At 44.0% G+C, this 130599-nt stretch overlaps 2 protein-coding genes, 1 long non-coding RNA gene and 1 pseudogene across 5 annotated transcripts; 2 read left to right on the forward strand and 2 right to left on the reverse strand.

Moving 5' to 3' along the window:
* Window positions 1-16419: 16419 nt before the first annotated feature.
* LOC129150053 (uncharacterized) lies at window positions 16420-17699 on the forward strand. Its single transcript, XR_008556824.1, has 3 exons — window positions 16420-16457; window positions 16730-16781; window positions 17690-17699. It is a non-coding gene; the product is annotated as an uncharacterized LOC129150053 (long non-coding RNA).
* A 4583-nt stretch (window positions 17700-22282) lies between these two features.
* On the forward strand, window positions 22283-22981 carry LOC103288303 (transmembrane protein 199-like; annotated as a pseudogene).
* A 20723-nt stretch (window positions 22982-43704) lies between these two features.
* On the reverse strand, window positions 43705-79276 carry ANKRD10 (ankyrin repeat domain 10). 3 transcript variants are annotated; one of them, XM_008143934.3, is made up of 6 exons: window positions 78918-79276; window positions 73422-73574; window positions 68106-68197; window positions 57351-57586; window positions 48439-48534; window positions 43705-45314 (listed from the first exon to the last, which is right to left on the reverse strand). In XM_008143934.3, the coding sequence occupies exons 1-6, from the start codon at window positions 79125-79127 to the stop codon at window positions 44839-44841; spliced, it is 1263 nt and encodes a 420-aa protein (XP_008142156.2). In that variant the 5' UTR covers window positions 79128-79276; the 3' UTR covers window positions 43705-44838. The 3 variants fall into 3 exon arrangements, with proteins under 3 accessions (XP_008142156.2, XP_054575943.1, XP_054575944.1); XM_054719968.1 differs by lacking the exon at window positions 78918-79276 and adding an exon at window positions 78558-78718; XM_054719969.1 differs by lacking the exon at window positions 78918-79276 and adding an exon at window positions 74840-74864.
* Window positions 79277-98418: 19142 nt separating this feature from the next.
* On the reverse strand, window positions 98419-112744 carry LOC114232394 (sperm acrosome-associated protein 7-like). The gene is made up of 6 exons (XM_028148961.2): window positions 112617-112744; window positions 111515-111574; window positions 108485-108586; window positions 107279-107368; window positions 101515-101595; window positions 98419-98792 (listed from the first exon to the last, which is right to left on the reverse strand). Exons 1-6 carry the CDS (start codon window positions 112702-112704, stop codon window positions 98707-98709), a joined length of 507 nt encoding a protein of 168 aa, XP_028004762.2. The 5' UTR covers window positions 112705-112744; the 3' UTR covers window positions 98419-98706.
* Between the last annotated feature and the right edge of the window lie 17855 nt (window positions 112745-130599).

Here is a 130599-nt window from a genome sequence, read left to right on the forward strand (position 1 = left end):
AGAGAGGAGGAAACCCAGGCCTGGCGAGGCCACTTGGCTGAAAACAGCAGGAGTGGGAGCCGCTGAGCCAGCACTCGCCCAGTTCCGGGCCTCTGCCCCGGCGCTCTGCCCACGGGGGCCTGCGCATCTCCCAATCCTGGCGCTGCAGAGCCCAGCGGCGTCTCCTACGGGCCTGCGGGGCCACGGAAGAAAGGCTCCTTTTGGGTGTCGTGAAGTTCCTCTCTGGGAATCTCGGGTCCGTTGTCGCCCATGTATGCCTACGTAGCATTAAAACCAGTGGTCGGCAAACTCATTAGCCAACAGAGCCAAATATCAACAGTACAACGATTGAAATGTCTTTTGAGAGCCACATTTTTTAAACTTCTAACGCCACTTCTTCCAAATAGACTCGCCCAGGCCGTGGTATTTTGTGGAAGAGCCACACTCAAGGGGCCAAAGAGCCGCATGTGGCTCGCGAGCCGCAGTTTGCCGACCACGGATTTAACCGATTAGATTGCTTCCCACGTGGTCAAACGAAGGAAATTTTGTGCCAGAGAAAGCGGGCCGTGAGCCATGCCTGCTCGCTGTGCACGGTCATGTGGGCAGGGTGGGGAGTGGGGCAGGGACGCCGAGCGCTGCATTGTGGCTTGTTGCGCTTGTGGGGCTCAGTGGGGTTTGAGGTTCAAATGTCATCTCCTGAGCATGACCACACTTGGCATTTGCACCAAGTGGCCGAGGAAAAGAGGTGATTCTGAACCCCCACCTCACAGATAAATAAATTGAGGCAAGAAGGAGAAATTATGTGACCTTCTCAATGTCACACAACTGGTAAGTGATCTCTCCAAAACCCACTCTGAATCTACCCTTTCTTTTGATCTCTGTTACTAACACTGCAATTCCGGGGTGCTTCCCGGGGGGTTCTGCCCTCCAGGGGCTGTTTTGGGTATCTGTGGGGACACCTTTTGTTGTCTCAGGGATGGCTGGCACTGCTGGTACTTAGTGGGCAGGGGCCAGGGATGGTAAAGGCTCCATGAAGCCGGGTGTCCCCACACAATACCTGTCTATGGCTGCCCAGCTTGGCAGTGGCCCGCTGGACATTTGCGAAGACGGGTTTTGCCGTGTGTTTGTCATGACCGGAGCCTCGGACGCAGCGCCGCATTAAAGGGGCAGACGAGCACAGAAGGTGCCAGTCCTGCTCCGTGGCTCATCGTCGGCAACCAGACCTCCCTGGGAAATGGTGCCGGGGCCCAAACTGCCGGGGAAGCGGGTGGAGAGTTCTGTGTACATTTCCCCTTTACCCACGCTCTGTGGCCCCTTTGGACTGCCTTTGCTTTGAAAGTTTTTGCTCTTTACCTCCCCGTCTACATGCAAAAGCACGTTTTAAAAAGCCACGATATTGCCGTAGCCGGTTTGGCTCAATGGATAGAGCGTCGGCCTGCAGACTGAAGGGTTCCAGGTTTCGATTCCGGTCAAGGGCACATGCCCGGGTTGTGGGCTCGATCCCCAGTGCGGGGGGGGGGGGGGGGGGGGGGCATGCAGGAGGCAGCCAATCAATGATTCTCTCTCATCATTGATGTTTCTCTCTCTCTTTCCCTCTCCCTTCCTCTCTGAAATCAATAAAAATATATTAAAAAAAAAAAAAAGCTACGATGCTGTCTTGGGAAGTCTTGTCATTGGATGTCCCTCAGCTCTAATCCTGGTTCTCACACTTCCTTGGGCAAGTTTCCAAACCCCCCGGGCCCCGGTTTCTTCATTTGTAGTGTGGAGTAGAATCCCTGCCTCCTGGGTCGTCCAGGAAGCCGGATGAGATGGTGCCTGTGTCTGAAGCACATGGACCCCTCTGTGCCTTCCTCCTTCCCTCGCCCCCCTTCTTTCAGCGAAGAGGGGTGCCAGTTCCCTTCCTGTGGCTTCACCTTCATGTAAACAGGAGCAGTGCGTTTAGCATCGAGAATACCTTTCTTTCTGTAGCTGTGCTTGTTTAAAACAATCAAAAATAAATACACGCACGCCTACCTTTTTGAGCATTTTGGGGGTGTGGATGGCTTTGAGATTCTAATGCAAGTGTCCACCCAGGTGCACAGACAAACCTGCCCATGCACTTTCACGCCCCAGCCGAGCTCCACCCAGGAAGGGAGCTGGCTGGGGGCCCCGAAGACGCGTGAAGCCCCAGTCAGCCCGGGGAGGGCTGCCCCCTGTGGCACGTGAGGACCTGGCGTGGAATCTGGGAACCTGGACCCAGGGCACAGGCAGGACGGGGACTGGGCTGACTGGCTGTGAGCATGGGGCACAGGCGGGCGGCTGCTCTCACACAGGCAGCCCAAAGCTTCCAACTCACTCGCAAGCACACGTACGCCCAGGGCTGATGCCCATCGCCTTCCCTCCTGTGGCTGAAGTCTCCCCTGAGGATGCTGCTGTGGTCAGGGAGTGTGAGTAGCTGTCACCTCCGCTGGCAGTTTCACCACGAAAAGCCCACATTAACGCAAGCATTTCAGGGTGACCAAATAGAGGTATTAACTTGGGGGATTTCCAGTGAGGTCTGCCTTAGACCGTGACCAAAGAAATTCATGTCAACGACAAGCTACACGCTTGAGTTGTCCCACTTCAAAAGTTACCTTTAGGCAGACGTCATGGTTCTCCTTCCAAGCATCGGCTGTGTTGTCCGAACAGCAGGAATCTTCCGCATGCACATTGGATGCAGTGGGTCGGGACGGCTCAGATAGAGAAACAGAAGAAGATGTGCCATAAAAATAAAGCATTGGCAGAGCCCAGAAAAAGTACCTGATTTTCCAACTGGAAGTAACCCAAAAGTATGATTTAGAATCTATATTGATTTTTTTTTTTAAGGTCTTTCCAGGAAAAGACATTGAGGGTTCAGGTAAGCTCTTTTCAAAATGAGGCCTGTAGCTCTTTTGTCTCAAGCCTTGCTGTGATCACTGCAGGTCTTTCCTGGTGGGTTTGCAGCACAGGCTGCCTGGCCCCTCTGGATGCGGAGCTGAAGGGCTCTGTGGGCAGGACCCACGCACGGACGGCTGCTACCGTGCCCTGGTCACACGCAAGCACAGTCAGTCTGAGAAAAAGGCCGGGAAAGAGAGGGATGTGCTCTGGTCACGTGCTCCCTTGGGAGGGTGGGTGAGGTCCTCTGGTGAGGAGATGTCTACCTGCAAGGCCAAGATGGAAAACCCTGACTTTTAGTCATGGTGTTTGCATTGTTTGTAAAAGCAAAATGATGGAAATAGTTTAACGCCTGTCAGTGGGCTGGTTAAATAAAAGTGGGTACAACCATACAATAAAATATATGAAACCATTCCAAAGAACGAGGATGCTCTATATATGTACTGAAATGAAACAGTTTCCGATCCTATATAATAAAAGGGTAATATGCAAATTGACCGAACGGCGGAACAACCGGTCGCTATGATGCGCACTGACCACCAGGGGGCAGACGCTTAACACAGGAGCTGTCCCCAACCTGCAGGCCCCAATTGGGCGGGGCCTGCCAGCCAACCTCTAGGTCCCTCCCCCCGGCTGGCAGGCTTTGATCGCCTGATGGTGAAGGGGGAACTGGGGGTTGGTGGCAGCAGGGGTGGGGGGAGTGGGGGGGGGGGGGGGGCTGGCTGCTGGCAAGGGAAGATGGCTCTGATCACAGGCCAGGCCTAGCAACCATACCCGTGCATGAATTTCATGCGCTGGGCATCTAGTATATAAATTAAAACAATAAAAACAGCATGAGACCTAGCCGGCATAGCTCAGTGGTTGAGCTTTGACCTATGAATCAAGAGGTCTCGGTTCGATTCTCAGTCAGGGCACATGCCCAGGTTGTGGGCTCAATCCCCAGTGGGGGGCGTGCAGGAGGCAGCCGATCAATGATTCTCTCTCATCATTGGTGTTTCTCTCTCTCTCTCCCTCTCCCTTCCTCTCAGAAACCAATCAATCAATAAAAATTAAATAAATAAAAACAACAGGAGGAAATATGTGTAGTGTGCTCTCGTTTGTATAAAATATATTGTATATGTGTATGTATATTAGAGCTATCTATAACTACATTTTACATAGCTAAGCATCACGCAGACACTTGCATTGCCAAAAAGCCTGGTAACAGTGCTTATCTCTGGAGAGAAAAAGCAAGAGCTGAGGAACAGAGGTGGTGCCGGTGCACAAAGTACATGTTCAAAGAATGACAACGACAAAGAGTAAAAGAAAATAATTTAAAATGTGTATTTATTCTTTCAACCATGTTTTCTAAGCGCCCCTATTGCTTACTCTGTATTACATGATAGGTTAGACAGAGAGCAAGTCAGACCAGGTTTACAGCAAAAATACCAGGAGAGCAAAAATTGAGTCCTGGGTGGAGAAGTTTTACTGCGTGCCAAGCCTCAAGCCCAGTCCAGCGCAGCACCATAGTTCTGGGGGGTGTGCAGGGGAGGGGAGACCCCGCGGGCTCTGCTCCACGTTGGGGGGAAGCTGTCTGGGGGTCTCTGCGGCCCTGGGAGTCGCACCCGAATGTGTCAGGTCTGGCTGGTCTCGGTGTTGGTTTGACACCACGCGGATGGCTGGCGGAGTGTGTCATGAGAATGAATAGAATATTCTAGTGAAGAGAAAGGCTTTCATTGCCTGCATCGCTTGCCAATTTGCAAAGAAGGTAACAAAGCGCCTTCACCACATAAAATTTCATCTTGCTTTGATGATTCAGAAGACACCTCGGGGCCTCGGGGTCACTGTTAGAAATCAATGATGGTTTTACGAGTAACCAAAAGCTTGGTTATTAAACATTTGCCTGGAAATGGGGTGCCTGCCTCAGCATCCCTGATTACTCATTTCAGGGAGCGGCCCCGTGCCTGGGCCTCTCTCGGCTAACCATGGCATGGGCAGATCTCCTGGAATCAAAGTGGGAACACTGCCAAGTGGCACCCCGCCCCCCTCCCCCCCCAGGGGAAGCCAGCAGCAGTTCATTCATTTTAAAAGCTTTGAATCTCGAATCCCCAAGGCGGGCTTGTGTGGGTGGGTCGCGGTTTCCAAGCCCTGCTCTGAAGTGAAAGGAAGCGGGGCTCCATCCCGGCCCTGAGCTGCTGGTTGCTCGCGTAGCTGGAGGGCAGCCACCTGGCAATATTGCGTGGTTAACAGTCGGCTTCCCCAGGAGCTCGTAACTCCTTTGACTCTCTCTTTGAATCTACACTCTGGAATATTATTCATCACAGCTGCCTCACAGATATTAGTTAATTAAGTGCTTTAATTACAAAGTGCCCTGAGCACCGAGGGTAACATAAGTACTCCTCAGCATCAGACAGGCCTTCCTCTCTGCTTGGCCCGGTCGTGACTCACTTTAGGAGTGTCAAGTGCATTTACCTGGTGTTTCGCAAATACTTGTAATCCCCACAACAATCCTTAGAAGTGGGTGTTATAATTTCCTTCCTGGTGCAGGTGCAAGAAATAACTCAGGAAGGAAGGGTGCACCTCGGTCTGAGGCCACACAGCTGAGAAGCCGCGGAGCTCATATTCCACCCAGGCGGTTGGAGGCCAGAGCCCTCGAGAGCTCCACTCCCGGCCTCCCTGAGCCGCCTACAGAGAAGCGGGGCCACTGCACACTCTAGTCTAGGTGTTTAAGGAAACACACTTTCACACTTTTCACAGGACAGACTGTCACCACCTTCCCCTCTGCAGCCCATGACATTGGTGTAAACTTGACACTGTAAAGGGTGGGGCCTCCAGCAAAACACAGCAAAGCCCAGCTCTTTTATATCCCTGGTTCTTGGATAAATATGAGGGTCTCCACTGAGCAGAGACCCCTGCATCCTGGGCCTCCTGCCACGCAGGGGCTGCAGAGGTCATTGCTGCCTCAGCCGAGAGCCAGCTCAGAGTCTCCCATGCCCCACATGGGGACGAGGGGCAGCAGGCCACCAGCGTCTGGTTGGCATCCTCCGCGGAAGGGCCTGAGCCTGAGGGTTGAAGCCCAGCTGGCTTGTTGAAATCTTCACTCTCATTTAGCCAGAGGTCCCCCTCCGTGCTTGCATCTGTCCATTTCTCCCCTATTCCATTCCCATGCCTTCCAGCCATGCCATTCCACACCATTGCTACGCTATTCTCATTCTGTTTTGGTAAAGACCATTGGATGGCCTGCGGCTGTGATTCTCTCCCTCTGCTCGGAGGGAGCTCGCCCACTCTCACTTGGTGTTCTGCTCTCTCAGCTCCTCCTCCTGGAGTTTGCTGGGTCTTTAGTGGAGGCAGCTGGCTTGCTGCAGACAGAGCTCCTCTCAGCAGCACGCATTTGCTGTCTGTCCATCCTGCAGGAGCGAAGGGAGTTTAAGGGCATTTACAAAGGGAGGGGATCACGGATCACGGGGAACCTCCAGATACAGAGGCAAAATGGGGCAGGGCAGAGGGGAGGTGCCGTCACAGGTGGCGATTGGGAGGGCGGTGGGTGGAGGATGGGTGGGCCAACCTGGGGGAGGACACGCAGACAGGCCGGGGAGCTGGAGGGGCAGCGAGGCACCAGCTCAGAGACAGGGGGCTGGGAAATAGGGAGTCCCAGAGAGAAAGAGGTGCTCACCTTACAAAGTGCCCCTCAGGGGCAGGCTGACCCTACAGCTCTCCTGTGCTGCTTCTTGAAGATTGATTTCAAATGGTCTCACCTCTAGAATAAAAGAGTCACAGAACCTAAAAGGACCTTAATGATCAACTGCCTTACAGATGAGGAAACTGAGGCTCAGAGACATCAAGTGAACTTACCCAAGGTCACACAGCTTGGCAAATCAGCGACTCGAAAGCGGGTCTCCCAGACCCTGAGACCCCCGAGCTTGTTCGCAATGCCCTGTGGTCCCCCCTGCACAGAGCAAGAGCAAGGGAACTCTGGGAATTTTAACCAGGAGCTTCTTCAAACTAACCAATTAACTTTCCAAGATTTCCACGTGCTTCTGATGGGGCCCACCTCCTAGGCTAGGCTAGACGGACGGGCAAGCACCTCCCCAACGTCTGCTGTGCGCATGTTCATTTCTCCCCTGTCCCCCCACAATCCAGTACCTGGTGGGGGAAGGGAGGGGTTAATCCCCTGGAGGAGCCATGCTGTGTGAAGCTGTCGCTGCCTCTCGAAGCTTCCCAGGTGACCTTCCCAGGTGACCCTGCTTACCATGTCTGACTTCCCTCCGCTTTCTTTGTTCATATTAGCTAGCCAGCGACGACATACACAACCTGGTCCTTCTTTCAGAAGGTGTCAGTTACATTTAGTCCTTCATCTGCTCCACGTAAGTTTGAGAATCAGCTTTTCAAGAAAAACAAAACCTCATTGTGTTTAAACGAAATTCTATTGAATCTACCAGTGTTTTTGCTGTTATTTTCTTAACGTAACATTTTTACTCCAAAACAATATTCAAGCTTCATGTAGAAAACTGAGAAGCAGTAAAGCAGAAAGAGATAAAAATAATCACTAAACCAACTCAAATTCCACCACCAGAGATAAGCACTGCTAACATTTTAATTCGCCATTTTATCATCTTTTCATATGCATTCTATTATACATAAAATACCCATTGAGTAGATATATACATATGTAGAGTGTGTATATATACATACTATTCCTTTATATGTGCTACATATCATATGGTATCGATTCTGAGAGGTTCATTTTTTCACATTTTACCGTCTGTGGATGCAGGACACTTCGTGTAGTCACTCTGGGCCAGGCACAAGCCGTGATTCCCTGCGTGTCCTCAGACCCTTGCGGGCCGAGCCTCCGTGGAGCGGGGAGAGGAGCGCCCTTCATCTACGCGCTCACTGGGCAGTGCTCCTGGCGCAGGTGTGGCGGGAGGAGCCGCGCAGGCGCGTCCCTGGGGAGGGAGTGATTCAGAAACAGACTCTGAACCTGAGGAAGCACAAAGGAATTTCACCAATTGTTTCTCCTTGTTTTCCTATTTATATATCCAAAGAAACGATATTTGATAAAAACCTATTTCTAAACAAAAGTCAAAAATAGCTCTTTTGACAAATATGAAAGAAAAATTCTCAATATTGAGAAAACAATATTGTTTCTTTTTTGGTTTTTTAAAAAATGTATTTTTTATTGATTTCAGAGAGGAAGGAAGAGGAAGAGAGAGATAGAAACATCAATGATGAGAGAGAATCATTGATTGGCTGCCTCCTGAACGCCCCCTACTGGGGATCGAGCCCACAACCCAGGCATGTGCCCTTGACTGGGGACCCTTCAGTCCGCAGGCCGACGCTCTATCCACCTGAGCCAAACCAGCTAGGCAAACAATATTGTTTTTTAGTTTAATTGTGAATAGTTTCTTTCCCTCTTAACTGGGTATAGAACAACTGGATGGCTCTGATTTTCTGAAGTACCATATAGATTGTCTGTGGGTGGGTTGGTAGACCATTAACACAGTTTAGCACTAACACTGGGGCCAGCCCTTACTGGGCCTGGGGGTTTGGGGGAGGGGAAGGAGATGATCCCTTCTGCTGAACTGCCTGGTTCACAGCAGGTAGAGGGGCCTGGAAACCCCTGACTCTACCCAAGTAATTGAGAACTGACTGTGGTTTTGTTTTATGGAATTATTAGTGACTTTCCCTAATAATCATGCCTGGATTAATTGAGGTTTGAAATTGTGTCTTAAGTACCATATGTATTATTTTCTCAAAAATATACCCTACACTCCCTTTGCCTTCAATTCACTTCTTTTGATACAGGAGTTCAGTGGGGGTTAACAGATGGCCAGGAAGGTGATATGGGTAGTACTGCTGCCCCCTACTGGTGGAGGTAGTCATTGTAAAACATCAGAGCAAAGGCAATCTGTGGGTACCTTTCTCCCACAGGCCACAGAGCTAATGAGAAGCAGAATCTGGGAATTTCCTACATCTAACATTTGAAGTGAATGCTGCCTGGATACACGACTCCAAAGCAATGGTGGCATTGCTTCTAGGTTCAGGCTAGTTTTAAGCAGAACGCTCCCTTTTCCCTACCGTTCACCAGATACTAAATTTAGTGAAAATTTTGCTTTTCCTGGATACCTGACAGTGTAATTATTTCAAATGATATTTTGTTCTATAGCGTGTATTCACTTTTATTAGAGAATGTTCTTGTTTACATGTACTGTGGATACCTTTTCTAAGAATCATTCCAGTTTATTTTATTTTGCTTTATATTTTGTGCCAATTTTTAGTAATACATTTGCTTTGTGAGGTGAATTTTACATTAAGTTATTTTATATTGTGGCTTGCTTTTTATTTACTGGTTAGTTCCTGAAATACAATTTCCGTATTGGCTCTTATGTGGTATGTGAAATATTTGTAAACTTACTAGCAAATATGCCGTGTTCAGGTGTATTCTATATAACAGTATTTACAAATACAATATATTTCTTTTTAGCTATGTGGCTTTCTATTTTCTTTTTCAGGGGTAGTCGAAAATTACCACACATCTAAAATGTTTCATCTCAATTGGAGTCTAGTGTACAGTATAACTTTATTTATGTATGTTTACAGCTATGATAGCACTTGAAAACAGCTTTCAACACATAAATGATAAAAAATGCTTCAGGTTGTATTTTTTTTAAAAAAAAACATCCATGTAGGGTTAGGAGCCTGTCTGAAACACCAAAAATTACTTTAGATAATGGTAGGCTGGCTGGGAAGCCCAGCTGCTGGCCCCGCTTTAGTTATTATGGGGAGGTGACTTCTGACTGAATGATGGGGTTGTAAATGAACGTGCTGACTCAGTGACTTTTAAGGACTGGCTCCCCCTGTAGACGTTAGCTCTATATTTAAAAGTTTACACTGAGTTGCCCCCACCTCTCCATCCCCCCATCCACCTAACAGATCTTGGGAAATAAGGGATTATTGTTGCTGAGTGTTTAACTGTTTAGTATGAGAAACATACAGAATGAACAACGTGCACCCTGCTTTTCCAAGGGAAGGCTGCCTAGGAATGCAGGCCCGTCTTTTCTGTGGGGAGGGTTTCTTTGCTCAGAGTTTCCTTTGTTGCAGGAAAGCTCTGTCCCTGGCAGCCCTTGGCGCTCTGGAGGGCCGCTTCCCACACCTAGGGGAGTGGACCCGTGTAGACGCTGCTGGGAATTTGGGAATTTGGGATAGGGCTTCACCTTTTGCCCGTTGATCTCTACATGTGGTTGGAACTGGTCCATGTAAATCAGAGATGACTGCAAGCCAATGGGGAGAGAGGGGGGGGGGAAAGGGGAGAGAGAGGGAGAGAGAGAGAGAGAGAGAGAGAGAGAGAGAATCAAGCAATTGGACAGAGAAAGGCAGAGATGAGCACAGAGAAACAGAACTCGGTGGTTTCTGCAGCTTCTGGTTTGCGGTGTTTCCTGAGGCTTTGGGGCATTCCAGCTTTTGTGTTCATGAAACAGCCCTTGTACTAACTGTCATTGTTTCCTTTTCTTGCCTCAGCCAGCCTGTGCTTGTTCGCATTTCTTACAACCCAAGATTATGAATGAATACAGTGGACGGTGCATATCTGTTTGCTATTATAAGAAACTAGAGGCCCAATGCACGAAATTTGTGCAAGGGGCTCGGCCCTTGCAGCCCGGGCTTTGTCCGGAATGTCATCCAGAAGGACATCCAAGAAGGTTGTTTGGCTGTTCGGTCTAATTAGCATATTAGGTCTTTATTATATGGGATGTGCCTTGTGTGGACGAATATCACCTGGTCTCACTTATATGTGGAATCTAATGAGCAAAATAAACTGACAAACAAAATAGGTCCAGCCAAAACTGGTTTGGCTCAGTGGATAGAGCGTCGGCCTGCGGACTGAAGGGTCCCGGGTTCGATTCCGGTCAAGGGCATGTACCTTGGTTGCGGGCACATCCCCAGTAGAGGGTGTGCAGGAGGCAGCTGGTCGATGTTTCTCTCTCATCGATGTTTCTAGCTCTCTATCCCTCTCCCTTCCTCTCTGTAAAAAAATCAATAAAATATATTTTTTAAAAAATCCAAAATAGGTCCAGAGATATGGATAAATGAAACAGAATGACAGATCGGGATGTGATGGGTGGAGCAGAGGGGGGAGGAAGAGACTAACCAAAGAACATATATGCTTATATACATAACCCATGGATACAGATGAATTCAATGGAACGTGACTCTGAAGTCCTGAGGTTCATTGAGCACGTAGAGGGGGTGGGAACTAAACAAAGGTGGCCAGGCTGATATGCCTTCCCCTCACTTGCATCTTAAACTGCCCTCTCTCCCAAGGAAGTTCCCATTAACGTCTCTCCTATGTCCAGGGGCCCCAAACCTGGCATTCACCCCCTGCAGTTACGTGGAGTTAACATGCCTCTTAGATAATGCAAGCGTCCCCTGGGAATAACCCAGTGGCTCAGGGCCGAAGTGCAGGCACTCATCACTGTCCTCCAGGCAGCCGGGCCTGGGGGCGGCGGCCCTCACCTCGTCCAGGACCTGCTTAAGGGACGCAGGTCCAGCTCTCTCCTCCAGATTTCTGTTTCTCTCCCTGTAGAACAGTTCCCAGCTGGTAGAAGATTTCCCCACAGCTATCAAAGCCAGCCTCAACCGCCACAGCCCTGCCTCCAGGTGGCCTCCAGGAAGGGGACTTCAGCTAATGGTCCTCCTCTCTGCTTGAGGACTTCCCGATCATTCCTCTCCTCGGCACAAAGGGAAGCCCAGCCTCAGGGAAGAGACATTGTCGCTCCTGCTGTAAAAACTTTGGGGCGCTGGTTAGAAGATACTCCCAAGCATGTCAAAGTCGCAGTTGGCGGGCCACATGCCTCGTTTCATGTGGCCCGCTGGCCGCGGGTTTGACATGCTTGGCATGGGGCATTTTGCAAGGTCCTCCTGGCCTGTGAGCTCCATAGAGGCCTTCCATCTCCTGCATTCCGGTGCCCCAATGCTCGGGCAGTGGAGACGCAAGGTGCTGGATAAATATCTGAAGCTCCAGCCCTAACTGGTTTGGCTCAGTGGATAGAGCATTGGACTGCAGACCAGAGGGTCCCGGGTTCAGTTCTGGTCAAGGGCATGTACCTAGGTTGCAGGCTCCTCCCCAGCCTGGGCCCTGGTCAGGGCGTGTGCAGGAGGCAATCAATCGATGTGACATCGATATTTCTCTCTGTCTTTCCTTCTCCCACTCTCTCTAAAACTCAATGGAAAAACAGCCTCAGGTGAGGAAAAAAAAATTTTTTTTGAAGATCGGTGCCAAGTCTGGGGAAACATGGAGGTATGGGTACGCCCCGGGCTCCCTTCTCATCTGCATAGCCTTGAAGGTTCATGCCAAGCTCACCCTCTGGTCAGCATCGCGAAGGCTCCATAGGAGGGTGCCCCAGAGAACGTCAGAGTCGCCCAACCTTTGGATTTTGTTTTCTGGTAGTTTCCTGAAAGAACATTTTCAGGTTGAGAGGGAGAAGGATCAGGTTTGATAGCTTCTGACTAATTGCATAAATATATTTACACTTCAAGCCAATTCACCGATCAAACATAAGTCTCACTCAACACCTCATTAAAACATGAAGCGCGGTAGAAAATGCCCCGGCTGAGGATGAAAGCTTCAGACAGTGACAGCTCCTCACCGTGTCACTTCTTGCCGCTGTCATCACCCACAACGCCATCGCTGCGGGGAGCGCGTGAGCCCACGAGGCGCAGCTCTGGCTCTTCCCCTGCCCTTTCCTCCCTGTGCGTCCTGAGGCGGGTCTGCTGCTTATGTACAAAGGAACCTGCTCCCTGGGCACCCGAGAGGATGGGCGTTGTGTCCAGTGCCCAGTGATGGTGGACGGGCACAGTGCCTACCACGGGCATCGTGTCCAGTGTCCAGTGTGCAGTGTGCAGGCCTCCTGATGGACAGGAGCTGTAGCGTGTGATGGGGGGGAGGGGGAGACATCTGTCCAAGGTCAGAGCTGCGGAACCCCAGCTGTGATGGAATGAGTTTCATATTCGTCCAATCCTCTCATTCTTCTTTCCAGGCTGTGCCCATCCTCCAAGCGGAGGGATTTCTTCCCACCATACTGCTCCTGTTCTGGGGCGTCTGCCTTTTGACCTCCCTGATAAATCGTAGGCTCCCTAGGTGCTGGGCTCATTGAACGCTCTAGAGTCCCAATCTCTGGGATTCCCGCACTGTGCCTTAAACAGGGTCGGTCCTCAGCAGTTTTAATGGTTGCATGAGTGAATGAATGAATGATGCAACTTTGCTTCATATATTTATTATGGGTGAGAGGGAGAATTACCTTCCCCAAATCCAAATTTCTTACCACGTAGTCCTGCAAGTTCTTATAAGAAACAAACACAACTGGCAAGAGAGACAGAGCTGAAAGACAGGGAAGGGAATGGACACCCTCTTATCCTCCAGGCCCTGAGCTGGGACCTCCACCCTTGTCATCTTTTTTTTTAATAAAGTATTTTTTAAATTTGTATTGATTTCAGAGAGGAAGGGAGAGGGAGAGAGAGATAGAAACATCAATGATGAAACAGAGTCATTGATCAGCTGTCTCCTGCACGCCCCCCACTGGGGATCGAGCTGCAACCTGGGCAAGTGCCTTGACTGGGAATCAAATCATTACCTCCAGTTCATAGGTTGACGCTCAACCACTGAGCCACACCGGCCGGGCGCGTCATCTTCTTTAAGTCTCCCCGCACGCCTGGGACGGGCTCACCAGATGTTCAGTGAGCACACCAGCAGGGCCTTCTGGGGGCTGCCGTCAGCAACACCCCTGGACCCTGAGCCTCTGGGACTTGCTGCAGGCTGTGCTGCCCAGAATCCTCCTATTTCTGCCCTGCTCCTCGGGCTGTGGTGGGGCTGGGTTAGTGAGGATGGAGGCCCTTAGCTTACAGACATCCCCTCTTCGGTGTGACCGCAGAGCAGGGCACCACGGCAGCTCTGTCATTTATCAAACCCTGCCATGCCAGACAGTTTTATTTCTTTCAAAGAAAGGTTAAGCAAATCAAGTTTTCACGGCCCACAGCTGAACTACTGACAGGCACAAATTGCTTAAGGAGAATTCATCTCACTGCGGGTAAAATCAATCAGTCCGGGGTTAGTTCCGCAGCATCTCCCGCCAGGAGCGCGGCCCTGGGAAAGCAGAGAGGACGCAGCTCGCTTAGAAACCCTCCCCCCACTCCCTCTCCCCCCCCCCCAACCCCCGCCCCGGCTCTCCACCTGCAGAGCCCAGGCCCTGCTGCAGGAACTTCCCGAGGACGGAAGTGTTTCTTGTTGGTGTTGGGACCCCAGCCCCTCTCTCCATGGACCCAGCATGAGTCTCAAATGCAGTGAAGCCTCCAGTAGCTATCGGCTGAGCTGGATTAAGGTTTAGGCAACTCGTGAACTGTCTATGGCACACACGTGGGACTACTGTCCCTGCTTTCCTCCCTTCTGGGGGGGCCCCTGCCGTGCTCCTCACCTGGCACCACCCCTGCTATAGCCCCTGGGTCCTCCTCACCCTACAGCCCAGCCCTTCACACATCCTGGCTTTGCCCACACCCCACACCCTGCTGCTCACTCCCACCTCTATTGGAGGCCACAGCTCCTCCGCCTGGGCAGCGGGTGCTTCCTAGCGTCTCCCCTTCCCCAGGACCTCGTGTGCTACCAGCCGCTACGAGGTGCCTCCCTCAACTTGGTTCTCCTCCGCTGGTGACTGGACCTGAACCTGATCGCTCCCAAGCCGGCTCCAGCTTCTCCCAAGGCTCACAGGATACAGAGAAGAGCCTTTTGGCCAGGAGGGGACCAGCTGGGCACTTTGAGCCCAGAAAGAGGAAGCAGGGGGCGAGATGACAGAGCTGAGCCATTGTTTGGACAGAGCAAGAGGCGGGGCGGTCATCCCTCAGCTGAGGAGTGATGGATGTCGGCCTCCCCAGGGGGCTACCCACATGGAGCATGTCTCCGTTCTTCCCACTAAATAAACTGGAGTTGGGCTCTGTGGCTTGAGTGACAGGGATGAAAACGAGTGCCCGAGTAGGCACAGCACCTGCTCCTCATGATCCCCTGCCCACGCCCAGCATGTGGATTCTCCTTTCCGCCACCTCAGGGCCAAGGGAAGATGGGATACCCAGGGCAAGGCCGGGCCGGGAGAGTTGAAAGAGAAGCGATTTACATTAACACGGCAGGAGAGTGTCGGGGCAAGAAGACGAGGCGGTTCTGGATGAGAAAAAAGGAGGCAGGCGTGGCAAAGGTGCTCGGTTTGGGGAAGAAGAGAGAAGCTTTCTGTCCAAGGATGTGTCTGCACGCAGGGCAGGTTGGTTGTGAAGAGAAACAACTCCCCTCTGACATTCTCTGCAGAGACCCTCATGAAGGCACCCGTCACCTTGGGGCGCTGGACTGCCGTTGCCAGGAGCACAGCCCCGTGTGGAACTGCAGCAGACGTCAGCGGGGTTTCATGCGTCTCACTCACAACCTGGAAAAGCCTGGAGTCGGTACTTGTTATGGGCTGCCTCGTGTCCTCAACCCCTGCACACGTGGATGTGACTTATTTTGGGGATAGGGTCTTGGCAGATGTCATCAAGTTAAGATGCCATCAACAGGATGGGTTCTTATTCCAATACTGGAGGCCAGGTGCATGAAAACTGTGCACTGATTGGGGGTGGGGGAGTCCCTCAGCATGGCCTGCGCCCTCTCGCAGTCCAGGAGCCCTCGGGGGGCATCAGTTGGACATCCTTAGTGCTGCCGCAGAGGCAGGAGAGACTCCTGCCATGGCCACTGCGTTCGCCAGCCGTGAGCCCCGCTTCTGGCTGAGCAGTGCTCCCCCTGTGGGAGTACACTGACCATCAGGGGGCAGCTCCTGCATTGAACGTCTGCCCCCTGGTGGTCAGTGCACATCATAGCGACCAGTCGTTCAGCTGTTCGGTCGATTTGCATATTAGCCTTTTATTATATAGGATGACTAATGTCCTTATAGGGAGAGAAACATGCCCATGTGAAGACAGAGACATTGAGAGAATGCCTGAGGCAGATGGAGGAAGATATTGCAGTGATGCATCTACAAGCCAGGGAACCCTGAAGGTTGCCAGCCACCAGCAGAAGCTGGATGGATTCTGCCTAAATTTATGTGGAGGATCTCAGAAGTAAGTATCAATTGATGTAGCTCTCTTCCTAACTCTTTGCCTTTTCTCTCCACAACTAAACCACAACAAAAGAAACCTCCAGTGCCATCAGGCATTTTGTCACGCCTAAATCAGAGAAGAAAGTGTCAGAATCCTGGCTTTTGAGCTCCATTGGAATAATCTAGAACTTCTTGCCTGGCCCCAGGCCTTACCCCAACCCACAACTAGGTTGTGGCCCAGCCCCACAGATCACACCAGAGGGCATTTGATTGGCACAGATCTCCAAATCGTTCAGTAATTTTCCGCATGGTAATGTTACAGGCACACAAAATAATTTTACATGGTGTCTGGGGAGGCAGTCTAGCATGAAGTGGTTCATTTGGCTAAGATGAGATATAATAGACACAAAGATACTGCTATTTATCAAACTACACTTTTGTCTACTTTTAGGTAAGGTTCTTGAATTGTTTGATGAAGGATTCAAGAACTGAAATGATGGGGAAAAGGTAAGAACATTTACTTGAAAACTAATTTTCATCTCAGTTCCAAGTGCAAAACTATAGCTCCAGCAACATTATGTTTCAGGCCCAAGCACCACACAGTAAGTGAGCCACAGATTCCTTTTCTATTTCATAGCGCGTTTGAAGCATTTTGCCAGAAACATCTATTACCTAAGTTGGAACGATGACAGCTCAATTATGTTGTTAGCCTCACAATGAAGAACGGAAATAATGATTCGTAGAAAAAGACAGATAAATTTACTTGTTCCAAATTACAGATTCTCCATGGTGGATCAAGAGCTCATTAGGACATTTTCTTTGGAAGACAAGGTAATTCAAGATAATGGTGGTGCCATTTCAACTAATTATTGTCATGATTGCGTGCTCTCAGAAGCCTGCCAGCTCTCAGGAGCGCCAAACAGAAACAACTGCTTCTTTAGTGTGTGTGTCTTGTGTGTGTGTCTGTTTGTGTCTCTGTGTGTTGTGTGCATATACTTGGGTGCTGTGTTTGCCTTATGTGTTGCATGTGTATTGTGTGTCTGTGAGTGTGGTGTGTCTTGTGTGGTGTGTGCCTGTGTTGTGTGTCTGTGTGTTGGGTGTGTAGTGTGTCAGAGTGTGTGCTGTGTGTTGTGTGTGTCTGGTATTGCACTGTGTGTGTACATGTGTGCACATGGTATCTTTCAAGTTGGGTTGCCCGGGCACAAAGGCTGCCTGGGTGGAGGGTGCCTGTAGACAGCTCCATCAAGACTCATTTCCACAACCATGTCAAGTGTCCAGTGACCACCCGCCCTTCTGCCTTATGGAGATGCTGTTTAATTTGTCCATTGTTGGGCAAAAGGCAGAAACGTAAGATTTTTAATCATCATAAAAGCAGCGTTTGTTGTGGCAAATGAAGCAGTGAATGTATCCTCACAGCAGTGTGGATGGGAGCAGCATGTCAACAGAAGCGCACACTCGCTCCTTGTTGGAGCTGCGCTCTGGAGTTTAAAGGCTTGCTTATTTTTGGCAGAAGAAACGGGGTGAGCAAACCCAAAACTAATGAAATCACTTACATGTAGAGTTGGGTGAGAATGGGGTAAACTGGATAGGGGAATAGATCTTATATAGTTTTAAAGTTTAGATTACGGTTATATATTTTGGATTATGACTTATATGCTCAAGAAAAGAAAATTAATCAAGGATGGGGTAAAACACTAAACTGAATATAAGCAGAAGCAGTAAGCCTTACTGTATTTCAGACGAATACACCATGAAGAAAGAAATAGAACCAACCGAAGGAGCTTCCAAGTCTTAGTTTGAAGGGGGAACAAAAGGAGCTGCAAGCAAACCTGGAAGTCTTCATGGTACCATGGGTGTGGCGACTCCGAAACTGTTTTGGGTATGTCGTAGGATTGAACAAATGAGCAAACATGTTGATTTTATTAGAAGCCAGTGTTCTCAGTGTTAGAGAGGGAGATAAAATGTAGGGGTGGGAGAAGGCAAGGAAGAACCCTGTGTCATAGTTCATGGGAATCATTATGAACTTTTAGAATAAGAACCAGTAGTGGCGTTTTCCAAGGAAAGGGCCTAGAAACAATGACAGCCCAGAAGCAACAAATATACTTCGTATGAAGACCTTGACTTCTAGATACTGTTCCATACTGAAAGGAAGCATGGCTTCTTGGAGAAATGGCAGATTCTAGGGAAGGGACAGGAAAAGTACAAGATAAGCCTGAAACATCTTGGGCCAGAGAGTAAAGAGAGTGCTCCAAAGAAAAGAAGGAGATGTGTCAAAAGGACATAAAAGTCAGCCTAAAGAGACTTTTTACTGGCAAAAGCTGGGAGAGTTAACTACATAAAAATGAATAGTAACAGTAATGGATGATAACCCATTGGATAAATAAGAATCTGTGAGTCCACCTTAAAAAGAAAGAAAGAAAAGAGAGAGAAAGAAAAGTCAAGAAAGAGAAAGAAAAAAAGAAAGGAAATGAAAAAAGGAAGGAAGGAAAATTACTTATAGTAAAATGCCAACTAATGAATTTATAAGAACTGATGAAGTTAGAAAATCACTATTTTGCAAACAACATGTAGATATCTAACCCAGGCAAGAATTGTCAATAGATGCTAAAACTATTCAGTGAAGTGTAATGATGAACAATATAGTCACACTAGAGGCCTGGTGCATGAATTTGTGCATGGGTGGGGTCTGGCTGGCCCACCCCAATCGGGCCAGGCCGGGTGGGGGGAGGGGCATGGGTGGTTGGCCAGCTGGCCCCGCCCCCTGGTCAAACTCCTGGTTGAGGGGACAATTTGCATATTAGCCTTTTATTATATAGGATGGTTTCAAAGTAATCCCTTCCACACACACAAATTGTTCACTAATCATAAAGGTAAAAACTCTACAGTGTAAATAATTGACAAACATCTTAACCAAGTGGTCAAAATTAAGTTGATCAGTAATGAGCAAATCAACATCACTGACATTTTTTAATAACAATGTACTGAGAAGAACACAATATCATTTCTGGGATATTTCAGCCCAAAATACATAACCTGAATCTAATCATGAGGAAACAGACAAACTCAAATTGAGGAACATTCTACAAAATAACTTGTCTGTATGCATAAAAAATATCATTGTCTTAGGGACAAAGAAAGGCTGAAGGACATAACAGATTAACAATGACTAAAACAAACAAACAGCAAAACAACAACAAATAAAACAAAACCCAACAATTAACAATGTGTAATCCTGGATTAGGCCCTTTTCAAAATTGCTGTATCCCTTTGACATATCCCTTTCATTTTTTTTTTTAGCCCAATTGTCCCCATAATGTTCTTTTGATTTTATTTTTTATTTTTATTGATTTTCAGAGAGGAAGAGAGAGGGAGAGAGAGAAAAATCAATGATGAGAATCATTGATCGGCTGCCTCCTGTACACCACCTACTGGGGATCGAGCCTGCAACCAGGGCATGTGCCCTTGATCAGAATCAAACCCGGGACCCTTCAATCCACAGGCCAACACTCTATCCATTGAGCCAAACCAGCTAGAGCCCCATAATGTTCCTTATAGCAATATGGACTACATATTAGGTAATAATTTTATGTTAATGTTAAACTTCCTGACTTTGATAATTATGCTGGGGTTACTAAAAGGAAGTCTGACTTGTGTTTACTGGACCTTGATGTCCAGCGAGGCTTCCATGTCTACGTCTTGATATTCAGCTCAGGCTTCCATTGCACCTTTATACGCTACTCGTCCAGGCACAGTGGGGGCAGGTAGGAGGCTGGGCCCGGTCTGATGAACAAGGAGAAGATGGGTTCTCTAGTTCTACTTCTGTCTGCACTCAAGCTAAGTCTGAGGACCTGCTGGCTCCTCCACTAAGGGACTAAGTAAATGCATTTCACAAACACTGTTTGTACCTTTACTGAAGAAAGAGTATTTCTTCTATGAGCAGCATTCTATCCTCACTCGGAGGAAACAATGGGACCCTATTATCACACCAAGAAGGACTGAGCTTTTTTTGCTGCTCTGTCTGGGGACCTGCGCCAGCTTTGTTCTGCTTTTACATTTTCATTGAGTTATAATCCATATACAGGAGAGTGCATGAAGCACTCTTATGCAGCTTGAAGAACAATCGCAAAGTGAACATACTTGTGAAACCATCATCCTGCTTGAGAAATAGAACATTGCCGGCGTTCTTTTCCCAGCGTTACAAAGGGTTCAGCATTCTGGAGAAAGGGGCTGATGTGTAGATTCAAGAAGGAGTCCAAAGACGAAAGATAATTTTGAAAGGCATTGGGGGGTCAGAGGATCTTCAGCTAAAGGAACTGAAGACTCCTCTTGTCTAAGGACCCCGTGCTATTTATTTAACACAATTTGTCCTAAGGCAAGGTGGAGATATACACTTCAAAGGGTAAGGCTACAGAAGCATTGTCAGTTTGGGGAATAGCCTACAGCTGTTCAGGTATTTGACCTACAGGAGGCAATAAAATGCCCTGAGCTGTCTGGCAGTTAACAATCCTATTCAGGTTTGGGGGAAGTGTCGTTTAGCCGTTCCAACAGGCAAACTACATATGTGGCTCACGCTTGATGAGCCGCTCAAGTCCCATCAACCTTTTGATGGAACTCTTGTAATTATTACATGCTGGAATTGGTTTTCGGCAGAACATGACCCCTGTGCCCCCTCCCAATCACTCAGATTAGATTTTAAAAATGAAACTGAATTATCTTATTTTTATGAGACAGCCCAGAAAAATTTAAAAGACATAACAAAAAGAACAGGCAAATGCAAAGTAATAGAAAAGCAGCCAAAGTGACAAGTAAGGCCCAAAGGAGAGAGAGCAGGAAATAGGTGCCACCTTTGGATAGTTGGAAGCGAGCTTGGGAAGAAGACTGTTCCCAAAGGTGGGGCAGTGTCTTGAGCACCCACAGGTAGCATTCGGTGGCTGGCAGCTGCAGGACTGTCCTTCAAGTTTCAAAAGGTGGGGAAGGGAGCATTACCAGGCTCCAGGGGGAGAGAGTCAGTGGAAAAGGTCATCATGAGTAGAGCCAACCTGAGGCAAAGCTGGAGGAAAGGAGCTGGGAATACTAAGGTGGGGCCTCCTCCCTCCAATCTGCTAGGCCCTCCACTCTCTGAGACGGTCCCCAAGCCAGGGTTCATGAGCCTGAGGAGGCCATCCATGGTGGGTCAGACTTCCAGGGCAGTGAGCAGGGGACAGGGGTCTGGAGGGACCCATGTCCATCCAGGCCTCAGCTGGGCAAAGGGATGTGTTGCAGTGTTAACATGAATAGTCCCCTTAAAAAGGTGAACAGTCACTGCGGCTGGTGTGACTCGGTTGAGCGTCGAAAAGTTGTTGGTTCCATTCCAAGTCAGGGCACATGCCCAGGTTTTGGGTGCAATCCCAGGTTGGGGTGCGTACAGAAGGCAACCAATAGATGTTTCTCTCACACATCAATGCTTCTCTCTCTCTCTAAAAAAATCAATATAAAATATTTTTTAAAAAGATGAACAGTCAAAAGATGAACCATATATATAAGGCAAAAACAAAACAAATACAAGGAAAATTTGTTAAAATCCCAGTCCCAAAGAAAAGCTATAAAAACCCCTTTCTCAGAAACTGACCAGTTAAGAAGGAAAGTAATAAGCAGACATTCAGGACTCAAATAATAATTAACATGTGCGCATGCACAAGTGTGTGTGTATGTTATACAATTTTTCCTTACGACAATAAAAATTTCCCCGAATTTCATCATGTTCTTGATACTAAATACGTTTTTCATAAATTGCAAAAACCAGAGTTCTTAGAGAACATACTAATCTGGAAACTGATAATAATATCTACTTGGAAATTTGAAAAATGCTTTTAAAAATGATTCCCAGCCCTGGCCGGCTTGGCTCAGTGGATAGAGCGTCAGCCTGCAGACTGAAGGGTCCCAGGTTCGATTCCGGCCAAGGGCACATGCTGGGGTTGTGGGCTCGATCCCCAGTAGGGGGCGTGCAGGAGGCAGCCGATCCATGATTCTCTCTCATCACTGATGTTTCTCTCTCTCTCTCTCTGCTTCTCCCTTCCTCTCTGAAATCAATAAAGAAATATATTTAAAAAAATGATTCCCAGATCAAAAGGCAAATAACTTACAGGTAGCTAGTTACATAGAAATGAACAAAATGAGTATATTTTATCTTAAAGCCTTTATAATGAAGTTAAAGACACAGTAAGAAAAAATGTTCTAGCTTTACCCATAACTACTTTTACTGTTGATCAAGAAAGTTGGAAATAAGTTAAACGTTCAATGTAAGAAACCATAAAAAGAACCAGCAAAAGAGAATGATAGAGAGTGGGCTAGCGATGGCGTCTCACTTGATTGCCGGCGAGCGGCTGGTGCGTGCTTTGGCCCCTGGCCGGGAGCTGGAGCAAGAGCAGCTTCCACGGAAGCTGCGGGCAGAGCTCAAGGCCGGATGGAGAAGCGGCCCAAGGGTGGTGCCCGCCCCAGGGGTCCCCACGCCTGGTTTCCTTCGGCCTGATCCGGGATCTGCACTGAGCCTGAGAGAAAGGCATTCCACACTGTACCGTCATGAGCTCCTAGAAGGCAGTGAAATCTACCTCCCAGAGGCGGTGAAGCCTAGGAACCCAGAGGTAGTTGCCTGTCTGGAGAAAATTAAGATGCGGCTGGCCAGTGACGAATATAAGCGGATCACCCGCAACGTCACCTGCCAGGATTCAAGGCATGGTGGGATTCTAAGTGACCTGGGCAAGGAAGTGAGGTCAGTGAGGGCTCTGGTCATCACCATCTTCAACTTCATTGTCACGGTGGCAGCTGCCTTTGTCTGCACCTTCCTTGGGAGCCAGTGTATCTTCACAGAAATGGCCTCGCGGATCCTGGCTGCAGTGACCGTCGCCTCTGTGGTGGGTCTGGCTGCGCTGTATGTCATGGTGCGGGTGATGGAAGGCGAGTTGGGAGAGCTGGGAGAGAGAGAACTGGTGCTTCATCATCAAAGTCCGGAGACGGTTTGGAGGGGCTCCAGGCTCCCAGCTGCCAATCACTGACTCTCAGTCAATCCGTCAGATTCTTTGCGCTCAGGTCTGGTTAGTCAGGGCCACGCCAAGGCTACCTGCTACTTCTGTTGGCAGCCTCATCCTCTGGCAATTGCCGGAGGGGGCAGTAGAGGAGACTCCGACAACCGAACAGAACTGGTCTGTGGGTACCTTCTCCTGATCCTGATGCCTGTCTGCCTTCTCCAGTCCAGTCCGGGCACTGCAGGGGCTGGGGTTTTCCACCGGGAGTGAATGGAATCCAGGCCTTCCGAAGCGTGCACATCAGTCGTCACCCTTGTTGCACACATCCTGGATGCTGGCCTGTCAATTCGTTCTGAAGCCTCCAAAAAAGCAGAAGGGATTCCCTTTCGCCAGGTTGCGGGGGAAGAACTGATCGGAGGACATAAAACCAGAAGAGGAAGATGGGTCTGTACAGAATGGCCAACTGGAAGGAAGGCAGCTATCTCTTTGGACTCTGAGTTTCTATCTTCATTTTCTTCCTTCTGCTTGCCTTTTTTAGGGTTTCTACATGCTTCTGCCTGTCTCTACCACCCACCTTCTTAAACTTCCTATCTTCTCATCCCCTTTTGCTCTGTCTCCAAAAATGAAAACAGTTCAGGTCGCAAAACAGTGTTTCTGCTTTTAATTGCAAAATCCCTTGTACTTGTTTAATTGCAAAATCCCTTGTACTTGTGGGGAGAGCATGCCTACTGCAAGATTGCCTCAACTAGTAAAGGGAGGGACAGGGACGATGTTCAGATTTAACTACATATATGAATGTGAATAAACATACACATGAATATGTACACAGAATAGATACATTATGACTATGTATACACATTTTTATATGTGAGCCTAATACAGGATGTTTTCTGTGGGGCTCTTAAACACGTTTGGGGGAGTGTGAAATATAGTATGTAAATGCTCACATCTGACTACTTGTTTTACAATAGTTGCTTTTGGTCTTTACAACAGTCCTGGAGGTTGGAAAAGGAAATGGTCTTAGACCCCTTTTGCAGACGACAAAACTGAGGCCGAGAGAGATCAAATGATCGACTGTGTTCCTTCCTCTGGTAAATGGAGCCAAAGACTCCTAGATGGTCCCGAAGTCTCTGTGTAATGTTAAACTTCCAGAACTTAGATTAGTGGTGTGATGATAGAATCTGTATAAAGCACAATAAATACTTATTGTATTCAGTGTGCTTTTATTTCAAATCTGTGAAAACACAAAAGCCCGGGGTGGGGGCGGTGAGGACATGTGATGAGGGGTAGGGGAGGCAGGGGGGAGGTCAATGGGGGAAAAAGGAGACATATGTACTACTATTTGTAATACTTTAAACAATAAAAAAATATTTAAATAAATAAATAAATAAAAAACACACAGAGAATGATAAAATTAAAAGTGATATGATTAATAAACTTGATGTAATAAGCAATACCAAAAGCTGATTATTTTAAAGATAAATTTAGGAAAGACAAGCTACTGGCAAGCCTGACTTTAGGAGAAGTGACAGGAAATATAGACAAATTTTGGAATTAGAAAGGAGATGCAACAACAGGAATGAAGGAGATGAAAATAATTGTAAGAACTATCTACACAACATCTATATATATAAAACCCTAATATGCAAATAGACCGAACTGTGTAACAACCGAACAACCAGTCGCTATGACGTGCGCTGACCACCAGGGGGCACATGCAGAACATGGTGGGCATTGGCAGCAGGTGGCAGAGTGCAGAACATGGCGGGCATCGGCCACAGTGGGATGGCGGAGCAGGTGAGCGTGGGCACCAGACCAAGGTGGGGTGCCAGTTGCTCCTGCGTGCTGCGGTCCCACTGGGTGCTCACACCTGTTGCCAGTGCCAGCCCCGCTCTCACCCACTGTTGGCACCGGAACCACCATTCTCACCCGTTGCCAGCTCTGATCACTCGGCGCCGTCAGCAGGTATAAGCAGTGACTGCAGGCCCTGATTGCCCCTCAGGGATTCTCCACCTCCCGTTGCTCCTGAGGGGCGATCAGGGCAGCAGCCATCGCTCACACCCGCTGCTGGCGCCGGCCCCAGTCGCTCCGTGCCGTCAGCAGGTGTGAGCGGGGCTGGCGCTGTCAGTGTGTGGGAGTGGCAGCGGCGGGAGCAGGGCTGCCGGCAGGGGACCGGGGGCTGTAGCGGGAGGGGCTGGGCGCACGGAGGATGGGCTGAGACCCGCCCCTGTGCCCACCGCAGCCTCATGGCGCACAAATCAACCGAACGGTGGAACAACCTGTCACTATGACATGCACTGACCACCAGGGGGCAGACGCTCAACACAGGAGCTGTCCCCTGGAGGTCAGTGCACTCCCACAGGGGGAGCACCGCTCAGCCAGAAGCTGGGCTCATGGCTGGTGAGCACAGTGGCGGTGGCGGGAGCCTCTCCCGCTCCATGGCAGCGCTAAGCCATCAATCGGACATCCCTGGAGGGCTCCTGGACTGCAAGAGGGCACAGGCCGGGCTGAGGGAGCCCCCCCGCCCAAGTTCACGAATTTCATGCATTGGGCCTCTAGTTTTGTTAATAAATTAGAAAATTTAAATGAAATTAGTGACTTTGTAGGTAAATTCACCCACAAAGTGAGGGGTAAGTCTGAATAGACCCGTAACCACAGAATCCTGTGAATTACAGACTTACCACTAAAAAAAAGTAAAAAGCTGCCAAAGCCAGATGATTTTTCAACTGATTTTACCAAATACCCAGGGAACACGTAATTCCCATTTACACAAACTGTCCTATAGAACAGAGAGAAATGTAAACAATCAATCATTTCATAAAACTGTCATAGAAAACCGAATAAAGATACCCCTCACCACATGCCCACAGTTACAGAACATTCTTTCCTTATGAGTACAGACACAAACATACCAAGTAAAATATTAGCACACTGTACCCAGCTATAAATTAAAAACATACACTATGGTGAAGTAGGTTTATTCTAAGAACATGGGGAGGCTTAATCATTAAGAGATCCATCAACACAGTTCATTCCATCCAACATAACAAAAACTCACGTGCTTTTATCACTATAGGACCAAAATGCACCTGATGAAGGTCAACAGATTTCTTCATCACAACTTGATGTAAATAGAAATAGAACTTACATAATAGAATGAAAAGCATTTTCCAGGCGCCAACAACAAATACGATCCTAAATGATGACATACTGAAGGCGTTTAAGGCAGAAATCATTTAGAACTTCCCCATATGTTACATTGCTTCAGCCACTGCAAAGCAATTAAGCAAAAGAGTTGTGTCAAAGAAAATATTGCCAAAGAAAAGCCAAATGAGCATTAGTTTTCTTTTTTTTTAATGGCTAAAATTTAACTTTATTTTTTACAGCTTCATTAAGGTAATTTTTTTTGCTTTTATTAGCTATATTGAGGTATAATTGGTATAAAAAAACTTAATGTATAAAAACATAATTAATGTATACAATTTGGTGAGTTTGGACATGTATATATACACCTGTGTTACCATGACCACAATCAAGGGAATAAACATATCTGTCATCTTGAAAAGTTTCCTTGTGTTTCTTTGTTGTTGTTTTTTGTGATAATAACTTTTTAAAAATATTTTTTTTATTGATTTCAGAGAGGAAGGGAGAGGGAGAGATAGAATCACTGATCGGCTGCCTCCTGCACGCCCCCTACTGGCACGTGTCCTTGACCTGAATGGAACCCAGGAACCTCCAGTCGGCAGGCCATTCTCTATCCACGGAGCCAAACCTGCCAGGGCTGTGGTAATAACTCTTAATGTGAGAGCTACTTTCTCCACACGTTTTAAGTGCACAATACCTCATTGTTAACTGCAGGCACTGTGTGTGAAGCAGATCCCTGGGAATTGCTTCTCTTGTGTAACTGTAATTGTATATCCATTGAACAACCACTCCCTATGATCCTGCTCCTCCCATCCCCTGGGAATTCTATTGTCTATTTCCATATGTTTGACTCTTAGATGCCTCATAAAGAGAAACAACATGCAGTATTTACCCTTCTGTGACTGGCTTATTTCACTTAGCATAACCTCCTTCAGGTCCATCTTTATTGTCTCAACAGTAGGATTTCCTTCTTTTGTAAGGCTGAATAATATTTCTTTGTATCTATCTAGTACATTTTTTTTTATCCATTCCTTTATCGATGAACACTTGGCTTTTGTGAATAATGATGAAATGAATATGGAGTGCAGATATCTTTTTGAAATCAATTTTATTTTCTTTGAATAACGCAGAAGTAGAATTGCTGAATCATAGGTAGTTTTAATTTTTTGTAGGACCTCCATACTGTTTTTTTATAGAGCCTGCATCAATTTATATTCCTATCAACAGTGTATAGGAATCCAATTTATCCGCATCCTTGTCAATACTTATCCTTTTAAAAAAAATAATAGTCGTTCTAATGGTGGGAGGTGATATCTCATTGGAGTTTTGATTTACATTTCCCTGATGATTAGTGAAAAAAGTTGAGCATCTTTTCATGTACCTGTTGTCCATTTGTATGTCTTCTTTGGAGAAATGTCTACTCAGGTCATTTGCCCATTAAAATTTTTTTTTTCTATTGAGTTGTAGGAATTCCTTACATATTTTGAAAATTAACCCCTTATCAGATACACGGTTTGAAAATATTTTCTTTCATTTTGTAGATTGCCTTTCACATACTCCAATCCCACATTATCTGATCTTTTCATGTTGATAAAATCTAGCAGGCACTAGTAACAGTTCTTGCTTTTGAAAAATTTTGCATATCTTTATTCATTATGCAGATTGATCAATTGAGTTGCCTTACCGCTTTAAGGATGCACTCCTGAATTTGGCAGAAGCACATTCTGTCACAGTCCACAAACAATGTAAGTTTCAGAGAAAAATTTTCCATTCTTTACAAGGTACAGAAATAAAAAGCAGGGTAGGAGGCCCGGCCACTGTGGCACAGTGGTTGAGCATTGACCTATGAATCAGGAAGTCACGGTTGGATTCCTGGTCAGGGTGCATGCCTCCTGTTGCAGGCTCAATCCCCAGTGGGGGGCGTGCAACGATTCTCATCATTGATGTTTCTATTTCTCTCTCCCTCTCCCTTTCCCTTCCCATATGAGGTAAATAAAAACATTAAAGAAAATAGGTAAAAGAAAAGCAGGGGCGCCCTAACCGGTTTGGCTCAATGGATAGAGCGTCAGCCTGCGGACTCAAGGGTCCCAGGTTCGATTCCAGTCAAGGGCATGTACCTTGGTTGCGGGCACATCCCCAGTAGGGGGTGTGCAGGAGGCAGAGGATTGATGTTTCTCTCTCATCAATGTTTCTAACTCTCTATCCCTCTCCTTTCCTCTCTGTAAAAAATTCAATAAAATATATTTTAAAAAAGAAAAGAAAGAAAAGCAGGGGCAGGAGGAACATAGCTGATGACTTCCTATATGACAATATATGCAACTACAGCAAATCTGATGGTTCAATTTTAACTGAATTTTAAATTCTCTTTTGGTGTGTTTTAACTTCTTTTCCATAGGCTGTCTTTTTCAAGGTGAAATGAATTACCCCCTTCCCAGTTTCAAAAATAGCCACTAATACTTTAAATATCATCATTTCAAATTTCAAGATCCACACACAGTCAAGGAGCCAACTTGATCAAAGTGGGTTTCCAAGATTCATAGCTAAAGTAATTTGAATAAAATGATGATATTAAAGGCAAACTGGATCGTGGTGGGCATTTGGGATAAATCTGACAATGCAGTTTCCTCACGGCTTCCTGGGTAGCATCGTTAATCATGACAGCGACACCCCAGCTGGTGGGTCTTGTCCTTGACTCTGTGCTCCTGGAGGCAAAATTACTTCTAGCTCCATCTGGTCTCTGACTCCCTATGCAATGCTAATTTCCTGTTCCCCCTCTCTCTATGCCAGTTTTCAGCATCTTTTTAAAAAGGATATCTTTTATGACTTGGCTATATATTTTTTTCCAATCAGACAGATGAGCCCTTATGTGTTTGGGGAGGAATGAGGAAATCTTAGCCTCTTTTTAAGATTGGCCTGTGTGGCTCAGTGGTTGAGTGTCGACCTATGTACCAGGAGGTCACGGTTTGATTCCTGGTCAAAGCACATGCCTGGATCGTGGGCTCGATCCCCAGTGTGAGGTGTGGAGGAGGCAGCCGATCAATGATTCTCTCTCATCACTGATGTTTCTATCGCTCCCTCTCCCTTCTCCTCTCTGAAATCAATAAAAACATAACTTTAAAAAAGGACAAATATTTGTGATATACACATTACCTATGTCACTCAGTTTTAATAGCAAAACCAAACAGGTGCGTGGTTGGATACTCTGTCTCCAGGTCTAAGAAAGGAAGAAGTAGATTTCCCTCTCTTTGAGAACCTACAAGCACAAAATTAGCCTTTTCTTATCTCAACTTTCTATTATTTTCATCAAAATCACCTCCCCACCTCTGTGCCTAACCACCCCCACACAAACATTTTTTTTTAAAATGAGCGCGCCAGAATTTAAATGCGACCTTTCTTTTGGAGATGAGAAGAACCAGAGTTTGCCACCCCAATATATGCTTTGGGGGGCAGAGGGGTGGCGATAGATTATTGTAAGCTGGTTACTGAGCACTGAGAGCACATTTAAAAAAATATATATATTTTTTATTGATTTCAGAGAGGAAGGGAGAGGGAGAGATAGAAACATCAATGATGAGAGAGAATCATTGCTCAGCTGCCTCCTGCACACCTCCTACTGGGGATCAAGCCTGCAACCGGGGCACGCGCCCTCACCAGGTATCGAAAAGGACCTCCTAGTAAATAGTTCAGAGGTCGACGCTCAACCACTGAGCCACACAGGCCAGCCGGGCTAAGCTGGTACATTTTTAAGAAACAAAAGGCTCAGAAACGTTGACCTTCCCCCTAATTGCCTAGAAGAATTCAGAGAAGACCTGCTCCAGGAAGGGAGCGATCGTCATAGATAAGCACAGTTCAACATGCACCCGTGTGGTAGGGAGGGCCCTGGCCAGGCCCATTGGATCAAAGTCCTGGCTGTGGCCCGTTGTTTCAAGACGGCCCAGCAAACATTTAGTTACCAAACGGTGCTTTTCCATCTCCGTTTGGATTGTCTTCTTGCCCTTTGAAGTCTCCTACCCCCCATACTTTCTCCTACGCTCCAGGCGGCATACAAGCCTCCACAGCCTGACCTGTCCTTGGGTCTCATATTCTTATGGTCCCCACCGCCCCCCCTCCCCCACCCCATATATACCTAATAAATTTGGTTACTTTTCTCCTGCTACTCTGTCTCATGTTAATTTGATTATTAGTCCAGCTAGAGGAATTTAGAAGGAAGAAGGAAAATTATTTTCTTCCTCCCCAACAAGAGATAATACCAAATATGGAATAAAAGCCACACACTCGAGGATATAAATAGCTTCCTTATGTATGCAGTAAATCGGATTATCCACCCTCCTTTCCTTTCTGAGGGAGCGCACATGCCCATCCCTCTACGAGGGATCCAGGTCGTACCAAAGAAGTATAATAAAATGGGGCTTTTGAGAAAAAAAAAAAGAGAAGCCACAGAGACTTGCTGGCGCAACACAGTGGAGGTGATTTCATGGTTTTGCAGACACTTCATTATAATGGGAAGCATGTCTCTCTTCTTCCCCTCTCAGCAAGGCCCTGAAGCACTTGAAGCTTTCTTCTCAAGGAGGAAAGAAAGTGTGGGCTGAGTCTCAGTCAGGGGCCCTGGGGAAGGGGGACAGGAGAAGGCCCTCTCCTCCTGCCTTGAATCTCAGCAGCAGGATGGCGCTGGGCCTGGCCAGAGCTGGTCTCCTGGTGTGGGAGGGCTTGGGGTACCACCTACACCCAACAAGTCAGGGAGGGACTCTTTTAACTTGGTAGGATTTGGACTGTTTGTGCAACAATGGGATTATCATTAGAGTCATGTAGGACAGAAAATAGGGGTTGAGAATGCCAGAGTGAGGGTTTGTGCCGGGCTTCCTCAAGTGATATGTTTGAACCAGTCTTTCTTTCCTTCTCCCACTTGCATCCTAACAGGGGACCCACCATTTCCATGTATCCCACAGTGTGAGTGTGTGTGTGTGTGTGTGTGTGTGTGTGTGTTAGTGTGTGTGAGTGTGTGTGTATGTGTGAGTGTGTGTGTGTGAGTGTGTGTGTGAGTGTGAGCACATTGACATCTAGACTTGTTTTTGTATCTATCTATGTTGAAAAATCTGAGTTGACACGGATGCCTCCAAGCCCAGTTCAGCACCCTGGGGTTGTGTTGAGTTTTCTATTCAGATCCGAACTCTCTACTTTTTAAATGGGGCCCTTGTGTTATGGCTCCCTCACTCAGTGCCCCAGCAGAAAGATAAAATACTTACGTCAAAATGAATGCTGTTCAGTTCACCTTCAATAGAAATGGTTTGGATCAAATAAAGTTTGAACGGCTTTTGTTAAAACTGACTTCCTGCTTTCTTCGCCAGGAAAGTGGGAGTTTCCGGCTGCTGGGTTTGGCCCTATTAATGGCTGATGGGACCCCACCATGCAGGCCTGGTGCTGCTTCACTGCAGACCTCTGTCTTGTTGGGCGAACGGCTCTCATCTCAGAGGCTACTTCTAACGGGTGTAAGGTAGGTGGAAGTTTGGCAATGTTCCAAGTTATAACACTGAGTAATTCAGGTTCTCTTTTCACACATTAAAACAAACAAATAATATTGGGAACCCAAATCATCCAGCCTGGGCAGCCCGGTCGGCTGAGTGACCTGGGCCATCCCAGCACCGTCCCCCGGAGTGACCCTGTCCCAGTGGCTTATTGATTCTGTCACTGGGCCGCCCTCACCGTCCCCCTGTCCCCTTCTCACTCCACATCCCGTTTTCTTCACAGGGTGGAGAGTGATTGGGAATTACAAGGATGAGCTCATTCTTCCTCACTGCAATCCTATGAGTGCGAGGTAGGCACTGTTATAGACCCCACTTCACAGATGTGGAAATGGAGGCACAGAGAGGGCTAAATATTTTGCCCGGGTTGCACAGCACTAAGTAGGAGCAGCGTTTGAACCCAGGCAAGTCTAGTCCCCAAGTAAAGTCCTTCACCCACTCTCCCCCGTACCCCTCCCCCCAGAGCTAACCCCTCCTAGCTGTGTGTCTGCACATCACACATACATTCATCCACAGATATGGAGCTTGGGAGTTGGTCTTTTTTTCCTTCTAAAACGAACATGGGATTAGAGCTGCCCTGGAGGGGTCTGCCTGTCAGGACTTGGAGAGTGTCCTGTGTTCCTTTCCTCTCATAGCCTGAGGCATCGAAACAGGTTTAATCATTTCCCACTGATGACGTTTAAGTTGCTTCCAAAGTTTTGTAACAACGTACAGTATTGCCACAGCCACCGCCATTTTGTATTTTGTGAATATTTCTGCAGAACATTGTTCCTGGAGGCCGACTATGGACGGAGGTTCTGAACATTTTCATTGGCGACGTGCTGCTCTTGAAGCAATAAAACTTTGCAGCCCCCTCAACTGCCAGCGTGTCCACTTTCCACACCTGTCAAAGCCATACTGTATGTTAGCAAACTTCTACACATGCATCTAACCATTTTCTTTAATCCTCACCCGAGGCGTGGGAATATATTTTTCCATCGATTTTCAGAGACAGTAGAAGGGAGCGGGGAGGTGTGAGAGAGACACATTGAGTGGTCTCCACTGGGGGCGGGGATCAAACCTGCAACCCAGGTAAGTGCCCCTGACCGGGAATCCAACCTGTGACCCTCTGGTGCACAGGCCGACGCTCTAACCACTGAGCCACGCCGGAGAGAAGTCATATAGCTAACATTTTTTTACACTTGATCTTAGCCAAAAGGCTGAGAAGCAATTTAGCTAACATTTAAAAAATATATGTTTTTTTATTGATTCTTAGAGAAGAGGGAAGAAGGGGGAAGATGGAATCATTGACAATGAGAGAGAAACGTGGAGCGGCTGCCTCCTGCACACGGCCCCTGGGGATTGAGCCTGCAATCTAGGCATGTGCTCTGACCGAGAATCAAACCAGCAACCCCTTGGTGCATGGGTCGATGCTCAACCACTGAGCCACACTAGCAGGGCTGCAAATGAAAGGGGGCAGAAACGGAATGTTGGAGAACCAGCTGGTATCGTGAGAAATATTAATCATGCTCTGTTGTAACCGCGACTGTTTTATTCTGATGAAAGAAGGCGCTTCTCCCCTGGCTGGAGCTGACCTGGAGAGGCAGCCCTCCCTCCCCATTTGGAGCTGCCTAGTCACCTGGAAAGATGAACAAAGATTTGGTACAGAAACCAGAGTCGCCAGCCCTTTGAAGGTCCCCGGCCCTTTTACACACCGGCAGGCCTTTGCAGACCAGACCTCCAGCCTGCTTGCCTGCTAACTGCTCACCTGGCACTCCCTTCGGCTCTTTCCCCTGTAACCCCAGTCCCTGCACATCGCTAAGACCTTTGAAGACCCCTAGTCCTTTTTCGCATCTGTAAACTGCCCCTTTGCCTACTTTTCCTTTGTAGTTCTACCTGTACAAGCAGCTGGCTTATGGGGGGCTGCAGAGTGGATTTTTGTGGCTAACCTGCTGCTCTCCCATCCTGCTGACAATATTGGAATAAACGCTAATATATGATCCAACCCTGTCTCTGCTGAATTGGCTCGAGTAGTGACGGGCAGTCCCCACCCATTGTTTGTCTGGTTACACTAACAATTTTTTTTTGGGGGGGACACAATTTTAAATTTAATTTTACTTGACTTTCACAAAAGTAAAAGAGACGTTGATGGAATTGCTGAATTCTTATAAATATTTCCTCTAGACAAGAGATACTTTCCCTAAAATATCCCTTCAAGATTAAAAAACAACAACAACTGTGAGAACATTAGAGGTTGAAGTCATTATGATTTTCCCAAGGACATATTTCCCTTTTTGTTTGTATAGACTGAGTTCTTGCTGTGAAAGATGAGTTCGTTGGCCCAGCCACACTGGCATGAACACGCAGTTCTGAAAATGTTGAGCCCTTCTGTACCAGTTAGTAAATATCAGCCACCGACTCTCCCCAGGGCTCTCCCCTCTCCTGGCTGCCCCACCCCACTGCCAGGACCAATCCCAACCCCCATCTCCCCGGACCCCCGAGCTACAAGGGAAAGGGGACTCTACACATGAATCTAACAATTTTTTTTAAATCCTTGATTTTCAGAGACGGTAGAAGGCATCTCCCAGGCGCCTTCAATACCTACCACTTGGCCCCAAGCAGTTTAGTTTCCATCTGTTTTACATAATGGCTGTCAGGTAAGGCTTTGTTTGCTGAAAGTATTCAGTGGGAAAACCCCTGCTCAAGGTCAGCCCTCAGGCCCTTGAAGTTTGCACTGTCCAGGGATTTCTGAGACTGGAGGGAGGCCTTTCTCCCAAACACACTAGCTCCTTATGAAGTCAAGTGCACGTCTGCATCCTGGTGTAATTACCTTGCATCCAAATGGGCAACAGACACAGGCCTGGAGACTGCCCCTGAGCCGGCTCCAAATTGGATGAGGCACAAAGTGCTGGAGCCCAGGCTCAAGGGGAGGCCGCAGGAAGGGAGTGGGCTTTGCTCCGTGCCCAGCCCTGTGCCAGGTGCTCATGGTCCAGATCCCCTCCAATCCTATGAGAGGTGTTTCTTTGCTCCCTTTCCTCCCTCCCTCCTTCCCTTCCTTCCGGATTTACTGAGCACCTGTCTGTGCCAGGGGCTGGGGTTCAAAGGCAAAGCTAGCATCACCACCCCGTGAGAGCATCATCCAGAAAACGGCTGTGACTGGGGTGGGTGCAGGATGCAGGGGGAGCCCCAAGCGACTCAGGGAAGGTTCTCCAGTGGAGTTAAAGCCGAGCTGGGATTTGAAGGATGAGGAAGGGCATTCCAGGTGGAGGGAACTGCATGTGCGAAGGCAGGGAGGCAGGAAATAGCCCTCCTGTGGGAGGGTGAAGGAGCCCAGGTCCAGGAAATCTGCTGGGTGAGGTTGGGGTCCCAGAACCCACACCTGGACCCTCTGCCTCCTTGACCCCCTTTGCTACCAGCTGCCTGGGGAGAAAGAGACACCCCCCCCCACCCCCGCCTACCTGCACAAAAGGAGGCTTTGAAGCTGGAGGGAGAGGAAGGAGGGGGCAGCGGGTGTGTATTTTTGGATTGCTTCTCAGAAATCTCCTCCCACACCAGGCAACCAGGTGGCAGCTGGGGGAGCTGCCCATGAGCAGGGCTGAGTTGAGGGGGAGGTGGGCCGGGCGTAGGGACCTCTGCTCCCTCTCTCTCAGCCTCAGTTTTGGCATCTAGAATATGTGCACGACAACCTAGTTGCTGGCTCCTGTCAACCCAGATGCTCCAGGAAGTGGAGGCCCAGGCTGGGCTCATTAGGGGGAAGGCCTGGGAGGCAAGGGCGGGGCCGGGGAGGACCCTGCATCATCCTGCAGCTGGGGGCTCTGCGAGTTCCCACCTCTCCCTAGTCAGCACCCCTCCTCACCACCCTCCCCTCCCCCAGCCTTCCAGGGACCGCACAGACCCCTCTGGACCTCTTGCATGGACTCTGGAGGAGCCACTGCTCTCCCGTCTCCTTCTCAGTCCCCGCTGTCACAGTCCCAGCAGGAAAGAGATGGCACACTCAAACGATTTTCTGGAAGGACTTTGGCAAAGGGACTGTTGACAGGTGTGAGAGCAGGGGCAGACAGCCAACCAGGGAGGTGGCACCCCTGAAACAGAGACCATCACAGGTCTCAAGGGTGTGGGCCACGTGACCCACTGGAAGTGGGCACATGAATAAGGGGGCAGGGCCACGTGATCGCGTGAGAGTGGGCACGTGAACAAAAGGGTGGGGCCACGTGATCACACGAGTGGGCAGGTGAACAAGTGGGGGGGGCACATGATCACATGAGAGTGGGCAGGTGAACAAGGGGTGGGGCCACGTGAAGACTGAAGGGGTGCGGCCAGGAGCCTCCAGAAGCTGAAGAGGCAGGAAGGACCCTCCTCTGGGGCCCTCGGAGGCAGCACAGCCCCAGACACCCTGGTTTCAGATTCTGGCCCCAGACCGGGGAGAGCACATGTTCCTGTTTGTTTAGGCCGGTCTGTGGTCATCGGAGCAGCAGCCCCAGGAAAGAGACCCTTCCTTTTGGGGCTTTGACCAGTTCTGGGGACAGCAGAGCCCTGTGCTCTGGCAGGGGAGACCCCCTAGACCGCTCGCTGCAGGGCTCACAGGGAGATTCATCCCTGTGTCTGTGCCCCGGCCCCGTCTCCCGCTCCCCTAGGGGCTCCTCACATGTGTGCACGCACCGAGTGACCAGGTGAAGTGCACAGACCCACCCACCCTTAGTTCCACTTTCCAGATGTCTTACCATCTTCCCTACTTTTTACTTCCCCCTGCGTAACAGGGTGCACAACGTGGAGTCTCACCCCTCAAATTCCCCCCGGGCGTCAGTTCCGTGTTCATCCGGGGCATGCAAATGTTGGCAATTTTTACAGAACCCACTTAACATAATTTTTAAAACAGTTTTACATTTACAGAAACATTGCCAAGATGGCACGAAGTTCCCATATCCACGGCTATTGTTAACATCTTACATTAATATGGTGCGTCTGCTACCACGAAGGAACCAATGCTGATACGTGTTGTAATGGAGGTCCACACTTTAATCAGATCTCCTTAGTTTTTAGCTAATGTCTGTTTTCTGTTCTCCGTAGCACATGCATCAGACGCCTCCCCAGGCTCTGGGCTGCGCGTTTCTGACTGACTGACAACCTCAGCGACCCCATTCCCATTAGTGCATCTGCCGGTGCTTGGGGACCTGGCACTCCCTCCTGCTGGCCCAATGATGTCATCACTCTGTGTCCCTAAACCACAAAATCTGAACACTGAAAGGTCCCCTAGCAAGCGTGGCAGCCGCCAGACTTACGGAGGTGACTCGGGGGACGACGTTTACCGCGGACGAGGACAAAATAAACTCCCACGACATTCCCCTGCCTCTCCTGGGAGTGCAGACCCAGCCTTCAGCGCTGGTGCCCATCCCAGTCCCTCCGGATCAAGACAACGAAGTTGTGTGCTGCTCAGGCGGTTGTTCTGTCTCCTCCCCGCTTTCTTCTTCCTGTTGCTGCTCTTGGCTGGAGCTTCAGGAGGTGATGGCCACACACCTACCTCCCTGTCCCAGGCCCGCCCCCTCCTCCCCGCAGAGTCAGGGATCACAAAGGCTGTGCTGCATCAGGGAGGCCTCCAGAGAGGCTTTTACATGAACCCTAGACTTGGCAGCTGTCTCCTCAAACAAATCTGTCTTGGTTCAAATTGAAATTCCATCTGAAACTCAGAGCAGCTTGTTCTAGCCTGACGGGCTGGAAGGCTCTGAGGGGATTTCAGGTTTCTGGAAGGTCAGTGTCCGCTGCAGGTGAGAACGCCCTCACCCCGTGTGTGAGTCGGGGCTCCCCAGGAGACAGACACCACGCCAATGACCTTAACAGCAAAAATTAACGCGAAGAATGTTCACCAGGTGGGAGCTGTCAACCAGATGACCAGGCAGCACACGTGATGAGGTTCTGGCCCGATTTCCCGCGGGTGGTCATCAACCTGGCCTTGTTTTCCTTTCTTTACATTGTTGCTGCGGGAACCTGCTGCTGTGCGTGTGGCTAACGATTATTTGCCTCATAATCTAAGATGAGAGTCTCATTTGAACGGGTCCACGCAGTGTCCATTCTATTCACCTGACCCCGGGTCTGTCGGTGCCTCTGTTAAGGGGATTTTCCCTCCCCGAGGAAAATGCTACACGAATTCCCTTTGTTGTAGAATCTTGCCATTGTCACACCCAGATGCTCACAGGAGGTAGAGATTGCTAATGGGTGTCATTACCGGCATATACATGAACACGTTTGTTCTTGTTATGTAACCTAGCGGGCACACTTCAATAGCTGTAATTTTAATCCTGGGTCCCCCGGCCTGTGGGCGGAGGATCCATTCTGCCTGGAATGAAAGAGGCCTTGTTCTGTTGGAGGCCTGTCACATTCCCCCCACCCCACTTTCTCTTCTGGGGAGAATTTCAGAACTACTGAAATAAGGAAATAATGTCATTGCTATGTACCAGTACTGCAGATTTAATGTGCTATTTGATGCAGTGGTCCATGTTGTTTTGCTTGCAAAATTGGCTTAGATTATCTTGAATTATATGAACTGTCAGAAAAGCAGTACTAACAAATGACAGTAATAACATTTTTTAGCAGAAAGGGAATGGGTCCGACTCGCTGATGCACCGGCGCTGCTATTTCTAAAAACATTTAAATAAAATTCACTGGTGATAGCACCGTGGCAGTCATAAAGGGTAAAACAGGAAAACCAGAGCTGTTTTCCAACCGTATCGGCATTTTTTTTTTTTAAAACATTTTTATTGATTCTAGAGAGGAAGGGAGAGGGAGAGGGAGAGGGAGATAGAAACATCAATGATGAGAGAGAATCATTGATCAGGCTGCCTCCTGCACACCCCACCCTGGGGATCGAGCCCGCAAAATGGGCATGTGCCCTGACCAGGAATCGAACCGTGACCTCCTGGTTCATAGGTTAATGCACGGCCACTGAGCCACATTGGCCAGGCTCCATCAGAATCTTGAAGTTCAGGGAGATGCTGGGGAGTGCAATTGTGAAAACTGGGAGGGACTTAGATGAACCAGGCAGAACTGTTCTAATCCAATCTTTCCTATTTAGTTAAAATGTTTTTATTTAAGTGTATTTGTTTCAGATATTCCTAAAAAAAACCCGAACACACAAAATACCCAGCAATAAAATGAAAAAACAAAAACACAAAAGCTGATGTCTGTGCCTTTCCTCCCCCCACTGCCTCCCCTCCCTCTCTCCCTCTCTGAGGCTACCTCCCCTGCAGGTGGGAGTCGGTAGGGGGAGGGAACTTTTTCCTTCTAGACTCTTTGGCCTAATAATTAAATTGACCTAAGGCAGATAACAGAAGAAAAAATAAATTTAATTTTGTACACATAAAATTCATAGAAATATGAGATTCCAAGAAGTGACCAAAGAAACACAAAGAAACAATTATTTGCGAAGCACTGACAAAGGCACGTCCCGAGTGGACGCTGTGCCCGGTGTCCACTCATGGCTAAGGTGACCAGATTTTAACATTGGTAAAGCAGGACACCATTGACCGGGGGGTGGGGTGGGGGTTCTTGATTAAAAATTTGGTCTATATGGAGCAACAAAAATTTTCATAGAATGCAAAAATAGTATTGTAATATATTTTTTAAAATTTCAACATAAGTACAATTTACAAATATAATAAATTAAAAAAATTATGTATAGTATTTTTTATTCTTTGGCATATTTCTCATTTGAGTGAATTTTTTTTTAGTAGATTGCTGTCGTTGTTTAAAAGGTCATGAATTTGCCGTAACGTAAATCGTAAGTGTCACTGTCAAGGCCAGTGCTAGACTTTTGCCGCCACTATAAAATATAAATAATACGAGTACTGTCTGCTAAATTCAAGAAAATTTATGTATTTATGAAATAAATAAATAAATTACTTACCTAAATTATCTGAATAGCTGATTTGTAATGACATCACTTGTTTAACTAGCTTACTAGCACGCAGTACGATGTGTATCGTCTGAGAGACTGTTACAAAATGTTTTCGTCGTTGCCAATCCCAAAAAATGCCATTGTCCATTAAGTCCAAACAATGGTGGTCGAATTCTAACAACTGATCAACAATGCGAACTTTGATAAGCAGTTCTCGATAATCAGTTCTCAACAATTATTTGTCATTATTAAAGTTTAACATTATAAAATTAACAAAAATAATCTAAAACTCATATCCTGGCTAAATAGCCACATGGCCGCCGAAAGCCGTATATTCCCTTCCCGTTCTCCCGCCGTTCCCTAGCTTGTCGTGCATTCTTTCCAAAAATCGGGACTTTTTTAAAACGCCGCGGGACACGGGACAAATTGTTAAAAATCGGGACTGTCCCGCCAAAAGCGGGACGTCTGGTCACCTTACTCATGGCCCTTACGTCCAAACTCCCCCTTCGGCACTCTCCATGGTAACGGGCGGGACTCCAAGCATTCCTCCCTCACCATGGGCATGATGCTGAGCTTTGTCAGTGCAGGGCACTGAGGGGGCACAGCAGGACGGGGTCTCTTCCTGGTTGGGATGTGCTGTTCTGCACTTTCTTGCCCCCGCTGCACACTCATTGGTGGTGTGTGTGTGTGTGTGCTTGCCAGTGTGGTGGTGGTGGTGGGATACCTGGGGGTGCTCTGACTCGGTCATTCCGTCAGTGACACTGAAGCCAGGGCCTGGTGACCACCTCACTGCGAACCTCCCCCGCGGACTCCAGGCCTCTAGCTGGCAGCAGCGACCTCTGGGTGCCCCCGCCAGCCTCAGCTTGCCTCCATCACAGAAACGTACTCCCTGCTTGCGGGGTCTGTGGACTGTCCTGGCCCAGGCACTCAGGGCCCTCGCCATCCCATGGGCTGGGACCACAGCTCAGCATGCAGCCTGGGCACGGGACCCTTTCTCAAGCTTGCTTTTCCCAAGTCCTCAGCCTCAGCCCTGGCACACATTCAGAATGTTCTTCTCAGCCATCTAATTACTCCCATTATAGTTTAGCTGTTTTTTATATTAAATTTCTCTCTAAATCACTGTGTGGTTTCTGTCTGCTGATGGGTCCCAGGGGGACACAGACATCCCAAGGATGCCTTCGCCTTCCCTTGTCTGAGCCTTCAAGCCTCTTGACTCCACTCAGCCTTTCCAGCTTCTTTCTTAATTTCATTCCCACTTCTAAAATCACCATCCAAATTTTGAATTCCTAACTGCAGGATTATCCACCAAAGCAGCTAGTCTAACTTTTTAAGACCGAATCTAATCATAGTTCCCCACCCTACGAAACCAGAGAAGTCTGCACAGAGATGTTCATTCCTGCATTATTTGTAACAGAGGGGGAAAAAAAAAGACACCATAAACATCCCATGTGCCTGAGTCATATTCATTTATGTGAATTTGAGGGGAAGCAGTTGTCTGGTGGTTGTGTTACACCGTAACTAGTTTTCTTTTCTGAAAACATCATTTTTAAAAAATATATTTTATTGATTTTTTACAGAGAGGAAGAGAGAGGGATAGAGAGTTAGAAACATCGATGAGAGAGAAACATCGATCAGCTGCCTCTTGCACACCCCCTACTGGGGATGTGCCCGCAACCAAGGTACATGCCCTTGACCGGAATCGAACCTGGGACCCTTGAGTCCGCAGGCTGACACTCTCTCCACTGAGCCAAACCGGTTTCGGCGAAAACATCATTTTTATTTGAAAAAATGACAAGCTATGCTTATCAAGACTTGAATGTTTGGCCAACATGATTTAAAAAAATTAACCAAGTGATCCTGCCACTTCAAAGCAAGCAACTGACAGTATTTGTGGCCACTGATAAAAACTGAGCTTTCAAGCAAAAATTAGAATGTTGCAAAACATGTATTCACTACCATGTGCTTGACAGCTTCGATTTTCATGACTTTTAATATTGAATAAATGGGATGTTTCAACATTTGGAAGATCTGCAGATGACTTTTAATATTGAATAAATGGGATGTTTCAACATTTGGAAGATCTGCAGAACTCAGTTAAAGAATATTTTCCAAATAGCTAATGCATGATGTTATAAAATCAAGAATGGGTTAGTGGTCCATTCAAAGTGCAAAAAAACAGATTTGATGTAACTGAGTATAATACATTCATTGATTTTGGTTTCCGATTCAACATTGCAATTAACCTTTAAGAAACTACCACTGTGGTTTAGATGTTACATCAAATAAATACCCATGATTAACTAACTCCAAAGGCTATTAAAATCTCTTTCTCAATTATCTGTATGAGGCCAGATTTTCTCAACTGAGCATTTATTTAGGCATCTTTCTCTCATCAATGCTTTAGTTCTCAGTGTAGTGGTTTTGAATACCTTTTAAGTTACATTCCTAGGTATTTCAGTTTGGGTTTTACCATAAATGGACTTACTTCATTTTCTAATTGTTTGCCACTAGTATTTAAGAATACAAGCACCTGTCCTGGCTGGATGGTTCAGCTGGTTGGAGCACCGTTCTGTATACCCAAAGGTTGCAAATTCAGTTCCCAGTTAGGGCAAATACCTTGGTTGCAGGTTTGATCCCTGGTCGGGTTGCTGTACGGCAGACAAGCAATTGATGTTTCCCTCTCTCTAAAATCATTAAAAGATATTCTTGGGTGAGGATTAGAAAAGAAAAAAAAAAACACAAAAAACCACGTAAATATCTAAAAGGGTCTTGAGACCACAAAGTTTGGAATCAGTGAACAGTTGTAATATTTCAGCATGAATTTTGGTGATTTAAACAGCAAAATATAAGCTTATTTTTAATCAGTGTTAAAATGATGTCCACAAATTTTTAAAGTATAGAATATTCTTTTTCTTCTTAAAATCCTAAAATCCGATCCCCCCCAATATTACAAAGCCTAATAATGAACTTTCAGGTACCTGGTATCAACATTAGCTCATACCCAATCTTGTTTGAGATTGGTTCTACTCACTTTCCTATATTGTTCTGAAGCAAGTTCTAGGCATAACATAATTCCATCATAACTTCCTTATGTATCTCTAAACAAGAACTGAATGTACTAGTGTCAAAGGCTCAACAGTAATATGGCCAAATATTATTGGCATCAATACCCACCGAAGTGGGGATATTGCCCCACTGTAGATTCCAGGCACTATTTCTACCCCCATTGTCCCTCTTCCAAGACAAACCAAATGTTCTGACCTTCAGTCTATTTTTAAGAGATCCACTTAGTATTTTCCAGCAAATATTAACTAGGAAGTCTCTGAAATACAAGATTGCCAAGCAGGGAATAAATGGCACTGGGGTTCCTCTCTCGTTTGGGGGGCTTCTCGGGTCAGTCTGTTAAAAGGTTTCCAAGGCCCTCTAGGATCGGAGCTTGATTGCTGAGCCGGCGCGGGCGTGCGAGAAGGTGGCGGTGACACAAGCAGGTTCTTGTTCTCAGGAGTCATTTTTGTGACACTTCCAAACCCTAATGCTCCCTCAGTTTGGTCTCTTAAGTTTTACAATAGTATGCATAAATTAACGAGTGTTTTATTTATTTTTTATTGAATATGTTTTTATTGATTTTAGAGAGGGAGAGGGAGAGATAGAAACATCAATGATGAAGAGAATCACTGATTGGTTGCCTCCTGCATGCCCCTCCACTGCATTCGCCCTTGACCAGAATTGAACCTGGGACCCTTCAGTCTGCAGGCTGACTCTCTATCCACTGAGCCAAACCAGCTAGGGCTTAAATAACATACATAGGCATGCCAGAATGGCCATTTACTAATTATAAGTTAAAATTTTGAAAGGCTTATATTCATTAATATCTGCTGACCCAAAAAAGTTGCATCAAGTATGGTAGTTGTCATTTACGAAAATAACACAAGGACAATACTGTTAGCTGATAGCACTTTATTACCTGCCCTCCCGCCACCCCACATCCAGTGAGACAAAGTGTCCATCAAACTAGAGTATAAATCAAAGGAGATAAAAAAATACATGGCAGGAATCAGAAGAATAAAGTAAAATCTCATAATCAAAATGAAAGGCAATACTAAACTCCTACCTTTCTTCCTATTTCTTCCACTTCCATGGAACACCACTCTCCCCCCCCCCCCCCCAACCTTATACACACACATACTCCTCATGAGGAAAGAAACCACACCCTAGGAACAAACTGAGTGTGAGAGGATTTTTTTAATTCAATTTGCAAAGAACAGTTTAAAAAAACAAAATGTTAGTAACACGCTAGAACGTTGGCTTGTTCATTTGACATTTTCTCTATCTTCACCAATTTTTATTACAAAAATCAGAAAAGTAAAAACCCATTACAATATTTGCAGTATAACCACAGTGTCACCTAAACAAAAGCTAATTTCTATAAAACCATAAACTTAAGTTTTATTAAAAGAGATTCAAAATTCTCTCTGTTTACTGGATATACATAGTGGTATATATTTTAAAGCAGAAAACCTCCAGAAAAACAAAAACAAAGAAAAAAGAAAATATAAGTCAGAGTGGTCAGTTAAGGATTTTGACCTGACAGTTCCTACAAATAATAACTTGCACTACATATAAAGGAAACCGTTATCTGCGGTAAAAATCCTAGAGACAAAGTAGGAAATGTGTAATAAAAACAATCAGAAGTCAGTCCCTGGCTGCATGTGTTTTCAATGAAACCCAGGCAGTGAGTTACATCAGGAAAGAAGGGACATGACTTATGTGTCCAAACCACTGTGTGTGTCTACAAGCGAGACCTTTACATGTCAAGTTGCAAAGTTTCAATGAAAGAACTTTGAAAAGCACAAATGTTTTTTTCTTCATACAAATCATTGCAAGTCATCTTTGTAAGGCTGGACCTTGCATAGGGAAATAGCTGTCTTCTGTCAAAAATTCTGCAGGAATGAGGAAAAAGCAAGCTTTTCAAAATGATGCCCATGTACAAAGAGTTAATTTACCAAGCACCTCTTTAACTGCCTCCAATTTATCTTTATGAGATATTTGACAAAAGGAAAAATTGCCAATTTATGGTGACAGATTGGCAGCAGAAAAATTAAATTCCAAAAGTGCATCATTTAAGAGTCCCGCTACCTATGGAAGAAACTCTGATGCACTAAATACGCCTCCCTCGTGCTTTCGCTAGGACTCACGAGGAACTTGTCGTATAAATACAAGTTTCCTTTTTCAGAAAGTTAACGTATAAAAAAATAGGACAAGTTGTGGCATTCCTTTAAAAGTTGATGCTACATTAGTATTCTGAGTTGGTTACTAGGAAGGATTAATGCTTCCAGACAGAGCCCAGCCACTTGCCTTTAAGAGCCGTGGTAGAGGTTCATGGTACCCAGGACGGCAATGTCATATCTTTCTTCCACCTTCACAGAATTGGAATGCTCTATTACACTATTAAGCTCAGGGATACTTTCAGCAGTGTCCCCAAACCCGTGGTAATGTCCATAGTGCAAATTTTCCCCAATATCTTCCACCCAGGAAGGTCTATTAGCTACGCAGCTACTTGGACTCCCATTCAGGTGCAGAGAACCGCACATCTCAGGGTTAACGCTCATGGTCTTTTCTGGCTCCTCAGTCCCATTAACACAGAGAGAACCCTGGCTACTCGGAAATGGTCGTCCTGGAACTAATCCATTGCTAATTCCATTAGATCCTGTTAAGCACTGGTTATTCCTGCTTTCCATCCCATTGATCTGAGTCGTGGAAGAGAAGTCCAAATGTCCATTGATGACACATCCATTTGTCAATGTATTCGATACGGAGCTACTGTTTTTCATATCTGCATTAAGAAATACACCTGTCACCAAAATTCAGAACCAGAGGGGAGGAGAAACTATAAAATGCTTCATTGCTGCTACAATTTTAAAGGACTTATTCAGTTTCTTTTCTTTTAAACAAACCAGTTCCTTTTCCAAAGTGAAAACCATACACAGATTTTAAAATAAAACACAACAGTAGCATTTGCCTGGTAAGAAAGGAAACATTTATCAATTTCAGTAGTGTTGGGGAGCCAAATATTAAAAAACTTAAGTTGACAAATATATTGCATGAAAAATACCAATGGTACTGAAAAACTGTCAAAAAAACTTCCCATTTTAAGACTACTCTCAGAGAGTGGTTTTTAAAATCATCCCTGAGAAAGTCCATCAGAACTGAATGTAAGGATTCCCACAAAAGGCTGAAATAAAACACAAACTTCTCCAGCTCTTAACAAGAGGAAAGCGGTTATAAAGCAGGTGAATTAAGGCAGCTCCTCGGACTAGGTGAGACAGTGTCACACCTCACAAGTCAGGAAAGCATACAGAGGAATATGAAAAGGAACCGCTTTTCCTTTTAACACTCAAATCTACGCGGTACTTCTGCCCAATGCCACCTAGCAGCTCCGCAGAGTGCCGAGCACAGCGACCACAGGCAGGAACTAATGGTTCTCATGCACACAGTCTTGGGCCAATGGCAGTTCTGAAGCTTCTTCTGAGTTCAGCAATTAAGGTGATCATGACATCCAAGGTTCCACTTTCAAAAACAACTTATATAGGAAACTGTTGATAGGTTAATCTGCATCCATTAAAAGAAGGATGTCTTACAAAAAAAATGTCAGTCACAAAACATTTGGGCACATGGGAAGAGGCAATTACAAGGTATTTTTCTGTATAAAGACACTAGAGAGTTAATATTCATGTTCACAGGAGTTCACAGCACAGTATAGAGAATGATCTAAAATTATGTCTTGCTTACTAATATTAAATTTTAATGCTCTGCGCTATTAAAGCATGGTATGCTATTAAACACAGAAGAGCTAAGCTATAATAGACGAGGACCCATTCTGCATATCTGACCACCCTAACGTCTCACACAGCGCGCCGTCCCCTGGAAGGGCTCACTTTCGGGTTCACCATCTAGAGACCTCTGACTGCACTCAAACAGGTTTCTGTGTGTCCTGCAAATCTCCCTGCCAACAGAAAATCATAGCTTGTTCAATGACCAAAGACGTCTCCTAAACATTCCATTAATCATCCATTTTCTGGCAATTTAAATGACAAACATAGTTTAATAATTATTATAAATTCTTCAGTGGATTATGAAAATTTTTTAAAAAGTAAATGATAGCTTTTCTATTGAGTTAAAACTCAAGACTATAGAGAGCAAATGTTTCAAGAACTAAACATGAAGTGAAATAAAAAGGAAAAACCAAGCTGTTCCAGGGAAATATTTATATTAATTTTTTAAAAAGTTGTTTATACTGTTCCTGGGTGATAAAACTCATGGGTATGATGGCAAGTTTGACAGTTATTAATGACTGGTATACTACTACAAAGGTGAAAACCCTATTTTCAGGTGACTGGGTCTGCAAGGGTAAATGAGCATGGCCTCAGAAATCTGAGATAACGAGACTCACTTTTTTTCTTTAATGTTCACTGTGTGTGTACTGCTTTCCTTTAGTGCATTATGCAATCTAAAAATCAAGGTTAGTAGATAAACTCATATCATTATAAGAAATCTAATAAAACTGAGCAAGAAAATAGCAGACATGCTAAGACAGAGCCCCACTGACCAGCTTCAATACTGTCCTTTATTCTGTTCCAAGCTGCCTTTCAGGACTCATCCATTTACTTATCTGCTACAAGTAATCTCTAGCTATTTTAATTTTTGCTTATTCAGTCAGATAATGTTATAAATGAAATGATGGAAAATATGAGGATGCTTACTTGGCACATGTATATGGGATGAGCTGGGATTGGAAAAATTATGGCTTTTAATGTTATGTTCAAGCTTGGTATTAAATTTAACCTGAAAACCCAGGGAATTAATGTTTGAAGATTAAAGAGTGATTACTTCCGCCTTTTTAAAAGCATGTAGCAATGCCATTAAAAAAAAACAAACTGGCTTTGAGTTTTGTTTCATTTAATTATTTGGCAAAAAGGTGACTCCTCCCATAACAATTTTGTAGCTTCTAGAAAGATGTATACATTTCTTTTCATTTTTTAAAACAGAAATGATTTTTTTCATGTAAGCCTGGGAAACAAAATATATAATCTTTTATCCCCAGTAGAGAATTTGGCATAAAGACATAATAAAACTTTTAAAAAGCCAGTATCTATTTCTAAATATATTAATACAGTAAAATAATGGCTAAAATATTTTCATGGTACCTAAATAAAAGATTGTAGAAAAAAAGCATTAACTAAATGGATAAATCTTAAAAAGCTAAAAGAAACTGAGTCTTTGCCTTTTAAAAATGGATGACTATCAATACTAAAATTTTAATATACTAAAAATGTTGGCGTAGAGAATGTGTTTTGTGAGACAAGGAGGTCAGCATTTTACTAGACCTGGAGTGCGTGGCAGGGAAACCAGAGCTACCATTGAGCGTCGAATGACAGATTCCATGCTGGCGCGACTGGTTACAAGTTAAAACCACAATGTTTACTATTTCTCAAGGTTTATGGCGAGTCAGACTTTGGCTGTTAATCGCTTTGAAATTACTGCCAATAGGCGTTCATTCAGTATATTCACCCGAAGTCCTCCGTCAGAAAATAAAAAATGCAAAACCTTATTAAACAAGGCACATTAAGCAAAAGTTTAAAATCAAAATATAGAGATTGCACTTATATTTTTCATATCCATAGAATGCACCAAAAACACTTATCCTTGTATCTACAAACTTGCCCAAGATATGCAAATTATAACATTCTTTGAAACACTAGACAACAAAGTGCAAAACTCGTTTGAAAGAAGTTGTTAGAAATAATATGCATACTGATTCTTGCAACGACAAGGGGTCTGCATTGCTGAAACAGTATATATTTCTATTTCTTTTGGTCCAACAGAACCACCCTCCTGCTGTGTGGTGTCTTCGACCATTGGACTGTTGTTGCAGCTAACAGGAAACTGTCCACTCCCACCTGTTACAACAGCAAACTCTCTATCGACGTGCATTTTTTCAGCATCATCTTCTGCCTCGCTGTTCACTAGTGGCATGCAGTAATCCAAGCTTTGCGCTGCACAGGAAACAAAGGCAATTTTAGATCCCCTGCACACACAAGACAAATATTTCTCATTTCTTTTTGTCAGAGCACTGGACTTCTGACAAAAGAGATTTTTTTCAAATAATTTCATAATCTACACGACAAATGATCTTGTATACTACCGAGAAACTTTCCCATAGTATTACAAATATTTTTAAATTCAGTATATTCTATATTATGCCTCAAAATGTCCTTCATTTTTCATAAATACTAGTACAGTTCTTGGGTAGCACATAAAAATCATGAAAATGATCCTCAAATAAAAAAAAAATCGTGACTTTCAGTAACAGAAAATAAGGTAAAAGCCAAGACTCAAGACAGGCCTGCCAATACTGTCCCCATGTGGTACTAGCCTCTGTGCTTCTAGATACAATAACATTAAAGTTTTAGTTCCAAGATATTTGGAGCTGAAGCTACATGTACATTTCTTATAAAATTATCATTCTCTGTATCTTGGAGAAAAGCTAATATGCACATTTAATCTCTTTCCCTCCAAGTACTACATACTCTGTGCAGAAACACCGCTCCCCCCCCTACCCCCCACTCCCCCTAGTATCCCAACTTCTCAGGAGCAGCTACTCTCATTTGATATAGACAAATCTAGTCTTAAGCACGTAATTTTTTTCAAAACTAGAACCTAAAAATAATTTTTATGCTTTGCTTTTATTCATTTACCATGGCATACAGGTATCCCTATCAACTAAGTTCAAAAGAATCAAGTTGAAAGCCCATTCACTGTATGGCCGTATTATAATTCGCCCACCACCAAATTCCCTGCTACTGTTTGGGATGCTTCAGTTTTCTTTCCTATTGTGAATACCATAATTAAATCAATATCCTTATAAAGGCATCTTGGTGCACATTTCTAGGTCTTTACTCAGATAAATAACTAGCATTATTTTTGGGCCAAAAAATAAGCAACAACTTTTAGTGCTAAGTATTTCTTTCAAATAATTTAAAAGCAGAGACTTGAATTTTGCAGCTTTAATTACTTCTAGTTTTAGAGGCACACAAGTCATTTTCAATATAGGAATGAACATATTCCAGATTATTCCCTTAACTGTTGAAACTAAAGATGATAGTGTAGTCTTAGTGAGAGAGAAACAAATTGAGTTAGTATGTGAGAGAAACAGGAGTGTAATTTTGTGTAGTTGAGAGAAAATAGAAATCTATACAGGTATGAGGCCAAAAACAGTCTACAAAGAGAGGTGCTTTGAAAAACCAGAGGCATTAAACCACGGATTTCAGTCTTTTCCACTCAATGCTTTTTGTAATCCTCTACAGGCCCAATATAAGTGGTAGGCAAGGTTCTATCTTCACTATGAAACAATACTTTCAAGAGTTCAGCAATAAGTAAGCATCTCACAAAGGGGGAAGACTGGAAAGGGGTGTTCCAAATACCAGTTGTCACAGTCCATACAACCTTCAGGGAGTTTAGTCTCGAGATAAACCTGCATCCAGCATGGGGTGTGGTTTCCCCTTTTCTGCACTCTAATGCCCGATAAGCCAAATCAGGTATATACTGAGAACAGGAGCAGGCTATCATGGCAAAACCACAAATGTCCTTGTAAAAAAGACATCCCTTGGGATACAGGGTAGCTTTCAGTAGCCATACTCAACGTCTGGTTTTATTGTGGAGCTCAGGTTTCAGTGTTCCTCGGGCAAAGTGGCAACTACAGTATATCTACAATTTCAGATCTGTGAAAATCATGGTTTTTTTTTTGTTAAAAGATAAGCCCAGCCCTGGCTGGTTTGGCTCTGTGGATAGAGCATTGGCCTGCAGACTGAAGGGTCCCAGGTTCAATTCCGGTCAGGGGCACACGCCCGGGTTGTGGGCTCAATCCCTAGTGGGGATGTGCAGGAGGCAGGCAATCAACGATTCTCTCTCATCATTGATGTTTCTCTCTCCCTTCCCCTCTGAGGGAAAAAAAAAAAGGTACGCCCAGCCGGTGTGGCTCAGTGGTTGAGCATTAACCTATGAACCAGGATGTCACAGTTCAGTTCCTGGTCAGGGCACATGCCTGGGTTGCAGGCTCCATCCCAAATGGGGGGGGGGGGGGCTGAGGGAGGCAGCCAATCCATGATTCTCTCGTCACTGATGTTTCTCTCTCCCTCTCCTTTCCTCTCTGAAATAAAAATATATTTAAAAATAAATCTTTAAAAAAATGAAGACCATCCTTACCACATAATCTTCATCAAAGTTGTATTTGCCAACTCATCTTTTGAGCCCAGTGCCTACGATAGTACCCATACCAACAAATGAAACCTACGCTCTAGCCAGAAAGGGCACAAACACAGAAAGCAAGCAAGAAATATGAACTACAGCAACCAGTAACATGGAAACCACCCGTCATTTCAGAGAAGTGGAAGCGGGACATGAAGGCGGACCTGCCACTAGGGGGCCAGAGAGTCGGTGGCAAAGGAAGTTCAAAACAAAAACGGGTATACAGAGGACCTGGGGCACAATGCCATTTTAAAGCAAACATTAATCCCTTAACTAGAGGCCTATCCAGTGCACTAGTAATTATGCTCTAAAATTGTTCCACTTAGCAGTATGTCTATTGTTAATGCAGATAAGTTTCTCATTAATAAAAGATAAAAATGAAACAAGAACAAAGGCTTTCATATTTGGGTAGTCAAACTCTTTAATGTAGGAAGCATATGCTAATGCAGACAGCCTAGAATTTAATTATTTACCTAAGGATACACCATCTTTGTAGTGAGTTTTTCCCATGAAATATCTGCAAGGATATTTCACTACTTGGCTGATAATCCAGCTGCCCCAGAACCCTGGGTAATTTCATACTAATGTCTCAGCACCTGCATATAGTGAGCACTCAATTATACAGAGGCATTAAGGTTGCATTTGTTTTTAAAAATTGTACTTAATGGCCCTAACCGGTTTGGCTCAGTGGATAGAGCATCGGCCTGCAGACTGAAGGGTCCCAGGTTGGATTCCGGTCAAGGGCATGCACCTTGGTTTTGGGCACATCCCCAGTAGGTGATGTGCAGGAGGTGGCTGATCGATGTTTCTCTCATCAATGTTTCTACCTCTCTATCCCTCTCCCTTCCTCTCTGTAAAAAATCAATAAAATATATTTTTAAAAATTGTACTTTATGTCATGAAATTAAAATCAGTCTCTCAGAATATTCAGAACATTGGGATCTGGATTTGACTCCTTTTTCTGACAATCATCAATGTCACCTGTGGCATTTTATCCCACACCTATCGCCAAAGTAACTTTAAATATTCCATGTTCCATCTGAGAAAGGTGGTCTGTAAACACTTCAGAATTCTTCCAAAACTGTAAATTTTGATTGTTTTGGAAAAACATTTTCCCTTCCTGTTTTATTTACCCCACAGCTAAAAGAAAAAATTACTGAATATGTTGTAACGTGTCCTTACCTTTTGACTCCCAAAGCAGTTATTTGTTGAGGACTCTAGCACACATTGAACAATGCACCCTTATGACGGAAAACCATCTAGGACTGGCTCAGAACAAACACAAGCAGAGTCACTGCACAGGAAGTCTTCTCGTCCTTGATCTCCGGAGCCAAGGTGCTCCATTCAGGAAGGTGCCGGGATAACAGAGGCCTGCATTTCTATTTTCATCTAAAACTCAAGGGTTGAATAAAACCCCTAAAGCCAATTCTAAGGGAGTTTCTAAAACTACACAAACCATGAAAGAACAGTTTAAAATGTAGGAAAGGCTTATAAAAAATCCCTAGACTTACTCCATACCGGAGATACCAACTGACGTGTAAAACTCATACAGTGGATTTAAGAAAAGCTCGGTGTTGTAAGATAATGATCTAACTTTGTGCATCTTTACAGTGCCAGTCAGAGGTCCCTCCCAGGTGCTGACCCACCACCACAGTGGCAGGGGCAGGATACCACACCCATGTGGTCTTTCCACTGAACTGGGAACTCTGACCTCAGTTCCCCATTAAAAAAACCAGGAGGGAAAGGTTCCTTGGTTTCCCACCAGCCATTACTAGTTAGAACTATTTTCTGTTCTACTACAGAGCACATTTAACCCAAATAACTAATTTTTAAAATAAAGATCCTGTTAAAAATAGTATTTAAGGCCACTGCAAAAGGGGTTCTGTAAGGTAACCCTTTTGGGGAACTTCAACACAGCCCCAACTGCAGTAGACCCGGGGGTGGGGAAATTCAAGAGGGTAGGGCAGTGGGGATGCATAAATGACAGTCCTGCAAAACTATGGAGGGGATTGGGGTTGTTAAAACACAGAATGAGAAGTGGATGTGAAATGCACCATCCTGAAGGTATGCCAATGGTGGATTCCCACTGCAGCTGCACACGAAACCGACTAGCACATGAGGCTTGAATTCAAGATTACAAGAATAAAAGTGGAAATCACAGAAAATGCTTGGTTCTTATTGTATAATTCATTCAAATTATATTTCTAAAACGCTATGTGTTTAAGGATTAAGACAAAACAACCATTTGTTATTCTAACACAGTCAAGTGTTCTCTCTGGTCAAATAAAACACATCACACAAATAGAGCCATTTACTGCAAGTTTGAGAACACTAAGGAAACAAAATGAAAGTATTTTATATATATGACACTCCATAGAAATAATTAAAGAATCTGACTTCTTGACTCTCATGTTTAAATAACTAGTTAACAAATATAACAAATGTGTTAAGACACATCTACCTTCTTCCCTCCGTAGTCATTAAGGCTGGTCGACATGAACAACTAAGAACAGAAAGTGAAAATCCTGTTAAATTCATCCCGGGAAAAGTGTGCTGAGAAACTTCCTACTGCTAATTTTAAACTGAGTCATTCATGTTGAAGATAATTTCTTAAAAGATGTTTTAATATTACATACACATATGTATGAGATGCTAAGATCAATAATATACCTATTTGATTAAAACAAAACCATGAGGTCAACTTAACATGTGAGATCTGGTATTACCACAGCCTACTTCTGGCAATGTTTCAAAAATAAAACTGTTAAGTTACTAGGTAAGTTTCTAACTCACAGTACCCTTCCCCACTCACAATTCTAGAGCTGCACCCCCAAAAAATTACTGGCTAAAAACAAGGTAAAGGTTTCTCTAACGGGTGAAACTGCCATTCTTTTCTAGCCAGGATCATTAATCTGGACAGCTCTCAAGCAATACATGAATAATTGCAGAGTGTTACTCCTGAAGACTAAGAATGCTAACAAAATTAAGCACATCTTTGTAAAGCAGTGCCAGCTTAGTCCTGAAGTCCATCTGTCATTCCATCTTGAGCAAATGGTTTATAAATGGGGGGGGAGAAATCCAAACCTAATCACATAGCTACTTCCTTGCACCATCATAAAATCCCATATTGGGAAATATTATCCCAAAATACTTTTCACCAAAACCAATCACTCAAGTAACTTTGGACTTTATTTCACCCTCCAGAGTTCTATGGTCCTATCTATTACGTCTGTTCTGACCAAAGCACATTTTGATACTGGTGTGAATGGCTGTATACAAGACATTTGCTTCCGAAGGACAGTTCATATTCGAGCAGCACAAAAAGGCCAAGGAATTATTACTCCTCTTGGTTCTTCACATCAATATAGTTTCCAAGGGAAAATCACTCCAATTAGCTTAAAATATTTGAAAATGGCTTACTGTAAGCAGAGAGATACTACTTTCGGTAGGGAAGAGTAGATAACTTTCAGACTCATGATTCTAAAGTAAAAATATTAAAGGAGTGAATTTTACAGGGCACATCTTTAAGAATTGATTCAAGCTATGCATTTATTTAACCAAGATATTTCAGTCACCCATAAGAAAAAGCCAAACTTGTACTTCAAAAAAGAAAAAATGATTTTAAACTCTTCCAAATACTTTCATATGTGATTTTAAAAAGTATTTTATGTGCATGTTACATTAGGAAAAAAGTACTTTCACTTTGGCACAAGAACCAAAAACTTATCCACAAAATGAATTCAGGGCCGGCTGGAGTGGCTCAGTTGGTTGAGTGTCGTCCTGTGTATAGAAGGGTTGCCGGTTCAATTCCTGGTCAGGGCATGTACCTGGGTTGTAGAGGTTCAATCCTCAGTCAGGGAGCATAAGGAGAGCAACCAATCAATGTTTCTCTTTCTCTCCCCGCCCCCTCCTCTCTCTTAAGTATGTCCTCATATGAGATTTAAAAAAAAAAAAGAAAAAGAATTCAGAATGAGCAGAGACTTAAGCTCACATAAATAGCAAATTTAAAAAATGCCCAATATTAAATGAACTAAGGCAACTGATCTTGAATTGCACACTAAAAAACTGGTCAAAGAATGGAAATAACTATAGAGCTATGGTAGCAAAGAACAACTTCATTTAGAACATTCAGGTAGTTGGGGGCGGGGGGATCTTGTTTTAGTAATCAAGAATTACTGCCCTACCATACCATTCACAGCAAGTACATAATGGTAAAATGAAAAAAATCAATTCTTCCTTTCCCATAGAGAAAGGGGAGTGGCAGCAGGCATGGGGATGGGAAGAAGACAACTATCTATGCTCACAAATATGAATTTATACACACACACTCTTAAGTCACATGTGGGGCAATCTCAGGACTGGAGTACTAGAAATTTTAATGAGCAAATAATTAAAATAATGCTCAGTAGACAAATGATTAACACTGGAAGAGGAGCTATGAAAGTTTATCTGGTGTCAAGCAACGATTTCTCCTGTGATCGTGACAAGTATTATTTCATGTATATATGGAGCAGTGCTCAACCTTAGGTTTGCATAATTATTACCTGCAAACTTAAATGCCAGGCATCAAGCACATTTTCTTCTTAATTGACATCCTCAGGTTATTAGGTATGGCAATTTGTGAAAGCTGCATGGTGAGTTTAGTGTGTAAGATGTGAATCTCTAACTCTGGTTTACCTAAATGAATCCTTGTCTGGAGAAGGAAAATAAAATCCCTAAAAACCTGCATAATGCTTCAAACTAAATTTGTGTGGTAATAGGATTTAGGAAACTTAGGACAAAATCAGTGAGATATTGGCCAAATCAGCTCACCATAAAACCTTCAGAAACTAGTTTTAAAAACTCTCTAGGAAAAAAAAAAAAAACTCTCTAGGTACATTTCTACATCTTAGTAGAATGTTAAATGTCAAACCTTTTAAAAACAAACAGAATTTAAGATTTATCCTACCAAACTACATTCATAGATATAGTCAGCATGAGGGCACAATGAAGCTAACAATATCATTCCACAATATTAAATCAGGCATTAAATTTTAAAAAGTATTTTTAAAAAGTATATGTTCTTAAAGAGCTTTAAAAATACATTAGAAAATATATAGCGAAACATGTTGCAAAAAAATGACAATGTTGAGCAACACTTTATTAAAAAACACCACATTTGAAATATAGGTATACACACCTCCATGTGTTTTATCATAGCACCTTCTAGATTTATTAGGCTCATAATGCTATGAATTTGATAAACTATTACATTTAAGTTCATTCATTCATTTAAAAGTCACATAACCCTAAGTTTTCATAGCGACCAAGATTTCAGAAGTTATGAAGTAGATATTACAATTTTTGTCATAAAACACACAAAAACCTTTTGTCTGAATATACCCATTAGAGACAAAGCAGTGAAGAGAGGATGTTGACCCATAAAATTTAAACACCTCTAACCAGCAGTTTTCTCATACCATACTTGTATAGTTGATTTAAAAAATTTTTTTTTTTTTACTCCTTATCTGAGGATATTTGTTCCCATTGATTTTTAGAGTGGGAGGGAGGGACGGAGAGGGGGAGAGAAAGAGAGAGAAACATCAATGTAAGATATACTGATTGGTGCTTACTGAATGCACACTGACCAGATTGGGGAGAACCTACAACTGAGTTACGTGCCATTGACTGGGAATTGAACCCTCGATCCTCTGGTCCACAGGCCGACACTCTAACCACTGAGCAAAACCAGTGAGGGCTAATTTTTTAAGTCAAAGGGCACAACTTTGTATTTTCAGCAAATCTTACCTGAGTGCATAATTTCACTGTCATCTCTAAATTTCCTCTGTATAGGTTTGCTAAATATTCCTGCCAAGCTATAAATTTGTCCTCTAAGATATTTTATATACAGATATATGTATATGTAATTTTTTCCTAAATAAAGTTTTTTTTAACAACTTCAAGAATGACTGCTTCTGATTATTTGCAAACTCCAAAACTAAAGATAAAAAAGTGGAGGAATACCTAAAACGTGACTTACCTGACAGAGTATTAAGTCCTCAAAGTGACATACCAGATCTTGTGACAAATACACACTACCCTGTGGTTCATGGAGACCAGCGGAGGCCAAATCACAGTGCAAGTGGAACAGTATAGCAAACATCTACCTTCCCAGATGTGAAACTATGTTTTACTACCAGACCAACAATTGTTATAAGCTCGGGGACATTTATGGGAAACAAAGAAATCAGGCACAGGGGCAGATTTTTTTTTTTAATAGTTGTATTTCCAACAGGTACAACAAACAAGAAAAATCTTTCTAATTCATGGAAGGTAAACCTGGGCATGCAGAAATGTTATCGATACACATTTATATTTGAGCTGTCAACACTGCCCTTACATTCTCCCCTTTTGTTAAATGGCCAAATCTTCAAAGTAGCAATACAGGAAAAACTCCACCTTCACTGTACCAGAATCCTCCGGGCACAGTACCACCTTAAGTGAAGGTCTCTCTTGAGGTGCTTTCAGCCATAAAAAAAGAAAACATGTTAAAGAAAGTAAACACTCGCCTACAAAGTGGTCTCACCTTCGGTTCTAGCTTTCTTCACTTCAAAGGGTTCCGAATCTTCCAAGCATCTCTTTCGATTTGTTCCCATACTAACATGATTAGGAAATATATTCTGATGGCCCCCATTTAAGGTGCCATTATTATAGAAACGGTTCAGATGACAATTCTGGAGGTTCAAGAGAAACTGGGTACATTCTTGGAAACCCTGGGTTTGAGCAATGTCTGCTGCTGTCAGGCCACTGGCATTTCTCAGGCTGTACAACACAAAAACACTGAATTACATCCCATTAGCATTTTCATCTGGTCTCTGCTCCTGCCGAACTGACTAACTATCTGAAGGTGATATGAAAGAGTATATAGATTTACAGCAAGTCTTCATTAAAGAAGGCGTTACTTATTCTAGCTCTATAACTAACTTCTCTCTTATGCACATTTGATTACTAAGCAAGATTTGGGCGATAGTAATTTAAAAATCAATATAGTAAACTTTAAAAAAAGGCATCTTCCTATTTAACGTCTCAAAATCATTTTTTGTTAGTCTGAAGAACCTAAATTTATGCTAACTTCAGACTTAACCTGAATTCTATATTATCAGCACTTAATTTTAATAATCCATTCCTTTAGCTTGAGTAAAATCATTAACAAACAAACATGTACTGAAATTGTCCATGGCATTCATAACAATCGGCTTCCTAAAAACAAAGGTATGCAATTGCTTACCAACAAGCCAGATTTTATGTGACACTATAAGTGGAAGTTTAGAAGGATGTCCTGACATTAAAATAATTTGTCATTAGGCTGGAGATGTGAAAAGCTGAGCGTTTGTTTTTTTTTTGGCCTTGCTTAGGAAAACTTGTAGGAGTTGGCATTCTAGAGCATTATGAGTGGATAGTTCCTGTGAAAGCCAAATACTATTCTAGGAACTCATGCCCTAAGGCTAAGAGTCCCACTACTGAAAAGAATCAACATCTTACGTGGTTAATATCACAAGTAAAGTCTGATATCTTCTATAGTAGCTAAGATTCAAATTAAAGGAGGAAGTGGTGGTGTAAGTGAAAGATCTGAATAAGATGAATATAAAAGAACCAGTTGAACTTAGAGATCTAATTAGGAAACAATAAACATTTAAAGAACAAAAGCAACTCCACATTGAAGTTCCCCTGGAGAACAAGAAAATACACTGCTCTGTGAAATAAATCTGTAAAAAAAAAAAGCAAAATAGGTTGTTAGCTACAGGTTGATAAACTGAAATTGCAGAAATACCAAACAGCAAAGATATCTTCATACCTACTCAGTAAGCTATGCTATGAACAGAGCAAAGGTATGATCAAATAAGGCTTTATTTTGTGTAAGTGAAATAATCAATGCAGAACCTTTGATTTCTGTTTCCTAGGTTAATATTAATGCCAAAAAAGAAACCTTTTTCCAGTGAGAAAACTGCCAAATCAGGGTCTTTCATTTTCTTTTCTTTTTTTAAAATATATTTTTTATTGATTTCAGAGAGAGGAAGGGAGAGAGAGAGAGAGAGATTGAAACATCAATGATGAGAGAGAATCATTGATTGGCTGCCTCAAGCCCACTACCTGGGCATGTGCCCTTGACCGGAATCGAACCCGGGACCCTTTCAGTCCACAGGCCGAAGCTCTATACATTGAGCCAAACCGGCCAGGGCAAGGGTCTTTCATTTTCAAAGATAAAAATAAGCCTTGAGTTCATATTTCCAGCCATCATACTCATAACACTCCACCTCTGAAACGAATAATCTATATATTCTTGGATAATCATTAAACATCTCTTCACTTCTTAGAAGATGACATAAAAAAATGTATTATACATCTTGAAGAAAGGCAAAAGCCCAGACTCAATTTTATCAGATATAAAAGAGACAAGTCTTATGAATTCCAGAAACCAACAATATTTTCTTAAACATAGAAGGCAGTTGTGTGCGGCTACTGGGGACTAAAATTGACATTTTAATTTTACCTCACGGTGTGAATTCTGATGAATATTATTCTAGAATTCTTAATGTTTTTATTTTGATACATAAATTAAATGGAAACTAAATACTGAAATTTGGGCAGAGCAAATTACATGCATACAAAATAATCATATTCTTGATTTTTAATATCAACTTGTTATTCAAATGTAACATTAGAGTGTATAGCTGGACTATTTTTAAATGATGCATTTCATCTTCAGAAGATATCACATGTAAAGATGGTCCAGAAAGGTCTACTTCTTCAAGAATGTAAACACAAAAACAAAAGTTGCCACCTGAAAAATTTTTTTAAATCTTAGCTTTTCCAAATTTGAAAAGATGAAGACCCAGAACATAAGCAAACTTTATATAATGATCATTTCTATAGGTAAGCATGGACTTGCTCTCTAAAATCAAAGAATACAGAAATGGGAGGTTGATGCTTAAAATTAGAACAATAAAGTTGACAGTAAAGATTACTCCTTAGTGGATCACAGAATAAAAAGGAACAGTACATAGATTTTAAAAAATGGAATCTACAACCATAAATGCCAGTTCACCAAGGAAAACTTGTGTAAGGAGCATGTCAACATTTTGAAGTTGCTGAAAAGAATAACATTCAAAATACACCCAATTCCTTTACTCTTCATTCAGAAACTTAACAGTAGACTGAATTTGGGCTAGAATAGCAGTTTACTGTTCTTCCAAGGAAATATAACCTTAAAGAAAAATAAGCAACAAATTAGTGCCAATTTCCAGAGACTGTAGAGATTGTAAATGTTTAAGTGGGATTATCTGCCTTAATAAAAGACCTAGACATCACCACCCTACCTCCTCCCTTACCAAAAGTCATCAAACACTTGCACATCACTTGATTGAGAAAGAGCCAACCAAATTTCCAAGTTGTGTCAGGCATTATCTTCAAAACTCCAAAGAAGTAGAGCCAACTCAGGCTATATACTCCCTATGCATGGACCAACCAAGTAAGAGAGAACAGTAACAAGTCAGACTGGTTCCTCACATAACTCTGGGGTACCAGAAGTTAAGTGATCCAAAAGGAAGGTCTAAATATTCTATAAAATGTATGGACAGATCATAATCTGGGACATTTGATGACTGTGGAAGAATTAATGGGGAGATTATAATTTTGGCGATATCCCTATAGTATTATAGGAAATAGACATACAGTATCCTTTCTCTACTTCTAGGGAGCTACAGAAGATTTCAAATATATTATTTCTCAGGTTACTAAAGACTGAATACTGGTATACATAATATATAGTTTACTTTAATAGACTTTATATTACTCTGAAGCAAAAGATCTGTTAACACCTGATACTGATACACAACCAAAACCACTAGTCCCCTCTTCTGCCTCTAAATGTTTTCCTTCCCCCATCTCCTCTCCTACTTACTTACTAATACATTCATTCCTCCATTCCACCCCCGTGGAATGTTTAACTCCCTAATTCTGCTCTGCTCACATTTAAAAACTTACAAGTGGCTGCTCAATCATAGAATGCACATTACAAAAATTGACTGGAAAGGAACATTAGGGATCATCTAATTCAGGGGGAGGAACTTTTCTTTTTCTGTAAAGGGCTAGAAAATAAATATTTTAGGTCTTAGAAGCCACCGACTCAATCACAACTACTCTGTCATTTTAGCCTGAAAGCAAGCCTCAGACAATATATAAACAACTGAGCTTGTATATTAACAAACCTTTATTTGTGAGCACTGAAATTAGAATTTCATATAATTTTATGAATCATAATATTTTTTTGTTTCTTGGTCAACCATTTAAATATGTAAAAATCATTCTTAGTTTATGGGCCATTAAAAAACAAGCAGGAGGCTGGATCTGTTAACAAACTAATCCTCTCTATTCTTAATAACTGTCTATGGGTTCCTGAAAAAAATCTTTCTAGTAAAGACTTTTTCTATTTTATGCATTATTCAATTCAAACAAACAAACAAACAAACAAACAAACCAAAACTCCCTGTCTTTATAGGTCTTAATTCCTCAAACCACTTTTTAATGTTAAATAAGTAGAGAGGACTTTCATATGAACTATAGAGGCTGAAAATCACATGGGTTTCCAAATAAAAACTGTAATAATCATTACATGGTACCATGTTTAACAAAAGCAGCTCAGGTCTTTAAATTCTTTTTTCATATAAGCTGTCCTATTTGCTAATAAGCATGTCTCAAATGTTTTAAAATTTTGTTTTAAGAGCAGAAACACTAATCCTGGTTACATATCATCAATTCATTAACCCTTCAAACTGTATTTATAGTGCTCCAAGTTTAAACCTAAGCTATCCCGTTATTCTCCTAAAACTCCATGGGAGCTGGGCACATGAATGCGGCTTAAGATTGACAGGTTCTATAATAACTTCACATTAAATGTGGTACTTTGTTCTTTTAGAGTACTTTTTAAACAGTCAAGCTTTCACCTTTCAATCAATCCATAGGTATTCACTGTGGTGTGATAGACCACACTGCACTAACTGCTGGCCAATGCTATGAACCTCAAATGAGGTACTGATAAAGACAAAAGTTAATCTGATCTGCAGTCTTTACACACACTAGCCCAAAGAAAAATTTACAGTATCTGAAAGAAAATGTTCAAAATTACTCTCTAAAACTTTATTTTGCATGAAAATATTTAGTATAGACATTAAACTAAATCTTTTTTAATTTGGCACCTTTAGTTTGATGCACTTGGGCACACAGACTACGCCTAGTCTAAAATTTTTCTTTGTCCATTTCTGAAAACAAGAGGACCCACATGGGATCAAGTTGTTCTATAGCTCTAGTTGACCCTCTCTGGTCCTAATATCCACTTTAAAAATCTTAGAAAATGAGAGATTTAAAGAAATCAGGTATTCATCAACTTGATGTTCAAATCGGGTCTAGTTTGTTGAAGTACATGAAAATTGACATTATCAGATTTTTAGGCTGGTAAGACCAATTTGCTACTACTTATTATGGAAGTGATCTGTAGATTCTAGTTCCTGTAACAGTCAACATGAAACACAATCTTTAGGCAGACCACCCATTTTCTCCAATGGTTCTTAGTATTCTTTCAAAATTGGAATATGAAAACATGGAAAGACATAGACTAACCTGTGCTATGAATTATTTGCTCTGCTAAATAACTGGAAAAATCAAACTGATATTTTTTAAAATTTTACTAAAGTTAAAAACATAAATGTTTATATAGTATATTTTCTGTAATAAAATTCTGAATAGAATATTAAATTTATTATACCTAAGAACGTCTCTTCAAAGAACTTTAAAACAAATTCCACTATACTGCTAGCCAATCCCCCATCTATTTTCCACTTATAGTGTCACATAATTAGAATACACAAGAAGCCATTCTAGTAACAGTTTTTATTTTTAATTTGAAAAACCACGGATCAGGAAATACCTGAAATATAGATTTTAGAATCTGAGTTGTCACATCACCTTCAGGATGTTTTCTTTTTGTTAATGCCATGTGACAATAAAAGATAACCACAATTTTTATATAAATAATATTTCTGTTAAAATTCTGATCTCAACTTAACTATTGTTAGTTTACAAATAAAAAGGTAGATATCATAAATTAGGGTAAGCAAAGCATGCAAATCTAAAGAATCTATATCTGAATTCCTAGATTAGCATTAAAACCAATCACCGCAACAAATACCTCAACAGTATGCCTCGTGTGGAGAAAGGAAGCCATACTGAACATTCAATGCCACAACTGTAAGGTTTTCGGAGAAGCACCTGTGGCAGTTTCAGCAGTTTCTATATGGAATGCTCCCCCTTTCTAGGATTACTTGAAAAAATCAAGTCAATTCGAATTACGTAGCTGTAAAACATTGACATGTGTAGTTTTTACAGATTCAGAATCTTCTGTGTGATTTAAAAAGGGCAATGGTTCATAAAACAGGAAACTTAAATAATAAGGGATCACATATTTGCAGGCAACATTTGGATTAAAAATACATAAACATACATGAAGTGCAGAAGCACACTTATTGAGCATAAGCCATTGTCATGTGACCTCCTTGACCAAAAGCTATTGCTCTAAAACACTGCCTCCTCAATCACTTCTAATAATTTTTAGCATGAAGCCAATTTAATTATGTCAATATTTCAACAAAATTTAACAGTATGGACTAAAAACCATTAACTCACGATTCTGGTTACTTTAAAATTTGGTATGCTGTATCTCAAATACATTAGTAACTATTCCTAGATGGAAATAAGCAAATACATGGAATCATTAAAAAAAAAAGATTAAAAACATTACTAAATGTCCATTTGTACAAACAAAACATTAGCAAACATCATATGATTTCTTCAGTAAAAGAAAAATGTATATTTTTAACCCTTTGGTATCCAAATTCTTAAATAATTATGAAAACTTTCTTAAATATATTCTTTAGGTAACAATAGGGAGACACTATTTTTTAAAGTTTCTATCTTTAAAAATTTGGTGCCAAGTTTTCATTTTAAGTTCAACACTGATGAAGATAGTTTTACATTGCAACTGAACCCCAATTATGTTTGCATACATTAAAATATGAGTATAATTCAAATATTCTGATGAAATATTTAACATGCTCCCACTATATTCTAGCAAAGGTAAAATATATTTGGATTTAGAAATCATTAGTTTTATTCGAAAACATTCTTTGTAAAAGCAGGAGTTAAACAAATATTAAAACCTATATATTACTCAAGCATGAAAAATAAAATTTGTCAACAACTCTATAATACTGTCCAGTCCAACATCTGCTCCTGCCCAGGAAGCAGAACTTTGATAGCTATCTCAGCAAGTTAATTCCTCCACCTTGCTCATAACACTTTAATAAAAGAAAAAAAAGACCCAGGAAATAGTAAGACCAGACAAGTTTGCCATAATGACAATTAAGTAAAGGGCACAACACTAGGTAAGGATGATTGGAATGCAGAGGATCCAAAATCAGAAACTACTAATTCAGAGCTGTAATACTAATAAATTGCATAGTTGGGCTATTATTCTGAAGAACAAATGAAACCACCAAAAGTTCAAAAAATAAAAAATGTAATTAAAAAAAGAAATCACAAATTTCAAAGTAAACCTGGGTTATTTTGCCAAGGGCAAAAGTTGCAAACAAACTTCTTGCACTATTATTAAAAATACTAGAAGCCTGGTGCATGAAAATTCACTTTTTTTGGCAATCAATATAAAAAAAGTCTGTTAAGATCACTTTTGTTATTATAGCCAACTGTGCCTGTTTTCTAAATTAGGCAAGATTTTTTTAGAGTGAGTCACTGAGCTTGTTTATATAAGGCTATAGAAGCTTCTCCAACTAAGTTCTCCTAGGGATCACACTAAGTTAAAATATATGTAAGCCTATTTGAAGATCTGGTTGCAACAGAATCAATGGATTCTAAAGAAAGCTATGAGACTTTGTCATACCTAAACACTGCCCCCTATATAATGTGGTATTAAAATGGACTAGCAAATTTGCCTGATATGCAAGTAATTCTGGTTTTACTCTGACTCCTGCTAACTCCTCCCACCCCTTTTTTTCACTCCAAGGCATTAAAAAAAAGCTACTTTAATATCTGGTTGACATGGAAACATTCTCAACTTCAATCTCTCAAGAAAATAAGTACAAAGTAACCAAAATTAATTGGTGCACAAATACTAAAAGTAAAAATAATACAAGACTCAAAATCTGCACTTTACATTGTTAGTAAAAAGGTCTGCTTCATTATCAGTAGATAGTAAGTTTTCAAGCATCTTTTTCTGAAATCACATTAAGACAACCTTATATTGTTACTAATTTGATCACAAAAGAAAAACAAGGCAACAACTTTTACATGTCAGTACATGCCCTTCTTCCACTCAAAAATCCTAAGTGTGGAGTAGGCAGCATTCAAATATTAGCTGCAATGAAAAACCGAACTGCCATACAGGATGATCAACTTAATGAAACCCCCATACTTGTCATACTTGAGAAAAAAAATGAGAATGAGAAGCATTGTAGAGGTGTAGATCATTTAAAGTACACAAACATTTAGTCTGGTCATAGAGCTAATGTATAACCTTGTGTATTTTTATTTTTAGATCTGAACAATGAATGGCAAATAATGACCATCATATATGATAAGTAGAAACAAAACCTCACGTGAAAAAGAAAACTTGGCACCAAAACTCAAGATGTAAAATAAGAGAAGAAAAAGAAACTCCATCAATATACTCACGTGTGGTGCTAGAAAATGTAATACGATGCACAGCAGTTGACATGCGTTATCTTACAGATGCAGCCTACATTGACAAGTTAGTTACATAACAAAGCATTCTAGCCACAGATGTGTGGTATAGCTGCCCTCACCACTATCTACCCAAAGACCAAAAAGCAGCAACTTAAAACTTTGGCCACTTAATGCAGCTGATATATAAAAAGCAAAGTAGAAATTAAAAACAAAATTATTAAATCCCACCAAGTGTGATAAAATAATGATATGAGGCAATTTTTAATCTATTCAGGGGAAAAATGAAAAATTATATTATCTCCTAAGCATTATGGCATGTGATATGAAAATCTAATAATCTGGCCTGTCCTAAACGGGAAAAAAAAAAAAAAAGTAACTTTAAATAAATTAATTATGTGCCCTTTGATCTTAAAATAGAAAAAGGCATTTTATTTGCTAGAACTACACTTACCACATGAGCAGCATTATACAAAACAAGTAAAATAGGTCTAAGTATCATAATTTGGGGGAATCAAACTATTACTTGTTGGCAGACTAAAACTTAAAACTATAAAAATGTGCAGAAAAAATATCAAAAAAGTAATTTACAATTTAGCTTATTGGCAAAACTGACATTTTATCTAGATGTTACAATTAAATAACCCCACATATAATTACAATAAATAATGATTACTGTGCTTTATCTCCAGGCCAAAGACTTATACTTTTAAGAATCACTTTTGGCTAGGTGGCTCAGGCTAAATATTTCTTCTAAAAAATATCTGAAAGTTCAGTCAAGGGAAATCACCATAATGCAGGGTCTCGAGGGAGTGGCTCTTATACTGAAAAACAGACTGGCACTTGAGGTCATGCTCAGTCACACTTGGTGGAAAAGAGACACTCGAGGGTCCTGTAACCAAGGACAGAATTGTAAATAAAATGATCTCATTTTAAAGACACCTATTAAAAGGACATAGCAATAGGTATTTATTGGCTTAAAGGATTAAGCTATCCATTAAAATAAATAAATAAAACTAACATTTTAGTAATAAAATGTTCAGGACCAATTAAAATTGTTTCAAAAATAAGTCATTAAAAAGATCAACCTCTAATTATTATTTCAATAAGTGACAATTAAGCAATTTAATCAATTATTTTATATGACTCTGTATCTTATAACCAAAGCTTGTTATTAAAGGTAAGTTTTTAATCTAAATACAGCTAAGAAAACTGCATATATATCTTTGCTTTTAAAGTAATCAATTGAGAATTAACTCAATGTTTTTAACATTGTATAATATGTATTTAATTGTTTTTACATTACCTTAAGTTATAACTACATATGAAATCACAAGGCACCCTGAAACGTAAGTTAAAATGCAAGTCATATTTATAAAACTAAATCACTACATAAATGACCCAAGCCCAACTAATGACTAATCTTAATCCTAAGTGAAACAGAAGCTAAGATACTAAAAGCCCAATGACAGCCCCCGGTATTAGACAGGTTTTGCATTAACCTATATGGTTTTGCTCTCCAGGGTCTATTTTCAATATTTATTATAAGACAGAGTCAAACAATGAAGTGGAAACCAAAGGGTTAAACTAAGTTAGTTTTGTGGGTTTTATTTTTCCCAAAGTCTAAAATTTCACATTGCCAATAGAATAAAGTGGCTTGTAATTAATTTTTAAGAAATATTCAAGACACTCAAGATAAAACAAAAAAGCTGATATTATCATAGTTATTTTGGTTATTATAGCTCTATAGCTTACACTCAACATTTAAGGGTGAAAACCGCATCCATTTTGTTAATGCTGTGAACTGCAGAAGAAAAATTTTTATCATATAAATCTTTGAGAGAAAGTATATACAAATGAATTTACTACCTAAAATAAATGTATAATGCCATGACTAGCTAATGATTTACATACAAAATAACACTTAAAAATACACTCAAATATTTTGTTTTACCAAACTACAAATAAGCTAGTTGATGTAAACTGGGCCAAAACAAAGGTATTCTAAAATGCCATCATATCAAAAGCTCAGAGAGATTTAGAAGTCTTTATTGTAAATAGTCATATTTTACAAGGAGTTATAAAATCATCAAAAGTTATAATAGGCTTTAAAACATAATGTTCTCACATCTGCTAAAAGATGAGGAAATAAAAATTTAGAAACGCTAATTGTCTGCAAGATTTTTTTTGAGCCAAGAGGCCTGAAAATATTTTAATCCAATCCAAGGCCTTTGTTTCCAAATTACTACTTGGCAAAGAAAAGATTGAAGACTTGCCTATGGTGATATAATTGTTAGTGGCAAAGTCAATGATGCTAGGTTCCAAATTGAATCAGTTAACTAACTGTTCTGCCCCTTCTGTTGGTCAACTTAACCCACACAATTTTGCTCACCAAAACCAACTGATCTAAAAAGCAAAATTATATTACTAACATTAAAAACAAAGTTCAGGACTTTGCTTGCTCTAAATACTGTTTCTAAACACAACACCCTTAACTACATCTTGGCTGGGAAGAATAAACAAAGACACTTACTCGATGTGAGCCCCGTTAGCTACGAGGGCACTGATGCAGTCTAGGCTTCCAGAGCGAGCAGCCTTGTGAATGGGAGTCTCGCCCTCACAGTCCTGGAAAACAAAACAAAATACCACAAAAAGGGACACACACCAATATTCAGATCCAACAAGATTTCCACATTTTAAAGTAAAATTAACACAGACCATGCACCGTTTCATTCATCTTTGAAATAAAACAATATGGTAAGCCAAATTTGAAGCACAACACAAAGAAATGTAGATGTGAAGAGAAAATAAGAGCAGCCCAGGGTACAGGCACACTTTGATCAAGAACAAAAATAATCTGTGAGGCCTGTACAGCAGTGATAGCATGTACATTCTAGATCAGTGGTTCCCAATGTGGGAACATGCTCCACAGGGGGCAATTCGAGAATGAGTTATTAACAGTGAATTTTTTGCATTTTTATGGTTCTAGGGGTCTCATATACAATATATAAACATATATTGTAACACATTTATGTATTTCAGTTCTCTATATGTTTTGAAACTTTATTTGCTATTTTTTCATATCACTTCATACTATTATTTTTAAACAATTTTTTAGTGATTTCTTCCTCAGTATTTAACTGTCCTTTCATTCTTTTATTTTTTTTCTTTCACGGATGCCATGTTCTTTGGAAGCTTGTTTAGACCAAGTTAATGGCCTTTTATGCCTCCTCCATGTAAATAGTTTACTTTTTGAATAATAAGAATTTTATGTTGGGGGTAGAGGGGAATCAGGATTTTAGGGATGCTTGGGGGGGCATGGCCAAAAAAAGGTTGGGCCAAGAAATAGCACTAATATCTAACATCTAGTCTAGTTTACCCATATCTACCACAAGGCTAGCTTGATTCAAGACATCACCAGTTTCCCCTTTGGATATATTTTTACCTTGAACTTGAATTTGGACTACACTGTAGAGCAGCGGTCGCCAACCTTTCGGACCTCGCGGACCACCAGTTGGCGACCGCTGCTGTAGAGAACATGGTTGAGGTTAAAGAGTCAAGAAATGATGGGAAGGAGAACACAAGTGTCAAACATAGCCAACTAGTATAGAACTCAGGCTGTTTGTGATGAGAAAATCTGTTCAAGGACTTTCAGAAAGGCTGTATTAGAATCAGATTTATGCTTCAGAAAACAATGCTGGAAGAGGTAGAGGAAGTGAGCAGACTCAGAGAAACAATTCAATACTAATGTATTAATCAAAAAAAAGGATGAATTAGTTTACACTGCATGAATGGAAAAAATTTGAAGCACAACTTGATTTATAGGTTCTCATGTAAATTAGAGGTAAAGAAAGATACAGAATCAAGATAAGTCATTTCTGTTAAAAAGACTGATATAGGACTTTTTGACTGGGAAATTCCAAGTGGCTAAACAGCAACAGTTCCTGAATCAATAACACTTCAATGTCACTGAAAACAGAACTTGGCAGAAGACTACCATAGTTAAGGGATAAAGATATAAAGCAGGAGTGGGGCAACTTTACAGTGTCTGATACAGTACTTGGAAAATAGCTCATTCATAAATTCAGTCAATATTTGTGCTCCTCATCAATGGATATTAAATTACAGGGGTAAAACTAAGGTGAAGGCTAAAATAAAAAAAGAGTGGTACATTATTTTACAGAAAAATGTAATATGAAAGGCCAACAGTTTAGTGGAGGAAAAAGCATGTACATTTATTTTAAAATATGCTCAAAAGTGATATAAAGTACTATACAGAATAATCCCATTTTTCAAGAAACAGAGAAAACCATGTGGTTCTATAAGGAACTAACAACTGAACTCAGATTTTTTTAAAAACAGAAACATACCCCTGTCCTTCCCCAAAATGGGTAAGGGTGGGAGGGGTACATAATAAGGACAAATAAAAATGTCAGACGGGTATTGCCAGAAAAAGTAGAACTGAGATTTAGATGAGGTTTTGCAAAAAACAACCAACCAACCAAACAACAAAAAAACCCACAAAGCAAAACAACAACAAAAACCCTCAGGGAAAATAAAGTTTTGTTTTAAGAAAGCTACCTTTGGAACAAGAAGGAAAAGGATTTTTGCTACTATTTCCAGAAGATGGTGGGATAGTAACAGATGATGAGAGCAAAACTACCTGTTCTGTGTTCCACAAGGAGAACATCATTAAACTGGGAAGGGCAGAATAAATACTACTTAAAGGAAACTGTAGCCAAGAGAGTAAGAGTAGAGAGCCAATTTAAGGTTACATTTCAGACCAGTCCCATTTCAAAAACACCAAATAGTTTGTAGTGTGATTCTGGGAGTATTGTTGGCAAACTCTTGAGTAATAAAGGAAGAAAGCAGGAGAGGTTACTCGAAATCTGAAGACAGACAAGTCACCTTGAATTTTAATAAGGAAAAATCTTATTTCTAATCTAGGTACAAGAAACTATGGAAGCAACATCAAATGCCAGCAAAATTCTAGAAGGGGTATTAAAGGGATGACTTGCAAACACAAAAAATGGCACCCAGGGATAGTCATGACAGACCAGCGATTTTTAACCCCTGTGTTGCAGTAAGTTTTAAAACATGCAATACCTATTTAGTCAGGGGGCACTGACCTCTTTTCCCTTAGATTGTAAACAAACAAACAAACAAAAAAAACAGCCATCAGTGTAAATTAATCACAATTATACCTTTTTGGGGTCAGATCGGCAAAAAAATTTTTTGGTGTGCTGCAGAATTTTAGCAATTAAGTTTGCGTGCCATGAGATGAAAAAGGTTGAAAATCGCCGCTAAAGACTTACAAAAATAAATCACTTGAAAACTAACTTCACTTCCTTGTGTAAACTTAGAACACTGAGCCTCCAGACATTACACCTAAGTTTTGGAAACTCCATATGTTGACCTTAGAGATGGCAGAAGATATTATCTATTAATCTTGAGAAATGGCTAGTCATTAACATGCCAAAAGATTAGAACAAGAAGATGGGTTAAAACTAACAAAATGTCAAGAAATAATATGCTCGGTTCAAAAAAGTTACACACACACAAATAAAAGCCTAAGAAAAACCTGGATCTAGCTTTATAATAGTTTATCTGGAAAATGAGGAAAACTCTCTACCTCAAGATGGATCAACAGTGTTGGGGAAGCCAACAAAAGGGCTACTGGGACCTCAGGGGTCACTGGGGGCCTGTCGTAGCAGTCCCACTGTTACCTAACAGACCAAGACAACATCTGAGATTCAGAACGAAGTTCAGCACCAGACCACGCAATGCCAGATGCTTAAGAAATCCAAGTGGCACCCTTGACATGGGAGGACTTGGGGATATTGAGCCACGTGAACAATTATAACAAGGGAGGGTTGTAAGGAGAGTGGGATTTGGGGACTCTGGCCCTGGGAGCAAAGTTTAGGAGAGATTTCCACATAGTGCTAACTAGAGCAGCTCAGAGGAAGGGGGAGGGGGGGCAAACTTTTTACCTATGGAAAATACTGAGCTGCTAAAAACATTATATGAAAAGGGGGATTATTTTAGAAAGGTCTGAAAAGTAGCATTAGATAATTTCTTTAGCTGTAAATTAGATTCCATGTAACAATTTAATGAAAATTAACATGTAGAATATTCTGTACTTAAATTCCATATTAATATTAAACATTAATTACTGCCATTTATGGATTGTCCATATTTTATTGATAAAAAGGTTGAGCCACAGACCAAGAAAATTACTTGCCCAAGGCCAGAGAGATGAGGAAGCAGAGTGTGGAATCAAGGCCCAGTGCCCTTCCTACTGGGATAAAGGGGGAGGAGAGGAGAATGCAGGACCAGGAATGAGACAAGTGGAGACAGGAAATGCCTATAGCAATAGCATACAGTTGTCAACCTGTAACTCCTGAATAGGTGGATAAAAGTAACAAAGCTGTCTGGCCAGTGTGGCCCAGTAGTTGAGCGTTAACCCACACAACAGGTCACTGGTTTTTTATTCCCTTTGAGGCCCATGCCCAAGTTTCAGCTCCATGCCCAGTGGGAGCATGCAGGAAGCAGCCAATACATGTGGTTTGATGATGTTTCTCTCTCATGGATTTTTTTTTTTCTCTCTCTCTCTCCATTCCTCTCTATCTAAAATTAATAAAAATATATTTTAAAAATTCCTTAAAAAAGTAACAAAGTGGCAGAGAAGTCTGTATATATGTATGTTGAGTAACAGAAACAGGTCTAAAATCCAGGGCTCTCCCCTTCCTTTCCCATCAATCCTTGTGTTAAATCACTGCTAAAACACTTTGCTCAATTACTTGTTTTGTAGGTGGGTATCTGCGTTATCTTTAGGAGAGAGGCTTGCAACTACTTTATTTCTGGCTATCATCAAGGGATGAATCTTAGGAAAGACAAAAAAGCAGAAAAGAGGAAATAAAAGTTACTTGGCACACAGTAGACCCTTGATGATTATTAGTAGTACACCTAAGTTTTGGAAACTCCTTATGTTGACCTTAGAGATGGCAGAGATATTATCTCCTAATTTTGAGAAAATGGCTAGTCATTAACATGCCAAAAGATTAAAACCAGATAAAGAATATGAAAATAGGATAAAGGAGAAGAAAAAAAGTCTGTGGCACAAGCCCCTTAGACCAATTCAACCTGGGGCAGGTGCTAAGACTGGGGATGCTCCAGTCAGACTATCTATGGAGTCTTTTACAACCACAGCCTGTTCAAGAGAGTTCCCAATAAGCTAAGCACTCTTCTTATGGGTTCCCTCTCTCCCCCACTCATGTGAATAGAATACTGAAAACACACCATTAAAAAACTGGCATTCTCATGTTTATGTTTGTATGCTTAAATACAAAATCTTTGCATTTGGTGTCCAGAAGTCACTTCCTAGTGACTACTTATGTCCGTCGTCATCACCCCCAACTTGTAACTGAAGCAACATTAACTCACATTGGTCATTCTTCTAAGGCTAACTTAATTACAGACACATTTAATAGCCATTCTTTTGCTAGTAGGAATATGTTTTCATAATTATCAGTGGAAACAAGGCTAAGGCAGCTGTGAGTGGGGATGCCAGTAAAACTGGGCTTAAGGCCAGACTCCTTCAGTCACAGCTGTAACCTTGGGCAAATCACTTTGGGTCACCATGGATCACAGTAAATCATGTAACAGGTGAGAGTACTCTATAAACAGAAAGCATTGCTATGTGAAATGCCTATTATCCAAAAGTAATTCAATAAACATAAATTCCAATTAGCCCACAGGTAAAAATATCAAACTCTAATTAAGGCCTCAATTTAAAACTCAACACCATGTAATTATAACTGGAAAAAGAAAACAAAACAAATTCCCTTACCGGTTTGTTAATGCTGGCTCCTGCTTGAATCAACCAGATCAGGCAATGAGGATGTCCTCCAAAAGCAGCTATGTGAGCTGGGGTCTGTGCGTAACGTGTAGTGGAAACATCAAGTGTGGCTCCAGCTCTCACCAACTGCATTAAGCACTCCAACTTCGAAAACAGCAGGAGAAATGAAACATGCATAAATGCTGGTGTACTATTAAATATTACACAAATAATCTAATTCTACAATGGAGATTAAGTGGCATTTGTTGCCAATTTTTTTTTTCCTGTTTAAGGGAAGAAAGTAAGTCGTTCCTTCCCAATGCTATAGAAATTTTAAAAGGCATTTAAAAACAAAACAAAAGATTTTTCTTTATAAAAAAATTGGCACATAAGCCCGGCTGGCATGGATCAGTGGTTGAGCATTGACCTATGAATCAGGAGGTCATGGTTCGACTCTGGGTCAGGGCATATGCCTGGGATGCAGGCTCAATCCCCAATAGGGTGTGTGCAGGAGGGAACCAATCAATGATTCTCTCTCATCACTGATGTTTCTATTTCTCTCCCTTAAAAAAATAAAAATAAATTGGCACATAGAAATATAAAGTAAAAAAGACTGACACTACACAAATTTTAAGTATTTTGTTTTCCCTACAGTTGGAAAAGACAAAATAAGAAAAGGTTAGCTTGCATTATTCAGACTTCTATCAAAACTAGGTTTTGCCACTTTCATACACTATTCTAAAGAATAAAAATGTTAAAGTGGCCCTGACCGGTTTGGCTCAGTGGAGAGAGTGTAGGCCTGCGGACTGAAGGGTCCCAGGTTCAATTCCGGTCAAGAGCATGTACCTTGGTTGCGGGCACATCCCCAGTAGGGAGTGTGCAGGAGGCAGCTGAATAGATGTTTCTCTCTCATCGATGATTCTAGCTCTCTGTCCCTCTCCTTTCCTCTCTGTAAAAAATCAATAAAATATATTTTAAAAAAATGTTAAAGTGACTGGTAGGTTAAAAAAAGGTTTGTGTAGCCATGGTAAACTCTCCATAGTCAAAGGCTGTTTTCTGCAGTCTGCACAACTGTACACCTTTATACAATGCAGCATTTGATGAATACTCAATTGAGGTCCACCCTTCAGATTATTTTCTCAGGGAAAAGATGTGTAGAGTAAGTGAGAGGGTAGGACTTAAGTCTTTCCAAACTGACTCTACAGGGGAAAACACCTTAAAACAACAATGCAGAAAAGGGATAGAGCACAGCTGTGCTCTGCACCTAGCAGATGACTAAAAGGAACACGGGAGTCAAGATAAGACTGCAGCCTGGTTACATATTATACTAGCTTCTGGGCAAAGAACTCATCCCACTCAACATACATTGAACAAATGCCTACCACGTGCCAAGCACTGTCCAAGAAGGCCTGTTGTTCTCAAGGACTTACACTCTTCCACCTGGTGTGTCCTCAGATGCTGGACTCCAGATTGCTCTGTTTCCGTTCACGAAGCACCATGCACAATTAGTGATAAAGCTCTAACTGCCAAAATTCTTTCTCTTCCAGAGAACAGACCTCAAATGAAGAACAAATAGCTACGTTCCCATCTCACCCCATGTCTCTTATCCTCTTTCAGCAATTTAAGCCTTTCTCTGCAAAGGACAGATGACCAAAATCAACATTTTTGTGAGATGAACTGTTGAAAGTACACTGATTTAAAACATGCTCTCTGTCTTCAAGGAACTTGAATGTGGGAGTGGTTGCTGATAAAGAGACAATTTTGGTATATTGTTACATATTGCTTTATTAAAGTACTGAGCAAAAAGAAAAGTGCCAATACTAGTGATAAAATGAACAGCTGTTAAATCCAACAAAAATGAAACAACGATAAAAAATTACTTGGATGCCCTAACCGGTTTGGCTCAGTGGATAGAGCATTGGCCTGCGGACTGAAGGGTCCCAGGTTTGATTCCGGTCAAGGGCATGTACCTTGGTTGTGGGCACATCCCCAGTAGGGGGTGTGCAGGAGGCAGCTGGTTGATGTTTCCCTCTCATCGATGTTTCTAACTCTCTATCCCTCTCCCTTCCTCTCTGTAAAAAATCAATAAAATATATTTTAAAAAAAATTACTTGGTATTCCAAAAGCAGTTAATCTTAATATCAATTGAGAGCTCCCTGGACTTAAAACTGTACCTATTAGTTCAATTTAGGAAACTGGGTTTGGAATCCTGGAAAAATACTGTTCAATAAGACAGCTTGTAAAAAGCAAGGTATAATTAGAAATTTTATATGTTAAGTGCTCTGGGAACAAATAAGCCTCATAAAAGTTTAGGAAACTCGTGCACAATTGGCACATTTCTAGGAACTCAAGCTTGAAAGTTGGGAATCTATGTACATAAAAGTCCAATATGCAAAGTGTCCCCTCTGGAGTTCTACGTGCGCTGACCACCAGGGGTGGAATGAAGGGAGGCCCCGGTTGGCAGCCAGCAGCCTCTAGGGACCCTACTCGTGCCGTGCACTGGGCCTCCAGTAGTTCATAATTATGCTAGATTGGCTCTTGCACAGGCCAAGAACAGTGTAGGCTTAAATGTATATAAAAGAATGGAAGCTGTTTTCAAGGGGCGGGAAATGTTTAGGGGGGAATGGATTGGGAACCTATAGCACTGAATCCTGGTCTAATTTCTGTCTTAACAGCTTTTTCTCAAAGACTGAATGATGCTTTCTATGGCCCTTCCATATAGAACACTATTCTACCTAATAAAAGGGAAGTATGCAAATAACCATCACTCCCACTACGCCCACGATTGGGCAGGCTGCGGGCGGGACTTGGGGTGGCCAATGGGCTTACAGGATGGGGGGGCGGGGAGTCCCCGCCCCCAGTTCCTCCCCCAGGCCCCAACGGCCAGCACTGCGGGAGGACCGATGGAGCCAGAGGAACTCCAGAGTTACTCGGGGTGGCCGATTGCGTGGCTGCCAGCAGCAGTTTTCCGCCAGTAGCAGTTTTCCTTTGGCCACCCGCAGATCGGGAGCGCCTCCCGATCAGAGCTCCTCTCGGGGTGGCCAATCGCGCTGGCGGGAGGCGCTCTGATCGGCGGGTGGCCAGAGGAAAACTGCTGCGGGCAGAAAACTGGTGCTGGCAGCCAGGTGAAGGAAGGTCTATTGCACGAAACTTCGTGCAACGGGCTTCTAGTACATTCATAATGATTAAAGACGGCTGAAAACACTAGAGTAATTGCCTCTATTTACAATATTTGGCCTCTGAGGTTAATCTACTACTCATGTTCTATAAAAGTAAAGACTTTCAAAAAGTCAGTTTTATTATCATAAAATACGACAAGAAATTTATCATTTTAAGCATGTTAAAGCAGTTATGGCCATTAGTAATCCCTAGAGATACCTGAAGGCACCCTTGGGTTGGTAACTATTCTAAATGACCATTTTTAACGAGAGCTAAGCATTCTACAGAATGTACAGGCTTGTCATACAATACGGTGTCACTTTCTACCAGGATGGGGAGGATAGGCATCAACAGGGAAGCCTTTTCAAAAAAGCTGTCCTTGCCGGTACAAGGGTACCTTTCCCCAAAAGGCAGAGGGATAAAAAATGTTGAGAACCAGTGCTTTGATAGTTTAATGTAAAAATAAACCAGAGCAAGATGCTCTCAGGAGGGAGATAACGCCTCCGATTACTGATTGCCTTGGGAAATCTACATTGAAGAGAGAAGGAAGGAAAGGAAAGAGGGTTCTATTATTTTTGTTTAAGAAACTGATTTCCCACGGGCGCTCATTGTCAGCAACTGGTACTACAGTAACACAACCTTAGAGACTGGCGCCATGGGATCTTATGGTTGATTAAGTTACTTGCCTCATCCCCACTAATCATAACTCCCTTTCATTTCTTTCAATAAGATAAACACGACTTTTCCGTTTTATGAGCGAAATCAGAAATGGCTTCCCAAAAGATACAAGTGTATTGTGAATACAGCACCAAGAAGAGCAAAGCAAAGCAATTTCACCTGCTGGTTCAGGTCTTAAAATAAAGTAACATTTCGCATTACCCTGCATCTATTTTTGCAAAAACTTTATTTCAACCTAACCTCATAATTTCAGAGGGAAACATTTTAAAATGTCCCTGAATTTTGACATAGAAAACTTAATGCTGCTTAAAAAAAAAAAAAAATCCTCACCAGAGGTATTTTTTCATTGATTTCTGGAGAGAGTGGAAGGAAGGGAGGAGGGGGAGAGAAACATCGATGTGACAGAGACACATCATTGATCGACTGCCTCCCGCATGTGCCCCTCCCAGGCTGGGGAACCTGCAACGGAGTTACTTGCCCTTGACCGGGAATCGAACCCGCGACCTTTCAGTCCGTGGGCCGACGCTCTAACCTCTGAGCCAACCGGCCGGGGCTTCATCAGTTCCTTTTGAAACGCACCGAAAACTTCCCTTTCCGACTTCTTCTCTGGTCGTATAACCCCATTTACCGCACAGAAGGGGAAAACTGTTATCTAATCTTTAAAGACTTGCAAGTACCACTCTGTTCTCAAATGATGACAGGAAGGTGATTGTGCCTAACGTAATACCTTTACAGTAACGTACACGGAAGACAGAACAACCATCGCTGATTTTACTCAACCCGGGCAAGCTGAGAGGCTCCGAAGCATATGGACAACAATTCTACACAAAATCCCCTACAACCCATTTGTTAAAAAGTATCACCACTTATCTTACACACCGGTCTGGTGACTTTACAATTCAATCGGGTTATTGCACTAACCGAAATCACCTGAAATACAACCTTCAGCTAACAGAGATGTCCCCAGGTAACTCGTGTACACGCTGGTTCCAGCGGGACCAGGGCGCAGACCCCAGCCGCGGGGCGCGGGAGAGCGGAGGGGAGGGGGCGCCCTAAGTAGCGCCGGGCAGGGGTTCCGACAAACGCGGACGCCACTCGGCGCCGAGGAAGGGGAACCCGGCCCACCGATCCTCCGAGTTCCGCGCGGCTTCGCTGCCGGCGCCTGGAGTTCTCCCCTGGGTCAGAGCGGGAGCGAGGAGACCTCCAGGGCCCGCCGCACACAAGCGCTCGGGCCCCGGCCGCCCCGCGGTTTCCCCCAGAGGCACCGGCCTCCGGCAGCCCGCGCGTTCCCACCAGGGCCTCGTCCCTCACCATCACCCAACAGGGCCAGCTGCGAGAGGCTCCGGCCTCCGACACAGGCGACCGGGGGTGGGCCTGGACCGCCCTCCCGACCGCAGGCACTCATCCTCTGGGCCAGGGGCGGCGCCTCCGGGAAGCCGGCGCCTCCGGGAGGCCGCCCCCGTTTAAAACTAGCGCGGCCGCCCCAGCGGCCCAGGCCCCCTCGGGGCGCCTCCGGGCCCTCTTTCGCCCGCGTCCCCAGGGGCGTCGTGGCGGCCGGCACGCCCCTCCCCGCGCTCCCGGCACGCCTCGCGCCCCCAGCGCTCAGCCCCCATCTTCCCCGACCCCACTGGAAAGCTGCGGAAAATGGCGCCTTAAAGCGCCCGCGCCCACCTTGCCGAAGTGCGCGGCCCAGTGCACCGGTGTCCAGCCGTAGAAGGAGTCCTCGGCGGCTAAGTGGGCGCGCGGCGTCTGCTGCAGCAGCGAACAGAGCGCGGCCAGGTCTCCGTCGCGGCAGGCGCGGTGCAGCGGGAAGCGGAGCGACAGCAACTCCTCACTAGAGAAGCCCGCTTCCACGCCCGGGCACGCTCCCGCCGCCGACATGGTCAGTCACCGGAGAGTTTGCGCGGGCGGGCCGAGAGGACGCGCCGGGGAGAACCTGCGAGGCCGCCGCCGCCGCCGCCAACCGAGCACAATGGAGCGAGTGTAGCGCTGCCGCCGCCGCAGCGTCCCGCCGGCTGCCGAGCGCAGCGCGCACGGGGGGCGGGGCCTGCGGAGGCCGGGCCCTGGCTGGCGCCGGGAAGCAGCGAGTCTGGAAGGAGGCCGGGAGCCGTGGGGTGGAGCCCGGCGGGGCCGGAGATGTTGCAGACGCCTGGGGCGGCGTGCTGAGAGCGGTCGGGATCTGGGGAGGGGCCGAGACTGGAGGCCGTTCCGAGGCAGCCGGGGTGGAGCCGCCGGCGATGGATGGGCCGGGAGAGGGGGCGGGGCCTGGCGCGGCCGGGGCTGAGGCCTAGGGCTGCGGGGGGTGGGGGGGTGGCGGAGAAACGACGCCTGGAGCGCGGGGGGTGGTGGGGTAGAGGGGTGTAGGGGGCTGTGGTGGGGAGAGGAGCGGTGCCCAGGCTGTCCCCAGGTGCGGCTGGTCCCACGGGCTCTAGGCTGCGCCCCCTTCTCAGACCCCAGGCCCGGCAGGTGTCCGGATCGTCCCGCGGGGGGCGCCCCAGCCGCGGGGCCTCCGGGAAGAAGCCCGTCCCACTTAATAAAAAGCGCCAGGAGTCTCAGGTTTGGGGTTTTGCGACTCTCCCGGAAGCGGGATTCAGGGTCCCTGGGAGAGTTCGGCCGCGCGCCCATAGTTCCCCAGTTACTCCTTTGGGGGAGACCACTGCTCCTTAAGATCTGGGACCCAGTCCGGGAGCGGAGGTCAAGTTCCCGCGCTTTCTGCCCTAATTAGAGCGCCTGCTGGTCGTTTTCGAGAACAGACAGCAAAAATAATGAGAAAAATGCTGCCGCAAGCAAAGAAATACTAAATTATTTTTCAATGCCTGAGAACCATTGTTTTTTTAAAGTAGATTTTTTTTTCTGATCATGAGTAAAACGTGAAAATTATCAATAATTTCACTATTGAGGGATAACCATTATTAACGTTTTTAAAAATATATATTTTATTGATTTTTATACAGAGAGGAAGGGAGAGGGATAGAGAGTTTGAAACATCAATGAGAGAGAAACATTGATCAGCTGCCTCCTGCACACCCCCTCCTGGGGATGTGCCTGCAACCAAGGTACAACATGCCCTTGACCAGAATCAAACTCGGGACCCTTCAGTCCGCAGGCGGAAGCTCCATCCACTGAGCCAAACCTATTAACGTTTATGGATATTTACTTAACAGTACTTTTCTAACCATATAGTTTGTTTTGTATATATTCGTTTTCCTTGTGTATATTGCTTTCCTTTTTTTCTTTTACAGAATTTTAATAATAGTAAACTATAAGTAGGTAACCACATGTCTGGGAAAATATTGATGCATATGATAGTACATTGCAGCATTAGTTAATAAAACAATAAATTAGAAACAGTGCCTAGCAAAAGGAATGACAGCTATCTATTTATACAACAAATGTGTTGAATTCAACAATGAATGAATGAAACACATTGGGAAATGCTCTAGATAAAGTAAGTGAGAAAAAGTAGCAAGTATTTCAACTCAGTGAGCAACTACTAATGAATGGGAAATATGAATGAGATTTAGAATCTGTCTGATGTCAAGGAATTTATAATCTAGAGGCCTGGTACACGAAATTCATGCAGGGCGGGGGGGGGGGGGCTGTCCCCTCAGCCCAGCCTGCACCCTATCCAATCTGGGACCCCTTGGGGGATGTCCGACTGCCAGTTTAGGGGGATCGGGCCTAAACTGGCAGTTGGACAGCCCTCTCACAATCCGGGACTGCTGGCTCCTAACTGCACACCTGCCTGCCGACCTGGTCACCCCTTGCTGCCCCCCTGCTGGCCTGGTTGCCCCTTACTGCCTCCCGTGCCAGCCTGGTCACCCCAGCTGCCCCCCTCTGCTGGCCTGGCCACCCCTAACTGCCCTCCCCCCCCCCCCCCCCCCCGCCGACCTGGTTGCCCTTTACTGTCCCCCCCTGCTGGCCTGGTCACCCCCAACTGCCCCCCTGCCAGCCTCATCGCCCCCAACTGCCCTCCCCCCCCACCATCCTGGTTGCCCTCAACTGCCCCCTCTGCCGGCCTGGTCGCCCCACGCATCCTGCTGTTCAGTACTTTGGTTGTCCCTCACTAACCCACCTGCTGACCTGGTCGCCCCACGCAGCCTGCTGTTTGGTCGTCCATCGGTTGTTTCAGGTGTGACAGACCCTGGCTTTTTATATATTAGGATTAGCTTAGGCAAGAAAGTATTTCAGGCCCAGCTGGCGAGGCTCAGTGGTTGAGTGTGGACCTATGAACCAGGAGGTCATGGTTCAATTCCCGGTCAGGGCACATGCCTGGGTTGTGGGCTCGATCCCCAGTGTGGGGCATGCAGGAGGCAGCCCATCAATGATTCTGTCTCATCATTGATATTTCTATCGCTCTCCCTCTCCCTTCCTCTCTGAAATCAATAAAAATATATTTAAAAAAAAAAGTATTTCAGTAGTTCAAGCAATACTATTGGGTTTGGACCGAAAAGGTAGAAATATGCTATAAGCACATTTCAAGATTGATCTACGCATTGAATCATCTTTCTTTGTGTACAATATGTTGATATTAATCAAATTATCTGTTTACAGTCTACATCTTGATAATGACTCCTGAACTTCCTCGGAGAGAGACATCCCATTTTGCAAAAGGACAAAAGCATGCCTTCTTATGCATGATAAAGAGAGGGAGGGATTACCCTTTCTTACCAGGCATTCTACAAATGATGAAACTGAGACACAGATAAGCTAAGGAACTTGCCCAAGGACAAAGTTCCTGCATGCCTGTGACAGAGGTTAGAATAATATCCAGACCTAGTTTCCAACCCACTGTTAAATTTTTTTAACCTTGGAATGTATTTTTCATGAAGAGGAAAATAAAGTAGGTTATAGTGATAGGATTCTTAGAGTGCATCCTTCCTCAATTAATATGACTTCCTGTTTTTTTAGGGTTTCTTGGATTATATACACATTTAGGTAATTTTAGAGAAATAGAACAACATATATAAGGTGTCCCCCCAAAATGTATACACAACCCATTCAATATTTAAAAGAGTGTTTATTAAAATACACTTCATTTTCAAAATTGAGCTATCAGGTGTTAAAGTGTGTATACTGTGGATATGAGAATTATAAGTGTGTCTATTGAGTACTCCCAGATGCTAATGTTCCAATTAGTTGGTCCTAAGTTTTGCCCAACTCACAAATTTTATCAATTTCTGATTTTCTTTAGGACTCTTATTTCTAAAAAGTTCTAGGAAAAATGAAAAAAAAAAAAAGTAGATTCATAACTCACATCCTTTGATTTTATTTGACAAAGCAACCATAAATTAGTGACAAAGATTCTCTCCTTGACTAAACTATTCTGGCCCCTCTGAATTTAAGCTAGGCCTTGAGTTATGGACTTGTGAGTTTGTTTCTGTATTATCCAATTTTAGCAACAGTACTAAGTTGGTTTAACTAGAATTCCCTGTATGCCATTTATGATCACCCTTGATGTCTAATCAGGTTTCTCATTACCTACAACCCTCAGGTGGTATTTGCTCACACCGGCCTGCCTTCAGCAAGAATCCTGTCAGGTTGGTTTAGCCAGAATCCCTGATGTAAATTTAGTTAATGTTTTCTCTTAACCATTTTCCATCCATGGATACCCACCCACCTTGTGTTGTGGCTATACATTCCAACTTGTTCATGGTGTATTGAAAATTGAGTTTGATATTGTTAGGTCTGATCAAATAATTGAATAGATACCCACTCCCCTGGGAACTGAGCTTTAGACCACTTCACAACCAACATTCCCTTTCACCTAGACCACATTCCACTTGCTAAGACATTATCCTTCCCCTCCGGAACTTCCCTGGATCTGGACCCACCCAGAGAATTCTGTGCCCAGAAAAAGCCCGAGTCCTTTAAAATCTCTGACTCCCCCATCCCTGGGTGCTGGTGCCATTTGGAGGCTCAGCCCATCTAGGTTCCAGATGACCTAATTTATAATCCCTTACCACATTTGGCCTCTTGCATTCCTCCTTCGGCGACCCTAACAGTTATCTCTCCCCCACTGCAAGCAATAACGGGGTCTTACCTGTTGCAGTGGTCTCTGTACCAATTGTGATGGCCTCACTTGAGTAAAAATCTACCTACCATGCCTTAACAAGTGCCATTGAACAAGTTTCTTCTTTAATTGTTTGCATAATAATTTTTTTCTTTAACCTAGCAACTTTGGATACTTGAAGATAGGATTCAAATAAGGGAAAGAAAACAGGAAGACTCCAGATTCAATATATCAAAACTAAACCCAAAAAACCCGTGTTTAGGATTGGCATTATGGTTTTCCAAAAAAGGATCATGTTGCGTGAGGAATTGGTCAAGTGGGGCAGGGCTCAATTGAAGGAATGTCCCAGTCAGAAATGCATAGACATGTACACATACTTGGTACTCTGGCGGGCCTCTTCTGAGAACTGTTATTATGCTTGGGACATAGTGAACAGTGTGTTGTGGAAGATGAGGTTGGAGAGGAAGCCAGAGTCCCAGGTTATCCACCAAACTAAGGAGCTGTCTTTAATTCCTGAAAGTGTTGGATCAGTGAGGGGCTTTGCTGTGGTGCCAGGTGAGGGGAAGGTCTGGGGCTCTGAGGGAAAACCAGACCTGACTTACAACTGATTCTGTGTAGATCCCACTCCGATGGTGCCTTCACCTTGGCCCAAAAGTGGAACCAAAATCTTACTGTTCTCTAATCTGCCTTTTCTCTACTCCCATCCATCTCCCACCATGCTGCCAGATCCATCTTTTAAGAAGGCACATCTGCTTAAAATTGGACGTAAGAATAGTGTTTGGGTCTGTCCAGGCTGCCATAACAAAATACCATAGACTGGTTAGCTTAAATCAGCGGTCGCCAACCTTTTGGACCTCACAGACCACCAGTGGTTCGTGGACCACCGGTTGGCGACCACTGCTCCAAAGATTTCCTCAAACCAGTGGTCACCAACCTTTCAGACCTCATGGACCACCAGTGGTCCGCAGACCACCAGTTGGCAACTGCTGGCTTAAACAACAGAAATGTATTTCTCACTGTTCTGGAGGCTGGAAGTCAGAGATTAGGGTGCCAATACAGTTGGGTTCTAGTGAGAAGCCTCTTCCTGATTCATAGGTGGCTGCCTTCTTGCTGTGTCCTCACTTGGTGGAGAGGGAGAGCTGTCTCTCATGTCTCTTATAAGGGAACGAATTCCATCCTGGGGGCATCATCATGACCCCATCTAACCCAATCACCTCCAAAGGCCCAGCTCCAAATAGCATCACATTGCTATGCGTTTTGGGGGAACACAAACAATTTCCCAAACTTTGGTCATTCAGATACCACCTCCATGTGAATTTTCACATCAATTAGATTTTTATACATACAGGATTTGTGCTGTTCATATTTTTCTTAAAATGTTTACTTTTCAAAATTTACCAACTTTATTCACATCCCCTCCATTAACAAAACATCCATGAGTTACGGTGCTAGTTACATTTTCTTCCCTACCCATTTAAACAAATACACGATTTATTCAAGTGCTTTCCAAATCTCCCACCATTAGCGGCACTCACACCTTGCTTTGGAAGTTGCTTCCCTGGCAATAAAATCTGTACCTACAATTGCCTACCTCCTGCCCCCTGAAAGGCTGTCCACTCAGTTCTTTAAATCAAGGTTGCCTCAGCCAGACGCTTTTTCTACCCCATTCCCAGTACACACTCTCTGTTTTGGCTTAAGCTGTGTTCCCTCAAAATTCATGTGTTGATGTCCTAACCCCCAGTATCTCAGAATGGGACTTTATTTGGAAATGGGGTTGTTGCACATGTAACTAGTTAAGGTGAGGTCATAGTGTAGCGCAGGCCTTTAACACAAAGTCGTTGGTGGAAATTGGGCTCTTCCATGGGACCGTGAGAAAAGTATTTCAAGGATCCACAGGGGAGATTGTGATGTGGACATGGCAAGATGATTTGTTTGTGAAGGCTGCCCTTGAGCTTCCAATGTCCCATCTCCCTCCATCCAACCATGTCTTCAGCAGGGCCAAAATGAAAGCCAGTGCCCAGAGTTACTGCTTTCATAGTCCTTGAGAGCCTTTGCAGTCGGCCGTGGGGCCCAGGTGGCCACTAGACCTGCTTGGTCCAGTGCTTCCAGGTGGGAAGAATGCGAACGAACAGGGCTAGGAGGGTCACAGAGGGAGAGAGAGCGAGCTCTTTGCTCTTTGTCCCCGACATTATAACCAGGAGCTTTTTCAAAATAACCAATCAACCTCACAAGCTTTCATGGGCGTGCATTGGGGTCCACCCCCTGACAAATAATCCCTTTCCCTGGTTGGACTTTCCCGTGTTTCCACCCCTCCCCCCCCCAATCCTGAGTGGGGAAAAGAGGGAGTTAATCCCCTTGGAGGGACAGTGATGGGATTTCCTTGGGATGTGAAGCTGAAACTTCCTGGTAAAGCAAACAGGCATATGCTTGCTTCCTTGCTGAATATGCTCAACAATGTCTGACTCTTCCTTTGTTTCCTTTTCCATCAATAATTTGCTAACTCTGGTAATAATGTGACTGGGGTCCTTATAAAAGTGGAACATTGGGCACAGGTGCACGCACAGGGAGAACACCTTGGGATGATGAAGTCGGAGATCAGGGTGATGCAGCAGAAGCTAACAAATGCCAAGGTGTGGAAGGCCTGGGACAGGATCTCCATCATCCTCAGGAGGAGCCAACCTGTGGTCACCTTCATATCGGACTTCTGGCCTGCAGACCGCGCGAGAATACATTCCTGTTCAAGCTGCCTCTTTGTGGTGCTTTGTTATAACAGTACAGGACACGAACACACCCTCCGGTCCTGGTTCAATCCAGAGATGCCAAAGGCTGGGGAGGCTCCCTCACTGCCCTGCTCAGACACCTTTGAATGCACCTGACCCCTTGGACTCCTTTCAAAAGCCACGACCCTGGTGACAACAGGAGCTTTGTTCCCCTCCAGACACTTCTGAGAGCAGTTTCCAAATGTCTAGAATTTTAGTTTCCTGTCACCTCCAAATGGAAAAAACTTAAAAACCCAACAAGTAAATTTTACTCTAAGTTGTGAAATAAAATTTTAAAAACAAAAAACAATCCTATATAATAAAAGCGTAGTATGCAAATTGTCCCCTGGACCGGGAGTTGTCCGGGAGTTCGACCAGGGGGCGGGGCCGGCCAGTGGAAGGGAGGGAGTACCCGGCCGGCAGCCGCTAGGGACCCTACCAGTGCATGAATTTTGTGCACTGGGCCTCTAGAGAAATAAATAAAAATCTAGATAGTGAAGAGGCGTGCCCTGAGACTGCCTCTCCACATTACTAGATCTCTTGGTGATTGGAAACATGCCAGGAGTTTGCTTCTGGAGGCTCTAAATGTGATAACAGGTGCTTGTCTTTCAGAGGGTGCCTTGCTGCTCTGCAAGGGAGCCGCCAGCCAGTTTGGAGAGCTTGCTCTGAAAATCTTGTGCTTTCCACTTCACATCGGGTGTTCTGTTAAACAAAATAATGGATAGATGCCTCTCTCTCTCTCTCTCTCTCTCTCTCTCGCTCCATTTCTGTCTCTGTCTCACTCCATCTCAATCTTTCTCTGTCTCCATCTCTCTCTTCATCTGTCTCTGTCTTTGTCTCCATCTCTCCCACTCTCACACTGTCTCTATCTCTGTCCCTTTCCCTCTCTCTCCACCTCTTCCTCTCCGTCTCTCCTTATCTCAGTCTGTCTTTCTGTCTCTTCCTCTCTGACTCCATCCCTCCCTCACTGTCTCTGTTCCTCCCTCTGTGCCTCTGTCCCTCTCTATCTCTCAGGCTCTGTCTTCTCTGTCTCTGTCTCCCTCTCCATTATCACTGTATCCCTTGCACGAGGACAGTGCCCCATCCATATTAAGCCCTCAGTACAAATTTGTTGACTGACATGAAGTTGCAGGCTGAAACACAGATCAGTTGTCCATTACAGAAAGGGGATTTGGTTGTAAAGAACATGAAGATTCTGGAATCTTACTGATTGTCCTGTGTCTTACTTATATCTTGTTTAAAAAGTGATTAGCACTATAATGGGGGCGGGGGGCGGGGAGAGACTCAATTTTTTCCCTTCCTATGTCGGCAAAACCCCAGTTCTTCCCTGCTGCATGTTTCTTCCCTGTGTGTCTCCTTTACCTTCACAAAGAACACTTCTGGTCACCAAATGTGTGGAGATTTGGAATAAGAGATGTTGCTAGGGTCTTATCACTTTGGAAATGACAAGGGTTTTAGGAGCTCTGCCAGAAACTGGGGACAGAGGCCAATATATGTATTTCTTATAATTTCACAAGCACAAATGCTCTTAAAACCAAAAGGACCTAGGCTCCACTCAATACTTGTATTCTATATGTATAAAAGCCTAAGCGACCGTTCGACCAGTCACTATGATGCACACTGACTACCAGGGGGCAGACGCTCAACGCAGGAATTGCCCCCTGGTAGTCAGTGTGCTCCCACAGCGGAAGTGCAGATAGCCAGATGCCGGGCTCACAGCTATCGAGAGCAGCTACTGTGGCGTGAGCCTCTCCCACGGACACTCCCCTGTGCACCCCTCCCCCATCCGGACCAGATCGGACCGGCATCAGGACTGACTGGGCGCAAGCTCGCAGCCGCTTCTCGGTCATGGGTATTGCCCTAGGATGGGCGTGTGGAAACCACAGTTGAGTGGCAGGTGCAGTGGGGGCCGGGATGAGCCGCAGTGGTGTGGCACCCGGCCCAGGCCCAGGCGTGGGCTCCTCCCCGGCCACCTGCCGCTTCACACACTACTACATCCCTCGGGGGATGTTGGACTGCTGGTTTCCGCCAGATCCCCACAGGCCACGCCGAGGGACCCACCAGTGGCCTCTAGTAGTAGAAAACTTGAGGATGGAGGGTGGAAAGGTGTGAAGCATAAAGAGGAAACAGCAGGCTGGTCTGGTACCTGCCATCCTGAAGACAGGCAGCCAGGGTTGGGGCTGCTCCTGAGGAGGGTCCTGCTGAGGATCACCACGTGTGGTCTCCTGAGCCCTTGACCTTTAACTTGGCAACCAAGAAGTCCTTTCAAATGTTTCAGCTTATTCCTTAATTTCCAATGCTATTACCAGAGAGAAGAGTCCCTCGTGAGTCATCACTATTATTAAAGTGTGCTCAGCGGTCCGTCTAGGCAGAGTTCGTGACCTTCCTCCACAGAGCTGGCCAGGAAATCCCCACATTGCCATCCTGAGGCCAACTTCCCTCCACACAGAGCCAAGGGCCTCAAGCAGAGGCAGCTAACCATGCTCGTTGGACCAGACCCAGGGACCTGGAGCGATTGAAATCGATCACGTGTTCCTCACCCTTCCTGAAATTCCCACTGTGGAATTCATTCCGTAAGTACATTCCAGAAACGAGCATTTAGCCTGACAGGAATCTCTGTTACCAAGGATTAACACAATCTCAAACATCTGATGAAACAAGAGGAACTAAGTTGTCAAAACTACTCTTGAGTGGATGCAGGAGAACTGAGATCATGTGAGCCAGGAACACAGAGGCTACGAAGGGATGAGGTTGGAGCTCACTCGGGTTCCAAGATGGTCTCTGCATGGAAGACAAACACATGAACACTTGTCTTTTTATCCAACCCCACTAGACCCCTGCACCCCTGGTCCTTTCAAACATGGGAGTGATCTTTGTAGAGGATTGTGGAGCATGAGGGGAAGCAGCCAAAGTGGGGGGATGGAGACACGGTGCCCTCCCGCAGTGGTGGCCCAGGGCACGGAGCCAGTTACTTTCACCTCTCATTATGCCAACCTCTCCCCCTTTCTCCATTTCTCAGGGCTGGGTGAGTACTAGGAAGGAAGATTAACGGGTCTCCTTGGCTAGAGGGAACATCTCTCAGCCTCTCTAGCTTAGTCTCCTCATTCACTAAAGGAAGACAAAAATTACCCAATTCCTGCTAAGTGGCCCTTGTCAGGGTCACATGAGACTGTGGGTGTGTAAAGGATTTTAAGATTGTGAAGATGCAGGTTATCAAGTGTTCTGCAAAGCACCTTTGTTATTTACTCTGCCACCAAGCAGCTTATAAAAATTTCAGTTACCAGCTTTTCCTGGTATGAGGTCTTGCTGTTAGGTGTTTTCTCTCTCTTGAAGGCTAAATTTCAGTGGTCAAGGCCTTTAAGGAACTTGTTGCCAGAAAGAAGCACCACTCAGAGTAGGTGCCAGCTGCTGTGAGTGTCCCCAGGACCCTGTCCTGTTTCTAGGACCAATGGCCCCGCCTGGGCACTGATGTCCACAGGGCTGCTGGTGGCAGCATGCTGACCTGTGGCCGGGAGGCACTGCCCTCCCCTGGTCTCTTCATCCCACATCTGCGGTGACCCCTGGTAATTCCACATCAGAGACTGTCACGTTTGTTGTATATATTTTCATACACACACAAATATAAGTATAGTTATACATTAATCTACCCACGATTTTTTCAGGTAAAATGGCATCATATTACATACTCTCTGCAGCAGAGCCATTACTTACTAAAGTTTAGGCAGCTTTCCATGATGGTAATGGAAATAGCTACTGTTCTTCCTAATAGCTATGTATGCCAGTATGTGTCTGTAGCATAAATTATTTACACATTCTTTATAGATGAATGCATTATTTTGCAATTATAAGCAATGATACAATGAATATACTTATATATAATTCTTGGCATACTTGATCAATTTTCTAAGGTAGAATCTCTAGGTTAATTTTATGCATTTTTATTAAATATATTTTTTATTGATTTCAGAGAGGAAGGGAGAGGGAGAGAGAGAGATAAACATCAATGATGAGAAATAATCATTGATTGGCTGCCTCCTGCACACCACACACTGGGGGTTGAGCCCGACCCTGGGCATGTGTCTTGTCGGGGAAATGAACTGTGACCTCCTGGTTCATATGTCAATGCTCAACCACTGAGCCACTCCAGCCATGTATGCATATTTTAATGGCTTTTTATACATTTCCAAGTTGCCACTCAGAAAATTGGGGCTAATTTATATTCCCATCAACAATGTTTGAGGGTTCTGTTTCTACACACCCTGGTAAAATACTGGGCATTAGTCATATTTTTCAATTTAGGAAATCTGATATGCAAAAATGATTCATTTAACAAGTATTTATCAAGCACCTGCCACATGTCCTTTTAAACCTGCACTTGTAAAATTATTAATGAGACTGCTATTGAGCATCTTTCTCTATGTGTTTTATGTTTCCATATAAACATCCTTGAGATGTCAACTGGTAGGCTTTGCTTATGTGTAAATGTTAATTTATAAGAGCCATTCATGTTTAAAATATCAACTCTGTTATGCCACAAAGAGTGGTTTTAACTATTTTAATGGATCCTTTTACTTTGCCAAGATTCTCTATTTTATGCAGTCAAGTCTGGCCTCATATTTTTCTTTATAGTTTCTGTCCTTGGAGTCAGGCTAAGAAAAGTACACTAAAATTATAAAAATATTTCTGTGCCAGTTATCAATCTATTGGATTTTAGCTTCAGCTTTGGTATTCACTCCACCATAATGGACCAGATGTTCTAAGCATTTCTCCTTGGCATTAGGCACAGTGTTGAACTTCAAAAGTAGGGGATGGTGGAAGAACATGGCAGAAGGATGGCACCTTCTTCTCCTGGTCCAGGAATGCTGTGTTTTTGTGCCTTCTGTGTTCTCTTTTTTTGTGCCTTCTGTGAGGTCTGATGGTGATGCAGACTAGAAACCAACTCTGATTGCAATTTTTCTACCACCCAATGGTGTGTAGGAAGACCTTTTCCGTGGAGCCTAGACACTGGTCTCAGGGGCAGGACCCCTTCCAAGTTTGTCCTCCCTGTGCACTCTCCCTCAGCCCTGGGGTAATCTTCAGTGTCCTCTCTCCATCCTTACCATTCCATTCCTATCACACTTGATCATCTATGTATATAAAAGCCTAAGCGATTGGTTGACCGGTCGATAAGTAGCTATGATGGGCACTGACCACCAGGGGGCAGATGCTTAATTCAGGAGCTTCCCCTGGTGGTCAATGCGCTCCCACAGCGGGAGCACCACTCAGCTGACAGAGGGGCACCAGACGCAGGGCTGGCGAGCACAGCTGCAGCGGCAGGAGCCTCTCCCGCAGACACTCCCTCTGCACGCCCTGAGCAGTGGCGCACTACTTCGTGCTGTGCAGGATCAACAAGGACAGTGGCCTGGAGCCCCATGAGCTGGTGGGTAAGGCCGGGCTGCGGTGGCATGGAGGTCACTGATCCCCGCAGGCCAGGCTGAGGGACCCCACCGGTGCAAGAATTCGTGCACCAGGGCCTCTAGTTCTTTATATTAAAGTTCTCTTGTTTAAATTACTGACTGGACCCAGACTGGTACAATTCCCTTATATTTACTTTCAGCCATTGTAATGTTTGTATTCTTGATATTTAAATATTTAACTCATATTAGTTTGTATTCCTGTGTATGTTAAAGCTCTAACAATGTTTTCCCAGTAGTTCACCCATTGTCCCTAAATCTCCCATATAGATCTGAAATGACTCTTTGTCATAGATAGAACATCATGAATATCAGAATTTCTGGACACCTTATTCCATTCCAGTGACATTCTGTCTACTCCTGTGCCACACTGTTTTATAACCTGGAGCTTTATAACACACTTTAAAATACAGTTTGCCAGAAGGAAATCTCAACAATCACCAGTAACTCCCTTTCCCCAAAATATTAGGTTATCTATATCCATAATAAAATTTAAAAATAACAATAGACAAAAGTAACCTCTTAGAAAATGAAAAATTCTAACTTGTTTTAGAAGCAGAAAGGAAATAACTGAAATTACCTAGCAGTTAGGATTATCACCAAGAACATGCTGTATAAAAACCCGTGAGGTGGTGTATATCTTTCCAAACAAACTATGCCCCTTGTACTCAGAAGCCACCACACAAAAAAGTCATGATTACATATTTTAATTTGAAAAATTAAGATGCAGATGCAGCTTCAAACCATGAAATCCACTAAGTCTGATTTGGAATGAGAGGAGCATCTGCCTCTGTTCTGCAAAGAACAGGGACAGGGGCAGAGACCATACCCCTGGAATTCCACATCAGACCCCAAACCCTCTTCACCTCCAGTCTTGTACTTCATCCTCTCCTCCTTTACTAATCATTCAGAAGATGGAATGCCTTCGTCTCCTTGCCAAGACTAGCCAGTCCCCTGGCTAGAACTCTTGATCTGGGCCTCATACCCAAGGAGCCCCTGTCCAAGGACACAGCTGGGGGCTGAAACCCAGCTCCCACTGCTTGTCACATCACGCACCAGGCGAAGGGCAGCCACGAGGGGCAGGGGTTCTTTTTTCAAATTTGTCACATCCAGCTTAGAGCCCCAAAAGGAAAAAGGATGGAGAATGTAGAAAAAAAGAGCATAAGAATTAACTATCTTATTGCCTTTGCATTGACTATACGGTAGTAAAAGTACTGATGTATTTTAGATTCTAGTAAGTCAGAGAGGCATAGCTAAGTTAAGCATCAAAAGACTATTAAAATAATGTATACTAGATATAAGACTTTTCTCAAGTATTTATTTTGAAAATATTTTCTCCAAGTCCATAACGTTTCTTTTCATCACCCTAACAGGGTACATCATAGCCCAAAAGTGTTTGAATTAGTACAAAAAAAATTGATGATGTACAACTTATCCTTTTTGCTTTTGATGTCATGTTTAATAACTATTCACATACTTTTAGGTTTTGAAATTTTTCTTCTGTGTTTTCTTTTGAAAGATTTATAGTTTTCTATTTTCTAGTTAAATCTATGATTCATTTAGAAATATATGAGATTTAGGTCAAGCTTCAATTTTTTTTTTTTGTATATGGATGTCCAATTGTTCCAGCACCATTCATTGAAAAAGCTATCTTTCCTTCACTGAATTACTTTTGCATATTTGTAAAAAATATTTATATGAGTCTATATCTGGGTTGTCTATTCTGTTCCATTTCTGCATGTGTCTATCCCTGCACAAATGCCAAATTGTCTTGAGATTATTCACATACCATACAATTCAAATATTTAAAGTGTGCAATTCAAAGTCTTTTAGTATATGTAGAGTTGTGCAACCATCACCACAATCAATTTTAGAACATTTTAATTACCCCAAAAAGAAATGCCATGTGGCATAGCTGCTATTCCTCAACGTCCCAATACCTCCTACCCTAGGCAATCATTAATCAACTAGATTTGCCTATTGTAGACATACTAGAGGCCCGATACACAAAATTCATGCATGGATAGGGGTAGGGTCCCTAGGCCTAGCTGGCAATCAGGGCCGATCTCTGGGACGACTGGCAGGGAGATTTGGGGTGGGGGTGGGGAGCCCTGCTGGCACCCGCCTTGGCCAACCTGGTGCTGCCCATTCCCCGGCCCCTCTGGTCACCTCCCTCTGCTGGGCGACTGGCCGGAGATTGGGGGGCCCCCTCCCACCTTGGCTGGCCTGGGGCCTACGGGCTGGAGGCAGCTCCTGTGTTGAGCACCTGCCCCCTGATGGTCAGTGTGTGTCATAGCGACTGGTCATTCCTCTGTTCAGTCAAGTTGCATATTAGGCTTTTATTATATAGGATTATATAAATGGATTCATATAATATGGGGTCTTTTGAGTCTGGCTTCTTTCACTTGCATAGTATTTTTGTTTGTTTGTTTTTTAAATATATTTTATTGATTTTTACAGAGAGGAAGAGAGAGGGATAGAGAGTTAGAAACATCGATGATAGACATCGATCAGCTGCCTCTTGCACAACCCCTACTGGGGATGTGCCCGCAACTAAGGTACATGCCCCTGACCGGAATCAAACCTGGGACCCTTGAGTCCTCAGGCCGACGCTCTATCCACTGAGCCAAACCGGTTTCGGCCACTTGCATAGTATTTTCAAGGTTCATCCATGTTGTAGTGGGTGTCAGTGCTTTATTCCTATATATTGCTGAATAATGTTCCATTGTATGGATAGACCACACTTGTCTGTGAATCCATCAGTTGATGGACATTTGGGTTGTTTCCACTTTTTGGTTATTATAAAGAATTCCACTATTAACATAAATGTACAAATTTTTGTGTGGGTATATGCTTTTATTTCTCTTGATTATAAACCTAGGAGTGGAATTTCTGAGTTATATGGTAACTATGTTTTAGTGTTTTCCAAAGCAGCTGCCCCATTTCACATTCCACATGCAGTGTGCAAGGGTTCCAATTTTTCCACATTCTCCCCAACACTTTTTTTCCCCCCAACACTTGTTACTACCTATTATTCATCTTTTTTATTGCCACCATCCTAGTGGGTGTGAAGTAATATCTTATTTTGATTTGCATTTCTCTCATGGCTAATGATGTTGAGCATCTTTCCATGTGCTAATTGGTTATTGGTATATCTTCTTTGGCAAACCATCTATTCAGATCACTTGCCCATTTTGTTGTTATTTGTTATTGAGTTGTAATAAAAGTTTTAATATTCTAGATACAAGTGCCTTATCAGATATATGACTACAAATATTTCTTCCATTTTGTATATTCTTTTTTCACTTTCTTCATGGTGTAAATGTAGATACATTTTTAAATTGTGGCTAAAAACACAACACTGAATTTATCATCTTATCATTTTTAAATGTACATTTCAGTCGTATATTTACATTATTGTACAACAGATCCCTAGAGAGTAGAAGTTCAACTATCTTCCAAGGACCCAACACATTCATTCAGCTGTTTTGGATGCTGTCAGTTAGACTGAAGACATTTTTATGTGGCCAAAATATTGGAGCATTACACTTTTGGGTTTTGAAAATTGCTGTGACGAGAGGTGTTACAAGGTTCAGAGACAGAACAAGGGAAAGTAAAGTTCAAATATCTGTTCAACCCTAGTCAGTTTTCTCAGTGGTTAGACCATTGGCCTGGGGACCGAAGGGTCTCAGGTTAAAGTCACAGTCAAGGGCATGTACCTTGATTGCAGACTTGATCCCCGGCCCTGGGGTTGGGGCACGTGTGGGAGGCAACCAATCCATGTGTCTCTCTCACATAGATGTTCCTCTCTGTCTCTCCCCTTCACTCTCTCTATAAGTAAATGGAAAAAAAATATATCCTTGGGTGAGGATTAAAAAGAAATATCTGTTCAGCCGAAACCGGTTTGGCTCAGTGGATAGAGCGTCAGCCTGCGGACTCAAGGGTCCCAGGTTCGATTCCGGTCAAGGGCATGTACCTTGGTTGCGGGCACATCCCCAGTAGGGGGTGTGCAGGAGGCAGCTGATCGATGTTTCTCTCTCATCAATGTTTCTAACTCTCTATCCCTCTCTCTTCCTCTCTGTAAAAAATCAATAAAATATATTAAAAAAAAAAGAAATATCTGTTCAATTTACAGCAAGATAATGAAAGGAATTTTTAAATATCTGCCTTATCTAAGGGTAGTACTGCTGTGTAAATTGATTACGTCAGTATATCCTGATTGGCCAACAGTGATGGTCATGATTTTAAAATATTTAGTAGAAGACCATGACCCCTGAGTTAGAAGGACTGCTAAAGTATTGGGTTCACCACAGACTATGTAATGGTGTGACAATGAGAAAGATCACTTAATATCTCTGAGTGAAGACAAAGTGGAGGTGGCACCTCCCTCCCAGCACTATGGTGAAGGTTCAACAGTGTTATGTACATGAAAACAATTTACAGATCACAAAGCAAAAATGTTTGAGAAGTGTTCTGTGCTGAATTGTGTACCCTCAAAATTCATATGTTGAAACCTAACCACCACCTGCCCAACACCGCCCCCCCCCCCGCCGCCCCCCGCCCTGTATATCAGTATGTGACTGTGTTTGGAGATAGGGTCTTAAATAGGTGACTGAGTTAAAATGAGGCCATTTTGGTGGGTCCTAATCCATTCTGACTGGTTTCCTCATAAGAAGAGATTTGGACACACAGAAACACCAGGGATGCATGCACAGAGGAAAGACCATGTGAGGCAGGGAGAAGATGGCCATCTGCAAGCCAGGAAAAAAGGCTCAGTAGAAACCAACCCTGCCCTTGATCTTAGATTCCAGAACTCTGAGACAACAAATTTTTGTTGTTTAAGCCTCGCAATGAGTGGTACATTGCTAAGGCAATTTGAGCAAACTAATACATAGTTGAGTAAGACAAAAATAGAAAATAACACTGAAATATTCCTTTATTGATAAAGGGACTACAGAATGGTGTCATAGAAATGGGATAGGGTTGGAAATCAGAATTTTATTCTTCTTGCTCCTCCACTGACTTATTTTGTAACTAGTGAGTTGTATGTCCTCTCTTTTGCCTGTTTCCTAGAATCCTAGGGTTGGATGAAAGGCCTCAAAAGGCTATTCCGGCACAAACATTCTCTGACTCAAGCCCCCAGTCCTATATTTTACAGGTGATTCACTGACATCTGGGAAAGACAGGATAAGGTTTTTCTATCTTTGAGAAAAGCATAAAGCCAGCAATTAAAAAAAAAAAAGGTATAGTTTAATTCAATCTCCAATTGCCTTTTAAAATGATATTTAGAAAGAATACCAAACCATTGCTAAACAACACAAAGGAAATAGAAGTTCTCTATTTAGCATTGTTTCTAAGACAAGATTCATGAACTTCCCCAAACCTGCCTTTCGGGAGAAATAGGGCAACCCCACATTTAAATCTGAATAACACTTTTCAGCCTGGCCACCTCAAGAAGTAGGGCATGTCTGCAACCACAATCAGCTTGGGTATGAAAACTTGGAAGAAACTTTGCTCAAGGAAATGTTCTTGTCATCCCCTAAAAAAATGCTGGTGGGTCAAATCCTTCGCAGCTAAAATACTGATGTAAAAGCTTCACTACTACACAAGGAATTTTCAATGCCTTGAAAATTACCTGAAATTACATCATTTCCTAGGGATTGGAAAACATTTTTTTTTTTTTCCTGTAGTGATCTTGGTTTCAGTCAGGGATAATATTCAAAATATTTAACAACCCTCAAGGTTGAACACTGGCTATAAATAGCCTGGTCACACTGAGGGGCAATGTCAGCCCTGGCTTTCCATCCAAGTCAGTTGCATGCACTCCCTGGAATGCTGTTTTATCTCCACATTGCAGACACCCGTTGTATATATTCTGAGCCTTCATGGGGCAAGGACATTTACTCCATGAGTGCATGCATGCTTTCTATGGTATGTGCATGCCTTTGCAGGTGCTGCAGCAGGAGGGAAGCACGGGAGGGCTGACAATCAGGCCTTCATAGCCTCTGGCTCTCCATGTACAGAATTACTTACAGGATATAATGGTTAATTTTATGTGTCAACTTGACCACTGGATGCCCAGATATTTGGTCAAACATTTTTCTAGGTGTTTCTATGAGGTTGTTTCTGGATGAGATCAACATTGTAATGAGTAGACTGAGAAAAGCAGATTGCCCTCCCTAATGTGGGTGGACCTCACCTGATCAGTTGAAGGCCTCAATAGAACAAAAGGCTGACCTTCCTCCTTGCAGATGACCCTTCATTTGGGGTCATTAGTCTTTTCCTGATTCCAGATTCAAACTGGAACATCGGCTCTTCCTGGAAGTACACCAATGGCTTTCCTGAGTCTCCAGTTTGCTGACTGCAGATCTTGGGACTTGTCAGGCTCCATAATTGTGTGAGACAATTCTTTTTTTTTTTTTTATGTTAATCTTCACCTGAGGATATTTTTCCTTGATTTTTTTTTCTTTTCTTCTTCTTCTTTTTTTTTTTTTTTTAGAGAGAGTGGAAGAGAGAGGGAAAGACAGAGAGAATCACATCGATTGGTTGCATCTTGCACAAGCCATGACCAGGGCCTGGGCCAGGGAGGAGCCTGCAACCAAGGTATGTGCCCTTGACCGGAATCGAACCCAGGACCCTTTGGTCCACAGGCCGACACTCTATCCACTGAGCCAAACCGGCTAGGGCACGTGAGCCAATTCTTTACAATACATTTCTATTTGTATACATCCTGTTAGTTCTGTTTCTTTGAAGAACCCTGACTATACAGGTTATGTTTCTTTAAAACTCATTCTGTTAGATAATAGCAAGCTTTGAACACTCTTATTATTCAGGCTCAATCAGATTCTTTCTTTTTCTTTTTAAGAAAATAAAAACACATTATCTTTAACTCAATATTCTTTTAAAATATTTTTATTGATTTTTATACAGAGAGGAAGGGAGAGGGAGAGAGAGGCATTGATGTGAGAGCACAACATTGATCGGCTACCTCCTGCACATCCCCCACTGGAGATTGAGTCCGAAACACGGGCATGTGTCCATACTGGGAATCGAACCAGCAACCAACTGAGCCACGTCAGCCAGGGCCCTTTAACTTAATATTTCAATATGTTCATTTTATTTGGCACTCCTTGAATAAAATGATTCTTCTTTATTCTGTATAATTAATAATTCTATTTTATTTTTATTCCACAGGGTGGGAGTGAATGGTCAGTCCCTCAGGCAGTCTTGGTTTCTCAGTTTAGGCTTTCTTTCACCCTGTGGTGCTTGGATCCCTTGAACAAACTTTTATGGTTCTTTCTTCTTTGCTTGAGAGTATTTACTGTTTGAAAAGAGGAGATTTTCTTTAAAAATTCTAGGTGTTCCTATGAGCCTGCACTTCAGACCATCCCATGTTTCACTCATATTAATGAATACTGACGGGGCTGCAAGACTGAAGAGTGTGGGGCTAGGAGCAACTTTAGATTTACTCCTTTGTTGTCCCTGAACCACAAGCAAGCACTTTCCTCTGGTCACTTCAGGTGTGGCATTCCCCCCCCCCGCCCCTCCCCCCCCCCCACCACCAAGGTCCAGATGGGCGGGGTATGTGTGCAGGCACCATGCTAAGCTCTCAGCAAATGTTATTTAACCCCTTCTGCCCCTATGAGGCAGGTGCTCTGACTACCCTGCTTTGAAGATGAAGAAGCTGAAGCTTAGGAGGTGCTTGCTGTTGCTTGCCTAAGGTTACCCCAATGTCATGCAACTCATTCCGGCCTAGGTAGAGATTTGAAGCCAGGTCAGTCCAAATCTTGCCCTCTGAGCTACTACCCAGCTCCCATCAGCACTGAGTCAGATCCTCTGGTTTCTACATGTAGATGAGACGCTCAGTGAGTGGCAGTCTCTTCTTCAGTTTCCCCAGAGTTGCTGGGTGACTGGAAGGAGATGTAAGAAGAGAGCGTCTTGGGTGGGGAATGAGACCGTTATGGGGCATTCCAGGTTTAAGGTGCAGACATCATTCTGGAGATGCTCAGAGGATGTTAAATATGCAAGACAGAAACCCCAAAGCAGTCAGGGCTCACATGGGCATTATTGGCATGGAGGTAAAAGTGGAAGTGTGGGTTCAGGTGAGGTTGGCAGTGAGTGAGGTATAGGAAACAGAACTGGCAGGTTCTTGAGGGAGCATGAAGCCAAATAGAGGAAGGAGAGTAGGACAGAGCAGAGAGAGGAGAATCTGGCAGGCCAGGCTGCAATCTACTTGCCCCCCCCCCCCCCCCCGAGCCTGTTTGGTTTTACATCTCATTTCCAGTGCATTCTGCCTCAGAACCCAATGGGGGCATTCTCACAGCTTTGGTGGGCTTCTCCCCACAGAGGCAGTTTGCTGTGAAACCATTCTTGTGATGTTATTTTGGGGAGGTCAAGGACTTTTGGTCCTTCCTGTCCAAGCATTGCTGGGGACCCAAGCCCTGTATACCCCACTGCCATTCAAGGAACTTCCATTTCCTGCCCCCCAAATATGTAGGACCTGGGTGACTTACAGGAGTGTCTTTAAGTGGAGAGGCCCCTGTCTTTAGACATTTGGGTTATAGGAGAGTTTATTGTTCTGATGTCAGAGCACTCAAATCCCAGGGAACTGGGAATTTGGCAAGTCTCCCCTGAAATCTACATAAAAGCAACAGAAATTGGCTGGATGACAGTACAGTTGGTAAATTTGCAGCAGGTCGAGCCACCACTAATCTCCCTTTCAACCTCTGATTGTGTTGGACTGGTCCTGATGGGGGATGGGGTGCAGACCGTGGGGCCTGAGATTTCGTGGCCACAGGACTGGCTCTGGCCCTGCAAAGTCTGAGGTGGGGAGAGTCCTACTTCAGAGCCGCTCCTGGGCTGTGCCTGATGACCACTTGTACAACTGAGAGGTGTCTGGGAAGGTGCCCGAGATCCTATCCTCGTTGGCATTTAAATGACAAGATGGTGGGCTTGTCGCATCAAGGATGATCAGGGGCTTGGAGGAGCAGCCCATAGGAAGAGTCAGGACCGAAAATTTCCTAACAGGCTGGAACTAAGAGACACATCTGACCCTCCTTCAGAAAGTGAGCTCCACGAGGACAGGGGTGTCTGTGTCTATGGTGATGAATCCTGAGAACTTAGAATAGTTCCTGGTGCACGGTAGGTGCTCAATAAACATTAAAGGTTGAATTAAGAAGCCCAAGTTTAAATGTTTGGCCCTGCACTTGGACCTACAAAAAGCCAACTTCATGTGGCTTAGCAATAGCACATTTGCCAAATCCTTAGAAGTTTTCATTAACATTAGCTTGAAATTAGTGGTGGGATGTGTTTCCAGAACCAATGCAGTCTTAGAGTGTGTGGACAGATGCATGGGATGTACAATGCTGGAGATATTGAACCATCAACGTGACTACAAAGTATAACTCAGAGAGGCTGGGAGGACAGTAGGAGGGTTAGCCTGGAGAAGAGACTCAGAGGTATTCTGGAAAGTTCTGGGGAGAAGTCTGGAGCCAGGGGCAGAAGCCACAGGGGAAATGCATGGGCCAACTTCAGCAATTGAAGTCGTATTTGAAAAGGCAGTGGGAAAGGGTGGGAGGTAAGGGACCCCACTGATGTGAGACTCAGCCCCACGTGGGAGGCCACCTTCATTGAGAGGCAGGTGTGACAGATGGTTTGGGGACCTTCCTGGGCCTGGTCATAAGGGGCAGGCAACCACACAATGTGGCCGCAGGCATCACAGTTATTCCTGGGAGAGTGAAGGGGCCCCTCAATAAGTTTGGCTGAGAAGGGAGAGTGGAAGCCCATCCATGGCCCATGACTCCTCAAATTTAGAGTTGAATGAGCCAGGTGTCCCTGCATTGATAACCACCAGGAAACTACTGTGGGGCTCACAGCTGGTCTACCCAGGACTGAGTCACCTGCTTTTTCAGAGAGCTGTTCACAAGCACACATGTCCCTTGAGTAGACACTTTACTTCTTTTCATACCAGAAAAAAAAAAAGAGAGAGAGAGAGAGAAGGCCCACATTTACCTATCACCAAGATGGCCCCAGGTTCCATTTACCTAAAGCTCTTTGAAGACTGTCAATAATATTTCCCAGGCTTCTTAGGCTTTTAATCTGATAAAATATTTCTTTCTCCTCTTCTGTGGGAAAAATTAAGCACAATGATAAAAATTTGACAATTATGGTTTAATTCCAAACTCACATTTTTCCTTTTAACTGGGCCATCTGGCTTTCAACCCCAAGTTCTTAGCTTCTCCCTTGCACTGTCTCCCAAGTTCCTGTGACCCACCATAAGCCTTTAATTCTCCCCATCAGTTCAGAAAGGTGCTGGAAGCATCAGCTAGATTTCCTTTGTCAATACATATTCCGATATTCATCAGCAAGTACACAACAGGCTATCTGTGTGCCTCTTTTTCCTTTATCTTCCATTCCCATATCATGAAATATCCATTAGGGTATGACAAGAATCACTAAGAAGCCAAATATAAAAGAACTAGAGGCCCTGTGCATGAAAATCGTGCACGGGTAGGGTCCCTAGGCCTCGCTGGCCATCAGGGCCAATCTGTGGGGCAACTGGTGGGGTGATCAGGGGGCCCCTGCTGGCACCCGCCTTGGCCAGCCTGGTGCCGCTCGCTCACTGGCCCAGCCCCCCACCCCTACCATTGCCACCAGTCACCTCCCTCTGCAGGGTGACCAGCAGGGCAATTGGGGGTTGTGGGGGGGGGGCCTGCTGGCACCTGCCTTGGCTGGCCTGGGGCCTGTGGGCTGGAAGCAGCTCCTGCATTGAGCATCTGCCCCCTGGTGGTTAGTGCACATCATAGCGACCCATCGTTCAGCTATTCGGTCGATTTGCATATTAGGCTTTTATTATATAGGATATGCTAAAAAAATCAAATATCAGGAAAAGGAGATATTCCACTGTAAGTTCCATTGTGCTTCTTACTAGTGTGAGAGAATAAGTCTAGCCCAGGAAATAGAGTCAGTGAGTTGCCAAGAGGTTTCCCTGCTCAGCAAACTAAAAATAGTAAGGAACTTTTCAAACTGATACGTTAAATCTGTGAGAAATCTATAGCTAACATCATACTTAATGACAAGACTAAACTGTTTTCTGCTGAGGTCTGGAAGAAGCCAAGAATGCTCATTTTCACCACTTCTACTTAAACCTTCCTGGAGGTTCTGGCAGTGCAATAAAACACAAAAAATAAACAAAAGGTATAAATGTCAGAAAGACAAATGTCCTTATTTGTAAATGTGATTGTTTACATAAAAAAATATTGGGGGACCTATAAAACAACTTCTATAATATTAGTATAGAGTCCTGGGCCCAATACAATACCTCGTCTTTTTTTTTTTTTTGAGGTAGTGCGTTTTAATTCTCTAACTTCTCCAATAGCAGCAGATCTCTGCCTGAGTCCTGACAGTGTGAGAATTTGCCACTCCTTTCTCTAAGGTAGAAGGTTTTATTTCTTCCCTTTCCCAGAATAAACAGAGAGAAGTTAGAGCTCTTCCATATAGTAGAATTCTAACTAATCTATGTAGAAGGAATGATAGAAATAGAAAAATCACTTTTGGGCAGCTACTACAGTCATAATTTTTAAAGGTAAATTAGCAATGGCAGCTAAATTAATAGGTGAAAATATGATGAGGAATAGGACAGTTTTATGGTCTGAAAGTACCTCCCAACAAGTACTAATTATTTACAAAGGAAAAATATATTAATTAACTTGATTATGGAGAAACCTCGTAGACACAACCTTGAATAAATGAACAAGGTAATAAGACATGTCAAGCACATCTTCATGTACTGTATAAAGAAAAGCATAATATCACTTCTTTAACATTCTTGCTGAAAATATATAACCAGAATCTAATCATTCAGACAATCTCAAATGGAAAGATATTCTACAAAGTAACTAGGCAGTGCTCTTCAAGGTCACGAGAGATAAAGACACACCAGGGAACTCCCAGATTGGAGGAGACTAAAGTGACATGACAGTTAAATGCAAAGTAGAATCCTGGATGGATCCTAGAGCCAAAAAAAAAAAAGCATTAGTAAGATAATCGGCAAAATTTAATCAGGTCTCCAGGCCATTTGACAGTGTTGCATCGCGTTAATGTCCTGGTTTTAGGAATTGTACTCAGTCCTGTAAGACGTTAACACCGGGGAATACCAGGTAAAGGGAACACAGGAAACGCTTTGGATGCTTTCACAGAGTTTTTGGTAAGTCTAAAATTATGTCAGAGTAGGAACTGTTTTAAATGCTCTCATTGTTTTTGTTTTACCTATCCTTTTGTTTTCCTGTTACCTATTTCCCAGACATGCCAACACATGCAATCCCATGCTGTACACTTGGGATTATGCATGGGTGAGTGCAAACACACACACACACACACACACACACACACACACACACACACACCAGCAGCAGCAGCAGCAGCAGCAACCCACTTCCGTTAATAGGTAGCCAGAGACAATCTGCCTCGCTACAACAACATTTTGCAAATAAATGCCTTTATGCAGATGGACCAGTGTAATCTTTGCTGAGGATGTAATTAATTCTCCATCCTGCTCAGCAATTGCGTTCCTGTTCCCTCGGCAGCGTGGAGGCATTACAACAGGGAGTGAGACAGCGACAGGCCTGCCTTGGTTTCCCTTCCCAGAAAGCGAAGGAGAAGTTCTTCCCTGGGTCTGGGAGACTTCATCTGCATCCTTGTGGCGCTATCCATTCATTCCCTGGCTCACTGTCACGTCAGACTTCCTGGCCATAGGCCACCTCACCCATTCAGGCTTCTGTTGTGACCAAACAAAAATGCTAAGGCTTTTGTCTCCTCTAGCAAAACTCCAACTACCTCTCCACACCGTGGCGATCAGTCCTGCCTGGGTGCCAGTGCCCAATGTACCTAGAGCCTGCTATGTAACACAGGGAATCCCTTAACCTAAGGGTGCCTCAGTTTCTCCATCTGAAAAACAGGAGTAGGACTAGAAGAATTTTATTCTCTAGCTGAAGCTGTTATGTCAGCATAGGAGTCCTTCGCTAGCTGAATTATACTCAAATAGTCGAAATCAGTGGTCGGCAAACTCATTAGTCAACAGAGCCAAATATCAACAGTACAACGATTGAAATTTCTTTTGAGAGCCAAATTTTTTCAACTTAAAACTTCTTCTAACGCCACTTCTTCCGAATAGACTCGCCCAGGCCGTGGTATTTTGTGGAAGAGCCACACTCAAGGGACCAAAGAGTCGCATGTGGCTTGCGAGCTGCAGTTTGCTGACCATGGGTCTAAATGATTAAGATGAAAACATACACACACACACACACACACACACACACACACACACACACACACACACACACAGAGCCATAGCACCATGTTTTAGAGCTGCAGTCAATCTGATCTGCCCCCACCAATGCAGCTCTCCGGCCGTTCACACCCTTCTTCATGTCCTTCAGTCTAAGGATGAGGGGCAGAACATTGCTTAAGAGACGGGTCTGCCTGGGTGTAAGAGTCGCCAGTGCTGCCTGCGTGTTTTTAATTCATGATCTGCACATTGAAGGTGGGATGGCGCTGGTATCTGCACACTATGTGCACAGTCTAAGAAAGCCCCAATGCTGTGGATGTAAGTCCTTTAAAGAGCACATGCCACAAGCCTTTCCAGAGTCCTCTTTGCCTTTTCATCCAAGCAGATAGGGACAGGGTGGTAAGCTGAAGAGCCCGGCTTGCTGGCCCTGGCCCTAACATTCTTTTAGAAACAATAATAACAATGAGCCTGACACCCAGCATTGCAAAAGGCAGACAAGGGCACGTCTCAGAACTACATGTGCATTTGAAGCATTGCTGGTTGACCATGTCACTTCCTAGAACCCTGGGCTTTCTGTGGGGAGGGGACAGAGGCGGAGGAAAATGATGCAGTGGGAGGCTGGGGTCTGGCCTCATTTCATTTGTTATACATTCCTATCTCACGTGCTGAATCTCAGGGACCTGCATGACTTGGCTCTGGGCTCACCAATGGTCTGGGCTTGTGCCGGTCAGCAGCCCCTAACTCTTAGGCTTTTTGTCAAGAAGCTGGTGGGTCCAAAGCAGGATCAGTGGGCCACCATCCCCTCTGCTCCTGGGGCAACCACCCAAACAGCAGCTGCTCCCGAGGTGGGTTCTTTGCATCCCAAGAACTGGTGGGTGGCCCAGAAGGCTCCGCTCACAGAGCTGCTGCTGGGACGAATGACCCAAAAGCAATGGCATTCTGGGTTTTCCCTTTATTCATATCAGTTCATTAAGACAGAGTGGAGCAGGTATTGTACGCTATGGTGACCTGAGAACACTGCTCTCTGCTCCCCTGCTCCTCCCTCTTCTGGGGAACTCCGACACCACCTCCTTCCTGGCCCCGGACTATAGGTTAGCTTCTGTTTGGCCCCAAATCCCCTAGTAGGCTGGCCCTTGCCCATCCCTCCCAAAACTCTTAACCTCTATTTTCTCTCAGTCCCTGAAGTGGCTGGTCTTGGCTTGGTGGTTAGGAGCAAAAACAATTCAATTAAACAGATTCCTTTTCAGCAGAGTGTGGCATTTGCCTTGGGGCCCAGATAAATCTAGTGGCAGCTCAGAGGGCCATTCAGGGAGGAAGGGCCTTGTGGAGGCCCCCAGACCAGTCTCAGGACTGAGCAGAGGATCAGGGGTGACAAACACAGTCGTGCTGGGCAGTCCTGCACACACGACAGATTTGGACATTTCATGGTCCCTGTGAAGATCTTGGCGGACTGGTTTGCCCTGTTCAGTCTTTTCTCCTTCATCTCTTACCCCTGGTTCAGACTCTTCCCACTTGCCTCTCATTCTCAGCCTGTCTCAGAATTTTCAGTCCGTCCTTACTTCCACCTGCTTCTTCAGGGAATGTAATGAGTACAATGCAGAGAGACTGTGTTCTTGAGACTAGTTCATGGGCGGTCGATTCAGTAGAGACCCACCTTGTCACCTCTCCTATTGTGGGCCCACTGCCATAAAGATGTCCAGCCCTATTTAATTTATAATCATCCGGCAATTTGCAGACGTCCATGAGTGGGACAAATCCAGAGGTGTTCGAAATATTAATTTCAACTAGGATCTTATTCTTGTTCAGTCCTTGCAAACACTAGAGGCTGGCTCCCTCGAGAAGGCTATTTGGAGGAATGGGCTGAAATGCAGATTCCTGGGCCTACCAGTGGAGTCACTTGGTGGGGCCTGGAGGTATGTATTTGAGTCAGCTCTCCTTTCTGCGCCTGCTGTACCATCAGGCTTGGGAGCTGCAACCTGGACCCCCTCTAGGTCCACTGTGGGGTCTCAGAGGGGTGTCCTAAGAGCTGCATAGGTGTCCTTTCTTGTTTAGTCGTTAGGGTAAAGACAAGATCTGTCACCCATGGGATGCTGGCTCCTTAGTCCTGGAGCCTTGACACACTGCTTTTCATTTCAGCAAACTTTGTCTTCCTCACTCCTGGGGGCATCCTGGGGGACACTCTGGGCCCACCCCAGGGGAGGAGCAGTGACTTAACTGAAACTTTGGGAGGGGATGGGCAGTGTGACAGCGCCTTCCTTGCCCTCTGGCATCCACCTGCCTGCAGAGACGACATTCCTGCCAGCTCCTCTAGGCCCTAGTTTTCCAGGGTCAGACCCATGAGCAGGGGTGGGGGCTGGCTGTCCCTCAGCCCTGAAAGAGACGAGAAATCTGTCTGACCTGGTGAAGCAGCCATGACCTCCATCCTTCACACTCTACATCCTCTAGCAAGGTGCTGTCTGGCCCCCTCTGTGCTCCCCACCAGCCTCTGAACTCAGGCAAGGGAATTACCAGGTTGCACTTACCATTAAGGAAAAGTCTGTCTTCATCCCCAGAAGAGAATGTCTTTTCATGATGCTTATCAGTATCAGTCTGATCATTGGTTTTAATATGGGCTTTTTTGATGAAGAGCATGGGGGGGAGGGGAAATGGAGAAAAGCATAAATATATACTTTCATGAACATTTTGGTCCAAAATTTATTTTAAAACATTAGGGTGGAATGCTAATCGAGTTTCCATTGGAAATGTGTGTTGGAAAGTTAATGTGTAACCAGAGAGTCAGGCATCATCTGAGTGCCTTGAACCCAGCAGTGTGGGTCTGGGCAGATGTTAGGTGAGCTAGTGCAAGGACTTAGAATTTCTATCTGGATGCAAACTTTCAAGAAAATGCTGGACTTCCCTGCTGCTTTATGCATTTTCACGCGCTGCATGTAGATTTCTGGTGCCCGGCTTTCTCCTTAGCAGATGTCAACCAAATATTCTGTCTTGGTCCTCAGTGTGCTTCTTTATTATTTATGTTCATTTTGAACAACATGAAGCTGGGTTTTTTTTTTTTTTTTTGAAAAAGCATGTTCTTTGCTTTTATTCTCTACCAGCCGTGTGGCCTTAGGTGTGTCTTTTTTCAGACTTTAGTTTGATCCCGTCAAATGGGGTCATGGTCACTGCCCTGCTCTCTAAGAAGCTTAGGTGAGCATCACACATGCTGGCTTATGGAAAGTTCCTATTTTCCTGTGCCCCCTGTTCCTGCAATGGTGGAGCCCCATTTTCATCCCAAGCCCAAGACCTTGCTTGCCCATGCACCCCAGAGATCACTCCAAAATTAAGTGAACTTGTTTCTGCTGCTCTAGGTTTTTATAGACATGGTTTGGGACAACCACTTCTTTCACATCTCTATTTGCTTTTGCTCCAGAAATAGCTGGCCTTAAGAATGCTAAAATGATGGGATTGTGCTTTATTTGCATTGATTTTTTTTTTTTAGCGAGTGGAAGGGGGATATATATATATATATATATATATAGAGAGAGAGAGAGAGAGAGAGAGAGAGAGAGAGACAAATCAATTGGTTGCCTCCTGCAGGAGCTCTGACCAGGGCTGGGGAATCAAACCCGAGACCCTTAGGTCCAAGGACTTATGCTCTAACCACTGAGAAAAACGGTCCAGAATGGGATTGTGCATTTAATACCATACACTGCTAGGAATACATGCAATTAAGAGTTTAAAAAAATGTATACTTGCTTTTTTCTTTGTACTCTTCATTGGCTTTTTTTGTGGTCTTTGTGTTTCAAACAATATTGATTTATCTGGATCCAGAAACTCTTGGACTACAATTTCATCTTGGGAAAAGCACACAAGAATATGTTAAAGCCAGTGATGCAGAACCCACTCCTTTTTGCTCTACACAGCAGTTCTGCGAAATCTGCGACTGGAAACAGGAAATCAGTGACTTCATGGATAGGGCAGTTGACTTTCTATAGTAGTTTTTTTTCCTTTTTATACTCACCTGAGGGTATGTTTATTGATTACTAGAGAATTGGTGCACGAAATTTGTGCACATGTGGGGGGGGGGGGTGTCCCTCAGCCCAGCCTGCACCCTCTCCAATGTGGGACCACTCAAGGGATGTCCGACTGCCTGGTGGGATTGGGCCTAATCAGGCAGTCGGACATCCCTCTCACAATCCAGGACTGCTGGCTCTCAACCACTTGCCTGCCTGATTGCCCCTAACCGCTTCTGCCTGCCACCCTGATCACCCCCTAACCACTCCCCTGCCAGCCCGATTGCTCCCAACGACCCTCCCCTGCTGGCCTGATCGCCCACAACTGCCCTCCCCTGCCAGCCATCTTGTGGCAGCCATCTTGTGTCCACATGGGGGTGGCCATCTTGTGTGTTGGAGTGATGGTCAATTTGCATATTATTTATTTTTTGGATTATTTTAGAGAGAAACATTGATGTGAGAGAGAAACATTGATCAGTTGCCTCCTATACACACCCCAACCAGGGATTGACCCACAACCTAGGTATGTGACCTGACTGGGAATCAAACATGCAAACTTTTGGTGTATGGGACAATGCTCCAAACAACTGAGCTACCCAGCCAGGGCAAAAGTAGGCTTTCCTTTTCTTTTTTAAAAATAATTCTTTATTTTTGAAAGTATTACATTACATATGTCCCCTTCCCCCCCACCATTGACCCCCCCCAGCCCGTGCCCCCCTCCCCTTGCCCCTCATCCCAGGCCCTCACTGCCCCATTGTCTGTGTCCATGGGCCATGCATATATGCACACAAGATCCTTGGTTGATTACCTCCCGCCCACCCAGGAGTTGGCTTTCTAAGAAACTTGTCTGAGGTGGAAGAGCCTCCCTAACTAATAGACCTGAGACCATTCAGATCCCCTGAGTAATAAATATTGACCCCCAAAGATATGAGGCTGGAGGCGTGGCCTCGAGCATTGTTCTAATTTTCCTTCCTGCCCCTGCTGCCATTCTGTGCCCACCCTGAGCCTTTTCCCAAGCTGTCCCTGTGTTTGCACAAATGTCTTTTCTAATTGCTACTTAATGTGACCTGTTCTTCCCTTTATATCCTTCTGACCTCTCCCCAGGAAGACTATAACTTAGTCTAGGCAGGGCTTTATGTTGGACAGACTTGACCCACATTCTGGTTCTGCTCTCATGGGAATGTGATCTGGACAAGTTCCTCTCTGACTTTTGGTTTGTCTTCTGTAAAATAGAGTCTATATTATATTGGGCTTTTATGAGGTTAAAATAAAGCAGTATATATAAGCACTAAGATATAGTCTGGGACAATGGCAGCTGTGAGTCCCCCTATATCGGCAACACAATGGTCACCCTGACCATCTTCTCATCTCTGCAACACAATGGGCACCCTTAAACAGCCCCTCCCCCATTTCTGCAACACAGTGGTCATGCTGACCAGCACCCTTCATCTGTGTAATACAATGGTTACGCTGACCAGTACCCCAAAACTGCAACACAATAGACTCCCTGACCAGCCAGTCCACATGCTGGCAACCAACCTGCCTTGGTTTGCCCTGATTTTCCTGGTTTAGCATGAATGTCCCACATCTTGGGAACTCCACAGCCTCATGCAAAGCAGACACTGGTCACCCCAGTTCCCACTCATGTGGAATACACGAATAAAGGGGATGAAGAACCTAATATCACTGGAAGCAATGGTGTCACAAGCATACATGGGGTAACACTCTTCCATGGTTCTGTCACATTCCCACTCAACAGCCACGTTCTCCTTCCTCCACCACAGAACCTGAACCTGGCTGGGGCGGTGTATGCACCCCAGTGGGGTACTTTGAGAACCCCGCAGAGGGGGTGGGCTATGGGACATGCAAAGATAAGCAGGGGTCTATGGGCTCTGTGAAGAATCTAGCTTTTCCTGATAGAAGGGAAATGGTGTCTGGACTGTATGTACCCCTGAGTTTTCCTGCCCTGGAAGTGGCCATGATGTCTGGAGCTGTGGACTCCATGTGTGACCATGGGACACAAGCTCCAGGAATGGCCAGGGTGACCACAGGGATACAGCCTCATGTCACTGAGCTGCTGATGACACAGGATCACAACCCCTGCATGGCTGAGCCACTGCCACTCAGATTCTGCTCATGAAGCCAGTCGCATTCTTAGCTGGTGCAGCTGCTCTGGCAATACCTGCTTCCACCTTGACAAGACCTTGGCCACTCTCTGGGCCAGCTATTACACAGAAGAACCAATTTTAAGTTCCTAAAAAATCATGGTATCTAGTTAGATTCTGGATCATGGAGAAGAGTAGATGTTGATGGGACCCACAAGCATTTATTGAGCACCTACTGTGGACCAGAAATTGCCCAGGTGCTGAAGGGTCAAGGATGAGCCAGCTCTGATCCGTGGCCTCTGTCTTGAGCAGGCCAGCTGTGTGTGAAGGGCGGGATTCTACAGATGTGACCACACACACAGTGCTTCAGCTGTAAGAGAGAACTCGGGCAGGTAGGGGCAGGCAGGGGACAGGAGCATGGCTGACTAGAGCAAAGCAGTGGGAGTTCCTGGAATCCGTCTGCTCCACGCAGGAAGCAGGGGGCGGTCTCCTGGAGACACTAAAGGCCATGAGCTGTGGGGCCATGGGAATGTGATTTTAGCCTCAAACCAAATCACATCCACCTTATGCAATTTGCACCAGGTTTTCTGGAAAACACCCACTGACAAATCCCCCAAGCCCATCCAAACACAAACCAGATGTTTGATAAGAAGAGGCTCCTTACCAAATATTCCATGTATATCATCCTGAGGTTTTGATTTCCATAACTTTTCAGAAGCTGGACCTAGTGAAGAAATACAACCCTACTAGTTTAACCATGCTCATGGAATCTGCACTGACCTCTAAGTAGAGTTTCTTTTGCAGAGCCCTGCTTGGAGCTCCTGTGTCTGGGTTCTCACCGGGAAACTGGTGGGCAATACGTAAGGGGTCAGGATAAAAGAGCCAGAGCCAAAGGCCTATGGGTGCTGCTTGGGTGTGATTAGAACCAACAACCTGCAAAAGGGCATTCGGAGACCACAGGGGAGAGATTTTAAATGGGCTGGGTATTAGCCAATATTCAATTGTTTGCAGGATTTTTGTAATCCTTGTCAGTGTTTAATGACATTGTAGATATATGTAAATAAAAAGGCCCTTATCTTAGCAAGAAAACATTTTCATAAAATGATAAGACATCTTGCACAGTGCTAAAATACTCCCAGGAACAACAAACGTGTGTATATGTGTATAGAAAAAAACAAGATGGCAAAGCATATATAATTGAAACCAGGTGATGGGGGTTATTTACACTATTCCTCTACTTTTGGGTAAATTAGAACATTCCCATAATAGAAAATTAAAATACAGCCTCCTCCCCTCCCCCGGCATGGCTCAGTGGTTGAATCTTCGACCTACGAACCAGGAAATCCCCATTCGATTCCGGTCAGGACACATACCCGGGTAATGGGCTCAATCCCCAGTGTGGGGTGTGCAGGAAGGCAGCCGATCAATGATTCTCTCTCATCATTGATGTTTCTCTTTCTCTTTCTCCCTCTCCTTTCCTCTCTGAAATCACACACATACACACACACACACACACACACACACACACACACACACGCAAATTCCCATAATAAAAAATTAGCATACATAATGTATGCTACTCTCCCATGGAATTTCCAGATTTCAAAAAGGGCTTCAACTTACTCCGTTCCCCCTGGAATACGTGGTAAATTTGGGAAGATGGGGAAGAAGGGACCTGTGGCAGAAAGCCACCACCTGCCTGATTCAGGCCCCAGGGAGGAAGGAGCATGTTTTCGACCTGCCACAACCACCCACTGCGACTGTACCTGAAAATATGTTCATCGGCTGGACCTCAGCTTCTTGCCAGCAGCACAGCAGCAGGACAAAGAGGGTCGCTCCTCTATTCGTTGCCATGTTCCCTCAGCTGAAGGAGGAAGACTTCCTTCTGACGGCCCCTCAGCTCCCCTCACCTTGGTTGCCAGGATACTGTGGAATGCTTGGGGACTTGTGACATCACAGTAGGAAGTGAGCCAGGTCCTGCCCTGTGGGTGGGAGACAGTTAGGATCAGGGACTGGGAAGGAGTGTGGGGCCTGACTGGGCCTTCATAGGAGATGAAGATCTGAAGAAACAGTTGGACCAAAGTATTTTAACGCTAGGTTTGATGAAGAGTGGACAGTCGTGGAGGACTCTGAAAGGTCAAAGGGTATGAGGTAAGCGTTAGTCAATTCAGGGAAACTCAGCAAAGCTCGTTTGTTAGGATTCTCCTTGGTGTCCCTTGTCTTGGGAGAGTCAAGCCAAGCTCTCAGGACACAAAACAGGATGGAAGGAGAATCCCATCATCGTTTTTATTAGTGACTCACAGAAAAGTTTATCCAAATGGATGCCCGTCTGGTGAGAACCGTAACCTCGCTGGTCGGGAAGGCTGCCTCGAACAGCGGCTTATAGGACCTAAGCCCATGTTGTTACCTATCATTCTCCTTTTTACGACAAATGACACCAAGGACAGAGACAAAGGAAAACAATGGCTACCCCTGGGAGGGAAAAATCAATAACAAGAGTACTTACACTCAAATTTGTAAGAATCAGGTCAAATAAAATACTATTAAAAAATACTTTTATTGATTTTAGGGAGAGAGAGATAGAAACATCCATGATGAGACAGAATCATTGATTGGCCTGGGCATGTGCCTTAACCAGGAATCAAACCGCAATCTCCTGGTTCGTAGGTCAATGCTCAACCACTGAGCCATGCCCTGTTGGGCCAAAGGACTAATTATTACAATGTGTTCTCTGAATCCAGATTTGGAAAGGAAAAGATAAGCAGTGGCTCTTAGCACTCCCACTTGACCAGACTCTGATCTGAAGTCCAGGAGGCTGACTTGGTAAGTATTTCTATCCTCACAGCTTTTTCAGGTGTGCCGGGACCTCAAGTACAGCCTCCGGAGTGAGTGGCAGATTACTCCCCCCAGCTCATCCTTGTTGCCAAAACCGTCAAGGAGGAAAAGCTTTTCGTCTACCCTCTTGGGTTCTGAGGCCTGCAAACTGAACTATCAAAAAGGTAGAGTAGCAGGGGAAAAGGTATGCCATTTTTTTTATCAATATTTACATGCAGGGAGTTCACAGGAAAGTGAAACTCAAAGAAGTAGTTAGACTTGGGGACTTAGGTACAATTTTAACAAAGAAAAGGGGGTTTGGACCTCAAGGGATGATACATGATGGGGAAACCACTAAGAAATACACAGGGGAACTAATGGGAGATAAGGGGTATTTATGTAAATTCTCAGTATGGGCTCTTCATTTCTACCACCAAGGGCGCTCCCCTTTCCTGGTAGGGGGGAGGGTGCCACCTTCACAGAGGGAGGCTTCTATGACCTTGCCCGTAGGCTTTTAAGGAGAGGGCACAGAGCTCTTCCTCTGTGATTCTTGATCGCCTTCAGCTCAAAATAATCCTAAGTGGTATATTTTGGGGGTGACATATTCTGTTACCCTTCCGTCATTAAACAGTTTGTCCTCATATCACCAGTTTTCCCAATTAAAGATCATTTTCAAAGCGCAGCTGCAGTTCTTTTTGTTGCCAGTGGAAACCAGGTCCCTGCGGTGTCACAAGAGCGTCTCGGGGGCCACGCCTGGGAGGATGAGGTATGGCGGTAAGGTTGATTGGGGTTGAAATGGAAGGCTGCCCCCAGGCTCCCGGGGTCTCATCCCCATCCGTCCCGCTGTGGAAAATGTCCAGCCTTGTCTTCATCAGCCCCAGAAATTCTCTGCCATGCCAAGGCTTTAGTTCAGTTTAGTCTCTGTCCCCATCCCGCTAGCTTGGTCTGTTTCCCACTGCGCTTTGCCTGGCGCTGTGTGGGGACCCGCGGTTGGAGCCCTCGCCTGGAGTCTGCACGGCTGCTAGGCCCTCATGGCTGCTGTGGAGAGAGAACATGCGAGGGCACAGGGCAAGCCTGGGGGGAGGCAGGGAAGGGAGAGAAGGAGGAGGAGGGGGAGGAGGAGGAGAGGAGAAGGTTGAAGCCTTTTTTAAAATCTGGAGCTCCATGGGAGAGTAGAATACATTATGTATTTTAAATTTTTTAAAAATATACTTTTATTGATTTCAGAGAGGAAGGGAGAAGAAGAGAGAGATGGAAACATCAATGATGAGAGAGAATCATGGATTGGCTGCCTCCTGCACGCCCCACCCTGGGGACCGAGCCTGCAACCCGGGCATGTGCCCTTGACCGGAACCGAACCTGGGACCCTTCAGTCTGCAGGCCGATGCTCTTTCCACAGAACCAAACTGGCTAGGGCTGTATTTTAAGTTTTTAAAAAATATATTTTTTTATTGATTTCAGAGAGGAAGGGAGAGGGGAGAGAGAGAAAGAGAAACATCAATGATGAGAGAGAATTATTGATTGGCTGCCTCCCTGCACGCCCACACTGGGGGTTGAGCCCACAACCTGGGTATGTGTCCTGACCAGAATCGAATGGGGATCTCCTGATTCATAGGTTGATGGCTCAACCACTGAGCCATGCCGGTGGGGCTGTATCTTAACTTTTTATTATGGGAATGTTCTAACTTACCCAAAAGAGGAATGGTGTAAAGGACCTCTACCACCTGGTTTCAATTATATACGTTTTGCCATCTTATTTTTTTTTTTTTCAGGGCAAGCACCACAACTTCTTTGTTTTTTAAAATGTCACTCCCTTTTGGCAACCATCGACTTGTTCTTTTTATCTATACCTTGATCTGTTTCTGCCTTGTTTATTCATCTATTTTTTTGTTTTTAGATTCTACGTATAAATGAAATCATATAGAATTTGTCTTTCTCTGTCAGACTTATTGCACTTGGCATAATATCCTCTGGGTCTGTGCATGATGTCGCATTAGCAAGATTTTATTCTTTTTTCTTGCTAAGTAATATTCCACTTTGTATGCCACATCTTCACCATAATCACCATGCCTAAGTAGAGTGTGGTGGTTCTCACTCTGCATATCTCTTTAACTGCACCTGGAACCTGGTGACATTGGCATGAGGATGTTCAAAGCTCTGCAGTGTTTCCGATGTGCAGCAATGCTTGAGCTGGTTTGCCCCCCCTCTGATCCCCTGCAGCACCAACCAGGCTTGAATGGACAACTGTGGAGTTTGTTCTAAAGGTTAGGAGTGAATTCAAAGTGCCTCCCTATTCCACACCAGCTTTGCATACCAAATATCCCCTTCAAATATTCACACTCCTTTTTGCAATATGAGACTCTGAGAAATTCTGTAGTACAGAAGTCTGTCTAACCTTACTCTCTGTTTAGTGTTTTTCACACTCAACATCAACTTGGTGTTATCCTATATAATAAAAGCCTAATATGCAAATCGACCGAACAGCAGAACAACTGATCACTATGATGCTCACTGACCACCAGGGGCAGACACTCAACACAGGAGCTGCTCCCTGGTGGTCAGTACACTCCCACAGGGGAGAGCACAGCTCAGCCAGAAGCTGGGCTCATGGCTGGTGAGCGCAGTGATGGTGGCAGGAGCCTCTCCCACCTGCACAGCAGCCCTACGGAGCAGTAAGCAGGCAGACGGTAAGGAGCCAGAGGTCCCAGACTACAAGAGGGCGCAGGCCGGGCTGAGGGCCTCCTCCCAGGGCACGGATGTCATGTACCAGGTCTCTAGTAGTATATATGTGCATTGTTATTAATATATGAAACTAGGGGCCCAGTGCATAAATTTGTGCACCTTGAAAGGAACTGTGGGCCGCAAGGCTGTGGTGTGTACAGGGGCAGGTTTCGGCCCATCCTCCGCGCCCCCACCCGGCCCCTCCCACTATGGCCCCTGGTCCCCTGTCTGCCAGCAGCCCCGCTCCTGCTGCTGCCACTCCCACGTGCTGACGGCGCTGGCCCCGCTCACACCCGCTGAAGGCACGGAGCAATTGGGGCCGGCGCCAGCAGCGGCTGCGAACAGGGCCAGTGCTGTCAGCAGGTGCGAGTGCCAGGTGGGACCATGGCGTGCAGGAGCAAAGAATTTTCAGTAACCACCAGAGGCCCGATGAGAGTGACTGGCGCCCCACCTTGGTCTGACACCCCCACTCACTGCTCCACCATCCCGCGCGGCCAACGCCTGCCATGTTCCGCACACGCCCCCTGGTGGTCAGCACACATGATAGCGACCGGTTGTTCGGTTGTTCAGTTGTTCCGCCGTTCGGTCTATTTGCATATTAGCCTTTTATTATATAGGATAATAAGAAATAGCAGCTATTTCAAGGTATGTGCAACAACTTAACATTGATGTAAAAATGCCAGGGCTGACTGGCAGACCCTGAGTGATGGATGAATGATTACTCTGACACGTTTCTGTGAAAGAGAGGGCTAAGGGACTGTTTGGCTATAGGAATCAAACAGCTCCATTCACCTACCTCCTTAGGCTTTTATTGTAGCAACAGCTTGAACTAAAATTAACTATTAGATACTATCAGCAGGGTAAGTATCCTTGAGAAAATACATGTATCTGTAGTGTCTTTTAAACAAGGATGTTTAAAGAGTAAACATAAAGATTCCAGCAAAACACCCGAGGGCTCAGACTTGTTTGGAAAAATCAAGACAGGGTCTGCCACCTTCAGCAAGGTCCCCCTAGAGGCCTCCCACCTTTCAGAGAATCCTCCTTACAGACTTTCCAACTAAGTCCTATGCTTCCCCACATAAAAATACAGGATTTTATTGGTGACAAAGTCACAGAAACTGTGGTTTGTCATTGGCATTTATAATTAAAGAAAAAGCTAAGTTTCAGATACAGACAATGCAAAAAACTTCCAAGTTCACAGACCCCTTTGCATTCTGTGCTTGTGGACTCTTAAGTCCAGAAACCCTCGGTTAGAACAAAACTCACAATAAACGTCTTACAATAAACTGATACCATGGAATGGAGCTAGTTCTCTGCAGAATTATCACAGGTGTGAATGTGAACATCCATCTCTAGGTTTCCTGCCCTGGAACTGGTGGAATTCCAGTCACATGTGGTACTGGGAACCATCTCTGCCCTTGTCTGTTTTTGTCAGGCTTCTTGGACCTTCTTTCTCTGTGGTCCAGTTGTGCATTCCTCAGTAACTTTCCTGCATTAGGCTCTCTATGATGGCTATTCAGAGTTCACTTTAGGTGTAAGTGGCTTAGTTGCTGTTGTCCTGAGAAGGTCTTTCAAATGCCCAAGGTTACCTGTTTCCAGGAGAGGCTTTCTCTTCCCTTCCTGCTGCTGAGTGATGCTCAGTGTCCTGCCTTAACTGCTTCCGGATTTTGCAACTCAAGGATCAGTTTTTGCTCTTTTTATCCGAAATAAAAACTTCCAGGTGGCCTCCGAGCTTTGCTATTTTTGGTGTGGAATCATTAAAATCTGCTTTGGGTCCACCACTTGGCATTTTACTTTTAGCTATAAAAATGATATGATCCCCTACCCACTAGTGCAGGGACAGGTGTCCAACTTTTATTTTATCTTGTATTAGGTTGAAATCGAAAGACAAGTGAAAATAGAGCACTATAACAATTTACAGATATTCTGAAAGATTAGTGTAGAACATGCATGTCAAACTCACGGCCCACGGGCTGCAGCCCACAACGAATAGTTTTGTGGCCCAGCCAATATAATGGTATGTAAGAAATGTTGTTTTTTTTATAATAAATCTTTATTGTTCAGATTATTACAGGTGTTCCTCTTCCCCCCCACCATAGCTTCCCTCCACCTGATTCCCCACCCCACCCCATGCCCTTACCCCCTGCAACTGTCTTCATTCATAGATGTAAGATTTTTGTCCAATCCCTTCCTGCACCCCTCAGACCCCCTTGCCCCTGAGAATTGTCCGTCCCCTCCCTTTCTATGTCCCTGATTCTATTATATTCACCAGTCCATTCTGTTCTTCAGATTTTTTATTCACTTGATTTTTAGATTCACTTGTTGGTAGGTAGGTATTTGATGTCTTTTTGTTCATAATTTTTACCTTTACCTTTTTCTTCTTCTTCCTCTTCTTAAATAATACCCTTCAGCATTTCATGTAATCCTGGTTTGGTGGTGATGAACTCCTTTAGCTTTTTCTTGTCTGTGAAGCTCTTTCTCTGACCTTCAATTCTGAATGATAGCTTTGCTGGGTAGAGTAATCTTGGTTGTAGGTTCTTGCTGTTCATCACTTTGAATATTTCTTGCCACTCCCTTCTGGCCTGCATAGTTTCTTTTGAGAAATCAGCTGACGGTCATATGGGTACTCCCTGACATGGGTACCTACTGACATGTAGGTAACTAACTGTTTTTCTCTTGCTGCTTTCAAGATTCTCTCTTTGTCTTTTGCCCTTGGCATTTTAATTATGATGTGTCTTGGTGTGGTCCTCTTTGGATTCCTCTTGTTTGGGGTTCTGTGTGCTTCCTGAACTTGTAAGTCTATTTCTTTCGCCAGGTGGGGGAAGTTTTATGTCATTATTTCTTTAAATAGGTTTTCAGTAACTTGCTCTCTCTCTTCTTCTGGCACCCCAAAAATTCGCATGTTGGTACGCTTAAAGCCCTCCCAGAGGCTCCTTACGCTATCCTCACACTTTTGGATTCTTCTTTCTTTCCGCCTCTCTGGTTGGGTGTTTTTTGCTTCCTCATATTCCAGATCTTTGGTTTGACTCTTGGGGTACGGTGATCTACAGTTGAGTGTCTGTATATTCTTTATTTCAGACAGACAGTGTATAAATAATTTCTGACTGGTCCTTTTCCATTTTTTGGCATTCTCATTAAGGTCCTTGAAGGTCTCACTAAGTTCTTTGGAAGTCTCTTCAAGTTTCTCAGCGGTTTTTAGAAGATTCTTGAGTAACCTTATAAATGTGGTTCTGAACACTGTGTCGTCCAGTAGTTTACTTTCCTCCATCTCTCCTATTTGTGACATGCTTCGGTGTCTCCGCATTTTGGCTGCCTCCCTGTGTTGATGGAGTGGCTTTGTGTGGTCAGTGACCTATAGGGGCCAGTAGCTCAGCTTCCCCAATCACCCTAGGTGGTTGCTCTTGGTACACCACCCCTTTGTGGGCTGAGTGCAAAGTCTTGGTGTAGTTAAGCCTTGATTGCTGTTGGTACCCTGGGAGGAATTGACCTCCAGGCCAATTGGCTGTAAGGACCCGCTGTGTCTATAATGGAAGCACTGCTGCGCTGGAGACACGCTTATGGTGCAGGACTTGTTTCAGTGGGGCTTTAGTGCTCGCTGAGTCCGCCTCCTGAATGTGTCACTTATGGATGTGAGGAGTTGAAATCTGGTGTCTCACACTGACCACTAGGTATACTGGCTTCTGGATCTCCAATGGGGTGCAGTTCAGCTACTGTCTGAGGCCACCCTGCAGGAGCTATAGCGAGAACTGCCGTCCTCTCCTCCCTGCTTGGAGCTTGGAGGCTTTGAAGCTGTCTGTACCGGGTTGCACGTTTACTAGGGTTAAACTGCAATAGAGAAGGCCATTCATATGCAAAAGCCGCTGCTAGGAGCTTGGGTGTGTTTGTAGATTGTGCGGGGTGGAGTCTCAGGGCATCACTAGGCTAGGGCGTGGCAAACAGCGATGACTGGCAGTGAGCCACCTCCAACCGCGTCCCCGTGTCTCGCGCCCCAGCGCAGCCAACAATTGTACCTCCACGCAGCTCTGCTAGCAAGCCACCCTCACTCTCTGACCCGATGGTAGACAGCCCAGTCTCTCCCCAGAAACTGGATTTCAGAGAGATTGGGAGCTTGTCTTTCTTTGGATTGAAGAAAGCAACGCCCGCCGCCAGCTGGGTTCCGCTGCCAGCCCGTATCGCGTGCGTGCTCCCCTGTACCTCAGTTTTTCAGCGTTTGTGCCCTGCTTGCTCCCCTCTCTTTCAGTCTAGTTGTAGAGCTTCTGCTCAGCCAGCTTTCCCGTGGTTTTGGGTGATAGACGTTCTGTCTTTTAGTTGTAGTTTTGGAAATTGTTGTGGACAGCAGCAGCCCAGATGTTTACCTACGCCGCCATCTTGGATCTCCCTGTAAGAAATGTTTTAATAAAAAATTCGTAACAATTTTTACAGTATTCTGTTATACATAATCCTATCTAATAAAAGAGTGATATGCAAATTGACCATACCTCCACAAGCCACGCCCACCATCCAATTAGGAGCGAGTATGCAAATTAACCCAGCCAAGATGGTCTGGCCCTGCCAAGGCATTAGGGGTGAGTTAATTAAATGCTTGACCAAATATAGCAGGCTAATTTTTAAGATGATAATTTTGTATGGCCCATGAATGATGTTATAAATACCCAAATGGCCCTTGACAGAAAAAGGGTTCCCTGCTCCTGTTTTAGGGCAAGCTTGCCAGCGCTATAAAGGACCAGTGCTTCAGATTGTGGCCAAAAAATAATAATAATAATAATAAAAATAAAAGAAGGGGAAAGTTAGAATGAGGCACTGTTGCCTTCAAATTAGAAGTTTTCCACACTTGCTTCTAATAATATCCTAAAAATCTCTAATCTGAAATTGGAAGGAGAGTGAATTATAGGTAATACAGGAACTGCTTTTGGGATTATCTATCTCCGTGGATATATTCAGTATTCATTATTTTGTTCCTTTTCTACTTTTGCTGATAGTTATTGAAATTTAAAGGTTTCCCATATACATATTTTATTGTTTTGGTCCTTTTGTGCTCCACCACGGAACTAGTGTAATTTATCAGTTTACCTTGTCAATTCCCTTTTCATGCTTCCACTGGCTCAGAGCCTTTTTAGCTTCTCTATGTGTGGATCTCTTGGTATTGCCTGCAAGATTGACAGGTTGAAGTTGCGTCTTTTGTGGTCTGTATTAACGGATCTGGTTCTTAGAAACTAAGTTGCTTGCTAAGGAAATTAGCCCCTTCACTTCTGTTTTTAGTAGGGAGGCCTTGGCATTTGTCCAACAGTTAATGAGAAATCGTGGTACAATTATGTTTTATTTTCCCCCTCAGTTCTTTCTGTGGTTGACATAATGCTGAAAATTAAAGAACCTTGAGTGGAAAAGGCATCAATAAAATAAAAGCGTATTGCAATTATATTCTGACCTTGATTTTTCCTCTATAACTATATATTTTGCACAGGCTTAATTAAATTCTAAGAGGTACCTATTCCTCTCAGTGTTTGCTACCAGATGTTTACTGGTAGAGTAATTGCATGCTTCTTTGCCCTCAGATAAAGTGATGCTTTCATAACTTCTAAAGAAGACAGAATTGTCTAAGATTTTTTAGCTTTTAAAAACTAAATTTTCTTATTGTTCATATTGATAAAAACATGGCTGCACTCCAACTCTCAGGATAAATTAGTGTGTTGTTTCTAGAAACTAGCTCTTCTGTTTGTGAAGAGCAGATAAAAACTATATAGGCAATTAACCTAATCTGTTCAATGACACATTATAAAACAACTAGAGGCCCGGTGCACAAAATTTGTGCACTCAGGGAGAGGGGTTTTCTCAGCCTGGATTGTGAGAGGGTGCAGGCCAGGCTGAGGGACCCCACCAGTGCACAATCAGGGCTGGGGAGGGACATGGAAGGTTAGCCAGCGGGAGGGGCTGAGGGAGGGCTCCAGGGTTTGTCTGGCCTGTCTCCCTCAATCCTGATTGGCTGTGGACCCCAGCAGCAAGATAACCTACCAGTTGGAGGAACTGCCCCCTGGTGGTCAGTGTATGTCATAACGAGTGGTTGAATGGCCTTAGGATATTATAAGCATACTAGTGGCCTGGTGCACAAAATTCGTGCATGCGGGGGGTGGGTTCTGGGTTCCCTCAGCCCAGCCTGCACCTTCTCCAATCAGGGACCGCTTGGGGGGATGTCTGACTGCCAGCAGACGGACATAACTCTCGCAACCTGGGACCCCTGGTTCCTAACTGCTCACCTGCCTGCCTGCCTGATCGCCCCTAACCTCTCTGCCTGCCTGCATGATCGCCCCTAACTGCCCTCCCCTGCCAGCCTGATCTCCCCCCCCCCCCAATTGCCCTCCCCTGCCGGCCTGGTTGCCCCTAACTGCCCTCCCCTGCTGGCCTGATCTCTCCCAGGTTCTGTCTCTCTTTGTTTTTCTCAGCAGTCTTCCAGGCCTCCCTGCCTCCCTGTCTCCCTCTTCCTCTTTCCTGGCTGGGAGGGAGCAGGGCCAGTGGAGGTCGCTCCACTCTCTGTCCACCCTCCCTTCCATCCAGGCCTCTTCAGGCCCAGTCTGTTTTGTTTCCATCTCTCCATCCCAGTCTCTCCCAGTCTCTGTCTCTCTTTGTTTTTCTCAGCAGTCCTCCAGGCCTTCCTGCCTCTCTGTCTCCCTCTTCTTCTTTCCTCCTGGGAGGGGGCAGGGCCAGTGGGGGCCCCTCCACCCTCTTCCTACCCTCCCTTCCATCCAGGCCTCTTCAGGCCCAGTTCGTTTTGTTTCCTCATTCTGAGAGCGGCTCCAAGAACGAGGTGGGAGGGCGGGAAAGAAAGGGAGAAAAGGCTGTGAACTGGAGGGCGCTGTGTGTGTCTGTGCGTGTGTGCGGTTGTGAGTGACTCTGAGTGCTGGCCTCACCTCCCCTGTCCCCGTCTTGTCTTCACTGCCACAAGTCCCCACCCACCAGAGCCTGCTGCGTATGCAGCCTGGGAGTTAGGCTGAGCCTCCGGTCGTTGTGGATGTGACGGACCCAGGGTTTTTTTATATTAGGATTATGCTTTGTTTGGTTGAACGGCTGACTGGACGACCGAACACTTAGCATATTAGGCTTTTATTATATAGGATGAGGTTTAGCATGGTGGCTTGAATAGCTTTTTAAATATTCATGCTGCATTTATAAATTGTTTTGTTTTCCATCAAAATCATTTAATTATAGATTAAAGTGATAACCTCCTTATAGTGGTTTTGTTTATTCCTCAAAGTAGTCGTTAGTTATATGTTTAAGAATTAAGTGTAAACCAAGTCAGCCCTGGGGGTGTGGCTGTTGGTTGGAGCATCATCCCATGCACTGAAGTGTTTTGGGTTTGATTCTTTGTCAGGTCACATACCCAGGTTGGGTGTTCCATCCCTGGTTGGGGCACATATGCAACTGATCAATGTTTCTTTCTCACATTGATGTTTCTCTGTCTCTCTCTACCTCTCTCTTTCTTTTTCTCTAAAATCAATAAAAAACATCCTCGGGTAAGGATTAAAAAATAAAAATAAATAAATATAACCAAGTGAAAAATGTAAAAAGAGCATCAATTAATAATTTAAATTGCTCTCCAAAGATACTTGTAAATTGAAAATAAATGTAGAAATCTCTTCCCTGTAGTCATACTATTTTGACATTTACTTATATCTCCTTATAAAGGAAATTGACTGGATGAATTCCTTAATCTAAAATGACTCCCCCTCACCCCAGTGTTAGCTCTACCCTGTTCTGTTTATCACTGGTAGTGAGAAGTGCATTTTTTTTATGTCTTTGTTTATGTACAGGTACCCCTAGTATGGCCCTGTGAGGGTCACTTTTTTATCCAGAAAATGAAGATAATAATGCAGCAGGCAACTCCATATTTCCTGGTTGAATGAATTAGCCAGGATGACAATTCATGAGTAGGAATATATGGGTAATTAGCTAGGATGACAAGCCAGTCTTTTAAATAGATTCATGAGAAGAAATATAGTCTTTTTTTTTCTTGCCTCTGATGAATTGAGACTTTTTTAATATAGAAAATTCATAACTAAATTTAACTTTTAGGCCATTAACTGGGAATAATATACAGAATATAAATTTTAAAGAGAACTATTAAGTAGATGATTATAAAACATTTGAATAAAAATTGCTTCTTAAAACCTCTACTTCTAGGCTTTAAAAAGCCCTATAATGCTATTACCATAGTTTTTTTTTTTTTTAAGCTGTGCTTTGAAGGAAGAAGAATGGATTAATTTTAAAAGATATACATTTTTATACACCGTTTAAAAAAATTAAATTAGAATTCCTGCTTTCATATTCTTTCTATCCAATCCATTCTATACAATTCCAAATATCTAGTAATATTTGGGAGAGAAAAAATATTGTACTTTAATTATGGTCTAATCCACTTACGGCCTGCCAGTTTGTAGGGAGCCCAGGACTTGTCCTCTGCTTTAGGTGCAGAAGTGTGTTCTCCTGAGGCTGCGTCCTGCCAAGGGCTTGGGAGGAAGGAGGAGGCACGTCTCTGTTCCTCCTTCCTTCACCTCTCTTCTCATCTGGGAGAACAGGTGCATAATTAGCTGTGAAGTCACACAGGCCTACATAGCTCTGCATATCACCTATTCGCCCATGGCTTCCTGGCTGTGTAAGGAGAGGGTGCCAGGAAGCTAAGCCTCTGAAGTAGCCACTGTCCAGCAAGCATAACTGTCCTTTCTGAACAGGGTCCTGATTTCTAGTGCATCTCTGGGCCCTGCTTGGAGGCCTGGTGGTGTGGAGCAGTGCAAGAACTTGGAAGCGCAGGTTCAGGGGAAGCAACTCAGTATGGCCAAAGGCACAGCCCCTGGAACTGAGTTACCGCCTTGGTCCCATATCCTGCCTCTTCTCCCCACTGACTGTTAGAACCAAAAGGTCTGGCTTCTGGGTCTTTGAGCCTCACCTTTCTCACCTTTTCCCTGGCCTTTAAGACAGGTGTGAGGCTCACGAGAAGGCGCTGTGAAGACGGCCAGGCTGAGCGCACCTGAGGAGCAGAACCCAGGTGAGGCCTGCGCTGGCACCTGCCTCAGGACGCTAAGGTGGACCATTAGACCTGCTCTCCCACCAACACCCTCAGTGGCCCTGAAAGGCACTCGGAAGGAACTTTAGGACAGGCGGCCACCCTCCATGCTCTGGAGGGTGCCGTGAGAACTCGGGGATCTAATTTAAGGTGGGAGAGACCAAGGAAGCACTTCCCCCATAGCACCTGCTATGGCCCTCACATCCACTTCATAAAGGACTTGGAGTGAAGAAGGCTTTTTTAAAAAAAAATGTATTTTATTGATTTTTTACAGAGAGGAAGGGAGAGGGAGAGAGAGCCAGAAACATCAATCAGCCGCCTCCTGCACACTCCCCTCTGGGGATGTGCCCGCAACCGAGGCACATGCCCCTGACTGGAATCGAACCCAAGACCCCGCCAAGCCCCCCGCCCCCCCCCCCCCCCCGCCCCCCAAGTCCTCAGGCTGACTCCCCATCCACTGAGCCAAACCGGTCAGGGCTGAAGCCGGCTTTCAGAAAGCTGTTCACGACCAGTTTTGCATATATTTATTAATTCATTTCAGCGTTTTATGGTTATAAATGTGATAGTCATTTACTGTCAGAAATGACTATAAATGTGATGAATCGTTTCTTAAATGACTATAGAGTTTTGAATTCTTTGTAGCTTCTCATGTCTGAATCTGTGAGCTCAGCTCTTTATGTATTTCTAAGATGATTTGTCTGTAATTCAGGAAGGACTTTATTTCTGAGGGAGCGTGTAATGTTTTCCTATCTCTGGAGGGTATTAATAAATCAGATTATGAAGACTCTTAAAAGGAGCCCTACTTGGTTGGTTTACAGAGATAAAAAAGCACTTACATAAATTGAATATTTGAGAAAATAAGGACATTGAACTTAATTAAATTTAAGGTATTCTTAAATGTGCTATTTTAAAAAATATTATTCATATAAAATCGCGAACACAGACAATAGTGGGGTGATGGCCAGAAGGAGGGGAGCTGGGAGCTGGGTGGAGGTGGATAAAGGGGTGAAAAATGGGGGACATCTGTAACAGTGTCAATAATAAATTAAATTAAAAATAAGCAAAATATAACTCAGAAATGCTAACTAAGAATCCAAGTATACAAATTAAGCAAATCCTTGGCAACTGAGACTAATTTAATCTAAAAATTCAGTTTGAAAGATAGCTGTTCCTGATTTATTGATGTCAGGCAAAATGTTTAACTACTTGAGTTTGTTTTTCTTAAACTAAAACAGGTTTACTGATCAAGTATGCTAATGTTGTACCTCTGTAACGTTTCAGATTATGAAAAATATAGGTTTGTGTTTAAGTAAATTGAAGCATTATTATGATGATCTTTTCCCCCCTGTTCTTTATTTTATTTTATTTTTTGTACACTCCAGTGACCAGACATTGCCTAACTTAATATGTTATCATCCCGATAAATCCCGCACCCCTCCACCACCATGCCTACTTATTCGAACATTAATGACTATATTCCTTATGCTGTACTTTCATCCTCCCATGACTATTCTGTAACAACCAATTTGTACTTCCTAATTCCTTTTTCATCTGCCCCTCCACTAAGTCCTCGTCTAATCTGGCAACCAACAAAAAATTCTCTGTATCTATGAGTCTGTTTCTATTCTGCTTGTTCATTTTGTTTGTAGATTCAATTGTTGATAGACATGTATTTATTGCCATTTTGTTGTTTAGTTCTTTTTCTGGAGTTTTGTTCTGTTGTTTCATTTGGGCCATGTTTCTTTATTTCCCCATTTTGGCTACCTCCCTGTGTTTGTTTCTATGTATTAGGGAGAGCTGCCACCATCTCCCAGGCTTGGTAGTGTGTGTGGCCTAATGTAGCATGTATCCTATAGGGTCCAGTGACACAGCCTCCCTGATCATCCAAGCTGGGCACTCGAGGTGCTCCCCGCAATGTTGACTCTACACCCTCCTGTTGTAGTTGAGTCTTGATTGCTGTTGGCATTTCAATGGGATGGATTTACCCAGGCTGATCAGCTGCAAGAACTGGCTGTGATCACTGATCACCAACTTCCAACCACTGTGGAGGATCAGATGTGCAGGGACCTACCACACAGAGTAGAACTTGCTTCAGCAGGGTTCTGGTACCTGCTGAGTCTGCCCTTGAGTGTGTTGCTTATGGAGGTGGTTGGGTGGGGGTGCTTTGATGTGGTCTGAAACTGTCCACTGGGTGCACTGGCTCTGGGGCCTCTGGGGAGGTACAGGTCAAGGTCAGTCACCACCTGTGTTCTGCCCAGGCCACCAAGCATAAGCTACAAAGCAATCTGTAGATGGCTGCTTCTTGTATTGGGCTTGGAGGTGCTCAGGTAAGGCCAAGATGTGAACCAAGGTTGGCTGTTGCTAGTGCCTGGCCTAGGGCCAATTAATTGGGCTTGCTGAGGCCAAATGCTGCTTGTTTGTTAGATTTTAGGAAAATATGAAACACGAACCAAGATAGGCCATTCCTACGGTAAAACCACTGGAAACAGCTGGGGTGACCTGAAAGTTGGGTGGGGCAGGGTCTCAGGGAATCACCGGGTGGGGCAAACAGTGTGAACCAAGTTGATGAAATCTCAGATATGGCACCTGTCTGCTGGCTCTGTGGGGGAAGGGCTTATCAAAGGTACAGTGGCTTCTGCCAGCACTTCTGTCTGGAACATGTTGTCTGGAGAATATTGCCCCTCCAGCTCTTGTCCTGATGCCAAATAATTCAGTTCCTCCCCAGATGTCTCTGGTGCCTTAAAAAATAAATAAAATATATATATATATAAATATATATATATATATATCAGAGAGGAAGGGAGAGGGAGAGAGAGAGATAGAAACATCTATGATGATAGAGAACCATTGATCGGCTGCCTCCTGCATGCCCCCCACTGGGGACCAAGCCCACAACCCGGGCATGTGCCCTGGAACGGAACCGAACCCGGGACCTTTCAGTCTGCAGGCTGACGTTCCATCCACTGAGCCAAATTGGCTTGGTCCCTGGTGCCTTTTAAGCTACTGTCCCCGAACTGGAGCTCAGAGGGAGTGAGTCTGAGTAAGTCTGTGTTTGGGCTCTTTAAGAGGAACTGCCTGGGATTCCAGCAGTCTCAGCTTCAATTATTGTTGATTTTTACAGCCAGAAGTTTAGGGGACTTCTCTTCCTGGAACTGGAACCCTGGGCTGAGGGTCTGATGTGGGACTGGGACCCCTCATTTCTCAGGAGGGACCTCCACAGCAAAGGTTTCTCTCTGATTTTTATCCGACATATGTGGTTGTGGGATTAGCCCACTTCACACCTCTGCCCCTCCTACCAATCTCCATGTGGCTTCTTTCTTAATTTTGTAGTTGTAGGACTTCCATTCAGCTCAATATCAGGCAGATCTTAATGATGGTTGTTCTATAGTTTAACTGTAATTTTGATGTGGTTGTGGGAGGAGACAAGCACTGTGTTTACCTATCCTGCCATCTTGGCTGTAAGTCCTATGATGATCTTTTTATTTAAACAGTAATTACGTTTTATATTGTCAGCTTGAAAATAATTTCCAAGGTTGTTAGATAGCAAGACTGTGTAATAATTTCAAATTGCATTAATTAATGGATAATTTTTGGAAACCTAGATACTTTTTAAGTAAGATATATTGAAACATCAATCATATAGAACAATCTCAGAAAGAGTTTGTGGAGTATTGTCTAGAAATAAATAATAAAGATTATTCAAGGGTCTTAGAGTTTGTAAACTAGAACCACAGATAGGCAAAAACACAGAAGTGTTCCAAAAAGAAAGCAAAGTTAAGAGTTCTTATACTGGCTAGTACATTCTTGAGAAGAGCTGGTCCTGCATTCTTGGCCTAGAATTAGTCCTAGATGGTAATTCTCTAGATGACTTGTCATCTGGATAATGGATGTCAAGTGAGCATTCTTGGATATGTGACCAATCTTTCCTTAGTCCTTCAGGGAATAATCAGAGGGTTATCTGGAGGTTTGATGTATATCCAGGCATTGACACAGGACTGAGAAGTTTAAGTTCCCATGCTAGTTAAAACAAAAATAGAATTGTTTCCTCATGCCTCAACCTACTTGATTTTAGTAATTTAGCAGCTTGACTATAGTGACTCCATTTTATTTTTTCACTCTATTCCTCAACTATTAAGCATAATTTTACATACTTTGGTTTATTTTTATGTGCTAGAAAGGCTATATCTTTGGTTCAGATTAACAAATGTGTTCTATTTTGCTACATTACAAAGGGATGTGTGTGGCCCTACGTGGTTTGGCTCAGTATATAGAGAATCAGCCTGTGGACTGACGGGTCCTGAGTTCAATTCTGGTCAAGGGCACATGCCCGGGTTTCGGGCTCAGTCTCCAGTAGGGGGCGTGTGGGAGGCAGCAGATCAATGATTCTCTCTCATCATTGATGTTTCTATCTCTCTCTCCCTCTCCCTTCCTCTCTGAAATCAATAAAAATATATTAAAAGAAAAAACAAACAAATAACAACAACAACAAAAAGGGATGTGTGTGGCTTGTAGGAAGTCATATGATAAGCTTTCCTAGTCTGCTAAAGTGCTCATGTATGACAGATAGTTTTTAATCAATCTAACCCCTTAGTTTTCTTTATTAAATATGAGTGATTAAGCCACACTAGCAGCAACAGTGACGGAAAAGTGCATCTGTGTGTTCCTTCGATTTTTTGCAAGGAAAAAAGTAGTTTTGCTCTCAGGCAATTATTTCAGACTTGTTTTGGGCACTGGACCCTTTAACACTCTTGGGACTTAATGAGGACCTCAAGTTTTGTTTGTGCATGTTATAAATATCCACATTTGCTAAGTTAAAAATGGAAATGAGGGAATTTTAAAAATGTACATTTATTGTTTCATTTGAAGACGTCAATGATAAACACATTGTATGTTGAAGGGTGGTAGAAGAACATGCCATCTCCAAAGATGCTACTTTGGCATAAGGATGATTTTGAGCTGACAGCACTTGACAAACAGTTACAAGAAAAGCACTGCCCTCCCCCATTTGCCTAAAACAGCCTAATATTTGTAAAGGTGTCCCCTCTCCTCTCTCTACTAGGAAATACAGAGACAACTCTTGATCCTTATCAACCCAGAGATGGCATCAGAGTAAGCTACATAACAAATCTTGCTAAAACTAGCCATCATCTACCATCCGTTCC

This window comes from Eptesicus fuscus, chromosome 8 (assembly GCF_027574615.1).
Source record: "Eptesicus fuscus isolate TK198812 chromosome 8, DD_ASM_mEF_20220401, whole genome shotgun sequence".
Classification (NCBI taxonomy): domain Eukaryota; kingdom Metazoa; phylum Chordata; class Mammalia; order Chiroptera; family Vespertilionidae; genus Eptesicus; species Eptesicus fuscus.

Bases quoted from the DNA above. Each gene is read 5' to 3' on its own strand.
- ANKRD10 (XM_008143934.3), bottom strand. From the start codon at position 79,127: ATGTCGGCGGCGGGAGCGTGCCCGGGCGTGGAAGCGGGCTTCTCTAGT. The intron at 73,575-78,917 runs GTGGGCGCGGGC...CTGTTTTCGAAG, and splicing joins GGGCCGCGCACTTCGGCAAG to TTGGAGTGCTTAATGCAGTT. The intron at 68,198-73,421 runs GTAAGGGAATTT...TTTGTTTTCCAG, and splicing joins GAGCCAGCATTAACAAACCG to GACTGTGAGGGCGAGACTCC.
- LOC114232394 (XM_028148961.2), bottom strand. From the start codon at position 112,704: ATGGCAACGAATAGAGGAGCGACCCTCTTTGTCCTGCTGCTGTGCTGC. The intron at 111,575-112,616 runs GTACAGTCGCAG...TTTCTTCACTAG, and splicing joins GCCGATGAACATATTTTCAG to GTCCAGCTTCTGAAAAGTTA. The intron at 98,793-101,514 runs GTAAATGGAACC...CTTTTCAAACAG, and splicing joins CAGTCTTCAAAGAGCTTTAG to TAAATACTCTCAAGCAAAGA.